The sequence below is a fragment of the Furipterus horrens genome, unplaced genomic scaffold, assembly GCF_987537825.1.
Source record: "Furipterus horrens unplaced genomic scaffold, mFurHor1.1.pri manual_scaffold_4, whole genome shotgun sequence".
Taxonomy (NCBI): Eukaryota; Metazoa; Chordata; class Mammalia; order Chiroptera; family Furipteridae; genus Furipterus; species Furipterus horrens.
The window spans coordinates 28788424-28921762 of NW_028327174.1; the positions used below are offsets into that span (position 1 = coordinate 28788424).

At 36.7% G+C, this 133339-nt stretch overlaps 1 protein-coding gene across 1 annotated transcript; it reads right to left on the bottom strand.

The window, feature by feature from the left end:
- Nucleotides 1-988: 988 nt before the first annotated feature.
- SLC15A5 (solute carrier family 15 member 5) lies at nucleotides 989-87637 on the bottom strand. Its single transcript, XM_090275112.1, is given in 12 exon segments — nucleotides 989-1136; nucleotides 5747-5855; nucleotides 34349-34480; nucleotides 43515-43703; nucleotides 44282-44342; nucleotides 57927-58002; nucleotides 59247-59392; nucleotides 63324-63538; nucleotides 72524-72693; nucleotides 82945-83166; nucleotides 87271-87557; nucleotides 87560-87637. Coding segments are annotated over 12 exon segments (1833 nt in total).
- Between the last annotated feature and the right edge of the window lie 45702 nt (nucleotides 87638-133339).

Here is a 133339-nt window from a genome sequence, read left to right on the forward strand (position 1 = left end):
TTGTAGTCAGGATTCAGCCACGCAGCTTGGGCTAGTAAGAAAGCAGGCACGCTGCTGCTTTGATTGTGTCTGCTCTAGCTGACTCTAAGCCACCAAGTACTCTGCCTTGTGGACCCAGACTCTATCTGGACTCTTGGAACTTGGGACATTCGGAGAAGACACTCTCTTAGGACTTGTGTCTTTCCTGGACTACACTGTGATCCAGTGTAAGATGGCACATACTTTCCTGGACTATTATACGGAGGCTGAGGACAACATACCCAGATCCTGAAGGAGAGAGCTGACAGATAAGGGATGGGGAACTACTGGGCTTGCTTTTGGCTTATAGCCTTTTGGAGAGCAAGGGAAGTGCTGGGTCTCATGGGAGAACAGGGCTCCCAGCACCACCCCCACCCTCCATGTTGGAACATTGTAAATAAAGACCTGTTTTTCTCAACACAATTGTTGGGTCTTACACCAAGGTGCCACGTGAACAAGCCCGACTTTGCTCGGTAACACTATTGCTCCTCAATTCTGAGAATATCAATATCAAATCATATATAAATTTATTATTTGCTCATACATAGACAGTATGTGATCACAGCTGCATATAATAAGTGCTCAAAAATATATTAAGAGGAAGACCATAACATACTCTTATGATACTTTGATTCTAATGGCACATTAAAACTCCAGAAAATACCATATATGTTGCTTTTAATGGCCAAACTATTGTAAAAAGTTGTAAAATATTGTGATGTAGAGGAAACTGTCATTTTGCTGTTATCACCTAGACTTTGAAAGTACTTTATTAATTCTAATACATAGCATATTAATGCAAAACAAAATTGTTTATTAGAGTCATAATTAGTCTTTGTAAATATAGTGCACAAATTGTGTTCATAAAGCCAGTCCCATACATATCAGCTCAAACTAAAATGCGCAAAGTGTTCAGCTGAAGAAAACAATGAATACTTTGCTCTTAAGACAGGTGGAGTCAAACACAGTTTCATAGTGCTGTCTCCCAAAGATCAATACTTGAAGAAAATTCCTGCGTACTGCCATAAAATTTCAGAGCCTTTTCATGGAGGAGAAGTGTTTCTTCCAGATTACTACCACTGATGTTCTGAGCATTAAAATGATTTAGATTACAATATCTAAAAAAGAAAGAAAGAAAGCTTTTTTTTAGGGCCAGATGTAGATGACTTGATAAATCATTTGCCTTCCTCCTGTGCTTGTCTCCCTTTTATTATGGGCCCATATATACAGGCTCAACAGTGATGATTATTTAAGAGCACTGCTCACCAAAACAGTCCTTATAAAACCACAAAAGGAGTTTTTGAGCATATTAAGGTGTCTCATAAGGACCTTTAGATGGCGCTATTTTACAACACACAGTGAGTCTGTTGGTGAGAAAGTGAAGTCTGAAACTATCAACCTTATAGATTTCTTGGCGGCCAGAGTCACAAAAGATTTATCACATGCAGTGGGGATTTGTAAATTTGGTGCTGAGACTAGATGGAAAACATCATTGTTGAAGAAGAAATCCATGAATATATTTCTACAATAGACTGTGCACCCTTGACCCAAGAAAAACCTGCTTTTCCTGAGTGTCTTGCAAATGCCAAATACCATGCTAGGGTATCATACTATACTCACCCTAACTTACTGAATTATCACTACAGCCCTGGGAGGATGGAATGATCCCATTTCGCAGGGAAGATAACCAGTTCTAAGAGGTGAGATAGCTTGCTTAGGTTTCATGTGAACAGTAGTTGGCAGAGCCTGGGTTTGGAATCAGAACTCACTACTTGGACTCCTGGCCTTTTCCCTCTATGGCATGCTGCCTTTAAAGACAAACTATTTTGTTAAACAGTTCTGAGTAAGCTCCAGGAGGACAGGAATTTCAGACTGCTTTAGTCACTGCTGTATTCCTAGTGCCTTGACCAGTGCCTGGTACATAGCAGATGTCCAATGCGTATTTGTAGAATGAACAAATGAATATGGGTTATAAGTTCAATTCTATCAAATACATGTAAGTCTCTGAATCAGACATCTATTATTGACTTGTGAAGGTTTCCAAAGCTGATTTTACCTTCTTTTCCTTCTCAAACAGGCTAAAAATAGCCATAAAAGAAGAATATGCATAAATAACTGGTCATTTGTATCTGACTTATGCCACTTTTAATTATTGTGACAGGTATGCACAAAAGATTACTAGTGCCATTGACAAAATAAGTGCAATAATAGATATCAGCTTGATAAGATGTGTTTTACAGTATTGGAGGGACAGTGGGGTTGTTATAAAACACCTCCCTGCTGGGAATATCTATAATACCTTTTAATATTAGCATTCAATGAGAGATATGTATTAGTATTAAGTACTATGGAGATATTTAGAAAGCATCTCCATAGCAAGAAAAAGACTTTTATTCTTCTTACTTTCTTTACTCACAACCTGGAGAGCCTCAGGTATGACGTGCCACTATTGCCATGTTCAGTTTTGATTGAGAGGAGACTCTGTAAAAAGTTGAATTTTTTTTTTTTTTTTTTTTTTTTTTTTGTATAAATGAAAGGTAAATGTGACCTGACATTCATGGATAGTTCCTAATTGTACTCAGGTGACAACTTCGTGACCCTGACAAGATTAGGATGGTTTTAGGACTTCCACCAGGATTGCAGCACGCTAATATAAACTTGGTGGTGCGGGTGGCCTCTGGTGCTAACACAGACCCAGTGACACCTGTATATGGATGAGTATGCTTTTTCATAATCCACTGTCCTCAAAATCTTGGGGACAAGAATAGCTTGGGATGGTCCTGTTTTTAGATGTGTCACTGTTATGTGGCTCTGAACACCTTTGGGTTTGGTAAAAATTGGATTGTGATTGGATGTGTATTGCAATCAAACACTATCTGACTCATAAATAATGTTTCAGTAATGCTGTCACTGAGACATCTGTATTTTCTCCTGTTTCTTTGCATACTTACTGTTAGTGTTTGACAATCAGGATCAGTATAAAAACAAATTAGAATCGTACACTCCTCATTGAAATCACTGATTTTTCCACCTTAGATTCCATACTGTTTCCTGCCTAACTCTCCTGGCTCGGCCCATTTCATCCCAATGGGCAACAGACAGTCAAGGCAATTTGTGCCTTTGCTCTAGTAGTTGGTTCTAGCTGTTCAGTCTCTGTAGGCAGTTTTCAGACTCTTCATTCTTCTGATGTGTGACACCTGTGGAGTGGCTGATTCACAGATGGTGGTGGTTATAGTTATTTTCACTGAAGGGACTGGTTTCCTTCCTACCTCTCACAGTTATGAGAGAGAGAGGGATGGAGAGAAGGAGGGAGGGAGGGAAGGAGGAAGGGAGAGAGAGAGAGAGAGAGAGAGAGAGAGAGAGAGAGAGAGAGAGAGAGAGAGAGAGAGAGAGAGAGAGAGAGAGAACTTGGATCTGAATCTTAGTTTGTGAACTTACTCAATTTACTTATCTAGTTTCTCACCTTGGTTTTCTGCAGTACAGTATAACAGGGAGGTGGCAGAGATTGAATGAAGTTATTTGTGTGTATCTAGCATGATGCCTAAGACACAGGAGTGCCTAACACAAGAAAATTAATTTTTTTCCTTCTTGCTTATTTCATCCTCTCACTCTTTTTTCCTTCCCTCAAAAAATATGCAGAAAAAAGAGAAAAGACTAATATAAGTGATGTAGAAGATTTAGTAAGAATCAGATTCACTTCTAAATAAACCCTGTATTATCATTTAGTCCTTTCTCATCCTTGGTTTCTCCAATCTGTGGTGCTTTGTATATTGATAGTCTTGCCTCCTCTGCATCCCGCTCCACCATCGCTTACTTCTTTATAGTAACTCATTTTCCTGACAACCACAGAGAAGGAATCACACATATTTTAATTTGACAACTATATGTTAGCTTCATGTAGACTGGTATTTTGCTTTTTTCAATTGTACTTTTCTAGTTCCTGGAACAATGCAGCGTATGTTGGTTGGATGAATGAATGAATGAATACATGAGTGAGTAAATCCCTTAGCTAACAGCTTCTCGTTCCAGTGCTAGTTCTACCTGAACTCAGCTCATAATTTGGTCACCTTGGCCACACCTTAGCATGAGTCTAGAAGAATAAAAAGGGGGAAGAAGAGAGCATCAGGCAAAGTATGAGGCTATTACTATTAATATTGCTAACTTTCTGAGCACTTATCCTCACAGCTTCATGGCACAATTGCTATTCTTATTGTTTCCATTTTGCAAAGGAAAAATCTGAGGGTTAGCAAGGTTAAACAGCTTGCTGAAGTTGGTACAGCTAAATTGTGGGACTGAATTCAACCGGGCTGACTCTAGAGATTGCCTTTTAAACTATTTGAAGAAAGGCAGGGGTTAAATCTTACAGTGGGAGAAAAAGTAACAACTGAGAAATAGTACAGGTTTGTGAGAATTGGCAGGTGAGGACCAGTTACGGGCTTGGAGGCAATGGAGGGGAAAGAAGCCTCGCTTCAGCCTCAGTATTTGTGGCTGACTCTCTTTTTACTATGAAGCTGGGGGCGTTCTTGCTGGGTCCTTCTGCAAGACTTTGATTTTCAAATTTTATTTTCATTCTAAGGATGAAGTAGAAATTTTAGGGAAATTATACATTGTGGAGGGTCAATTTGATAACATACACTTTGGAAGGTAAGACATTATAAAATTCATGTAGCCATTAAGACTTTTTCTTCATTTGATTTTTGCCTCTTTATTTATTTTATTTTTATTAAATTAATTGGGTGACATTGTTAATAAAATTATATAGGTTTCAAGTGTACAATTCTATGATACATCATCTGTATGATTTTTGTCATTAACCTTGCCTCTCTCTTAAGCTCCGTGAAGGCAGGAGCACAAGGGGCACTATGCATTATTGACTTTGTATCCTTCTAGTTTTCTATACTACCTAGCACATGACTGATGTTCCAAAATAAATTTATTAAATAGAAGAATGATATAGGCAAGGACAAAGTGGTAATAGATGGGATAAATAAGACTAAATAGACAAATAATTGGAGGGAAGTGAGAAAAATGAATATCTGTTTTGTTCCAACTATACGGTAGACATTATGCTTGGTCCTTTATCAAAATTTATCTCCATAAAGTCCATAAGAGGTTGGTATAATTGTCTTTATTTTTAAGCATGTGAAAACAGAGGCTCAGAGATGTTAGACAGTTTGTTCAAAAGCACACAGCCATCCAAGAATATGTCAGAGAGAGAGCGAGGTGCACTGGCAATGGATGAATGGTAGATGAAATATATTAAGTCACTGAATGGTCTCAGGTTGCTAGCTAAATGATTTTTCCCAGTTTGCTATTGACCTTGAAATGGCCACTGCTGATTTAGAGGCTTGAATGGATTTGAAATCTTAAGCATCATTAGATTTCTAGCTATTTATTTAATGATATTTGCTTTTAATGATAATCATTCATTCATTTTTATTATCAATATAGTTATTTCTAATTCTTAAATGGTACTATGTAATGAAGAAAAAAGTTTGCTTTAGGACATGTTTTAGAATCAAGTAAAGCACTATTTTTATTATAAGAATTGATAAAAAAAAAAGTGAAGTCTAAATGGGAATTTCTTACTCTAGATAATCTGTTAAATTTCTCTAATATGCTAATTTGTCAATTCATGGCATACAAGATTCCTGTTGGCTCTGTGATGGTTTCCAGATCAATATTTTGTGAACTTAGACATTATTCATCTCACCATACACATACATACCTTTGTGAAATACTCCAGAATCCCAGGACGTTCAACAATGTTAATGATGCCAAGAAGAAGAAGAAGCTTTCTAAATTGCCTTTGTTTAATGTGTTTGGAAACCAATTGCCTGTTTGGAACAAATGTAATTGTTATTCAACTGCAGAGTTGTAAGTTTCTGAGAATATTTTATCATTCCACGATTCATAGAACTTTATTCGCTTCAATAATATCCACAAAGCAAAAAGGCTCATCTGAAACTCATCGTCAAAATTTATTTAATTCTGTAAATAACAGTAAAATGACAAGCAAAGCACCTCAAGGTCAGAAAAACTTAATTTTCTTAACGTAATTTAGGTATCAGAAGAACTGGACTATAAAAGGAACCCTGATTATCCTATTAATTTGGAGGAACCATGTTTGTCTTATTCATTTCTAGTATGTAGAACAGTGGCTGGCACATATGGGTTGTTTAGTAAATATACATTAAATGAATGAAAAATATTTACCATGGCCAGCTAGTCTGTTGCATATGCTAATTTTAAGGTTAGTGAGATAATATGTGTAGATGCTAGATGTTACATTATTTTGACAATTTATGTAAATTTAGTTACCTTATTATAATATTGGTCAAATTATTTGCAATCTTTGGTGGACAGGAAGATATTTTTTGAACTGATGAGTAATTCCTTCAATTTATTACTTCTAAATGTTCCCTTCTGATGTCAAATTAGTATATATGAAACTATTTAGGATTCAAGCTAATTGTTTTTACTTTGCTCCTAAATTTTGACTTTTGCTTTAGATCTTTGCTATAACTCTCTTTCTCTCTCATTTCATATTCAAATCTTTAACTCTATATTTCTTTCTCTTTGTCTCTATAATCTCTATCTCTATTTCTATATATATCATTTATTTTCAGCTATATCTGTATCAATATCGATATCTATATCTATACAATATCTCTATCTCTATCTCTACATACACTTAATTTTTTTGGTGGGTTTTGAGATATTATTTAATACATTATATGAAATATGTATTATATATGCAACACTTATTTTTATGTTATACTTTTAAAACAGCAATGAGATCTTAGTATTAACAAATATATTACAGATATGTAATACCTCAGAATGTTTAAAGAGTCTTTAAAAGGCAAAATCTCTTTATAGAGAGAACTTAAATTAAATTGGAGTTCTGCATGTGTAGAATATTTCCAGATAATGTTATACATTATGAGAACAGAAATCGATCACCTTTGAAAAGTCAGATGCCAAGGTTTTTGGATTTTTTTTTTTATAGGAACAGCTCCTACAATGGGTTGTGTAAAGGGGTGCAGGAGCAGAGCAATCAGTCTATATGCCAATAGACTTGATTTTCAGTGCCATCTTTGACACATGGGTTGTGGGTTGCTTCCTGAACTAGAAAATGGTTCTTGGCCTCTCCCTTGACAGTGCATACCTTTAAATGGGATTTGAATTAAATGCTCTGTTCAAGGCTGATAGTCAGCAAGTGCTGTAAGTATGACAGTTGTGATTAATTGTGCCACTTCCCATTTAAAGCTGTTTCTCCTCTGTCATTTAACTTCTCAATGACTATTATTATGGATCAACCATGAAAATTAGCTTTTGTCCATTATAGTCTTGGACCTATAAATGAAATGTGGTATTGAGTTTAAAGCTATTTGGTAAGTTCTACTTTCCCATTTTATTAATTTGTGTTTCGTTACAATAGAAATTTATGGTTTTATTGCTATATTGACATGATGCCTTCATCTGATATTTAGGAGCAGTTTCAATGAATGTTTCCCTCTGTCTGTGTCTGGCTATTGAATATTTTGTAATCCTCTTAATGTGTCTGTGTATGTACTTGAGTGTGTGTGTGTGTGTTTATAAACTAAACATTTAATTGTACTTAAATGGGAGAGAGTTGAGGGTGGAAGTCAAAATAAATTGAGATAATATCACACATTTTCTGAAAGAGTTAAACCATCCAGCTAAGCTTATTCAAACAGTCTTATTTTCTTATTACTCTTGAATTAATATCCTAATCATATTCCTGCCCTTTTCATTTCACATCAGCACTTTGCATGTCATACAATTATATCATTTGATCACTGTGTTTCTCTGACTAGAGTAAGAGCAGTTTGCATAGAATATGCGAAGCCTCAGAATTAACATGACATTAATTCTTCTTGGAGCATGAATTTTGGTCCATAATAAGTAATTGAAAAGACCATCTTTATATTATAACAAAGTCAGATGAGAGAAAAGAATATAAATTCTGTAAGCTCTTTAAAGGTAAAACAATATTTCCAAGAAAGTGTGCAATTACAGCAAATATAGCCTATTGGGAGATAGCACCAGACTCCCCTGGGCATGCCAGTGTGCTTGCATTTGTCGCTGGGGATACCGTGGTGGGCACACATGGGAAGCACTGTGATTTGGTATTATGGGCATGTGGGGTGACAGAAGGACATCTTCCTAGAAAAGTTAGAGAAAGGCAGTGGAAATTTATAAGTAACACAAAACATTGTGAGTGGAGTTATTTAAAAATAAAATTAAAGATTGCCATATCACCTAGTCAAACTCCTGGTAACACACTTATATTCCTTCTTAAATATCATTTTTAGAGTTCAGCTTTCTTTCTAATGCTGATCTTCATTCTAGCCCTATATTTTTGCCTTACTTAGCTATAATTTAATGTTCTTTGTGTAGCTAATTTACATGGAAAGTGACATGGTAAAGAGAGCCATCACCTGGATTTATAGTATGGAACAAACACTAGCATCAAGTTGGAAAGAGAGATTCTTTATAAAACCTAAAATTTGCTTTATTTATATAGAGATCATCTATTGATGCAATGAGATAGCATTGGGTATAAAAAGCTATAGAAAGAGCATGGGCTTTGGAGTCAGAGAGACTTTTGATGTCAAACATTATTTCTATTATTTAACAGTTTTGTTTGGCATTAGCCCAACTCGGCCACTTTAGCCTCGAAGTAAAAGATAATAGATATCAACAGTGGGACACAGAGGAGGCACTCCCTAAACATTATATTACCCCCTCCCCATTATGACTTTTAAGTTAGCTCATCCAAAATCATGTAGCCTGAGCTTGATCTTGGGTCCATTTCCTGTCAGATATTTCTTCATGTTCTGTGTGCTACTTTTTTTTTTTTTTAATCATTGTTCGAGCACTGGTTGTAAAATGTTTCATTTAATAGTGTCAGTTGACTCAGCTCTTAGGTACTATAATTTTATTTTAGGAGATTATAAACTTTTATTGTCGTAATTCACATTTGTGTCATTTTTCATCTGACATTTCTAATAGCTGATTGAAATCAGGAGTATCCTCGCAAAAGAAGATAAAGAGAACACTTTAGATCTAGAATGGAACTAACTAAACTCCACATTGTAGGTGGGTTGGATAGGAAGGTTTACAGTAGGAGAAAAAAATGCGCCCCATAAAGTGTCTGAGGATCAGTAAGTGATGTTCATTAGTGGTCACAGTGATCCTTAGTTAGTTAAATACCTTAATGGTATAATCAGCTAGTTAATAATGAGTTTAGATCATTGAGATAATGCAACACACAAAATATTTGGACGTGTTTAGCAGTCTCCCAAATATGTCTTGTTCAGCTGTGGTTATTTGTTCATTTTATAATCATTTAAGGAATTTTCATGTACCAGGAAATGGACATTCCAAGTTCCTCAAGTAAAGGAACTCATAGGTTAATAAAGGAGATAAACAGGTGATTACTCTGGAGTATTAGATCTTATATATGCTAAATAAAATATTTCTACTTATCTTAAATTATCGTGTTCATTTTGGAAACAAAGGACTCTAGATTATATAGACTGGTTCTGATATTTCACAGATTATAGGGTGAAGGCACAGAGAGGTCAAGTGAAGCATCTCTCAGCAGGACCCTCAACTTCTTAATTGTTATAACTGTACCACTTTTTTGACTTTTCTTAACATCTTCTCAACAGTATAAAAATGTTTGGACAGCAGACTTTGAAATAGCTTACTCCAAATACCTTCTAAAATCCGTAAGACCACATTTCCACTTAAATCCTGGGATTGGCATTCAACCTACTATGAAAATCTTAGAGTCATTTACACTAAGTTTAAGGCTTTTGAAGTTGGATTGAGAAACATATGGTCACTTACACATGCTGTGGTACTATGATATAAACAGCACAAAGCAGCTAATATGGAAGAGGAATATACTTTATTCCTGTCCCACATTACACCCTATATTGTAAGGCCCAAAATTTCACATACTACCTTTATGTCTTTGAACCTCACAGAGCCCCAAAGACTTAACCACATATTTCCCTGCCCTCATCAGGTATGCTTCCTATCCAGTGGGAAATCCTGCCCCCTGGCTAGTTTCCCTCTTAGCCAGACCAGCTGCTCTCTAGCTGGTCAGTCCTCAGCCTAACAGCTTCCACTTCCCTACCAGGCTTCAACGTTATTCAAACAACAATCACATCCTCCTGCAGGAAACAGAGGGCATCTCATTGCTTTGTTACCCCAAAGCCTGCCTTCTACAGACCCTGCTTGTTCACTCTATTCCCCAGTGCAACCCCTAGATCAGTTCTAGACAGAATTTTGGTAGCTACTCTTGCTCTAATGCAGTCTGCTTGTTTCAATAGCTTGGGCTTTAATGGGAGCACTTTCACAGAAGACTTGGGCAAAAACGTCAAAAGTAACGAGGGCTAAAGGGACTCACACACATTCTCAGTGAGTAAATACTGCCTCTCAGTAAATCTTTTCCTTGGAGGATGAATAAATAGAAAAAAGGCCAATATGAGAAAGAAAAAGTGACTATAATACATACTATATTGGGTTGGCCCAAAAGCCTATATGGTTTTTTCCATAAAATAAAAGACACATTTTTCATTTTCATCAATAACTTTATTGATTTGGATATTTTGAGCATGGTACAATGTTTATTGTTCTTAATTAATATCTCAATTTGATTGCTATCAACTTCAACTGGTTTACTCCACTGTGGAGCATCGTCCAGAGAGAAATATCCAGCACAAAACTTCACAAACCACTTTTGACACATTTGATCAGTCACAAATCTTTTTTTGCATTTCAGCTGTGTTTTTACTTTTCTTGAAATAATAAAACATAATATGCCAAAAATGTTGCGTATTTTCTTCCATCTTCAATATTAGAATGCACACTGTTACCATACAATCTAACAAAATTGTTTCAAATGAAGTTAAAAATAACGAAGTGCTACTAGAGCCATAATATGGAAAAAACCAAAAGAACTTTGTGGCCAATCCAATAACTACTGCTTACCAAAATCACATCTAAAATAAAATGACCAAAGTAGTAGTAGTAGTAGTCGTCGGCAGCCATCCGTCTCGAGAGACGATGGTGTAGCTTCTTAAGAGTCTATCTGCACCGCCGAGAATGGCTGTGCAGTCCGACTCGGGAGTGACATGGTATCTGTCTCCTCCCGTGTTGAATCGTCATCTTGCGATGACGCTGAAGCTACAGAGCCTGGGCAGGGTAATATGGAGGGTCTGCTGTTGCCCATGCAGCAGACCCCCCCTCTCTTCGCAGCTGAAGGGTCCAAGGGAAAGACGGAGTCGATACAGCTTGGCTTCAGGTGCGCCGCAGGAGTTGCCGGTGTTGACTACAACGTCAAACCGCCTTAGGGACTCCGGCTCCGGATTTTCTGTCGGGGTTTACTCCCTTAGCCTTTCCCCTGAAGAGGTATGCCGCAAGGCAGCGGAGGTTTTTTGGAGTCAGAGTTTTCCTTCTCTGATGTACCCTGACTGGAAGATCGAACCAGCGACACTTAGCTCGCAGGCCGACGCTCAATCCACTGAGCTAAACCAGCCAGGGCTAGTAGTAGTAGTAGTAGTAGTAATAATAATAATAATAATAATAATAATAATAATAATAATAATAATAATAAAATGAGGAACAGATACGGCAAAGACAAAACTAGAATAGAAAATACTAATTTCAGGCAAAAGTGAATTTTTAGGAAAAACCATGTCTTTTTATATTGATAAAAAAGTACAATCTAAAATGAAGAAAAGTTAATGAACATTTTTTAAGTAGTGAAAACATAACAAAATTTGTTGGAAACATAGGGACAAGATATGTAAACAATTCTTGTGAATAATTATATCAAATTTTGAATGGTTTTTGATAAAACAGGCAAAAAAATAAAATATAGGGAATAATATAATAGTTTAATAAATAATACATTGTTTAGTACAAAAAGAGAATATATTCTTTTATCGAGCTTTAAATATTAGGTTGGCCAAACTGTTCATTTGGTTTTTTTTTCTGAAAGATGGCTCTAGTAGCACTTAGTTGTGTTTAACTTAATTTGAAACAATTTTGTTAGATTCTACTTTGACAGCTGTCATATCAGCATTAGTTTAAAAACAAATGATCAAAGCTGGTGAATTTTTGGGTAGCCATTTTAATATTGAAGATGGAAGAAAATAACATAACATTTTTGGCATAATATGCTTTATTATTTCAAGAAAGGCAAAAACACAGCTGAAATGTATACAAAGATTTGTGCAGTATATGGAGAAGGTGTCTTTATTGATCAAATGTGTCAAAAGTGGTTTGCGAAGTTTTGTGCTAGATATTTCTCTCTGGACGATGCTCCACAGTGGAGTAAACCAGTTGAAGTTGATAGCAATCAAATCGAGACATTAAGAACAATCAATGTTGTACCATGCAGGACATAGCAGACATACTCAAAATATACAAATCAATAGTTATTGGTGAAAATGAATAAAATGTATCTTTAGTTTTATGGAAAAAACTGTAAGAACTTATTGGCCAACACAATAATATCAATAACAAACAAAATCTAGATATTGAAGATACTGCTTCTAAATACAGTTTGTCCCTGAACAATGTAGGTGTTAGGGGTACTGACTCCCTTTGCAGCTGAAAATTTACATATAATTTTTGAACCCCCCCAAATTTAACAGCATTTGGCTCTCAGTACCTATGGTGCTTATTTCCATGACCTTCATGGATACCAAAATCCATGGATGCTCAAATCCTTTATATAAAATGGCATAGAATAACGTACACAGTAAGCCTTCTGTGCCCTTGGATTCCCAATTACAGGTGGAAAATACTGTTTTGTATCCACGGTTAGTTGAACCTGCAGATACAAAACCATCAAATAAGAAGAGCCAACTGTGTTTATTAGAAAAGAATCAAGTACAAGTGGACTAGTGAAGTTCATACCTGTGTTGTTCAAGGATCAACTATAATTGGTCAAAGAGGAAATAAAACCCACAATTGCAAAATATTTAGAAAATAGAGGAAATTGCATTTTCAAATTTAGGGGTACAGATATAAATTCTACTTAGAGGCACATTTAGAGCACATTGTTTGTAATTTTAAAGTAAGAGTTGTTAAATACAGACACAAAACCTCAAGAGACCCAAAATGAAGTCACTCGCTCCAGGTCAGCAAATCAAGATTTAATTGTGGTTCTCTTAGGTATTTGACCTTTAACGAGTCAATGAACAATTTTCTGACCAGCATTAGGTAATCTGCATGATGGACTCCTATGCTTCCTCCAAAAGAAGGTGACTTTGTCTAACACAATTATTTTCTTTTGCTAATAACTTTCATGTCCCACCTCTTTCTGCCTAAGAGTCTTCCATTTTGAACAGCTCCTTAGAGCTTCTTTCTCTATGCTAGATGGGATGCTGTCTGATTCATGAATCATCGAATAAAGCAAATTAGACATTTAAATTCACTCATTGAATTTTGTTTTTTAACTGATTGAAAATAAATGGACTCAACATTAAATACAAAAAAATTAGGAAACAAAACAAGTGTATGGGAAGTAAAATGAAAGGAAATAAAAATGAGATTAGAAAGTCAGTACATTAAAGTATATTAGATTTAATAGTTTTAAGGCTGACTCATTACAGAAAAAATAATCAAACAATCAAAACCCTTGATACATCTCTTCAGAATACATAACAATAGTGTTTAGTTGTGAATTTTCTATATAAGTGTAAAAATCTTACAGAAATGGGATAATTACCTAGGAAAACATTAATTGCCAACATTGAATGAAGAAGAAGTAAAAAATCTTAGTGGCAAGAAATAGTGCAGAAAAGTTACAAAGAATTATCTTCAGAACAGCTATTAGGTCCTGAGTGTACCTTTTACTTTCATGAAAAAAAATGAATCTTTCCTTTAGATCTTTTTAGAGTATAGCAAAAAGATCATCAAGTATTGATGCTACCAAGTATTATTTATTCTACTTTTAGGTAAAGATAATTTAACATTGAAAAACCTATTAATTAAATACACCATAATGTCAGAAGCAGTAAGAAAATCAAAATGTGATCTCAGGAGATGTTTAAAGAGCATTCGATAAAATTTAACCTGATTTGTCTAAATCTCAGACAAGAAACAGAAATTTTCTTATGCTAAAGAATATCCTTTCAAATTATCTTTATAAATCTACACATATGCTAAATAGAAAAATAAGAGAGATCTTAATCATAAGCAAGATAAGATGTGATTGTCTTCTGGTATTAAAATTGCCCTAGAAGTTCTGTGTCCTGATAAAGAAACAAAACATAGGAGTTAATATTAGAAATATGGATAATAAATTATATTTAAGATTAAATAATTTTGCTCTAAATCTAAAAGATCAACTAAAACACTCTCATAAATTTACTAAGAAAGTTTAAAAAGTTCAATGCAAGATGAAGACAAATATTAATAATCTTCTTATATAATAGTGATTATCTCAGTGAGTTATAATGAGGGGAAATGATTCAGTTTACAACAGCAAAAAGAAAATGAGTATAAAATTTCTATAATAACTCTGACAAGAAATGTTGAAGATACATACAAAGAGAAGAAAATCTTGCTGAATTGAATTTTAAACATTAAATAAATAAAAAAGTTATGTCATAGATGTAGATGGAACACTAAATAACGTAAAAGCTTTATTATTTTCTAAAATTAACGAACAAGTTTTACTTATTAGAAATAAGATTTGGGGAAAACTAATAAAATCATTCTAAAATTCATCTGGAAATACAAACTACAGAAATATTCCTTTTATTACTGAAGAATAAACCATAAGGAGAAGTATAATTAGTAACACCTGATACATAATTTAAATCACCAAAGTATAATACTTAAAAAGAGGGTGATACTAAGTTAAAATCAAGAGGCAGCTGAAAGGAATAAGATGAAGATAGCTCTGAAACAGTCCTAAGATCATCTGAGAACTAAGGATATATTAAAGTATACATCATTAACTGATTGGTTTCATTCCCTATATTTGTGTAATATTTTTGGTTCAACTAACTTTTCACAACATATCTCAAATTATGTTATATGAAGCAAATAAATGTTTCCCTTGCTTTACTCAAAAATAAAGTACACGTGGATGAGAAAATTATATTCGAAATATTAAACTACTAAAATTCCATAACCATAGATAAATGTAATAAAGTTAATCACAATGAAAATGTTTCATAGATTTAATTGCACGGATTAGCAAAATTGTGTTAGACAAACTCAGCTATAAAATTAAAAGGTGAGTTAAAAGTTGGAAAATATTAGCAACAAATAGGACTAAATGATAATATCCTTTTAATGGATTGAGCGTCGGCCTGTGAGCTAAGTGTCACTGGTTCGATCTTCCAGTCAGGGCACATCAGAGAAGGAAAACTCTGACTCCAAAAAACCTCCGCTGCCTTGCGGCATACCTCTTCAGGGGAAAGGCTAAGGGAGTAAACCCCGACAGAAAATCCGGAGCCAGAGTCCCTAAGGCGGTTTGACGTTGTAGTCAACACCGGCAACTCCTGCGGCGCACCTGAAGCCAAGCTGTATTGACTCCGTCTTTCCCTTGGACCCTTCAGCTGCGAAGAGAGGGGGGGTCTGCTGCATGGGCAACAGCAGACCCTCCATATCACCCTGCCCAGGCTCTGTAGCTTCATCTTCACTGGAGAGGACACTCCAGCGTCATCGCAAGATGTCGATTCAACACGGGAGGAGACAGATACCATGTCACTCCCGAGTCGGACTGCACAGCCATTCTCGGCGGTGCAGATAGACTCTTAAGAAGCTACACCATCGTCTCTCGAGACGGAGGGCTGCCGACGACGACGAATATGCAAATCAATAAGAAAAAACACATGGTGAAGATGTGAAGAAATGGGAACTCTTGTGTACTGCTGGTAGGATTGCAAGTTGGTGCAGCCACTCTGGAAAACAGCATGGTTTTTAAAAAATTAAAAATAGAACTACTACATGACCCAGCAATTTTATGTCTGGGTATTTATCCAAAGAAATCCGAAAGAGTAATTCAGAAGATATATGCACCCCTATGTTCATTGCAGCATTATTTACAATAGCCAAGATAGGGAAGCAACCCAAGTGCCTGCTGGTGACAAATGGATAAAGTAGAAGTGGTACATATATACAATGAGATATTACTTAGCCATAAAAAATAATGAAATCTTGCCATTTGTTGTAATATAGATGGATCTAGAGGGTATTATGCTAAGTGAAATAAGTCTGTCAGAGAAAGACAAATGCCTTATGATTTCATCTATATGGGGAACCTAAAACACAGAATAAATGAACAAACAAAACAGAAATAAAATTTCAGAGAGCAAATTGATGGTTGCCAGATGGGAGTGGGATTAAGGGTATGAGTGAAGAAGGTGAAGAGTAAGTAGTACAAATTAATAGTTATAAAAATAGTCATGGGGAAAAAAAAGAAAAGAAAAATAAACAAAAAAATAGTCATGAAGTTGTAATGTAAAGCATAGGGGATATAGTCAATAATATTATAATAACTAAGTGTGGTGTCATGGGGGTATCAGACTTATCACAGTGATCACTTTGTAAGTTATATAAATGCCTAATCACTATGTTTTAAACTTAAAACTAATATTGTATGTGAACTGTTATTAAAAATAATAAAGTTATTAAAAAGTAAATAACTACCACCAAAAATAAAACAAAGCAAAAACAAAAAAACAAAAACTAAATACAAGTCTACTAAAGGGAAAATGGGCAAAGAATATGATCAAACATTCTGCTAATAGAAAAAAAATGTTTATAACATTACAAATTTCAATTTCCTGTTCTAAAAAATACAAGTTAGCTCTGGCTAGTGTGGCTCAGTGGATGGAATGACGGCCTGTGAACCTGGTCAGGGCACATGCCTGGGTTGCTGACCAGGTCCCCAGTTGGGGGCATGCAAGAGGCAAGCAGTTGATGTTTCTCTCTCAAATCGATATTTCTCTCCCTCTCTTTCTCCCTCTATTTCCCTCTCTCTAAAATAAATAAATAAAATCTTTAAAATAATGCAAGTTGAAGTGACAATAGAATATAATTTTTTTACCAATGAAATCGACAAGTATCAGAATATTATTTTTCTCAAGGCTGAAATTAATACATTGTGACAATTGTTATTCTACCACAATATTAACATAATTGATTCAGCCTTTCTGGAAAACAACTTTGCTTTACTTCTCAACAGTCTTTAAAATATTTATCCTTATTGAAGTGTTACTGGAATGCTTCTGGGCGGGCGCTGGTATGGTAGACGACCTTAAGCATGTGAGTTGACCTTCAGGTTCTTGACTTGTCCATGAAAAATTTCAAGGATGAGTTGAAATGAGAACAAAGCAAGTTTTCTTCAAGTAGAGAAAAAGAAAGAGGCGGGACACAGCACTGCTGTGAAGGAAGCTACAAGTACTCGTCTGAGAGGGTGTGGCCACATCACCATCGAGCTGTGCATGTGGTCATTTAGTTCTTGGGATTTTGTGTGTTTCTGGGGGTGAGGGGTTGTCTCCAAGCTTTGTGGTACCAAATTTGGACACTGCCTTCTGTTTGGGATGGGGTGTTGTTCAGAACATGGTCCTTTCAGAACTGTCATGGCTTTTGTCCCCCTCAGCCCTCCTTCTGCTTGTGGTGTCAATTTTCATTATACCGATGGTATAATGAGCTTTGGTGTCACTCTCTGGTCAATTTTTCTTTCATCTCGAATTAGTCTGGACTAACTGGTTTTTGTCATCTATACCCCTGACTATGGTGATTTAAACCATCTGCTCTTATGCTTCTTCAGTTAGGGAGGATAGGGTCTTGTTGAGATTTATTAGTTGACTATTAATTGCTCAGTCATCTGGCCATTTGTTCAGCCATTTGTCCCAGTATCCTCATTCCACTTGCCAGGAAATTTTCTTAGTTTCTTACTAACCTACCTCAGAAAAAGTAATCCCATTTCCAGGACTTAATCTAAGGAGACAATAAGGGATATACTTAAAGATTATACAAAAAAAAAAAAAAGTAATTAGTAATATTTATAGCATTGAAAAATTGGAAACACCCTAAACATTTCTTAAGAAGGGAAAAGCAGATTAAATTAAAATATATATTCATGCAATGAAATAAACCAAATAATTAAAAGTGAGCTTTTATTTTTTTTGAGAAAAATTTCAAATGGCATGGAAATATACTCACAGTGTTATTTAAAGGAAGAAATAAGATGGGTACTTAATACAAATTTGTTCATTAAACATTCAGAAGGGTTTGTTCAGACCCTAATTTAATGTAAAATCTATACATAAATAAATTGAATACCTAAACACACATGCACACAAATAGAAAAATATTTTTAAAAAATTAAATAATTGCCATCACCTTTTGAGCTCTTCCCCCCCTTATATTTTGAATTTATATAATCATTTACAGCAAAAAAAAGTATTTTATCATCGCTTAATCAAATATAGTTTTGAAAAAATTTGATTTCTAAAAATCATTTCTGATTTCTTATTAAACAACAGAAAGGAGTGGTTTTCCATCACAACCAGTTCGTCTTCAGCAGTTGAAGTCCTGAATTATCACCTCAACAGTGTAATGTGCTATTTATGAAACTGTCCTAAGATTTTCTTCGGGAAATCATAATACCACTAAGTAACAATAACAGTTGATTCTGAAGCCTAAGCTTCCCTCACTTCAGCACGCTGTATGCTCACTTCAAGCATACATGTTATTTTCAGTGCTACAGCATATTGCTTCAGATTCAAGGGAGATTTCTGCCATCTCTTTTTAGAGGAAAAAATAATATTTTTACTAATTACTGTTTTATTCTGAATGTAATGGAAGTTTGAAAATCTTAAAATGTGCCTCTTGGAATCTTTCGAATTATAGTTGGGCACAGTAAGCAATCATTTCCCTCAGACTTTCTTGGTTTTTTTAAAAATTTATATTTTGTGGTGCTTGTATTTATCAATAATCTAAAATTATTGAGACAAAATTAAAATGGATGTTATACCTTGCTTTATTTTATTTTTTATTTTATTGTTGTTTAGTTACAGTTGTTTCAATTTTTCCCTTGTTGCTCTCCCCTGTCCCCTTCCCTGCTTTATTTTAGACACATCTATGCTTGGGAGTGAAAAAGTACACAATTAAAAAGATGTAACAGTCATTCTCCAGGGTGGATGTGCTTGTGTGCCATGGGAAATAAACGCTGGGCAGTGAAAAGAGCTTTGGTATCAGGAATCCACCATCACTATATGATTTAGGCAACTTATATAACTTTCTGAGCTCCCTGTCCCCTTATATACGATGGGGCTACAACCATCTACCACCAAAGAATCGTTGTAAAGATTTAATGAAATAATATCTTTGTGAAGTGCATATAGCAAGGTCTGTGTATAACTGACACTTAATAAATGTTAATATCTTTCCTTCCTCCTTTCAGTAACCTGATTTAAATGCTTCATTTGAGATTCATAGCTCTCCTACCTGAGTTAATTTTTAAAACACATTAATTTTCATGATACCTGAAGGAAATAATACTTAACAACTATATTCTACTTTGACTTTTCAATTACTTTTTCATATTTATTTTGTAAGTACTCAGATTATCACCTTCAATTTACAGATGAGGAAACAGAGGCACAGAAAGGCTGAGCTGTATTCTGAAAGTCCTGTAAAGGGGACAGAATAAATATGTATTGACTAGAATGGGTGAACTGAGGTTGAGTTCCAAAATTTGCAGGAGCTCAACACTTTCCTCTCATAACAATGTCTGTGTGGAGACTTTAATTTGCATTTCTACTTCTTGGGAATTGTGGATTAAAATAAAGTCAAGTTGCTGTTTCCGGGAAGGGACACTGTGCCTTTCAAAACTGTAGAGAAATTGCTATGCATTGTTCACCTGAACTGTACAGAGAAAGGGCGTCGGTGATATTTGAGATAATAAGCTTTCTTATACTGTGAGTTCCTTCCTTGAAGAGCACTGGGAGGTAAAAACCCATCAAGATAGTGTGTTCTCATGATGATTTCAATGAATTATCATGGAAATGAGTTTTAGAGGAGAGGTAATGCTTTGTGATAATAGCCTGATAATGTCATTAGCTATGAACTGTAATTGTAATAGCATTAGTCAAATGAATATATCTGGTATTAATTTGAGTGTCAACTATTTCTATAAGGTTCTTCTTGTTAATTAAACATCAGGCTTGGTATTAAGTCAGTACTTGCACATAGTAGGAACCCAGTATGTACTTGTGGACTGAATTAATAAGTCGATCTCTAAGTGGAGCTACTTAGTATAGTAAAATGTTTAATTTAAGTCACATTATGGATATAGCAGGAACTGATTTGGCCCAATATCTGCTGGTTTGTTCAGAGAAAAGTCTGTTCTCTTATTTGCAACTTCAGTTAGCTAATGATGTAGAATAATTAATTTCAGAATTTGAGAAGAAAGCTTTTCTCATTTTTTTTATATGTGAAAATAAATGACCTATAAGATTTATCCCAAATTACTGTAATTTAGGAGTAGAGTTATCACCTTACTTCCTGTGCCTTATAGTCTTTAGACCATTTCAAAATCTACCAGGCAGCTTCATCATACCTGCCTTGAGCACCTGAATATCACTGGGCAAAATCATGATTCAGGTAGTTTGGTATTACTCTTCATTATCACCAACATTAACTGGACCTTCAACACTGCCAGCAGTCTTAACACTTCTCTTCTAAATCAGCTCTGCTCACTTGCAACAAGTCACTTCATATTCCCCTGTTCCTCCTATTCCTTCTTAACCTAACCCCCTTTTGCTCTCAAAAAAAAAAAAAAAGAAAAAGAAAAATTGGGAGCCTAAAAGGAAGGGTTCAACATCTTTCCAAAACCAGAAGTCCACATCTACTTGCACCAGTGCCATTCTCTCCTTTCTGTTTCCATGTAGAAAAGAAGTATCCGTTCTTTGATAAGTCAATTTTCCTCCTTTCACTTGCATATTTAATTTCTCCAGATATTTTCATCACTTACATATGCTCAAGGTCTCTCAAAATAAGAAACTATCTTGAACCCACATCTAAGCTTCCCTGATAAGATACAGGATTCACAGTTAAGTTTGAATTTCAGGACAACAATAAGTTATCTTTTAAAATAAACATGAGCTGGATATTGCACAAATAATTTTTATTTATTGTATGTTCACAATATTTCATGGAACATACTTACACATTCACTGTGTACCTAAAATTCAATGTATCTGGGTATCCTGTATTTTTATTTGCTAACTCTGGCAAATCCTTTTACATTCCTATACAGCCACTATTTTATCTCTTAAATCTTTGGTGTCAAGTTCTTCAAAAGAGGTGTTTAAATGCAATACCGTATTTCCTCACTAGATATTTTTTGCCATACTCCAATTTGGTTTTCAGTCTCCTCTCAACACTGAAATGACTCTTACTAAAGTTATTAGTGATCATAATGCTGCTAAATCTATGAGTGCTTTTCATCCTTTATTCTATTTGCTTTCATAGTAGTATTTAACATAATTTATCACTTTTGCTTGAAATAACTCTTTCTTCATCTTCAGTGAAATATATGTATCTGCACACACACACACACACACACATACACATATGAATATACACACACATATGTATGATGTAAACCCCCCCCACATCGATGGCTGCTAATTTTCATTCTTTGGCAGACCATTTCTCCTCTGTCTAACCTCTAATATTGAAGCTTCTCAAGTCTAGGTCCTGGGCTCCTTTTTCTCCTCATTCTTAATATTCACTTAGGTCATTTCATTTATTTCTATGGGTTCAAATGCTATTTTTGTGTCAAATATTCATATTTATATATCTGACCCAGATCTTTTTCCTGAGCTCTAGATATTTCTATCTGAATGTCAAACAAGTATGTCAAATCCAATATGTTAAAAAAAGTATGGGGTAAGATGCAAGATAGCAGCAATGTAAGCGGAAGCTACACTAAACTCCTCCCAGGACCAAACTGGAATTACAACTAAATTATAGATAAATCATCCTGAATAACCAACTGAAGAGCAGCTGAAGAGGTGTCTAATAACCAAGGACTTACAGGATGGATAAGAAAACAAGACCCCTATATATGCTGTCTACAAGACAACCACCTCTGAATGAAAGTTACACACAGACTAAAAATAAAGGGAGAAAAAGACATCTCATGCAAATAGAAAGAAAAATATATAGGGGGTCGCAATACTTATATCTGAACAAACAGACTGTAAAACAAAGGCTATATATAGTAAGAGACAAAGAAGGACACTACATAATCATAAAGGGAGCAGTCCAACAGGAAGGTATAACCCTTGTAAACATTTATGCATCCAACATAGCAGTACCTAAATAAATAAAGCAAATTTTGATGGGTACAAAGGGAAAGATTGAGGGTCATACAATCATAGCAGGGATTTTAACACTCAGTTGACGTCAATAAGAAAATGATGGCCTTAAATGACACATTGTACCAGATAGATTTAATAGATATCTTCAGAGCATTTCAACCCAAAGCAACAGAATATGCATTCTTTTTAAGAGTGTATGAAACATTTTTTAGGGAAGATCATATGTTAAGACAAAAAAAAAAATGAAAAAAATCTCAATAAATTTAATAAGATTAAAATCATATCAAGCATCTTCTCTGAACATAATAATGTGAAACTAGGAATCAATCACAAGGAAAAAGAAACTGAAAAATACACAAAGACATGTAGGCTAAATAATATGTTACTAAACAATGAATGGGTTAACAATAAGATCAAACAAAAAAATTTAAAAAATACCAGGAAACAAATGAAAATGAGATCACAACAACTCAAAATCTATGGGAAACAGCGAAAGCAGTCCTAAGAGGGAAATTCATAGCATACAGGCCTATCTAAAGAAACTAAAAAGTTATGAACATGTAAAACAGTGTGGTTATTGCCTGGGAGATGGGGGTGGAGAAGGGTATAGGTATAGGGCAGATAAACAGTGATAGATGGAGACTTTACTTGGGTTGGTGAACACATGATACAGTGTACAGATGATGTGCTGTGGAATTGTGTACCCGGAACCTTTATCATTTTGTTAACCTGTGTTACCCCAATAAAAAAGAAGCAAAAAACTCAAACACTTAAAGTAACTTAAAAAAGTACAACAAACACAGTCCAAAGTAAGTAATGGGAAGGACATAATAAGTATCAGAGCAGAAATAAACAATATAGAGTCTAAATATATATATATATATATATATATATATATATATATATATATATATATACACAAAAGATCAATGAAACCACAAGCTGGTTCTTTGAATAAAAGACAAAATTTTTACCAGATTATTTAAGAAAAAAGACAGAGAACCCAGATGTATAGAATCAGAAATGTAAGAGGAGAAGTAATAATTGACACCAAGGAAATATGGATTGTAAGAACATATTGTAAACAACTATATGCCAGCAAATTGGACAATCTGGGAGAAATGGATAAATTTCTAGAAACATGCAGTCTTCCAAAACTGAACAGGAAAAACTAGAGAATCTGAATAGACAGATTACAACCAGTGAAACTGAAGCAGTTATAAAAGAAAATCTGCCAATAAAAAAAAGTCTTGGATGGTATGATTTCACAGGTGAATTTTACCAAATATTCAAAGAAGAATTAACACCTACCCTCAAATTATTCCAGAAATTCAAGAGGAGGGAAGACTGACTTTCAAGCTCATTTTATGAGGCCAGCATTACCCTGATTGCAAAACCACATAAAGACACTACAAAATAGAAAATTATAAGCCAGTATTCCTGATAAACATAGATGCTAAATCCTCACAAGATATTAGCAAACTGGGTCCAGCAATACATCAAAAAGATCATACACCATGATCAAGTGGGATTTATTTTAGGGACTCAAGCTTGGTATAATATCCACAAATCAATAAACATGATCTACCACATAAACAAAATAAAAGAAAAAAACCACATGATCATATCAATATATGCAGAAAAAGCATTTGATAAAATTTATTTATGATAAAAACCCTCAGCAAAGTGGGAGTAGAGGGAGCATGCCTCAATGTAATGAAGGCCATATCTGACAAATAGACAGATAACATCATACTCAATGGGCAAAAATTAAAAGTGTTTCTCTTAAGATCAAAAACAAAACACTCTTATTCAACAATGTACTGAAAGACTTAGCCACAGCAATCAGAAAAAAAGAAGAAATAAAAGGCATTCAAATTAGAAAGGAAGGAGTAAAACTCATTTGCAAATGACATGATACTGTATATAGAGAACCCTAAGAATTCCACCAAAAAACTAGTAGACTTAATAAATGAATTTAATAAAGTAGCAGGATACAAAATAAATATTCAAAAATCAATTGCATTTTTAATGCCAATATGAACTATCAGAAAGGGAATCTATGAAAACAATCCCATTAACAACTGCTTCAAAGAAAATAAAATATCTAGGAATAAATTTAATGAAGAATGTAAATGAACTATACTAAGAAAATTATAAGGCACTGAAGAAAAACATTGATGCCGCCGATACACGTAAGTGGAAGCATATACCATACTCATGGATACGAAGAATTAACATTATTAAAATGTCCATTTTACCCAAAGCAATCTATCAATTCAACACAATTCCTGTCAAGATACCAATGTCATATTTTACAGAACTACAACAAATATTCCAAAAATTTATATGGAACCACAAAAGCCCCTGAATAATCACAGCAATGTTGAAAAAGGACAAAGTTAGAGGAATCATACTACCTGATCTCAAATGATACTACAAGTCTTTAGTAATCAAAACGGCATAGTACTAGCATAAAAACAGACATATAGATCAATGGAACAAAATAGAGAGCCCAGAAATAAATCCACACCTTTAGAGTCAATTAATATTTGACAAAGGGACCAAAAGCATACAATGTGGTAAGTATAGTCTATTCAACCAATGGTGCTGGAAATATTGGACAGATATGTGCAGAAGAATGAAACTAGTCCACCTTCTTACACCACACACAAGAATAAACTCAAAATGGACTAAAGACTTAAATGTTAGACTCAAAATCATAAAAATCCTAGAAGAAAAATAGGTAGTGAAATCTCAGACATTTCTTGTAGCAATATTTTATCTGAATATCTCCTTGGGCAAAGGAAACAAAAGAAAAAATAAACAAATGAAACTACATGAAACCTTCAACAAAATGAAAAGATAACCCACTGAATGGGAGAACATATTCACCAATGATTTATTTGATAAGGGGTTAATATCCAAAATTTGTAAAACTCAACACCAAAAAACCCCCCATTCAATTAAAAAATGGGCAAAGGACCCAGATAGACACTTCTTCAAGGAGGACATACAGATAGTAATAGACATATGAAAGGACATTCAACGCTACTTATCATCAGAGAAATATAAATTAAAACCACAATAAAATGTCACCTCACACCTATCAAAATGGCTGTCATCAATAACTCAACAAACAATAAGTGTTGGCAAGGATGTGGAGAAAAGGGAACCCTCATGCACTGTTGGTGGGAATGCAGATTGGTGCAGCCACTGCGGATAGCAGTATGGAGTTATCTCAAAAAATTTAAAAAGTAACTGGCTTATGACCCAGCCATTTCACTTCTGGGAATATATCTGAAGAAATCTAAAACACTAATTTAAAGCATATATGCATCCCTATGTTCAATGCACCATTATTTACAATAGCAAGACTTGAAAGCAGCTCAAGTGTCCATCAGTAGATGCATGGATAAAAAAAAAATTGTGGTATATTTACACAATGGGGATGGACCTGAAGGGTATTATGCTAAGTAAAATAAGTCAGACAGAGAAAGACAAGTGCCATATGATTTCACCCATATGTGAAATCTAATAAACAAAATAAACTAACAAATAAAAGTAGAAATAGATTCACAGAGAACAGGCTGACAACTGTAAGAGGGGAGGGGTATTGCAGGGTTGGGTGAAAAGATGAAGGGATTAAGAAAAAAAAATTCCTCATAGACATAGATAACTGGTTGGTGATTTCCAGAGGGAAAGGGGGAGTATAGGGAGGAAAAAGAGGGTATGGGGGGTATAAATGGTGATGGAAGGAGATTTGTCCTAGGGAGGTGAACACACAATACAATATACAGATGATGTATTATGGAATTGTACACTTAAAACCTACATAATGTTCTTAACCAATGTCACCCTGATAAATTCAATACAAATATGAATGGGTGGCAAGTTTTTAAATCGAGTCGTTTTCTAGTGCTCTCCACTTAGAAAATGAAAGCTTTGCTTACCTAGGTGCTCTTAGCAGAATCTGGGATGCCTTCTTGATACCTGTCCTTTTCCATGTACCCTGTTGCTCCCTGACTCTGTCAAAACAATCACTAAGGACTATTGATTCTACCTTTAAAATCAAGCTTATATCCATTCATTTCTCTCCATCTGCTTACTTCCTCTTTAGTTGATCACTATCTAGATTTGCATAGGTGACATCTATTGTACCCTTCTTTCTTCTCCCAAATCATCCTTTTTCCCTTCTAAATGACATTACATCCACAGTGATCTTAAAACCAAATAGATCATGTCACTAGCCTGATGCCTTTATGATTTCTTATTACCTTCAAATTAAATAAATCTCTGTAAGCCAAGCTGACTTCATGCAATTCTCTCCTCATACTCTCGCTTCAGAAAATATTTACTGAATATTTTCAGGTTACTGATTTCTGTGTTTTTCTGGTGTACCTTGTGATTCTCTACTTCCAAGCCTTGATATCTGTGCTCCCGACCAGAAATACTTCACTCCTCTGACTCACCAAGCCAAGTATCACCTATCCTTCAATTGCATTTCCAGGCACTCTTAGTGTGAACATGGATGTGATTCTAACTGCACCTAGACTTCTAAATTTGCCATGCAAAGGAAGCTCCACTAATGACATTGGTGGTCCATGTGCCAGAAAGAATCTCAGAGCACTGCTTTATTCATCTCATCCCAATCTAGACCTGAAATTGAAGTTCAATAAAGATACTGAGCTCTGCATTTACGGAACACACTATTTTCTACAGAATTATTAAAGTGCAATACCAGAACATCATATCCATGATAAACCTTGTTTACTTGGAAATTGTTGAGATTTCACTCAAATTACAATCTCAACAACAAAAAAAATCCTTTTATTGTGCTTTTATTTATCTGGTGCTTTATATTTATTTCTTCTTGTCCTCATAGAATTCTTGGAAGTTTTTAGTGATATTATTCTAGGGAAGGAGAAACTGAGACTCAGAAAACTTAATGTGCTCAAGATCTCACAGTTTTTTGAGTTGAGTTGAATTTAAACTCAGGTTTGTCTGACTCAAAGCTGTTCCCTTTCTACCTCTTGTGGGCCAATAGCAATGAACGGTTGTTCTCCATCATCTAAAGCAGTGGTTCTCAACCTTCTTAATGCTGTGACACTTTAATATAGTTCCTTATTAGTTCCTCATGTTGTGGTGACCCTCAACCATAAAATTATTTTTGTTGCTACTTCATAACTGTAATTTTGCTACTGTTATGAATTGTAATGTAAATATCTGATATGCAGGATGTATTTCCATTGTTACAAATTGAACATAATTAAAGCATAGTGATTAATCACAAAAACAATATGTAATTATATATGTGTTTTCCTATGGTCTTAGGCAACCCCTGTGAAAGGGTCATTCGACCCCCAAAGAGGTCGCGACCCACAGGTTGAGAACCACTGATCTAAAGGGTAATTTGGGCTCTGCCCTGAGACTGTTATGAACACTAAGATCTCTGAGTAGCATCAAGGTTTTTTGTGGAGCCAAAGGTTGAGGGTGTAGAATAAATTGTTTCTGAAATACATAACCCCATTGTATAAGGAGGACTCTGTATCTAATTCTGGCTAAGGACCATAAACAGAGTTTGCCTATGCAAGCTGTTGGGGGCATGCCTAGTTAGCACAGAAACTCTGGCACTGAACTAGTTCATGGACAGTAGAGTATTGGGGTTAGTGGGCTACTTCTTTTTCCCTCTGGGTTTAAAAATCTGTCATCTCAAAATCCATGGGAAGTTGGACCAGAGGCTTTGATCTGAATTTGAAGAGACACCACTTGAAAAATAAGCATGGGTCTGTGAAATCCAGATGTACACCTTTCCAGATGTATAAATATTTTCTTCTTTCAAGTTTACTGCAACTACAAACTCCTAAGTCAAGAGTGACTAGGTGATTCATGCTGAAGTAGCTGTCAGTGGCCTCAGTAACCATAGATATTTAAATGAGAATTTTTTATTGTTCTCTCTTACCCCTCCCACTTCCCTCCCACAGTCAATCCCCACCCTGTTATCCGTGTCCAAGGGTCATTTATACTAGTTCTTTGATAGGATATTTCCCCTTCTTTCCCCCCTTTTTTCCCCTCCTCCCTCCCCCCTGGGCACTGTCAGTCTGTTTCTTGTTTCCATGCCTTTGGTTCTATTTTGCTTGTTTGTTTGTTTTGTTCATTATGTTCCTATATCAGGTGAGATCATACGGTATTTGTCTTAGCCGCCTGGCTTATTTCACTAAGCATAATAGTCTAAAGGTAGGAGTTCCTTCTAAATGAGAATTTTAAAAGGCCACATTTTTTAACCTAAAATGATCTTGTTCTTTTCCTGAATTCTGTGGAGGAAGGACTAGCAGGGACAACAAGATGTACACCTTGACTTCTTCATTCTGTCCAACTACACTTCTTCCCTCAAACATTTTCCTGGATCTTTCAATCACTTGCATCACCCTAACAAAGATGTCATTTTTCACTGAATGCTATTTTGTTATTTTTGTCAAAAAGTAAGCTCGAACTCAGGAGTGTGAAAAAATTGATCTGGTTGCTCATGAGATATATTTGAAATAAGCAGTTTGACTGACTTCTTCACTCCTTTATATTAGCATTGCTACTTTTAGATAAACTATTCCTGAAATGATTAGTGTAGGAGGATGGGTTTAGTCTTGTATATTCTCCTTTAAAGCAGTCGGAGTTAGAGATCCCAGAAGGATCAGTTTTCTTACTTGTACTGAAAATGTCACTCTAACAGTTACCTGTCTGCACAGTCAAGTTTTGAGAAATCTTTTGAATTTACCGCATTCACACCAGTCCCCATCATGGTGCTGAAAATGACTAATGCAGCTTGGAGACTGGGAGGCTGTGATAGCTGATTATCTTTTCCAATCGTGCACTCCCACTCACACACACTCACATACACACATGCTGAGCTGACATGAATCCTTAAGGGTTTAAAATATCCTATGTGCTAAATAGGATGTGGAGGCATGTGGGGTGCCTAAGCACATAGTGATAGTGAAGAGTGCTGGTTTCATTACTGTCGGCTCTGTTAAAATATTGGTCTGGTTGTTTGACTAAATAGATTGATTTTTTTTAAACCAAATGGACCACTGTAATATATGACTTAATTTTGTATTTAAAATAATCTCTGACATTACAATTTTCAAAAGCCTTATTTAATTTTATCTTTTTATCATCTCTGAGAAAAGCGAAGTGCAGCATTTCCTTTTATAAATCAAAGGAAACAGTTTTAGAGAGATGATGAGTTACTCAAAATCAGGCATAAGGTCAAAGGATCCCTCTCTTTTAAGGATCCTAAGTAGTCACTGTAAGTCACTATAGGATCGCTAGAACTGAATCATGTAAATGAACTTCATTTCCTTTCTTGATAAATGCTATACTGATGTCAAAAGGTACTGTCATAAACACAGCCATATCCTGTTCAGAGAAAAACATATGACAATGTGTCCTGTGATGTCATTCAGGGAATGATGGAGACGTATGTGGGCTGAATATAGCAATTAAGTGAAGTGGGAGCTGATTAAATCCAAAAGGGAGTTTAGTTGATTGTCATTAACTTTCAGTGAGGTCTCTAAGAATTTTCCATAAGCTCTATTTTTGGTTCTGTCCAATTCAACAATTTCTCAGTTGCCTGGAAGACGTCTAGGTACTTGCTTACTAAATTTGCAGATGACACAAAGCTAGTAAAGAAGTGAAGATTAGTAATTCAATGGATGACAGAATCAAGTTTTAAAAATGTGTTACTTAGGATGATGGGCTGACATTTATTAAGGATAAATTCCTGCATTTAATTAGGAAAAAAAATTGTGATGAGTGGAACTGAATAGAGGTTGCTAAAAATAGGAAAAAAATTAAAGTTTTAATTGACCATAAGCATGATGCAACTACTGAAAAAGTCAACAGAATCCTTGTTAGCATTGAGAGAGAGAGAGAGAGAGAGAGAGAGAGAGAGAGAGAGAGAGAGAGAGAGAGAGAGAAGGCTAATCAAAGTGACATGTCTATCATGTCTATCCATCTTGAGTATTGTATTTGATTCTGGACACCATATATTAAGAAAGATACTGACAAATTGTGGCTTGTTTAATGGACAGAGGGGCTTTTATAGTGAAAAATCAGGTAATCAAGCAATGTGAGAAAACTGGGCTGGTTCATCTATAAGGTCACAATAGCAATCTATATTGAGCACTTACCATGTATATTAATTACTTAATCCTTAGAGCAACATGATGAATTATTTATTGTCATTACTGGCATAGAAATCAAGGACACATAGCTAAGCTATCTGGATTCAACTCCAGAACCTACTTTCTTAACCCTGTACCACATTATTTTTCCAAATATATATCAAAAGTTTGAAGAGTTACTATGTGGATAGAAAATTAAACTTATTCTGTGGAACATAGTTCTCAAGAGATGGGCAGACTCAGTTTATATTTCAAAGTAGGACTTTTTCTAGGTACTGGCAGATGCTAGTACATGTAGTTTTTGATACAGTGTTAGACTAGATGACCTTAAGGTAACATTCAATTGTAGGATTCTAACTGGGATACGATTTGATATAATAAGATAATTACAAACAGGAAAATTCTTAAAATAAGAAGTAAATTAAGTTAACTAGTGGTAATTTATATGGTGTTCTCTTGAATACAAGTTTAGAGTGCCCTCCTGCACATCTTATTTTGCTGAGAATAAGTCCTTAGTAAACCTCCTTTCAGACTCTGCCAGAATTATATAAACTTTTATTTATTTACCTTTACTTTATCTAGAATAAGCCCTGGCTGGTTTGGCTCAGTGGATTGAGCGTCGGCCTGCGAGCTAAGTGTCGCTGGTTCGATCTTCCAGTCAGGGCACATCAGAGAAGGAAGACTCTGATTCCAAAAAACCTCCGCTGCCTTGCGGCATACCTCTTCAGGGGAAAGGCTAAGGGAGTAAACCCCGACAGAAAATCTGGAGCCGGAGTCCCTAAGGCGGTTTGACGTTGTAGTCAACACCGGCAACTCCTGCGGCGCACCTGAAGCCAAGCTGTATTGACTCCGTCTTTCCCTTGGATCCCTCAGCTGCGAAGAGAGGGGGGGTCTGCTGCATGGGCAACAGCAGACCCTCCATATCACCCTGCCCAGGCTCTGTAGCTTCATCTTCACTGGAGAGGACACTCCAGCGTCATTGCAAGATGTCGATTCAACACGGGAGGAGACAGATACCGTGTCACTCCCGAGTTGGACTGCACAGCCATTCTCGGCGGTGCAGATAGACTCTTAAGCTACACCATCGTCTCTCGAGACGGACCGCTGCCGACTATCTAGAATATACTCAATAACATCTTATATGTAGACCCTCATCCAAGGTGGTTCTGTAAGGGTGACTTCTAATAACTTTTTGGTGTGTTGCAGTCAATGCTGGCATCGGTTTCAGACACTGAAAGGCTCAGATCTGTCAAATACTAGTTGTGATAATTGGAGCATTTCACTTTCTTTTTTCTGCCTCAATTGTTACATTTTAAAACAAGGATCATAATATCACCTTTATAAGATGCTTCTAATAAATGCAATAATGTGTGTAACAGCTCCTCCCATGCTATGCAAATTCTCAATAGATATTTAGGTTTTGAGTGAAATAGTTATGTGTAATGAAGAATTTGCTTGGCCTTGTCTCTGGTCACTAGGATGTAAATTCTAAGCCCTTTGAATTTCCTGAGTGATTTGAGTGTCTTTCTTATTTGCAGTGAGCCTCTCAAACCCCACCTGTTGCTAAAGAGATGGCTCAGAATGGGGGCTGGCCAGCCAGGAAGACCAATCATGTGATGAGAGGATTGGGGCTTGGAGCCACAAGATATTGGCCCAACTTTTGGGGTAGGAAAAGATGCTGGAAATTAAGTTCAACCACCTAGCCAGTGATTTGATCAGTTCTGCTAATGTAGTAAAAAGCTCAATAAAAACTCTGAAGCTCCGATGAGTTACCCTGGTTGGCAATACTTCGCAAATTGTCACACAGTGATGTGTCTGTTAGGCACTGCATCCCTGAGGATGAAGGAAGTTTTACTTTTGAAACCTTTTCAGACCTTGTCCTAGGTGTCTCTCCCTTTGGCTCATTTTGATTTGTATTCTTTTCCTTTCATAAAGATGTATCTAAATATTGTGCTTTCCTGAGTTCTGTGAGTCATTCTGGCAAAATATGAAATTTAGGGGAGTCTCTGGGGACCTCCAAATTTATAGCCAGCTTATCAGAAGTGACAGCCATTCTGGGACCTCTAAACTTGTGGCTGATGTCAAAGTGAGCACAGTCTTGTGGAGAACTTAACCAGTGAGGTTTGGACTAATTCTGGGTAAGTTGCTTAAGCACTGCATATGAAAAATTTAGATTTATATAAAAGATAAATTGGTATTAATATTTGACTTTGAAATTCTCCTAGAATACATCAAATAATGTTTGATAATAGAAATTTACATTTTTAGCAAATCTTCAGAAACATCTTCATTGTGTAGTGTGAAGAAAAGAACCATATGTTCTTTCTACCTAATATGTTTCAGGTAGAAATATAGGTAAGACTTTGCCAGGTTATCTTATAAAATTATAATAACAATGTTTTATTCCTTGTTTACATATAAAAAAATCTGAGCACCAGAGAAATCAATAACTTGCCACAGTTCACACAGTTAGTTATGACAGTTTGAATTTGAGCTCTTTGAGAATTGGAAATATATTTCACATAATTCAGTGTAGTACAGGGCCTGGCACATAGGAAGTATTCAATACATGTTTTTGCTTAACTTCCTCAGTTAACTAAGACAAGGGCAGTGTTTGATCTTGTTAATCAATCATGGATTTTATATTTGTTTCCTAAAACTCTACTTATTGAGCTTATCACTGTTAATTTCATGGTTTATTTACAACCCCAGACATTTTATGAGGGTTTGGAAGTATTAATTTTGCTTGCCATGGTATCATAATGCCCATTATGGTGCATGGAACAAAGAGGGTCCTTGATAAATATTTTTTGAATAGAGACCTAGTGTTAAAAGAAGTTTCTCATTCATAGCAGTTTTTTTTTTTCTATAGTTTGAAAGTAAGTAAATTAGATTTGTTGGTTATAAGACTACACAAACCCACATTTCTTTACATTATTTTAAATACACAACATAAGTATTTTTGAAAGTAGAAAAGAATAAATTTTGTAGTATTTTTCATAAAATAAGCAGAAGTACATTAAAAAAACAAACAAACTATATTAACATCTTGGAACAAATAAAGGAAAAAGTTTGTAAATTTAAAATATAGTCAAAGATATCTCACTGTGACAGCTAATCATTATTGTCATCATGTCTGATTTTTCTACCAGAACATAGAAAAAGAGAACTTTTTATATTTGTACTTCATTTTCTTCTGTTTGGTTTTTTTCTTATGACCAAAGTCTGCATAGGAAAAAAATTCCAAGACAATTTACTATTTAATGCATGATTTCTCTTTGGTTGCATATACAAGATTTCTGGCAAACAATAAAAAAAAAAAAAAAGAGAGAGCGAAAGAGAGGAATATCATCTAGATACCTCTATTTAAACAGAAATTACCTTTTCTGAGGGTTATCTATGCCAGCTATGAGGTATTATTGAATGTGGCCTCATTGAAAGACTTAGTAAGAATATAATGACCGGTTTGCTTTAAAATACACTAAAGAAAGATGGCAGGGAGGGTGTTATGAGAAGTGACATTCTGTAATTATCTCTTCCTAACAAAAGAAAAACAGTTCTCAGAAATTAAGAAATACAGCTAGAGTCTATTTTTTATTATAACTCCATCTTAATTGCAAAAGTGGATCAATTAGAAAAAAAAAAGACTACACTGGCAAAACACTTCTTCTTAAGGCTGTATCCCTTAATTCTCTAGTCATCAAATCAATATATATAAGCAGACCATAAACCTATTTTTACCTTCTGAGATGAGATAGACCAACTCCACCAGCAGTGCTGCCATGAAGCAACCAAATCCATTGGACAGAGTCAAAAAATTCATAAAGTTTCCTCTGATGGTACTTGGAACAAATCTGTATGATATTATAGAAACTGAGAGACAAAGAAAAGGTCAGAATTTAGAACGTTTTCTCTATCGTACTTTCATAGATACTATTCAAATTAACATTGATTGTATCTCAAAGAAAGTTTACTGATACAGTTAACATTTTGATTGGACTTTGTTAAAACGACTACAGTAAGATATATAATCTTAAAATTTATAGATGTCTAAAAAATAAAATATAGCAAAATATATCTTGTACAATTACAAGAAAATTTTGATCAGTTAGTGGTTGGGTGTCCCAATATACTCCTAAACCATAAAAAAGAAAGAAAAATATTGCCATTTGTTACAACCTGCATGGATCTTGAGAGTATGATGTTAAGTAAAATAAGTGAGATGGAGAAAGACAAATATATATGATTTCACTTATACGTAGAATCAGTAAAACAAATAATTCATAGATACAGAGAACAGAATGGGGAAAGCTATCAGAGGGTAGGTGGAATTGGTGCAGGGTATTACGTCGTACAAATTTTCAGTTATAAAATAAATAACTAATGGGGACGTAATGTACACCACAATGACTATAGTCAGCAATTTTGTAGTGCATGTTTGAAAGTTGCCAAGACAGTATGTCTTAAAAGTTCTCATCATACATGCACAAAAAAACCCTCACCAAAATTCATAATTTTGTATGGTGACCTATGGTAACTAGACTTATTGTGATGATTATTTGTAGTGAATACAAATATATAATTATTAGGTCATACATCTGGAACTAATATAATGTTATATGTCAATTATACCTCAATAAAAAAAGAAAAAATTAATTAAAAATACTTTTTTGATATCAGAAGTAGATGAAAATAAGTATGTGTACATATCATATTAATATAACTATTAAAACATGCATGACAAGCTAGGCACATATGCTAAAATATTTACAATATTTATTATAATGTGATATCTGGGATGTGCTTCAACATTACACAGCAATGAGAAATTGGGTATACAAATAAGGGTAGAAATAAAACAAGTTCGGCCATGAGTCAAAAATTGTTGAAGCTGGAACATGGGTATACTGGAGTAGCAAAAAATTAAAAGAAAACACATTGAATAACAAGAAGAGTTTTAACTTAAGAGTAGTTGAACTATTGGATCTTTAATGTTTCTTCTCCTTGCTCTTTTGTACTTAGCACATTTTTCTACAATGAGAGATCACAAATAAACATTAAAGCTCATTTTAAAAAGTGGTGATAGAAAACTGATACACTGTGAACATGAAACCTTCAGTTTCCTTCTTTATAAGAAGAAAGAGATCTTATCTCCTCACTACTTCACCCCAGGAAATATATTTGTCCAGCTCTTTTAAACTAACTTACTAATACATAATGTAAATGTATTCATGTTCCTCCTGCATTTATTCAATATTTTTGTTTTGCTTTCTGCACGTCCTCCACATGTTTTTATTTGTCATCCAATACATTTTGAAAGGTGTCCTATCCATGCCCTAGGAAATGTGCTGAGCACTGGGTTGGGGGGTGGGAAAAGGTACAGGAACATCTCTCCTGGATTTTACACTCTGCGAGGGCAGAATGCAAAAACATGCAAAACATAGAGCAGTGCTAACCAGGCACTTAATACCACAAACACTTATTGGAGGTGAAGATAATGATGGTGATAAATACAACATTGTGGAGACGAGCTTCAGATATTGGCGGCCAGGCGCTGTGGGTACCCCAACTTTCTTGCTCAGTGCAAATCACCAGCAGGAGCCTGGGGCCAAGCTGCAAGTATTTTCAGGAAGATTCAAAGGGAAGCATGAGGGAAACGCTGGAGAGGCACTGGAAGAAAGGATTCAGTTATAAAAAGGATTTGGCTTATGAACTTTCCTCGCTTTAAATATGAGGAGACAAACAATGGGCAGGAAGACTAAGTTGGCTGATTTCTTTCATGGAGAAAAATCAGAACGTATGAGCCCATTATTACTCTGCTAGTTAATTATTAATCCTACGCTTTTCTCTTGCTAGAAGTTCTGGTGTTGTATATAATTCATGAACACACTTTGCCAGCCTCTGCCTGCTGGTTAATCTCTCTTTGGTGTCATTTTAGTCCTTTTGAAAGCCTCCTGTTCCCTTTTATAGGACTTAGCTTTTAAAGTCCTGGGCTCTTCGTATTCAGGCACCTTCTTGCATGTTCTGATCTTTTTCGACTTTAGTGATCATCAACTTGATTTTTTGCACTTCACGATACTCTTTTTGGCACATTATGCTATAGATATATATAATCAACAAGTCTGCCACTACTCTAAAATTCTTATTTCACTATGAAGACACAGTAAAAATTACTCAGTGTGTATGTAAAATCTAGTTTTCTTGCCAATGAGAGCTGAAATTTGCCTCCAGGTGGAGGCTGGTTAGTGTTTGCAAAGATGTCTCATCACAATTTATATAGAATCTACAAATTATGGGGCCATAACCACCTTCCTGAAGTACCTGGTACTGGGGAGTCATTGCTAGAAATTACTTTTACTCCAATTGTACTGAAACAGTGAAAATGCATTTATTGTGTCTAATAAGAAGGATTTTGACCAAGTACCACAGTCCAGAAAATGGAACTCTATCCAATTACCACTTTCAAACATCATTTCTTTTTCATGTCTAAAAAGCTTCAGATCTGAATCTCAGATTATCTGATTATATGACCTAATATGTATCTTCTGTGCTATCATCTTCCAATTTTTAAGCCATTTTCCTCCATTAATCAGTTAACAACTTCTTTCTCATCATCACACCCTCTAGCATTACTCCTGCCTTAATTCTTGGCAGTGTTAACATACAGAGAGATCATTCTTTCAACCTTCGATTCTGCCAAATCTTGGTTTCTTATTCCTTGACCTCCTATCCAATCTCCTGTCCTCCACTCTACTTTAGCCAGTCGTACCAGTGGTCACATTCTGAACCTTGTACCCTAGACCAGGAGTTGGTGCACTATGTATGGTCAGGCAAGATCCATTTTGACACTTTTTTTTAAAAAGTATATTTTATTGATTATGTTGTTACAGTAGTCCCAATTTTTTTCCCTTTGCTCCCCTCTGCCCAGTAACCCCCTTCTCTCCAGCAATCCCACCCCTCTTAGTTCATGTCTATGGGTCATGCATATAAGTTCTTTGGCTTCATCCTTTCCTATATTATTCTTAACTTCCCCTTATCTATTTTGTATCTACCAATTATGCTTCTTAATCCCTGCACCATTTCACCATTTCTCCCCTTCCTCTTCCTAGGTGATAACCCTCCAAATGATCCCTATACCTATGATTCTGTTCCTATTCTGGTTTTCTTAGTTGGATTTTGTTCTTATTTTTTAGATTCAGTTGTTGATAGTTCTGAGTTTGTTGTCATTTTAATGTTTATAGTTTGGACCTTTTTTTCTTAAATATGTCTCTTTAACATTTCATATAATAATGGCTTGGTGACGATGAACTCTTTTAGCTTTACCTTGTCTGGAAAGCACTTTATCTGCCCTTCCATTCTAAATGATAGCTTTTCTGGATAGAGTAATCTTGGATGAAGGTCCTTGTTTTTCATCACATTGAATACTTCTTGCCAGTCCCTTCTTGCCTGCAAAGTTTCTTTTGAGAAATCAACTGATTGTCTTATAGGTACCCCTTTGTAGGCAACTCTCTGCTTTTCTCTTGCTGCTTTTAAGATTCTCTCTTTATCTTTCACCTTTGGCATTTTAATCTTGATGTGTCTTGGTGTGGTTCTCTTTGGGTCTTGATTGTTTTGGACTCTCTATGCTTCTTGGACTTGTACGTCTATTTCCTTCACCAAATTTGGGAATTTTTCCTCCATTATTTTTTCACATAAGCTTTCAATTTCTTGCTCTTCCTCTTTTCCTTCTGGCACTTTTATGATTCAAATGTTGGCACATTTAAAGTTGTCCTAGAGGTTCCTAAGGCTCTCCTCATGTTTTGCAATTCTTGTTCCCTCATTCTGTACTGGTTGACTGTGTTTTCCTTCCTTATGTTCCAAATCATTGATTTGAACCCTGGTTTCCTTCCCTTCACCATTGCTTTTGTGTGGATTTTCCTTCATTTCAGTTAGCATAGCCTTCATATCTTCCCTTATGCATTTCCCATACTTAAGCATATCTGTCAAGCCTGTGATCATCTTTATCACCAGTGTTTTGAACTTTATGTCTGTTAGCTTGGCTATCTCCTCATCGTTTAGTTCTCCCCCTGGAACCTTGATCCGTTCCCTCTTTTGGGCCATACTTGTCTGTCTTCTCATCCTGACAGGCTCCTGTGTTTGTTTGCCTATGTGTCTTAGGTAGAGCTGTCGCACCTGTTATGTTGTAATGGGCGGAGCCTTAGGTATTCGTCAGTATGGGCGACCCATTTCACCACATTGTGGCACTGTGTGTGTTGGAGGGGTCTGAAAGGGAACAATGTCACTTGCTCAGCACTCGCCCCTTTTCCAGGCAATTCTCCTGCTTCTGTATGGGCCTGGCACCTCTCTAGCTGTTGCCCTGGCTGTTGTTCCCAGAGTAAGTGGGTCTGCAGATGTTGTAGGACCAGGGGAGCCCTTTAAACAAGTGGACTCTGCTGAGAGAATGGCAGTTTCTGTCTCCACCTCAACCCCTACTGGTTTGCACAGTCAGAAGCAATGAGACTTTATTTTCCCCGGCTCTGGAACTGTGAGCTTTGTGCTCTGGTCTGGTGCTGGGAGCACTCCCCAGGTGCCCCGCCCTACTTTTTAAAACATGTGATGTGCTTTCCATGGACCTGCCACTGCTGCCTCTGCTGCTTCCACTACTGCGCCTCGTCTCTGCCAGTTTGACACTTATTGATAAATCAAGTTTTATTGGAACTTAACCACATCCATTCATTATGCCTATGACTGCTTGAATAGTTGTAACAGACACGTGTACAAAACACAGCTATTTACTATCTGACACTTTTCAGTAGAAGTTTGCCAACCAATAATTGTAACCGCTACATGATCTCAACTTGGTGCGCTCCCCTTTAACTACCACCTTCTATCTTCCCAGCTTGCTTTTTACTACATCCCTACCAAGGGTTGTAATCCTGCAGGAACTCTACTCCATTGCTCCTTTTATTCTTTTCACCTCTTTCATGCCCTCATGCCCTCACTACTCTTTTTACCCAAGTTAAGTTTCAGGGTCAGTTCTTACAATCATAATCCTTTACAAACTCTCATTCCCTTGTCTATCTCTTGCTTTCTAGAATTTGAAAATGATTCATTGTCTGCTATCTCTGCTCGTATATCCACACAGCCTAATGTGGCCGAAGAAGAATCTATAACCATGTTGTCCAACTCATTTTAAATTCCTGACTGTAAACCTCAAATTGCCTCCTAATGCTCCCTGACAGCATTCTATATCTTCCTGATTTGTTCACTCTCCCATTGTCCTAGACAACAATTTCATACCTTTGCATCCTACTTCACCAAAAAAACTGAATCAGCCAGAAGAGAATTTCCACAGAAGCTTCATACCATAGTAATGCACCTACATACTCTGCCTTCCAAACTGTTACTATTGATGAGGTATCCTTGCTGCTATATAAAACCAAATTCTCAACATGTAAATTAGATTCAGCTTCTCTCCCTCCAGTATTTCCTTCTTCCTGACACCATTAATTTCCTCTCTCAATAGAATTATTCCCACCAACACACTGTATGATGTCATTATTTTTACTTCCTTAAAAACAAACAAAAAATTTAAAAAAAGAAACAACCTTTGCTAACCTCATTCTTTTGTCAGCTACTGTTCCATTTCTTTGTTCCCCTTCGAAGCAAAATCCTCTGAATGAATTGTCTCCAATTCTTCTCTTCCCATAATCTCTTAAATTTATTCTAATTAGGTTTTTGTGCATCCCTGTATTTCACATGAAAAAGCTCTTGTCAAAATCACCAATAACCCACAAATTGCTTAATCCAGTGGTCAATTCTCAGTCTTCATCTTGCTTGATCTAACAGTTGCATTTGACAAGGCTGATCACTCCCTCCTCCTTACTACCTTTGCTACATTTGACCTCTAAGAAAATACTCTTGATTTTCTTCTTTTCTCACTATCACTTCTTTTTTCCCCCTCAACTGATTACATTCTTTATTGTTCTCACAGAAAAACATACTTCAAATATTATTTATGGTGAAGTTGTGATGTACACAAGTGTTTCATAGCTATGGTTTGACTTGGGAAAATTGCTCAGCCTCTCTGAACTGAAGATTCTTCTTTTTAAAAAATTTTAATTAAATTTATTGAGGTGACATTGGTTAATAAGATTATATAGGTTTCAGGTGTACATTTCTATGATACATCATCTGCATATTGCCTTGGGTGTTTTCCACCCAAAGTCAAATATTTTTTCATCACCATATATCTGACCTCCTTTACCCTTTGCTACCTCCCTCCCACGCCCCTTTCCTTCTGGTAAGTACCATATCATTGCCTGTATCTGTGAGTTTTTGTTTATTTGTTTATCTTGTTCATTCATGTGCTGCTTTCAGTTTTATATCCCACATACGCATGAAACCATACAGTTCTTGACTTTTTCCATCTGACTTATTTCACTTAGCATGATATTCTCAAGATTATTCCATGTTGTGGCAAATGGCAGTATTGCATCTTTTCTTATGGCTGAGCAGTATTCCATTGTTTCTTCCATCTATCCCTTGTTTCAATACCAAATTACAGACCTGGATATCCAATCCCTATTTGATGTCTCTGCTTGACCTCTCATTCTCAAAATGTCTAAAACTAAACTTACGATCTTCTTCTCAAAGCTTGCTCCACCTGTAGCCATTATTGCTCTGTAGATGGCAACTCCCTCCTTCAGTTGCTCAGGTCATAAACATTGGTGTCATTATTAACTCCTCTTTTTCTCATACTCTACTGGGTCTGTCTTCAAAATAAAAATAAACTTTGACTCTATCTCTCCAAGTATCCTGCTGTTTCTCTGGTCTGAGACACTTGTTGCTTTCCCTGAATTACTGTCTCAACTCACTTATCCATTTCCTCACTATAGTGTATTCTCCACACACAAAGAAGTGTTCTTTAAAAGTGTAAGTTATATCATGTCACTCCTTTTTATTTCACCCAGAGCCCAACTCAGAGTCTTTATTATGGCCATTCTAACTCTTCCTTTACTATGTTTTCCTTCTTCGCTTTTATCCAACTGCACGTGACCCCTTGCACTTTCTTGCCAAACACTTCTTCTTTGCATATACTGGCTCCTCAGCCAGCAATGATTTTCTTTACGGATGTCCTTGTGGCTGAGTCCCTCAACTCTCTCAAGTCTCAGCTCAAATATTACCATTCATTAAGTTTTATCCTGACCAATCTTTTTTAGCTACAACTTGCTCCCTTTTATACCTGGCATTCTTGATTCCCTTCTCCTGACCTACCTTTTCTTTTTTTATAGTACTCATCACCCTCTAACATGCTCTAAGTTCCACAATGACAGATCTTGTTTTAACTGATGTGTCTTAAGCATCTAGAGCAATGTCAGGCATATTGTAGATACCCACACAATATTTTTGGAGTAAATAAGTAAACACAGGTTATGGAATAGTTGGGCTATATATTGCTATAATTAAGACAAAGTTTGAAAAGTTTTCAGTTTTTTTTTTTTCTCTTGTAGATCATATCCAATATATGGCATGGCTTTATAAAGTAGGAAATGTCCACTGTAATTTGGGGAGTGATCCGTTGTGCTTCTTGCTTCATGCCATCAATCTAGGATATTGTCAGTAACTTGAATATTTTTATTGTACTCAAATAGAGATAGCGATAGACATTATTCATTCATTTGTCTATCCAGCTATCTATAATTATTGATCACATACCCTATATATGCACTTTTTGGGAGGGAAGAACACAGAAGAATAAGAGGATGAACAAGAAAGATAAGAATCTTGACTTCAGGACTGTACATTCTTATGGTCAGAGACAGGCAATACAACATACATATAATTAAAATAATTTCAGATTCTGAGAAGTGCTATAAAAAAATGGAACTGGGTAATGGACTGGAAAGCGACAGGATGACTTTTCTCAATAAATTGTTTTGGTATATAGATGTATGTGTGTGTGTGTATACATATATATATCTTTATTAAATACATATAGTTAGGAAATTTGAAAATAAGTCTGAAGATAATAGAGTAATTGGTTTTAGACACAAGTGAAATGATTTAGAATTGTCATTTAGGAGGATTACTCTAAAGGTTATGTGCTAAGTAGATAGAATATGAGAGATATTGAAAGTAGGAAGATAAGAAGTTATAAAAATAATCTTGGTAAAGTATAATTGGGCTTGAGTTACAATCAGAGTTCCGATTTCAGGGAAATATAAGGAAGGTAGAAATATAAGACAATTTATTACAGGGATAAATATACTCACATATACACACACATTACTGTATTTCAAGAAGTCACTGAAATATTTTGATGAATCTTAAAGTGACTAGTTTAGTTAATAACAGCAATCTAGACAATCCAGACAACCCTTGATATTTAATAGTTATTTTGAACCTGTCTTATGAAACACCAGTGATCATACTTAATTTAGTGTAATTTAATTTAAAGACACTGAGTTATCTGGAAAATTGCTTCACATTTTCACTTCATTTGCATGTTCATAGACTCCCAAAGTACATTATAAATGTCATTTTTGGAGGGAGTATATATGTGAATTTAGCTACGAGTGAGAGGGAAGGAGGGGAGAAGAGGGGAGGTGGAAGAGCAGAGTTTTCATCGGAGTATATTAGAGTTTTCTTCTAGGTTTTAGCGAAGTGTTCTTTCTCCTCTCCATGTATCAGACCAAATGGTTACTGCTTTTAACAAAGTTCATTTACATTCCAGTAGAATTAGTAATTGTTCTGTATGTGATAGAAGAATGAAGGAAGATTAAATGTTAAAAAAAGAGGGTGATAAATATGCTTGTTTTGAAATATGGGAAATTTTCAGGCAGTGAATAGATTGCCAACCCCTTGAGGTGATGTGTTCTGTGCAGACTCAGTATGTTCTAACATGAGGTGATAAAATTGTACTCACAGGCTGTGCTGACCAGTGTTTCAGCCACTCCCAGTAAAATGTACTGAAGAACCAGGTGGAAACAGGGCATGGAGGAAACCATGAGAACTTTGCCTGCAAGAGGCTGCTCCACTGGAGGGAAGTGCTTTCTGTGCATTTCAAAGAAGCCAGCTACCATCGCAGACAATGCAGCCAAAAGATTTCCAGAGACTGGAGGGAAAAAATGCAAAAGAAAAATAAAATAAAGAAACAGCTCTAAATCAGTGTAAATGGCCATAACATTTCTTAGACATTGACTCTAGAAAATGTTTCCTCAACTTTTTTTTTTTTTTGCCCTGAGGATATTCAGGTGCCAGCTCACTGTGTCATATGACCATCCTTTGCTTCGGCCCTGGCGGGCTGTGGCTGTATTGCCTCCTTGTTTCCTGATTTACTGGTTATGTGGCCTCCGGCATGTTATTTAATCTCATTCTCACTTGTCTCAGCTCTAAAATAGGGTTAATGATGCTTACTTTGTAGGGTGGCTATGAGATTTAAACAAGATAATGTGCTGGTACTATAACTGGTGCTAGTAGCAATTAGTAGCAATTATTATTAAAGATAAAGCAATAGTTTTTAACTTTTATCCTGAGATATGTCATTTTTTTATCACATTTTTAGCTATATAGGAATCAAAAATGATTTGGGGAGCATTTAAAATAAAATTACCTCTTCATAAGGTTTTAAGAGTTATTTAAAAAATGGTTTTGAAATAACTTGTAAGCATTATCAGTCTTCAGTTGTCTTACATTTCTCTGATCTTTGCAGAAAAAGTAAAGTAGCTATTAGAGAATTAAAGACTAGGATCGTCTGTTTAGGAAAAAAAATATTAAAGGTGAATTAACTAGGTAAAGCGTATAAATGGAAGCAATTGTTCAAATAGTGGTCTAGCTCTCTTTTACTTTTAAGGAATTGTCTGGGAAACTTTGGTTGAAAATGACAAGGGATTTTGTTAGAGTTCTGTTACAGATTATATCCATTGCAATGATTCCATTTCTCATTCTTATTACTGTACTTAATCCCCATCATTAAAGCATAGGCAAAATTTAGCTTGATAAAATTTAGTTGAAATTTAGAAATAGTCATATTTTGCTAACCTACATGAAAACCAACCTAATTATTAAATAAGTTAGTGCTTGCTTTGGTTAATAGAGAAACTGGTAGGTAAAAATTTTTATTATATCTTAGCATTTAAATGTATCCATAAAGTCTACTCTTTACAGAGTTCCCAAGAAATAGGTGTAAAAATAAAGAAGAAAACTGAATAACAGAAAATTTGAGGGACTTTTTATTTATTATTATTTTACCTTAAGTATCAAAAAGGCCCATTTATAGTGAAGTAGAGATTTAGGTTTTATAAATAGCTCATATAAAAAACATGAATTTTAATATGATTAACCTTTAAGCTAAAATGTATTATATAATTGCATTTATCTAGGTTACTCAGCACATTTCAGACTCATTAGAAAGAGAGCCAATATGTTAATTCAATTTAATATTTATTCTGTTTTTGCTCTATGCAAAGCATTCCACTAGGTGCAGTTGTGGGATATGAGGTGAAAAATATCTGTCTTTCTGTCATTGCCGATTTATAGTCTCCTCGTCGTCGTTGGCAGCCGTCCGTCTCGAGAGACGATGGCGTAGCTTCCTGAGAGTCTATCTGCACCGCCGAGAATGGCTGTGCAGTCCGACTCGGGAGTGACAATCCCTGCCACACTTGTTACAGGTGAAGGCAGATGGCTGTTGTTGCTGCTGTTGACGCTGCTTCCGCCTCAATCTTTTCTGGACCGCCTCCGCGTTGCGCGCAGCCTCTGCCGGTGACGTACCTTGCCTGACTGCGAGCCTCCAGGCTAGGCGGTCGTCTGCTTGAGCTTCCCATGTGTTGAGATTGATGGAGCATTGTGTCATGTCCTTTTTGCAGATGTCTTTGAACCGCAGTTTTGGGCGCCCTGTCATCCTCTTGCCTTCTGCTAGCTCGCCGTAGAGGAGGTCTTTGGGGATACGGCCTGCATCCATTCTTTTGACATGGCCGAGCCACCTGAGGCGTCTCTCGCTAAGAACTGCATGCAAACTGCTCATATTGGCTCGCTTCAGCACCTCGGTGTTGGGGACCTTATCGTGCCAGGCGACATGCAGGACGCGCCGCAGGCACCTCATGTGGAAGCTGTTGAGTTTCCTTTCGTGCCTTGCGTAGGTGGTCCACGTCTCGCTGCCATAGAGGAGAGTGCTGAGTACGCAGGCTTGGTAGATGCGCAGTCTGGTTTTCTCAGTGAGGCTGGAATTGTTCCACGCTCGCCGGTTCAGTCTGGCCATAACTGTGGCTGCCCTGGCGATTCTCCGGTTGACCTCCAAGTTGACTGACAGAGAGCTCGAGATGGTGGACCCGAGGTAAGTGAAGTCGTTGACAACCTCCAGGGTGTATCCGTCGATGGTGATGCATGGGGGAGTCCCCGTGCCTTGAGCCATAACATTCGTCTTCGTCAGGCTGATGGCTAGTCCGAACTCCTTGCATGCGTGGGAAAGGCAAGTGACTAGCTGCTGGAGTCCCTCTTCGGAGTGTGATGTCAAGGCTGCGTCGTCGGCGAAGAGCATCTCACGGATGAGCACCTCTTTGACTTTGGTCTTGGCTCGTAGACGGGCCAGGTTGTAGAGCTTGCCATCGGATCTGGTGTGAATGAAGACACCCTCGCTGCAGTCCTTAAAGGCATATTGGAGGAGCATGGAGAAGAAGATTCCGAACAGCGTAGGCGCGAGGACGCAGCCCTGCTTTACTCCGCTGCTGACTGGGAAGGCCTCAGAGGTTGCGCCGTTGTAGGACACCGTGCTGTGCATGTTGTCGTGAAAGGACATGACCACAGCAAGCAGATGTGGTGGACAGCCAATCTTCCGTAGCAAGCTGAAGAGTCCGCTTCGACTGACCAGATCAAACGCCTTCGTGAGGTCGATAAAGGCGAGGTAGAGTGGTTTATGCTGCTCGTGACACTTCTCCTGCAGCTGGCGTAGGGAGAAGATCATGTCCACTGTTGATCGGCCAGCTCTGAAGCCACACTGGGACTCTGGGTAGACGCGGGAAGCAAGGGTCTGCAGGCGGGCAAGAGCGACCTGGGCGAATACTTTGCCGACGACGCTGAGGAGAGAGATGCCCCGGTAGTTGTTGCAGTCACTGCGGTCTCCTTTGTTCTTGTACATGGTGATAATGTTGGCGTCTCTCATATCCTGGGGGATGTAACCCTCCTTCCAGCAGAGACAGAGTAGATGGTGGAGCGGCTGTAGCAGGACTGGTTTCCCGCTCTTTAGGATTTCTGGAGGGATTCCGTCGCTTCCTGGTGCTTTCCCGCAAGCAAGGCGGTCGATGGCTTTGCCGAGCTCTGCCGCAGTAGGTGGGGTGTCTAGCTCCTCCATGACTGGTAGGTCTGGGATGGCTTTAAGAGCAGTGTCTGTTACGGTGTTTTTCGTTGCGTACAGCTCGAGGTAGTGCTCAGTCCACCGCCGCATTTGCTGTTCCTGGTCAGTGATGACCTCACCTGTCTTGGACTTAAGGGGGGCGATCTTGGAGGGGATTGGGCCTGTTGCCTTCTTGATACCCTCATACATTCCTCGTGCGTTGCCTATATCGGCGGCTTCCTGAATGCTTCTGCACAGGTTTAGCCAATAGGTGTTGGCACAGTGGCGGGCGGTCTTCTGGACTTTGTTCCTGGCAGCCCGTAGAGCTTGAAGTGTACTGGGAGTGGGCGTGACCTTGTAAGCCAGTAGGGCCTTCCTCTTAGCCTCGATCACGGGTTCCATTTCTTCCCAGTGAGCCTCGTACCAGTCAGCGTTCTTCCGCTCTTTCTTCCCGTAAGCAATAATGGCGGAGTTGTATATGGCGTCGCGGAGACGTGGCCAATTGGATTCGATAATGTCATCTGCCGCCACTTCCTCGCCGAGTGCATCTTCCATCTTGTTGATGAATTGTTGGGTCTTAACTGGGTTGCTGGCACAACTGGTGTTGATGCGTGGGCGACCCTTCATCTTGGAGTGGTGCAACCTCTTCGGCATTATGCGCACCTTGCTTACCACGAGGGCATGGTCCGTGTCGCAGTCTGCACTGTGGTAGCTGCGGGTGAGGAGGGTGCTGCCAATATCCGTTCTTCTGGTGATGACGAGGTCAAGCTGGTGCCAATGGCGGGAGCGGGGGTGCCTCCATGACACCTGGTGGATCTCTTTGCACTTGAAGAATGTGTTTGTCACGCACAGGCCGTGGTGACACAAAAGCTCAAGCAGTCGCTGACCATTCTCATTGATCTTTCCTCTCCCAAAGTTTCCAAGGCAGGTGGGCCAGGCCATGTGGTCGGCTCCTACTCTTGCGTTGAAGTCTCCAAGGAGATAGAGAGCGTTACTTCTGGGAATCTTGGATAACGCTTCGTCCAGTGCATGGTAGAACTGTTCTTTCTCTTCGGTGGTGGCGCAGAGGGTTGGAGCATACGCGCTAAGAATGCTGACTGGGCCGAAAGTTGTTGACAATCGGAGGGTAAGTAATCTCTCTGTGCCTCCTGTGGGTGGCTCTATGGAGTTAACAAGTGTGTTCTTCACAGCGAACCCAACACCGTGCTGTCTTGGTTGGTCCGGAGACTTCCCTTGCCAGTAGAAGGTGTAGTTGGTTTCTCTGATGGTTCCGTTGTCAGCCAACCGGGTCTCCTGTAGAGCCGCAATGTCGATGTTTAGTCGTGCCAGTTCCCTATCGATGACAGCGGTTTTCCTGGCACCCTTGATCCACGGAAGGTCTGCAGTAAGTCCGGGGCACATGGTCCTGATGTTCCAGCTAGCGAGGCGAAGAGCCGGAGGCTTCTTCCTTGTTGTTTGCTTGGAATTAACTGGTGCAGGTGTTTTGTGGCCCACTTTTCGAGAGGCGCCTCTCTGATCCCCACGCACCCAGTGGGGCAGGCGAGCCATGGCGAGACGGTAGCTGTCCAGTGAGGTGCGATGACCTCTCCCACCATCAGAGGAGACCCCTGGCGCTCGTTTCCTTCGCCAATCGGATGAGCTTATAACCGGTATCTGTCTCCTCCCGTGCTGAGTCGACATCTTGCGATGATGCTGGAGTGTCCTCTCAAGTGAAACTGAAGCTACAGAGCCTGGGCAGGGTGATATGGAGGGTCTGCTGTTGCCCATGCAGCAGACCCCCCCTCTCTTCGCAGCTGAAGGGTCCAAGGGAAAGACAAAGTCAATACAGCTTGGCTTCAGGTGCGCCGCAGGAGTTGCCGGTGTTGACTACAATGTCAAACCGCCTTAGGGACTCCGGCTCCGGATTTTCTGTCGGGGTTTACTCCCTTAGCCTTTCCCCTGAAGAGGTATGCCGCAAGGCAGCGGAGGTTTTTTGGAGTCAGAGTTTTCCTTCTCTGATTTTAGAGATGTCCTTCCTCTTTCCTCCTTTACAGTCTTGAGGGCAGCATTTACAGGCTAAAATAGAAAACTGGCAGTGTAACCTTCTAAGCAGATACTACCAATACCCTGCTTGGGTATACTCACCCAACAATAAACATCTCTTAAATGTCCTCCAAGTGCCATGCCTCGAATTAGTAAATGGCAGTGCAATGGCAGCCAAACATTTGGATCAGTTTCACTAAGTAAACCACCAACACAAGTAGGTTTTTAAAACAATAGAATAGTGTCTCATTTTATTAAAAGTAATAACTATTTTTAAGCAACTTACCAGCAACACTGAATAAAAACCTGGCTGTGTTTCCCACTGTTTCAACTGCTCCTCAGCTGGCTTTAACACAGCAGTATCCTGACTGGTGGCCTGAGTTAAGACTTGAAGAACAACAGTGCTGGCACTATTGAGATCCATGGAAACCAATTGGCTCAGTCCGAATAGCCCGGCTCTCCAGCTTCCACTGTCCAACACGAAGTGGCGTCGGTTGGTCCCGCGCCCCACGCTTGCAAGTCCACGCGCCGCCGCCCACTGATGCCGAAAGCGGCTTCTAGGAACGCGCCATGTTCTGAGTCGCAGCTCTAAACGATGCGGACGCTAGAATATTGTGTCACAGACATCCACAGCAATAAAAAAGATCAAAATACTGATACACAAAACAACACGATTTATAGTCTATTGGGGAATATAATGAGAAGAACTTATTTCTGGTTGGAGAGGTGAGAGGAATCATTCTATGCTTTAAAGGAGAAGGTTTAAAGAGGAAGAGGTAAAAACAGCACAAATTGCATGAATAAAAGCACAGTGTGAACATCAGACACATTATCAAGATGGTGAGGAACTCTATTGGGAATCTTGGAAGAAGACAGATTGGGATCAGATTATGAGGCATTTTGTGTATTTGTAAGGAATGTTGCAATTACTCTGAAGATAATGAAATCATTGGAAATATTAGACACAGGTAAAATGATTAGAATTGCCATCTAAAATTATTACTCTAAGGGCCATGTGCTAGTTGATAGAATGGGAGATATTGGAGGATGGAAGATAGGAAGGTCAGAAATAATCTGGTACAGTATACTGGGGCCTTGAATTACAATTAGGGCAGCCACTGCCCGGAAATGTAGAGAGTATAAACACAAGATATAATAGTGTCCAAAGCAAGGAACAAGGAGGCCACAGATGTCAATGTTGATTATGAGTTCAGATGATTGGGAAGATGGTAGTGGCAACTATGTAAAGAAGACCCACAGTAGACATGGAGAAAATGAATTTGATTTCAAGTTGAGTCAGAGGTACAAAAGGGGAATCTAAAGAGCAGTGCTCAGAAAGCAACTGAAAATGTGAACTATAGGTCAGAAGATTGGTTGAGTCAAGAGAGAAAGATTAAATGAATCATCTATGTAAAGTTGAAAGTAAGGGTTAGGTAAAATCAAAAAATTATTGGGGAAGGAAAGAAGAGAACATCTGAGTGACACCTTCAAACATATTTGCATTTGGGGATGAGAAAAAAAAGAAGTAAAATCACTGAAAGAAAGGTCAGAAAGAGAGATGATGTCTAAGGGACGGTGTCAAAGAGGAGGATACACAAAACAGAACTTCTGATCTTTCCCCCTGCTCCTTCTTTTTCACTCTTCTGTTTAACTTCCTCCAGTACCTTTATGTACTCCAGGCAGAATTCTGGTCTCTCTTCTTTCCCCCCTTATCTTCAAATTTATTATTACATTCTCTAGGTTTTATTTCCAAAATAAATTTAAATTAACTTGCTTCCTTCCATAGCCACTGCCATCATTCTAATCCAAATCATAAATTTTGACCCACATTATCTGCAACAGCATATTAAATTCTGGTTTTCTTGTTCCCACTCTTGCCTACCTATTACACACCTACCAGTCAGTGTGATCTTATGTAGATGCAAATTCAATGTTACTCTTCTGCTTAAATATCTTGTCTGGGTTTCTATTCAGTTAGGATGAAATCCAAAATCCTTAACATGGCCTATATGATCTTTCATGATTTCTTTTTCCTTTTACTTCACTCTAATTGGTCGCTACCTTCTCTTCTCTGCTACAGTTCCTGGCAGAAATTAGTAGCCATTATTATTATGGTTGAAAGGTCCTTCATCATGGCACAATAACATGACAGTTTAGAGTATAGAGACAGAGAGAAGAGAGCTCCAGTTAGGAAAAGAGGTCACAAACACAAGAATGAGCATCAGAAGGGCACAGAGCTTCTCAATAGTCATTCAAGTCCCTGGAGGACATTAGAGCAATAGCTTAAAAATTCTGAAGAAAAATAACTTTCAACCTACAATTCTATGTACACCAATTTATCAAGTGCAAGGATCAAAAGAAGACCTTTCAATCATATAAGTTCTAGGAAAAAATACTTCCTATGTACTCTTTCTTAGGAAGTTGCTAAAAGATAAATGATGGTAGAGGACCTAAGCCAAGAAAGAGGAAGTGAGGTAAGCTAGAGATCTAACAGGAGAGCACCATGCAGCAGATCTAGAGGGCCACAGTCAAGACAGGGAACAAAGATAAGAAAGTCTTATGAGGACATGGGAGTCTGCAAGGAGATTCCCAGAGGAAAGGGGGCCTTTGGTACATTACCCTATTTGTGTTAGCACTGGGAAAAAGCTAGTGATAGTATAGTAAAACTGGTAGAGCAGTTTGAAAATTTAAGAGAGACAATTTTTAATTAAGTTATTGAGAAAAATCAGATACTCCTCAAGTACAGAAAATAAAATTTTGTATGAGAAAATTGAATAAAATTATTTGGTTTTGCCATGAGTTATATGTATATAATGGATTGCCAACTTAAATAAAAATATCCTTGTAATCATATTATTTATTAAGTTAGATAACCAGCATCTAAAGATTTCAAACTGATTTTGCCTCCAGAAATTAAGCCTGGGAGGTGGAGAAAGCTGGGGCGGGAGTCTGTTACTTCTTGTTAAAGAGCTTTCAGCACTATTTATTTTCTGAGCTATCATGTTTCCCTCAGTATAAGATATATTCAACTATCAGAAGAAACACGTTTTTATGTATCACTGAGAAAGGAAAAAATGCTGCCAATCCATTATAATATGTAACCCAATTTTACAAATAACTTTATACTTTTCTGTGTGTTTCTTTGGACAGAATCATATTCCCTTAAAATTCATATGTGGAAGTCCTCTCAATGTGACTTTGGAGATGGAGCTTTTAAAGAGGTTTTAAGGTTAACTGAGGTCATAGGAATGGGGCCCAAGACTGGTGTCCTCAGAAGATGATGACAAAAAGACACAGCATATGTACATGCACAGAGGAGAGGCCACATGAAGAACACAGCAAGAAAGTGGCCATCTGCAACTCAAACAAGAGAGGCCTCAGGAAAAATCAAACGTGTCTACACCTTCGTCTGGGGCTTTAAGTGTCCAGAATTGTGAGAAATAAGTAGCCACCTAGTCTATGGTATCTTGTTATGGCAGCCCTAGAAGACTAATACAGGTATGTTTAGGTATTACATAAAAATTAAGTTGCTCAAATTGCACAAATCATATTGTCCCTGATAATTATGTGAACTTTAAAGAGAGCATTAAGCTGGTTAGGAATAAGTTTTCCAACTTTGCTTTCTTATTTTAGAACTTGAATTCTATGACAATCTTCTGTAGTACTCCTCATTCTAACTAATTTAGGGTGATCTAGATAAAAAACATCATGGTCACTCCTTCTGCCCACTTTTTTGTTTATCACATGTACTATGTAAAAAAGCTCATATTTTATTCAGAAAATAGCATTAGAGGCAATAGTTTAGACAAGAGATCAGCAAAAATAAAAATAAAAAATTTTTCCTGTGAAAGGTCAGTAATAAACATTTTAGTTTCTGTGGAACAAAGACAAATTTTGAAGATATTTAGGTACTTATGTAACAAGAGATAGAATAAATTTCTACAATTTTTTGATGGAATTCAATCATTTAATGGGTATTCAGAGTTACTATTTCTTATCATCAAATCAATTGCCAACATCATCTGTTAAAAAATTTTTAGCTTGTATAATGGAACAAAATAAAAGGTAAAACTTATTTGTAAAAAATAAAAATAAAAATTCTTAGCTTGCAGACAGTACAAAAGCCAATGGCAGGCAAAATTTGGGCCAGGAAAGCATCAGTTAAGTCATCAGCTTTTATTGCCTACTCCTTAATTTTAGCTCTGACCTGATGAGAAGATGTGGTATTTTTATCTGGGTCATGAGTGCCTGCATATAGGTATGAACTGTGAGAGAACAATCTTTTGGCATCTTCCTCTGTCCTTGATGCAAAGTGTAGTTCCTGACAGTAGTGGAAGTATCACCTGGGAGATTGTTGGCCATGCAGATTCTCAACCTCCACAGTAGGAGGACTGAGTCAGAGTTTCATTTAAACAAGATCCCTAGGGGATTCCTGTGCTCTAGCACAGAGCACTCAGAACTGATCTAGCAAAATCCAAAGAAAGACAGTTCTCCAGACAATTTCAAGCAAAGCACAAATATTTAACTTATTTATCCAGACATTTTAAGGCAAAGCATATTTTACCTGAAGGATATAGATAACCACATTTGTTTTTTATTTGCTACTGTGCTCTGTGCCAGTGAAAAATGACTTTTTTGAAATTCAAAACAAAGTTTGATTCTAACCTAAATTTAATCCACTCCATTTTTATTCTTAACTTCTATGAGATCATAACTCATCCAAAGCAGAGTGCATTTTATCAGAATGTACACATTTTAAACCTCTAGTGGACCTGTATTTACAAGATAAAGCACATGGTTCCAAAGGAAATAGTATGCTCAGATAAATAATGTATGTTTTAATATTGACTGTGTGGTTGTAGACAAGTCCATAAGAGTATTGAAGCTCTTATAGTTTATTCTATTATTCTACCATGTAATAATTTTCCAAATTAGGCCACAATGAAAGAAAAGAAAGTCAGAATTTATTCAAACATTAAGGTTTCACTTGCTATTTCACACTGAAGCAAAATCTCATTCTAAGAAATGTTAAGATTCTTCAGTTATTGGTTAAATTTATTCACTGAGGAAAGTATGGGTTTTTATAGGTAGTCTGATGTATGAGTCTCTGATATGTAACACAACCATAATATGAAAATTCTATTGAGTTCTTGAGAAATTGTCCTTGGATCCATAATTTTGGCAAATTTCCAGAAGAGGAAATTTGCTCATATGAGAACATATTGGTATCCATAAAACCACTCTCATAGAGACAGCTATAATGTTATTGTTTTATGTATCTGCTGCCTTTGCGGAAGGTATTTCTCACCGACTATTAGAATGGCATATGTTTTTTACTTTTATTGTTTCTTCGAATAGTGATGTATTTCTCTGTTTGAACTGAGCTATCCATATTTTGTCTTTTGTTTCCCTTTAGACCACTGGAACTCATCTCAGGAGATCCAACTTGTGTTTTAATTTCTGAGACTGGAACAGATAACTTATTTACATGAGATCAGATACGTGAATGCATCTATAAGACATCGATTATTGCTTCAGATGTTGTACTAAAAATAGGCTACTTCACCTCAAATATAAGTACAATATTGATGTCACCTTTAAAAATAAGAACCTGCCTTGGTGGGTGTGGCTCAGTTGGTTGGGGCATCATCCCGTGAACTGAAAGGTTTCGGATTTGATTCCCGATCAAGACACATTCCTAGGTCGTGGGTTCGGTCCCCAGTTAGGGTGCATATGATGCAACCAATCAATGTTTCTCTCTCACATTGATGTTTCTGTCCCTCCCTTCTCCCCTCCCTCTCTCTCTCCCTAAAATCAATAAGCATGTCCTTGGGTGAGGATTAAAAAAAAAAAAGAACCTGAGAATATTAATGTGTTTTTATTAAACAAATGAACAATTGAACAAACAAATTATTCAGAGTAGATATTTACACGTTCTTTCTTTTAGTGATCACACAGTTCCTCTCACTAGGTATTTGCACTGGGTATACACTGTGATATTTCCTGAAAAAATCTATCAGTTCTGAAACTATAATACAGAAAAAGTAGTTTTGCCAAAGTAATCCTATTTTCAGTGAATATGATCAGATCCCTGACTCAGTTTTTAGTTTATCAAGCACCTTGGTTCCTACCAAATAAAAAAGTTCATTTTACTGTCAATTATTAGAACTAGTAGAAGTATTGGTTATGTAAAAACCAATCAATATCTTGGCTATACCAACATCATAAAGGACTTAGAGTTAGAATTTGAATTTTCAAGTTTTTATTTTAAAGAGGAAGGCCTGGCAGATATTTGAATGTACTTCATCCACATTTCAATTCAAATGTCATTTAAAAGCCAAGATAATTGCTACCTACTGTGTTGTACACTTCTGCTTTGTGTAAGGCTTAATAACAATCTTAATTAGGCTAATTTTAGTCAGATTAATACTTGTGTGTGTCAGCACTAACCACTAAATGCCACATACTGCAGGATTTTAATGAAGCCTAACAAAAGGAAATACTCATGATGTAAACATTTTTTTAACTAAAAAGGGCAAAAATAAAGTATATCCAGTTATGGCATTGGATTAATCAAAATGATATCGCTGATTCTAAATATTTGGTGAACTAAGGTTGACTTTTAAATAAATAAATCCCCTCATATGTAATGTTAGAAAAAAAATAGAGTCTTGACAAAACACTCTGAGCACATCAAGACTTTGTCTTTCACAGTTCTGGAAGTCTTGGATATTATTAGAAATAGTTGGTATTGTAATATGCTTTTTGATTTCTTTAGGTGATTAAACTTATGAATGGTTTACCTTGAATCAGAAACCCTTCTTTTATTGCATTATTTCCAGGATAAGTTAAAAGAAGTAAGTTTATTTTTTCCTTTATTAAATTTTTAGTTTGACCAACTGAGTAAGATTTCCCCATTCCTCACTCTTGGCCTGGGCTGTGATTGCGACGTCAAACGTGAGGCATCGGCACTGTCTGCACCATCTGCCTCCAGAAACGTCACAGTCCCTGGAAAGAGAATGACTGAACATGGAAGGGAGTGGTGGTCTAAGGAGTAACTGCCCATTGTGGTGATAAAATAATTTTTTCATTCACTTCAGGGCCTTATTTAGAAATAACAGTAAGGATACCAAATTAACACTGATAATTTAACTCCTATAGCCTAACATCTATGTATAGCTGGTAATTGGAATAATAATAATAATAATAATGCAATGAACCATGGCCAGATGGTTCAGTTGGTTGTAATATTATCCAGTACACCAAAAATGGTTGCAGGTTTGATCCTTGGTTAGGGCACATATGTGAGTTTAATCCCATGTTGGGGCACTTAGGGAGGCAACTAATCGCTGTTTCTCTCTCACATTGATGCCTCAGTTTTTCTTTCTCTCTCTCCTTTCCTCTCTCTCTAAAATAAATAAACATATCCTCACTTGAAGACTGAAAAATAATAATAATGCAATGACCTTAGAATTAGAATAGCTGAATTCAAATGACGCATTATCTTTGCGACCCTTGACCTATCAAATGCTGGTTTATCATGAGTTTAAATGGGATATGTATATGAAGGTGCTTAGGTTCAAATTAAGAACTCATAAATGTTTGTTTGTTCATAATTTATACACTTAACGTATTACTCACATTTTTCCTTCTAATTGAATTTACTGGGGTGACACTGGTTAACAAAATCTTCAGGTTTCAGGCTCACAATTCGACAACACATCATAATCTGTACATTATTGTGTGTTCACCACCCCAAGTGAAATGTCCATCCACTTATCTTCCTTATCCCCTCCTCCCCCTTCACTCCCCCACCCCCACCCCAGCAATCACCATGCTGTTGTCCTTGTCCATGAGTTTTTTTCCCCTCAATCTCTTCACCTTTCCCTCACATTTTCAAGGCCCTTGAGTTCAAAGTGACAGGAAATTTTAATATTAGACAAATTCAGTTACATAAATTACAATAAAAAGTACCCTCATTTTGTGCTTATATATCCTGATGAAACTTAAGCTTTTATAATCATAAGCAGAATATGAAAAAACTTAAGCAAATACCTACTTAAAAAAGATGCATAGCATCATACTTTTTAATATTTCTATAGCAAAATATCATGCAGAGAAATGAACAAGTATGTAAGTGAACAAATGAATGAAGTCTGGTTCAGAAACAACTGAATTCAGTATTCTGCACTCAGAGGAACATAGTTCAGTTATTTAAAAATGAGTCTAGTTTTTTTTCCCTTTTTTGCTGCCCAACTATTCTGTTAGCAATCTTGAAGGAAAATATTTAATTCATTAATATCAAACAATATATTAGAAAACTCTAACTTTTCTCTATCCAAATATATATATATATATATATATCTTTATATATATCTTTATATATATATATATCTTTCTTTAAGAAAAAACATAATTTCAAATATGCAAGGTTGGAAAATTGTTCAAGAGAAAGTTGCTTATATTTAAAGTGAACTTAAGATTTCTTGTTCTCAGGAAGAGTTTCTAAGGTAATTCGTTCAGCCATGTTGTATAGTATATTTTCATTAAGTAGCCAATTTAAGAATTTTTTTTGGTAATTAAGCAAAATTGGAAGCTCACACTGGATTTTTGTGGTACTATACACGACTTCAAAAGTTTTAGTATTTTGCAATATACATTTGCCTCCATTTACTTCTGCATTCATTCTGTTTTAATAGTTTACTTGCTGAGGGTATGTACATCTTCAAATAATGCTGGACATTCACTAAATACTGGTTTTGGGATTTCTATGTGGGCACACACAAACACTTTTTAAGATTTAAAGATTGTCAAAACCTATTCATATTTATAGTTTGCCTAAACCTATTACAATAAATGTCAGGGTTTGGCTTAGGAAATAAATCAGAAAAGTTTATGTATTAAAAGGTCTCCATAATCGAAGACAACAAGATGGGATAACCTAAGGTGAGTTTTGTCACTTTGCATTTTTTCCAAAAAGAAGCCTACCCTCTGAGGTGAGCTGGAGTAATCCCGAAGAGGGCCTTCTTTAGTAACAGGAAGCACACACACTACAGTGTAACTTCTATAAACAGAGAGACAGCAAAACATATAATAACGGATTACTAGAAGATGGCACGGTCCCCACAGATCTCTAAAAAGGAGGAATGAAGAACCAGAACAGGTTAACAAAGAGAAGAGAACCTTTGAAATGCCTGCTTTTATTTCAATTGAATGTTTCACAAGTAGATAATAAGACATCAGGTTACCATCACAGGATATTTTTTAAGAGTTTCCAACTCTTTTGGCTTTCAGATTGTGCTTACCCAACAACCACAAATGATGGCTCCATACCAACTGATGTTCACAGAGCTGTCACCATGTGTTAGGACCATGCTCCAGGCACTGGTGGCAGCCTACATGATTTCAAAAATCTTACAGAACAGAGGGACCCAAAGCCCATCTAGGGTATGCTGCTTGCTGAAAAGAATGAGAGAACTAGAAGACAAGAAAGGTTAGGTGGCTTTTCAAAGTCACCCAGTAGCACCTAGTGGCAGAGCATGGGCAGAGATCCAGATTCCTGATTCTTTTGGAGCAGTCCCTGTCCTCTTGTTCCATGTCAGTGCCCAAGGGTCCACAGCAACGTAGAAGAGAGTATGATCAGAATTTACTTCAGCTCCTCCCGTCCCATCTTAATCAGAGAAAATTCATTTTATGGTCCATTAATTGTGTTCTAAGTAACATGCCCTAATATTTTTTACTAAAAAATGAGAATAGAGCTTTAATGTTCCCAGTCACAACAACAACAGCAGCAGCAGCAGCAACGAAATGGACATTATGTGAGGTAAAGGATGTGTTAATTAACCTTTGTTAATTTCACAAAACGTGTACCAAATCATCATGTTGTGCACCTTAAACTTACACAATGTTATATGTCCATTATGTCGCAATAAAGCTAGAAAAATGTTTGAAAATTATTGCTATATATCTTACTATTTGAAAAAGTACTATACTGAAGCTGTTGATCAAAGTACTAATTTTTAATAACTTTTGCTACTGGTTCAGAAGTTAATGCCTCCCAAGTGTAGCCTCGCATTGTCTTTTTAGGTTCATTACCTGTGTTATTTTTTAAGAGCACGCTCAGCATTGACTTAGGAGTGAGGACTACCTTCCTTGAAAAAGGATAGGCCATTTGGTGGTACCACAAGTTTCACCAGGTTTTCCTAACAGGTGTGTCTACTGAGGAAGCATAGAAGAATGGGAAGAAAATCGGACGCTGATGTCTGCACGGAGTTCTGAGAAGCTGGTTGTTGTTGCTCTCAAATTCACCTTCTTCCCAATTTGTCGAAATCAGACTTTGCTGTAGAGCACATCAGGGGTAGGATGCTGATGACATTCATTATTGCAACTGGCAGAAGAAATCCATCCAAGTTGAGGCTGGAGTTCATGGCCCGCAGGTAATATCCTGAAGGAACCTATATTTGAGGGGCAGAGGAGTCACGCATCAAGAGAGGGGTTTAACCTGGGAGAAAGAGTCCTGTAGCAGGTATCTTGTTTCTGGCTCATACTCTGTGACAGGTGGCCTGGATGTTTCCCAGGTCTTTAAGGCCCTGATTTTGAGCTGTCAAAGGGCAGTTTTACCCACTAATTCTTACAGAGGACTCTTTTGTTACTGACTCCATCTTCTTAATTTTCCTATAAAAAGAGACAGTGGCCCTAATTTTGTGCTTCGGATGACACATAAGAAATCAAATAACTTAAGTTTTGCACATAGCTTTATTTTTAACAATAAAGCAAAAGCCAGTATAGAAAGTATTGAGGATGTTTGCACCTTGATAAAAAAAAATTTTCTTTAAATAGCATCTAGTTCAGTGGCATGATTTTCTTGTTAAGAAGAGAGGCCCAGGGTGGAAGCACGTTACTTGTTGGAGGCTTGTTTGTGGGCTCCCTGGATTGGCCTTGTGTTTAACATGAGCCTAGCAATGTTAGAAAAAAGAAGACATATCTGTCTCTATACTCTTTTTAAAATAAATTGTGTGGCACTACATGACCAAAAAAGGAACTACGTGAAAAAGGTTTGTATAATAAAGTAGCAGATAAGAAATGAAAAAAAAAAAAAAATCCTCAATCCCACCCCAAGCCGTTAAAGTTCTGTTAGAATTTCATTTTTAAAACAGCCTGAATGCTGACTAAAACTCCAACCCTAACTCGGAGCCTCTTCATATAGTCCAACCCTGCTGTTAGGTTACAGCCTCAGAACGAAAGCACATTGTCACAGGAAAGGGGGCCTCTCTTCACTTTTCTAGTTTGGGAGCTTTGTTGGAATAATCACATCTTTATTATTTTCATTAGCAGCACAGAGCATTTCTTTAATTCCCAGTGGCACACAAAGTTACTAACTGTCAAGGAGAAAAAGTCAAACTGAGTCTTGCCTTTGAGGAATGTATTCTCCAATTTTTCTCAACAGCATGTGAACTACCTTAAGATTCCTGCCTTTCCACTACCCTGGGAGGGCAGTCTCGCTTAAACATCCAGATGATAACTTTTTGTTTGAAACCTTCACTAAGCCCTTCTCTATTATCAATTATGCAATTTGAGAGGGGATAGGAGGATCAGAGTCATAAGTCAGTACAGCTGTTAATGAGCCCACCAATTGTAAAATGAGCGTATTTCTGTGTTAACTGCTTAAACCCAGGAATGGACCACATTTTCCATGAGATTTTTTTCTATTGATATAAAGTATGTCCTGATGATAATTTATCTCCCAACCTTTAATTTGACCCATGGCATTGTAAACAAGGATTATTTTGGTTGGGTATGTAGTAAAAATGGAGGGAATGTTAGCTAGTTCTTCCCTAGTTCAATAAAATTATTAGGCACATATCACCCAGTACGAGGAAAATGAATGGTGTTTTTTTTTTTAAAAGTGCACGCAGCAGAACCACTGTAAAACTGAAAGTCTCCCAGCACAACCTGGAAGTTCCTGTTACTCATTTCAAATGAGAATTATTGTTAATAGAAATAAAGTTATTATCAGCATGAATCACAGACATAGAAACCTGTTAACTTAATAATGTGGCAAATGTACTATTAATCTTTAGTGAAGTGATATTAATATATTGCCTAATCTAAAAAAGGCTCCAGTGTCTTGAAAGCTTGAAATCATTTCTGCTTCTGCCTCAAGTTCTGAAATCGTCCCCTTTTAAAATTTTAAATACTTTTATTTCAGACAAGTCTCTAAGAATTCAGAAATAATTGCTGTCAATAGAGATTCATTTTCACCTTTGAATGGCCAATAATGTCAAACGGCAACATCATCGGCCTTAATGTCAACATATTTTAAATGTATGTCTTGGAAGTTAAGGTCAATAATGGCTACTAAATTTAAAATATGGAATTCTATGATGCTTTATTCTTGGTTCTTTGATTACTTTTATACTGGTAATTATTCCTTCTGGAGGCAAGATCTAATTACAGTCTATCATAGTGGAAGTTCCCTTTGCCTCTCTTGAGAAATACATTCTATTTTCTTTGAAGTTTCTGGCAAACATGACTGTATATACTTTGGAACCTGTAGAGACTGTATCAGGGATTTTTTTAACCCAGCTGCAAGAGAGGCATTGTGAGTAACAGCAAAGTGTTGGTGTTGACACTAGTCCTGAGTTGGGATGACCTCTCTGCCACATACTAGTAGGGTGACTTCTAGCTAAGCAGACTTGCTGTGGGGATTTAATAAGATACTGTGAAGTCATCTTTCAGAAGCTATGACACATAGGTTATCAATAAGTATTAGTTTTTGTTCTTTGCAATAAAATGGGGCATATAGATTTGGTGAGATGCTTACAAATTAGATTATCAGAATTTATTGTAATTTGTATCAAATTTAAAAAATGTGCATTTATCAGAGAAAGCTCAGTCAAAAGAAATATCAGGTGTCTCTATATATGAAGATAAAGAATCAGTAATTTGTCTTATCTGCACAGAAAATTCAAGGCTAGCTATGAATCACTTAGTAATTTTGTACTCATTATTAATTTCTTCATTCTAAAACATTTTAATGATATTAATTATCACATATATGGGTAATATTTTGGGGGTTTTCTGCCAGCTGCTATTGTGGAATCAGGAGGGAGTCTGAATGTGCTTCATCAGCCTAGCTTTCATACATTGTTCAGAGCAAAGGCAACCAAACTTTCTGTAAAGGATCAGATAGAAAATATTTCCACACACGGATTCTACCACAACTACTCAGTTCTGTTTTTATGCATAAGTAGAAATAGTATGAAAAACAAACAAGAATGGCTGTGTTCTAATAAAAGTTTATTTGTGGACACTGACTTGAATTTCATGTAATTTTCACATGCCACAAAATATCCTTCTTCTTTTGATTTTTTTTCATCTATATAAAAATGTAAAAACCTTCTTACTTTACAGGACATACAAAAAACAATAGTGGACTTGATATGGCCTGCAAGCTGTAATTTGCTGACCCAGGGTTTAGAGAAACAAGCATTATACTAAGAGACAGAAGGTATAATCTTCTGTTCCTTCTGCTACTATTAACTGTGTGAACTACTCATGTCCTCCAAAATCACTTAATTTTTCTGAGCCTTAGTTTCCTCTTCAGCAAATGAAGTAGCTGAGTAAGTTAATCTCTTAGTTTCTTTTCAGCTCTGTTGGTATATGATATATAAATACAACTCACTCATTAGTCATCTAATTTTCAAGTTGGGGGTTGCAGCAAAGTTTCAAGCTTCTTCAGTGACTTCTGGGATCATTTGATATATGATCATAATATTCCTTCATAAGTAATTTAGTCTTTGAGCATTATTACATAAAAAATTGTTTAAATCATATTTACTTATAAAGGACGCTTTGGATGTACTGTTTTTCCTCTGGGTTCTCACAGCATAGGGACTGATTCATCAAGGAACTCAGAGTGGGTAGGGAGAGATTCGCTTGCTCATTAGTACTTAAGAGTACAGTGGGGGTGGTACTCAATTCAGTCATTTTAACTAGTTGTTATTACTAGTTTTTAAAGGCTTAATGAGGGAGAAAGGCAAAACCTTTGGCTGAAGGGAGGTTGGGTAATTGCTCTTAGATCTCATATTTTCCTTTACTGCCCTTATGCTTTTTAACTATGCACTCTAAAGTATCGTCTGCATCAACCCAAAGACATTTATAATTCTACAAAAGAAACAACATACCAAGATATGCCTCAGGTATGCCTCCACCTGACCCCACTTAGCTTTTGAAATTAGAGCCTGTAATGATTAGAAGCATTTACAGTCTAACTGCCTGACGAAATGTATGGAAAATGCTTGCAGAGATGAAAATAAAGTGTTTATTTGTTAAGCTGCAGTTATTTTATTGGTCCTCGGGGTAGTATTAATTACCCTTCCTTACCTGCATAATGCATATTTTGTAAAGAAGCTGAAAAACGAAGAGAGAGAGAAGGGTGAAGAAAAACTGTGTGTCTTCCACGTGGGGCACATTGTAGCAGCCACCATTTTTTTCCTTGGCATGGTCTAACCAGCTTGTCAGGTCCCCATAAAGATGTCGCAGACAGCATGTTTTCAGTGCATTAACGAACACTCCAAAGGTTGTCAGGAGAGAGGAACCTGCAAATAATTGGAGATATGCATTTGTAAAGGAATTGTTCTTCCGTTTTCCAGGATGCCATTCAGAAAGGTGATGATTGTGTGGATGAAGGACAGTGAAGTGATTGAGAAGGCTTTAGCACCCAAGGGGTTCAATTCAAAGGAACAAGCTCAGACAAGGGCTCTGGCATCCTGGTGACCAGCCCAAGGTGGTGCCTGACAGCTGATGTAAAACATGAAAAAGGTAAGATCAGTGGGAACATATTAAAAAGGGAAGAAAGGAGACAAAACACCAAAGTAAAAATTCTAGAATCTTTCAGAAGTCTCTTAACTTTAACTTGTTAATGAGTAAGACAACCTGAACTTTCTTTTATAGCTTTAACACAAAGAACTGGTACAATTTTTTAAAATATAAAGTGTTATATAAATAATCCTCACTTTACTTGTCATGTAGAAGGTGGTTTCTTATTTTGACATGGAGATGAAAGGAAATGTGTTCTCTGCTTTGACTTTATCCTTGAATCGCAGACATAAGGTTAAACTCTGAACTCTTCAAATGCCTTTATACATGTTGATAGTGTCACTAAAAGTTCAGATTGGATTAGTTGGTTTTTGACTTTTCCAGTAGTTTCCTCTGGGTTTAGATGGCTGTCTGTTGCTTTAGTATCAGAAACATTTTACTGCTTTAGATGTTTGCAGCCCCGCACTGCTAATGATTTGCAACAGCATTGTTGCTTCTTTTATGATTCAGATTCCACCTTTTCTTTGACTCTGTTAAAACTTCCTGATACAATGACAGATAAGAGACTGCTGTTTAGTTAATAGCTCAGTTGTGCCATCATGATTGCTAAACTTTTTTATAGAACACCTTTGACCAGATAAATCCTTCCACAAATTACAAAGACACCAAATCATAGTTTCAGGATAAATGGCAAAGTATGTAAATGTTTGAATTTCTCCAAAGCAGGGTGCTACAGAAACTCACAGTATAGTTTGGTTGTCATTTTGATTATGTTCAAGTTTCCGATAATAAAATTCTAGATAAAATGCGTTCTAACCAAGTTCATTTAGATGCTATAGAGTTTTTGAATTTTATATTTAAATAAATTATATTAACATTTCTTTTTAAGGTTAAAGAGTGATTATATTGATTTGATCTGGTCTTTTCTTTAAGAGTTGTAATAGACCTATTATGTCAGTCTTTGATTAATTGAGAAAGCTGGGGGCTTGGTAATTGAATATGGAGCCTTTTACCTCTAAGTCACTGAATCAAATCCAGTCAATTGTTAGTGACCAGGAATGATTACAGCAGTGGCTCTTTGGTGACCTCTCTGAAGTGTGTTGAGGTCAAGTGGAAGTATGTTGGGTAATTGCTGACAGGAGATGGGGCTTTTAGTCTTCATGCCTCTTTTTCTGTCACTATTTCCAGACACAAATAATAGGCCCAGGGACTGAGAAGGCCAATGGGACAGAAGCACCTGTGAGTGGCCAAGGTTTGTATCTCTTAGGAAAAAAGTAATAGGGATATCTCTTTATTATTGCAGGAAGAAATGCTCTATTATGAGACTTTCCTAGCTACTTCAATTAGTTTACTTAAGGTTTTAGTAAAATGAAAACTGGGAATGTCTTGATGAACAATCTAGAGACTGAATTTGAACATGTCTGGGCTAGGCGGCTTAACTTCCTGACATTTCCTTATGATCTTATCTCTGTTTCTTATCAACCTGTTCTATGCTCAACTCTTGAAAAACAGTGCTGTGTAGATAGTAGGGTTATTACTGGCATTGATCCAACTTACTCTATGCTTTCAAATAGGCTTTATTATTAAATGATAACTATTTGCAAGATGAAAGACTATTTCCAAAGATATCATCCTCAATTTTCTTCCTATATTTCAAATTCAAGTACTTTTCTGAATATATATTTTAAACTTACTATTTTTTTCTGCACAAATCACTATTTCTTACATAATAAGTTGACACCTGCAATTTTATTAAACAGTTAAATACTGCTAATTACACAATTTCTAAAGAGAGATAGCTTAGATCAGTGCATCTTAAGCTAGCTATGTGAACATATCATTAAAAAAAATTCTTAACTATCATGCTCAATACATTTGAGAAATACAATAAAAATGAAATACCAACAGAATAAAATAAGAAACAAAGACATACAAAATAAAAGTCCTTATGTTTTTATTATTAGATTCTACAGACAAAAAATGCAACTTTTCATAAATACTTCATGTCTTCTCTCAGTCTCTGTATTTATTTTGTTGCATACCAGTAACAAACAGTTTATTGATCAGCACTGCTCCATGGATCAGGCTTTGAGTAGCACTGGCTTCAATTGAATACACGCTTTGAAAAATGATTTATTTAAACAAGTAAAATTGCATCTGATATGGTGATATGAAGCAACAAAAACAAAATGGTTAAGAACAAGAAACGATTAAGCACAAATGAGGCCTAAAATTTTAGCCAACACCGTGAGTGCTCATAATTGATGCCAAACAAATGTGACTGGAATTATTTATTCACTTAACATATTTATTAAGTAACTACTGTGTGCCAGAGACTTTACTAGACCTTGAGAATATAGCAGTAGGTAAGACCTACAAATCCCTGAAGTTTGTTTCTGGTGGAGATGATAGTAAACAAGCAGAAAATATTAGACAAATTCAATAATAAAAACAAAATAGATAAGATAGAGACTCATTGTGGGGTTTGATGTAGAGACTTTAAAAGTTGAAAATTGAACTGAGGGTTGAATAGACTGAAAGTGAGCAAAAAGCTTTGGAGGAAACATATACCACACATATCATGAGCTGGGAGAAGTAAAGAAACAGCGAAGGGCAATGAGGCAGTAGTAGCTCATTTAGTGAGAAGACAGGGAGGAGATGAGGTCCAAGAGTTGCTCAGGGGTCAGATTTTAGGTCAAAGAAACTCTTAGATTTTATCCTCAGTGTTATGGGAGACCACTGAGATGTTTTATGCAAAGTAAAGATATCTTATAATATATATATATTTAAAACATTTACTCTGAAACTCAGTAGCTGTATGGATAATGGATTTTCAGTGAACAGAAAGGAAGCTGGGAGATAGACAAGAGGTGGTGTTGATTTGGACATATAGTAGTCGCAATGAAGAGAAAGGAAGAGGATGGGATATGTTTTTGAACAATCAAAAGGATTTTCTGATGTGGAGAAAGGTTAAAGAAATGAGAAAACGGAGGGAGGCTACTTATTCTCCCTTTAAACAACTGAGTGTTGGTGACTTACGTGGAAATGGAAAAGACAAGAAATAAATCCATTTGAAGTTGAAGAATCAAGAGTTGAGTTTTGGTCAGGTTATGTTTGAGACTATTAGATAACTAATTCAAAATGTTGAGTAGAAAGTTGGATATATGAATTTCAAAGTCATAAGAGAGACTGCAATGAAATTGAGTGCTTGGTGTACAGTTAGCATCAACAACTATGGGACTAGAGGTTACCAAAAGGAACAGGGTGGGAAGAGAAGAGCCAGGGTCCATAGAATGAATCCTAGGGCTCTGCATCCTTTGGGAGGAGAAAACTTAGCCAAGGAGATGGAGGAATCATGAGCAATGTGCTTTGTAAGGTAGAGCCAAGGAGAAATAATAACCTAAATTGATCAGCTGGACTGGGAGGGAGCCAATAAGCTAGTTAGAGAGGGCAAGCAAAGGAACTATACAGTAATATGCTTGTCCCATCAAATTATAGAGTTATCACCAAATGTTAAAAGTTGAAAACATCTACATCTACACATCACACTGCCTCCTTGGATTAATCCATTAGACTTAATAGAAAACTCATGCCTCTGTACAAATAATTTTGGGTGTCATGTAGACTCAGCCTTTAAAAAAATCCATTGTCATTATAATTCTCAAATTGCTTTTCTGCACCAGGAGCAGAAATGGGAAGTTGAAAAAGAACTGGAATGAAAATGCAACTGAGACTTTACGTTCCTATTTAATGTGCAAGCACACCAGGCGTGCACATTTTAAAATAAAACAGATGAGCTATTTAAAATGTTTTATTGCAAAACTTAAAGATTGTCACCATTACTATTAAAAAAACTTTAGAAAGCAATTTTTCTATTCTTTGTACCTTTAAGTCCTTGGCTCTGATGTTCTGCTCCTCCGACCTTGATCTAATCATGAATATCTATGCTACTTAATTATAATAAAAAAGCCTACATTGCACTCTAGATGGTAGATGCACATTTTTTTCTTCTTTGGTCACCTGCCAGTTCTCAAAATTATAGCAGTGGGAAGAAATGCAAATGAAGGCCGCGCTTGACAGCTAAACATAATGGAATGCATGGTCCACATTTGAAAAGTTACCTTAAAATAAAAGGTAGCATATAAAAAAATCATTTCTTTAAGGTCACATATGGCTTTGAATTACAGCTTTGAGGAATTTCCAATTTAGTCATCAGAGAGGAAGAAGCAAAAATAAAGATTATATATTTTGCTAGCAGGAAGACCAAGTTTTACTTCATCTGAGTTGGGTAATCTTATAACTTGGAAACACAACACAAAACAAAACAAAACAAAACAAAAGAACTCCAGAATATTCATTTTATAGAGTATTGTGTAAAGTAAACCACTGGTGAACCTTTTCTATTATAATCTCACTTTCAGCTAATAAATATTTTTGTAAATGTCCGAAGAAAGCTTACCTTATCACATGCGAAAAAAATGTAACATATGGGCTAGAATAGGCTGGCAGTTAATTACACAGATCTGTACAACTTGAAGAATTATTTCTTTATTCAGATTAATATATTTTCAAATAGGAGATTAAAAAACAAAGGTATTGATACTAAATAGTTATTTAGAAAATTTGAACCTAAAAATTGTATATATGTAGGTATGTATCTGTATATACATATTCACACACACAAAAAAACTCAACACAATTATTTGACAATTACACACTCCAGAAAACGTCAGGGTGATCTTCCAATAGAAGTTTATACTGCTTAGCTGTGATTCGCAGGCTGTGGATCGCTGGGAGACAGGGCCAGAGGCTTCTGTGGGTGCTGTTTCCTAGGTCCCACTGCGTCAGTACGTCATGCAATACAGTGAGGCTGAGAAAAAAAAGGCCTGGGTTTTGGTTCCATTTTAGCCATTTTTGTGAGGTCTTGGGTAAGTGATTTAACTGAATTATGTCTCAGTTCTGCACTCAGTTTAACAATCAAAAACACCGATTGAGCATTTATCATATTCTAAATATATATATATAAGACACAGGAATTTCTAATTGTATTTATAAATAGCTCATTTCAATATCACATGGTAGATGAAATCATGAAGAGGTGCTCAGGGTACTACAAGCACAGAGGCAAAGCGTACGGAGTCTCGCCTGTAAAAAGATACACGGTGCCCTTCCCACACCTCACAGATATGTAGTGAAAATGAAGTAGCACTGGTGAATGCATTTAATTTTTAAAATATAACTCATTGCATTGTGATTAGTGGTATTTGTATAGAAAAGTAGTAGAGAAAGCGGTAGTAGTGAAAGTACGACTAAAAGTAAACTATGTTAGAAATTAAGGTCATAGTTAAAGAAGATAGGAAAATAGATTGAACAAAGGAGCAAAATATAAACTGCAGAAACATAAATGGTGGTATACATGAAGGTGACACCTCAGATTAGTGGGGAAAATATGGACTTTTTAGTAAATAATGTTGATAACTTGATAGTCATATCAAAAAGTAAAAAGATAAATTGACTCTTAAAACCTATTCTAATAAAATTTACAAATGGGTCAGAGATATAAAGGTTAAAAAAATAATGTGAGCATCAGAGAAAATATGAATGAATTCCTCTGTCATCTGAGATTGAGGAAAACTTTTCACCATGCTTCAAAATTCAGAAGCAATAAAAGAGATTGATTAATTTGATCATAAACATATTGCCCCTTAAAACACAAAGCAAACAGACTTTATAAGTCTTGTATATGGATAACAACACATGAATCCAAGTTTAAAAATATATGATAAATGGGGAATAATATTTGCAACTGTTATCATAGACAGGTGTTTAGTATCTTCAATATATAAAAATCTTCTAAGAATTGAAGGAAAAAGTTCATAACCCTATAGGAAAAATGTACTAGGTATATATATATGCATAGGTAGTTCACTGAAAAAAATCAAATTACTCTACAGCAATGAGAAGGCATTTAACTTTCCCCTTAATAAGAGAAATGTCAATTAATACTTCAGTGAAATACCATATCCCACCCTCAAATTGGCAAAGATGAAGTGACGGTGTACTGTGCTAGAGAGTGAAAACATACAGCATGGTACAGCCACAGTAGAAGGGGATTTGGCAATATAGAGCAAAGTTACCTATGGATTTACTTTTTGATTTAGCAATCCTACTTGCAGAAGTCTATCCTAAAGGCATGCTGAGGAAAGCGCAAATGAAGTTATTCATTAGAATCTACTTAACAGAAAAAGTAGAGAAGTAACCAAATGTGCATCCTTATAAGACTGGTAAAATAAACACACACTTCACCACACAATGAAGTACTATGCACCTATAAAAAGGATGGGGAATATTTTTATGTATAGTTACGAAGCAACCCCTAGGTTGTATTAAATGAAAAAAGCAGGCAAGAAAAGGTGTGACTAATATGCTATTGCTTATATAAGAAGGGGGAATACATATACACAGAGATACATACACACACATATAAAATTTTAGTATTTTCTTTAATTAAAATCAGAATGATAATTCTTTAAAAATATGTAAATTGATACCTAAAGGAATATATAGACCTCGTTTTGGACATAATGTTGCATGTTTTGAAACAAAATTAAAATTCAAAAATACCTCAAAGTATAAAGAAAAATGGAACAAATGCACTTAATTTTATATAAAGTTAGTGGCTTAATCAGAAAGGAACTATACCAACGTAATAATTTTAATGAACATTCTCAGGGGTTGTAACATAAAGAAAAAAACTGCAAGAAAAATCTTAAAACTCTTTTCAACAATCACCTTGCTGTTGATAGTGTTACTCTAAGACTACTGAGTGTGTCTTTTGAGATAAAGCAAATGTGCGAATATATTGCTGTCACTGAGAACTAAGATCTGGGACATGGGAAGAAGTAGGAAAAGATCTGAGTTTGATAAGATTAGGTAAAAATCCTGCAGCACTAATTTTGACTAAGGTATTAGTCTAAACCAAAATGGTTGCTCTCTTAGAAAAAAAAAAAAAAAAGAACATTTTCTAGCTTTGTGCACTGAAAGACCTAGAAACTGTGCTAGACTAAGTAGTGATGAACATTCGCATTGCCAAGATTGTAGTATCTAAATGTTATATACAGAAAGGAAACACAGTTTTTTGGAGAAAGAGTTGATTCAAAGTTCAGAGAAGGAAATGATGACAATAGACTACCTACCAGAAAGCAAGGGAGCAGGGACAAGAGGGTCTTGTCTGAAGGACTTGGGCGCTGACATGAAGCAGACCTCAGGGCCCAAGTATGGAAAAAATTTAGCGTCAATAATTGTAGTGGAGTGAAACACATTAAAAATTTTATGTCCATGTATTAAAAATAATATATTTAAAAAAAAAGGCAACTAATAGGTCACCTTTGGTAGATATTGAAGCTCAATTGATTAACATGAAAATCTAAAAACAGAGGGAAAAAAATAGACATCTCTTTTTCTTACATAAACTGTACCTCTGTGTAATTAAGTAGTTGTTGAGAAATTATTTCAGCTAATAAGAGTGGAAGAATTATAAATATCACTACCTTGAAACCCCCAATGGAGTAGTTGATTTGGGCAAAAACCATCAATAGGTACCGACATTGAAAAGCAGAAATAATCAGACATTCTACCTCTTGATTGGAATTCATAATGCCATCTATGAATGAATTTTGCCAAACAAAAAATCTGAACCTGATTAAGTATCTAGGTCTATCAAACAATTTATGGGAAATAAGGAGGAGAAAAACCTGTGGATGTAATCAGCAAAATCCAGACTATGCAAAATACTGTATTAAATATCCAGGTTTAAAATATTTTTCTTTGAAAAGAAAAAACAGAGACAAAAGGGGAATATATGTGGTTGAAGACATATCACCATTTAAACTATATGAGCCTTATTTAAATTTGATTTGAATAAAGTATAAAACAAAACAAACCAATTTGAAAAATGGAAACAATTAGAGACATTTTACAGTGACCAGGTATTTGATGATATTGAGAAATTCTCTGTGAGTGTGTGTGCATACATGTGAGATAATGACATTTTTGATTATTTGGAACAGACTGACAGCTTTCGGGGCGGTGGGGGGACTGGATGAAAGAAGGTGAAGGGATTAGCCAAACAGCATATATGCATATCCCATGGACACAGACAAAATGTGGTGATGGCCAGAGGGAAGGCGGGTGTGGGGGCTGAGTGGAAGCGGGCAAAGGCAGGGGAAAATGGGGACATCTGTAATAGTGTCAACAATTAAAAAAAAAAACTCAACCCCGACAACAACTTGGTTTTGGACTTCTAGCCTCCAAGACTGTGACAAAATAAATTTCTGTTGTTTAAGATCAACCCCCCCCCAAAAAAAACCAAGCTGTAACATATAATATATATGTTACGTACACACATACACTAATAAATGTTATAATATTTAATTTTTGCCTCAGAATTGCCAGGAGGGATGGAAAAAATTCAGTAAGATAAATTGGTAATTGCTGAAGCTGAGTAAGATAGATGGGGTTCATAGATATTTTTCTACTTTTTTTATGTACAAAAATTCCATTATTAAAACTATTTTAACAAGGAAAAACTAAAAGAAAATAGAGATTATTGATATCCTTGCAGACGCTTGCTCCCATGTGTAATAACTGGCAGAATCTACAAAATCTGTGAGTTGAAAGAGAAGTTACAGGGAATCAAGGAGGAAGGAGATATGTCAAGAAAACCATAAAACCCAAAAAGTTAATATAAAGTGTGATTTATTTACATTTTTCTGGCTGATACATCAGGTTATAATGCATCCTGTGAAGAGTTATCAGAGCCATAAGTGTAGACATAAAAGGAATAAGTAAAACCAGGGCCTCAGCTCCTGAGTGCTGAATGTAAGATATTCCCAGAAAGACAACAGTTGCGTTTAGGTTCATGATCCAATAAAACCTGAGGTCCACAGACAGACAAAAATAAAAATACCGTTGAGTTACTTCAGATAACAGTTTTGAATTTTAATTCTTTTACATAAATGTGAGCTATAAAACAATGGCATGTTAGCTGAACTACATTTTGCAAATATAGTTTATTAGATTTCTAAATAAGTTTATACTTGCCAGCTGTCTTAACAGTTTCATGATCTTTGTTTCATTCCTATTTAGAAGAGATGTAGAAAGAGTGTCCTGTTTTATCTAAAGCAGAAGCTGACAAATATTTTCTGTAAAGGGCCTGCCCGTAAATAGTTTCGGCTTAGTTGGTCATATGGCCTCTGCAGCAACTACTCTACTCTGTTGTGGAGCAAAAGGAGCTGTAGACCTCTGAGTACACTTAATGAACCTGGAAAGCTTGCATGGTGAAAGAGCTGAATCTCCTTATTTATTCTTGGGAAAACTCAGGCATACTCAGATTATATGCAGCCTATGCATTAAATGAAGGGAATGAGTGTCATTTGAATAGAACTTTCATTGTCTCCTCCTTGTGAGTAGTATTACAAAAAAAAAACTATCAAAGTTGTCTGATTTGCAACTTGTAGGGAAATCGTCTCTATTTCTCATCCTTTCATTGGGTCTAAATCCCGCTGTTAGAATCCCATTGCAGAGGAGGGAATCTAAAAAATTATTGAGGCTAAATTAACTATAATAAAATTTACCTATTTAAATATATAGTTTTGTGAATTTTGATAGGTGTTTTAGTTGTGCAAACACCAATAGAACAAAGCTTTAGAACATTGATATTATCACTAAAATTTAAAGGACTTTACATGATTAGATCAGGCCCACCTAGGACACTAGGATTACTATATTCCCTCTGAGTAAATCAAAAGTAACTGATTAGACCTTAATTACATTGCAAAATCCCTTCACCTTTGCCATATAACATAACATAATCATTGGGTGGTATCTGGTCATCTTTGCCGTATTTTATTGGCTGGAGTCATATAACAGGTTATTCACACATTTTCAGGGGTGTGGATCTGTCAAAAGTGTGACCCGTTCATAGCCATCCTGTGGCATTTCCTGTACATCTTCTAACTGAAGGCCAGAGAAAATGAGGATGCAGAATTAGGTTGTTAATTAATTAAAGAGCAACCTCCCTACCCTACCTCATTCCACTAGCTGGCTGTGGATGGCGGCTTGGCTCCCTGCTGTGCTCAGTGAGTACTACCTAGCAGGGTGAAGTGAAGCACTACCTGCTTCCTCTGGGCAGTGGATGGGGGGATGGAAGGCCAGCTCCTTTGTAGGCACCACTCAGGCTGGGGAATCAGTGCCCCTGACTGCTTCTGCTCAAGCGTGTGCGTTTAAAATATTAGATTACTGTTCTCGGCTGAAACTATGGGGCCGGAGGAGGTGGGGAGGGTGCAACTTTTCCGTGGTATTCAGTTGAAGTAGGTAGGGCAGATATTATCAACAAAATTTTCTTTCCTCTTTTTATTTAGAAGATTTATGGTTTGAGATCTTATGTAAGGTCAGTGATATACTTTTAATTAATGTAGGGTTTGATGAGTAATGTTTTGTATAGGCTATATAGTTATTCTAGCACAATTTATTAAAAAGATTATCTTTTCCCATTGAATTTTTTGGCAGCTTTGTTGAAAATCAATTGACCACATAAATGTGATTCTTTGTTTTGATTCTCAGTTCTGTTTTATCAATCTATCCTTATGCCAATACCATACTGTCTTTCTTACTATTGTTTTTTTCTTATTTTTTTAAAAAAAACTTTATTGATAAAACTGACATACAGTAAACTGCATGTGTTTAAAGTGTACAGTTTGAGCCCTGGCTGCTGTGGCTCACTGGATTGAGCGTCGGCCTGTGAGCCAAGTGTAGCTGGTTCGATTCCCAGTCAGGTCACATGACTAGGTTGCACGTCAGGTCCCTAGTTGGGGGCGCAAGTGAGAGGCAACCACACGGATGTTTCTCTCCCTCTCTTTCTCCTTTCCCCTCTCTCTAGAAATAAATAAACAAACAAACAAATTATGTTTTTCAAGTGTACAATTTGATAAGTTTTGAAAATGCTTGCACCCATGACATGATCATCACATTCAAGATAATGAACATATCCATCACTCCCCACAGTCGCCTGTGTTCCTTTGTCATCCCTCCTTACTGCGCTTGTCCCTTTCTCCAGGAACTGCTGACCTTTTTCCTGTCACTACAGATTAGTTTTCAGTAGATAGAATTTTTTTTTTTTTGTAAGTGGAATTATCAAATATGTATTCTTTATCTGGCTTCTTTCACTTAGCATTGTTATTTTCAGATTTTTCTATGTCATTGTGTTCATTAGTAGTCAATTCCTTTTATTCCCAAGGAGTATTCCTTTATATAAATATACCACATTTTATTTATTTATCTGTTGATGGACACTTTCTCCAGCTTATAGCTAATTACAAATAATGCTGTTTTGAATATTCATATACAAGTCTCTGTAAAGAAATAGACTTTCATTTCTCTTGCATAAAATCATAGGAGTGGAACAGCAGGGTGATATGTTATATGTATATTCTATATTTTTTAAAAATGTGGTTTTTAAGTAATTACAACATCTTTATAATACTCCCACCTATATATAAGAGTTATAATATCACTGTATCTTGGGCAATACTTGGTATGGTTGATCTACAATTTTAGCCATTTTAAAAAATATGCAGTTTTATTTTATATTTCCTTAGTGACTAGTGATATTAAGCACCTTTTCATGTGCTTTTGGTGATTTGTATTTCTCTTTTGATAAAGTTTCTGTTCAAATCTCTTGTCCATTTTAAAAAATTAGGTTATTTTCTTAATATTTAGTTTTAAGAGTTTTTTAATATATCCTGGATATGTGCTTTATCAAATATGTGATTTAGAAAATTTTTTTCCAGCTTGTATTTTGGCTTTTTATTCTCTTAACAGTGTCTTTGAAGAGGACAAATTCTTAATTTTAATGAAGTCCAGTTATCATTTTTTTCTCTCTTATGGATCATGCTTTTAGTGTTGTATCTAGGAAATCTCTGCCTACCTCAAGGACACAAAAATGTTCTTTCTCTTCTTCTGAGAAGAAATATGAGAATTAGAAACTGATTTACGTAAATTCCCACAGCTGCATTGTTGCAGCGCCATGAGTAGAAGCCACCCATTCTAGTGCAGCCTTGGAACGACGCTACCTGGGCCAGGTGTCTTTTCTGTGTTTCCTACCAGGTCTTTCCTGTTATAGATTTCATGACATTGCCATTTCCTCATTGATTCATTTGAAAGATAATTCAAATGTTAAACCTTTTAACATGTTTTATATACCATTAATTATAAATACTGTCCTTTCTCTTTGTATGGTTGTCAGAAGACTTGAGTTTGAATTACAACTCTGATAATCAGATGAGCTGTGATGTTAGGCTTTCTGGAGTTCTGGGTCTTTATCTTTAAAATAAGGATCATACCCTCTGCACAGAAATTTTGTAAAGAGTGAATGAAGAACACATGTAGCTGCTGTTCATTTTTTCCAATCTTGATTTCAGGAACAAAAACAGCAGTGCAGTTAGAGCATCATGAGCAAATAATAGACATTAGAGGAGAAGAGTTAACTGTAGTCTAGATCTTTTAGGCCCTTGAAGTTCATGGTAAGAAGTTTGGATTTTTTTTTCCCTAGGTCACTGGGGAGACATTTGAAGGGAATTAATCAGGGGACTGAAATTATCTGACCTTAAATGGGAAAAACCCCAGATTATTGTGTCAGCTCTAAGACTTGCACATAGGGCTTGGTAAGGAGACCAATCAAGGAGCTATTATAATAGTCTGAGTGAGAACTAAGTGTGGACTGGACCAGAGTGGTAGCAAAGGAAAGAGAGAGAAGCAGATAGATATGTGGTATCTATTTGGAAAGATGTGTTCAGTTAGGTTTGTCTCCTCCCTAGCCTATAAACATGCCTGCTCATTTTCATCCTTGTGACATTTCATGTTCTTTTGCTTGCCTGTCGCACTTGCAAAGTCCCATATCAAATGTCTTTTTCTTATTTTTCTCTTGAATATTCCACTTCTTTTCTCTGAACTTCTAAAGCAAACATTCGCTGTTCAATTTTCACTTTTGTCAGTTTTGTCTTCTCACTTATAGATCATCAAGCTCCCTGACAGTAACACCTTATTCTTTATATCCATGTCTCCATGGGACCTAGCAAAGTTCTAGTTCCACAATATATGAACAATAACTAACTGATGAATAACATGGCACTTCTTATAGAAATTCAAACAATTAAACAAATAGCAACATTAAAAATCCAAATTTTTAATAATTGACCAAGGGAAGTAATCACATATCAGACACAGCCATGCTGAGGAAACTGATTTACTGTAATCCACTAATAGAAACTTAGCAATGTAGGTGAGGTACAAAGTGAGAATTTTCTAAGGCAACTGGACAGAGTCCCTACCCTCAGCCTCGGGTCATCCTTTCATGCTGTTGCAAGCTGCACATTTGAGTTGTGGCTGTAGTGACTGAGGGAAGCTGGAGCAGAAAGCAATGCTGTATTTCTTTCAATTTTTAGGAAATTATTTTTTTTTAATGTTAAGTATTGCTCAGAAAATCCAAGGGGACAGTATGTGACTTCAGTACACCCCATGGTGATGTAAACTGAATTCTCTAAATAGGGTCAAGGAAAATTACAAACATTCCGAGACTTAAATCTTGTGAAAGGTAGTTAGAAACCAAGGAATTATAGGCTGAATATCTATGTATAGAAAGAGGTTTCACATAAAGTACTAAATGTATTTGAACAAATGCCACCCAACCTATTTAATTGTGTAATTTTCTGAAAGAATTACCTAGTACAGGCATGTTTTATGTGTGTCTTTGTTGATCCATGAAGAGGACAAGCTATAGATAATTAAGGGTGAAACTGTATATATATCAATTGTAAAAAAAATTAAAAGAAATAAAAATCTACAGTCTTCAAACTTACCATTAAGACTCCTTTCATCTCATAGCTCACTAGAAAATTGAATATATAAAGCACCTTTCACACAGAAAGTCAGAGAGCAAAGCACTAGAGCAAAACAAATACCAGTGATTAAGGAAAATTGAAAGCAGCAGTAAAAATATGTTTCTTTAGTCTACTTTTAAATACAGACTTGGAACTGCAAATAACTGGGAGTGTATATAAGAGGTAATTTTTTTTTTGTCTTCATGATGTTATGGCATTGAATACAAATAAGTAAAAAATCTTGTTGCTGCAAAAGTCAATGATATTTTTGAGATTATTTTAAATATTTACCTTAATTTATTTAGCAATAATTTTAAAACCTACTCAAATATTTTTCCATTTCTTAGACTGAACAATTTTGACATGCTTTAGATTGATTTTAACTGATTTTAACAGAAATGGTTTAAAGTGGTCTTTCCCAACCTGAGAAGTAACAAATTTTCAGGTCTTTATAGTGTTAGCAGGCAATTTAAAGATTTCAGAGTGAATATTTTATTCTACATTGAACAATATTTAGATAATTTATCAGGGAATTTGCAGCTCTTCAGTGGGATTAAATTGAGCTCTTTGGAAGAGTCAAACACTTGGGTGCTGATTTCATGGCGAATGGCTGTTGTCAATCTCTGTTTCTCTTAGCATAACCACAGGCCCATTGAAATGCTTCAAAGAATACTCTGGCTGCCACGAATTTGGAGAACAAAAGAGCAATGAAAATTTTATGGTTCTTATTTTTTATCTATAATTTTTTTCAAGAGTGCTGTTAAAGAAATGGCAGTTTATTAATAAAGAAGGATCATTGATTTTGGTGAATAGACAGCAAGATTAAAGTAAAAGGTATATTTTTATTAAGAAATTTGGGGAAATGCTTTACTCTCTTTCCCTTGCTCTCACTGCCTCTCGTTCCTTTAACAGCTTTCATTCTCTTTCTCTCTTTGTGCTCCCTTTCTTTCTTTTTTATTCTTGTATTATTATTTATTAATCATTGTATTATTTTCTATTTTAATTGACTATATTGGGAGTGACCAGGTTCACAAAACCATACAGAATTTAAGTGTACCACTCAACAAACCATCATCTGCACACTGCACTGGGTGCCCATCACCCCAAGCAAAGTCTCTTTCCATCATCCCCATTTTTCCCCTTTGCCCACCTCTACCGACCCCACCACCCTCTCCTTGTGGGTAACACCACACTGTTGTCCATGTACATATCCACTCATCCACTGGCAGGCACGTGGGCTGCTTCCATTACTTGGTTATTGTAAATAACACTGCAATGAAAATATTGGTATATATATTCTTTCAAATAGTGTTTGCCAATATACAAATTTTAACAGTTGTTTACATATTTCATTTTCTCATTTTCTGAGTTTAAGATCTTTGAACCACCTCATGTTTACTGATGAACATAAATCCCTACTCATGCACCTACCAAACTTAAAAGCTACCAAACAGAACTTAAGGAAAAGCAGGAGGCATCAGGAGCAGCAAAAAATATAAGGAATCAGTCTTCCTCCCCACCTCCATGTTCTTTGGTTTCCAGACTTATATACTGGAGAAAAATTCTGAGTGTATTTCCTGAGAGCTTAGAATTTTGGCAGAAGTAAAGAAGGAGGTGCCTGTTGTTATTAGGGTGAGTGAGAAGCATTTGTTAAACTTGGCTAGAGCCCATGCAAATAGAATTTTGGAAGACCTAGTGATTTTTTTTAAAGCTATTTATAGACTAACCCTCATTATACAACTCAGAGGATATTTTGAGTATTAATGAGTATAATAAGATTATTCCACAAATTACTTAGATTTTTTTGGCTGAAGTGTACCTTATTAATTATGATTTCACTACTGCAGAATGTATGCAGATTCATATTTCATTTCTTTTCTCTAGGATTATGTGGAATTTCTCAATCAGGTAAATTTCAACATGTGAAAATTGCTATGAATTATCAAAATTTCCAAAGCAGTCTGGCACACATTAGGCATGTTAAGTCGGTGTTTAGTGCCATTTCTTTTCAAAGATATCACTAGGCTACATTTGGAATTGCCATTCCTTATGTCTCAGGATGTTTTCAAAATCCTGAAGCTCTTGCATCTTCTTCAATAAATGTCTCTATTTTTCATATTACATGGCTGGATACCTTCTAGACAGACTTTGTACTATAGAATTGTACTCCGAAACCTATATATATATTTTTAAACAATGTCACCCAATAAATTCAAGGAAAGAAGTTTCTGCAAAGCTGTACAATATTTACCTAGATCATCTCCAGTGTGGTGACTCTTAATTGTACACCTCAGATTTCGGAAAATGCTGGAAGAGTCAGATTGTGATCTGGATAATGGTTCAAAGATGTTGGCAGATTATTATGCCTCTTGATTTTATGGAGATTAGTTTCATTCTTTCAATGAGGTATAGTTGAGGAAGATTTAGATGGTGATGTACCAGATGGTGATGTTGGCTGGGAGTAGTTTTACTCACCTATATTTGGCAGCTCTACTCAGAAGTGATGCTTTCAATGCCTGAAACTCCCAGTCTATGCCATTTAACATGATCATTGGGGAGCGGTAGGTGGTACAGATACAGTGACATATCCCATTAAAGATCCCGTAGCTATGCACATCTGACATCTGTTCTGAAAACAGAACTGGATGCAGCCTTCAAGTGGTTAAATTCAAGTGGTATGTTGTTTTTTAAAACACTACTGAAATTCATTATATTAACCAGGCTCGTAATTTCTAGAGGCATTTTTCACTCAGAGAAATAGATTATGAGTGAATGGGCTGCCTATTTGAAGGATAGCCTCCTCTTAAATGGGTTACTTCTTTTTCAGAATTTAGACAATGATTTTAGCTGATGTCTTATTTGTCATTTAATAATGATAGTAATAGCTGTCTTGATTTGAATACCTATAACATGCTAGGATACTTTATAGATAAGCTGTACAGCAGTCCTCCAACCTATCCCCGTGTTGTGGATCAGAGGCCAGGGTCTCTGAGACGGTTAGGAACTTGCTGAAGACCATGAAATTCCTGTGTGGTGGAGCCAGGGTGCTGCCAGCTGTCTGGCTGCCCAATGGGGTCTCTGTCAGTCTTGCCACCAAGACTGCGGTATGTACAGGAATAGTTAACATTCATTTCTATAAACTGCAACAAGCAGCTGTTCATAAAAGCTATCCTGCAGTTTAGTGTTTAAACTGAAAAAAAAAAAAAAAACCTTAAAAATGGAAACAACCAGATTCAGCCTTTAAGGAGCTTATTATTTGAATAATCCTTCTCCACATTAATGAATAACACCCCCAATCTTTATACACATTTCTAGGTGCTTTAACTTTAGGTTTAAAAAATGCTGCATAGTTCTTCTTGTTAGAGATTTTGACAAAATTAAAAAGTAATAGGTAACCAAATGGAAGTGTGTTCATCCTAAATTTCATCTGGCTCCTCACAGCTGCAGAAATTCATTTTCACCCCATTCCCCACCCTCCTTTACAAAGTCCTAAAGCACAAAACCATTGAGAGTTTCTCTATTTCCCAAAGGAAATATTTCATTCATATAATGTCTCCTTTGTAATCAACACTGAGAAGTGTCACTTTGATTAAACACAACTCAATGACTAAGACCATAGTACAATAAATTCTCCAGAGCCATCTTTCAGAGCAACTGATTGCTCTCCAGTCTTAATGCTCCAGAGTCTTATTTAATCAAAATGATGTTGCTAATTAAGGATTAAAACTTCCGAATAGAATAAAAAAGAAGGATTTTTCTTTCTCCTTTGGGCAGGTCAAGGAGGCAGAATTTGCTATAAAGGAGTGAAGAGTCCCTTCCACCTTCGGCGAAACTGCATTATTCTCTGACATTTGGATTTAATCCAAAATAGGCCTGAGTGCTTTGTAATATTAAGGTAATTGGAGAGAGAGGTGGAGCGGGGAGGGAGAGAAATTGCTACATGTACTTAGCTAATATTTTTCATTTAATGATTTTAATATAAATTTTCTTAAAATATTTTGTCAGTTGTTCTCTGTCCATTGCTTTATCTGTTGCTGACATTATCCACGGCTAACGTTGGAAAGGCAGACTATTTTAGAAAAATGTTGGCAACCCATTTCACAGAAAAGTGTGAACAAAAGACTTAATGGCCCTGGCCTGATAGCTCAGTTGGTTATAGAGTTTGTCCTGATACTGCAAGGTTACAAGTTTGATCCCTCGTCAGGGCACATACAAGAATCAACCATAAATAAGTAGAACAACAAAATCGATGTTTTCTCTCTCTCTTCCTTTTTATCTAAAGTCAATTTAAAAAAGACAGTGTATCTCAGATCTGTTTGATATCTACTGATGAGTAACAATAAAACCAACAAAATTTTCTATTAAATGCTAAAACGCTCTATATTAAGATCAAAAATTCAATTTTTAAACATTTATATTTGATAATAAAAATTGTTTTTAAAACAACATAAAATTTAGTAAGAACTCATTGGAAGAGGAAAAGATCCACAGAAAGGTGGTTTGGTTTTCAGGAAACACAAACTTTTAGATATGGGGGAGAAGTAGATGTGAAACAGAGATACTGGTTGATGTTTTTAAAAATTGTACAATACTTCTGTCCTTTCCATCTTCTTTCTGCTTTGCCCTCTGAATGTATAATTCCTGCCAAGATAGTGTAATCCATTGTAATAACTAATAATAATAGCTACCACTTATCGATCACCTACTATGTGCTAGGTTCTTTGACAGCAATATATACATTATTACTTCTAAGAAAACCCAAGAAGAAGTATAATTATTACCCTTCATAAATGATTATAAAGAACAAATGACTTGACCATGTCAGCCAGTTTGTGTTGAACAGAGCTGAGACTTCCACCTAGGCCTGCTTGGCTCCAAAGGCACATTCTATTCAATATGTCAAGTCATTTCACACGTGTTTACTTGGAGGGTAAATGTATCCGTGTGTTTCCAGAAGGTGCTGGTAAGTTGCATCGATGTGTATCCAACTCACATTTTCTTTTCTTTTTTAAATTTTTGATTTATTTATTGTTTTTCTATTATAGTTGTCCCACTTCCAACTCACATTTTCTTAAGGTTAGTGACTGAATCATTGTCACAAACATGGCCATATTATGAATTATGTAGCTCAATCAATGATGAAGACTGAACTACTACCATCAGAATGGCACCAGAGAGCAAATGAAGAGAATCATGGAAGGGAGAGGAATGTCATAATCCTTGGTTTTCTTCCAACCAGTGCAACCTACCAGTTATAGAAAGACATTCGTTTCTGTGAACCATGCTCCCGAAGGCCATAAGTACCCAGTGTACAAACGACGGCTCTTATCCCTCCTGTGCCAAGGCAGCTGGCCAGCAGTGCTGCACAGGACAGCCTGTTCTTCTCCTTCTTTGCTATGTTGTTGATCACATGGTGACTACCTATGTAGAAATCTCCCAAGGGGAAAGCAACCACAGATAACAAAACAGTGCTTGTAGACAGAGGAAAAAAAGAAGAATAAATATGGCATAAACCAATGAAATCACCAAATCACATCATAAATGAGGTTTTTCTTCTGAAAGCATCATCATTATGTGATTGTCTTATTAAAAATATCTGTTAACTATTGCCATTCTGGAGACAGCATGATTTTTCTAAATGTGAAAATTTCCTTCAATATGTATTTTAATTGATCCAGAGTCCTCATTTTCCTCTGCCAAGCTTGAACTTTTCTCTCAGAATGTATATACTACTCATGTCCATTTTAACAAAAGTGTAATAAATCAGAAATATATCATGTAAGAAACTAAAGACGCCTCTAATCCCATCCTCAGAAAAACCACTGTTGACAGGGGTTATTTGTTCATAATCAAGAGTGATAAAAAAATGTGATGATCCCAGACATGCCTGTTAAGTAAATGTTTGAAGAATAGCGCTATTGTAGTGGGAGGAGAACATAGCCTCTCTTTTCCTTGTCTACTTCTCTTTCTCCCCCTCCTGCCCTTCTTTCTCTCATTTCTCACACAGTGGTGGTGCTTCTTTGCAGCACACAGGTGAGAAGCCTGGGGACAGGAGTGTGAGGTGGGTGATGCAGTTCAAGCCGGAAGGAGGGGAGGACAGATAGTGAAAACGGAGGGCTGAGCATTCCTTGCAGGGGCCACACTTGAAGACTTTCCTTGTCTAATAGAAATTACGATTTACTCCCACACTTTTGATCATCTCTTTATAGTCTGAGAAAACATTTTTATTTACTATATTATTTCCTCTTGGAAAAACTTTGTGATGTCATAGAATAGATTTTCTTATTTCAGTTTTTCAAAAAGAAAGAAAGAAAGAAAGAAAAGAAGGAAGGAAGGAAGAAAACAAAAGAAAGTAAGAAGGGTTTAGAGGTTAAATAACTTAATGCTAGCTACCAAGTAATTCAGATGTAGTCTCCCTTTTCTTGGAATTTCTGTCATCATGTGGTCAAATCATCAATTTTTAAAATTAATTTCATTAGCAAAAATGACTTCTGCATGTTATTTTTTGTCCTACGTTTTATTAATTTAAAATACATATTTTTGGTATAAATTTTTATGGTTAGTTTTCTCAATTAGACCAAAAGTTCCTTACAGGCAAAAAATGGTTCTAACAATTCCTCACAATATGAGGAATATATGCACACAGTAGTTATTTGGTAACAGATTTATTATGAGGATAAGCCCTTTAAACTATTGACTTTGATATATTTCCTATCAAGATTAGCCAGACAGATATGAAAACAGCTGCTCTCTCTCTGCCACTCAATGCTAATCTCTGGAAGGGTGATGTGAGTGAGGCCTGGCAAGGCTAAGGTTATCCATAGAGGATGGACAGAGGAATGACTTTTTGCAGCAACCACTTATTTAAAGACAAAGCACTTTTAGGTGTACCCTCGTATGAGAAGGCCCTTAACTTCCATCTTTGAGAGCATGTCATGATATACTGATTTCATTAGATCAAAACTTTGTTTCTATCTGCTACCAAATTGATATCATAAAAATACAAATCTATGACATCTATGATAAAAAGATGTGTGCTACTGTGCACTGCATAATCAACACACCTGAACTTGGTAGCTTTGTGTAAAGCCCCAAGATGTGTCCTAAACCCCTGCTAGGTGGTGGGATGGGAGGGGGCACTGGCTCTTCTCTTGAGCTAATGAGTCCAAGACAGAGAGACAGGCAGGTGGAGCATGATATTGTGAGGTGGTAAGTGCAATAATATAGGTAAATTCAGAGTGTGGTTAAGCACAGAGAAATGAACAATAAACACTCCATGGGACTTGAGGCATTCAAGTTTTGGATATGGGGTGGAAAGATGAAGAAAGGTTGACCATTAGGGGCATAGGAAAGAGCTTGTTAGGAAAATAGGGAACCAGGCAGGGAGAAGTTTAGCATAGTTGTGGTTGTCTATCAAGACATAAGTCTGGAGAGGTAAATTCAGGACAGACTGTAAAGGTTATGTATAACATTGGGTTTTATTTTTTAGATAATGGAGCCAATATGTAGATTTATCCTTTCTGGAAGTCAGTGTTGTTGGAGGAAAGGTATATGGGCTAGAGTCTCACTGACAGCCGAATCCAATAAATGCGCCATTGTGATGGTCAGGTGAAAAAGCTGCATTTCTGAGCAATTCAAACAGAAGACACATTTTTGACAGAACCTCTGATATTTAGTGACTGGTTGGAAAATTGGTGGCAGCCAGGGGTGGGGAATACAAGAAATAATTTTTAGTTAAAAAAAAAAAAGAATGGACGTGGAGTTTGATTTAGGTGTTTTGTTTGCAAAATTACAACGTTTGAAGTTCAGTCCTGGTCTGATGATTTACACAGGAATTTAGACTAAAATAAATTACCGTGTTAAATTGTTACCAAGTTAAGAGTACATCATTCAGGTTCTTGCTTAAATGTCTCCTTATCAGAAGACATTCCCTGATACAGATTAGCAACCTTGTCACTGTCTAGTCCCTCCTATCCCCTTACCCAGTGTATTTTTCATCATGGCACTCATTAACAGCTGACATATAGTATCTATTTACTTATTTTATCTGTCCCTGCACCAGAAAATCAACTTGAGCAGAGAAGAGACTGCTTTCATCTCTGTACATTTCCAGATTCTAGAGAACAATGCCTGGGACAGAGTTGTCAATGAGAAATATTTGTTGAATGTTGAATGAATACTTGCTCTTCAGTGACTTGGTTCTATTTCACAGAATTGAAGCAGTCAAGAAGTTTGCATGTGTGTATCACACTCTAATCTACTCAGTGAGTGTTGATTTACCACCTGTTCAAAACTGTGTGATATGTTGAATTCCTTGTACCCATCCCTTCCTCCTTCATCTCTCTCACTGTTGCCCCAAACCTACATCTCTGCTGCACTTCTTCATGTTGGTGAACAGCATACACATTACCTTCTAAAGTTCCTCAACTAGGAAGCTTAGACTTTATCTTTGTCCCTCCATCATATTTATGTCCCTATTTAGTTGCGTAGGTTTTACGTTTTTTTTTTTTTCCTCCCTTCTCTCCTGGATTGACACTTTTCCATTGTTTAGACCATCAGCCTGAGATTTTTTTGGTCTCTATTTAACTTCTTACTGTGGTTGCCCTCCTGTTTATTGAGGAAAAGCATTTCCCAAATGTTTTCATCATATTATCAGTGACTCCTTGTTGTAGAAGAACAATTTGCACTTTTCAGCCTAAAATTTCAGGCTGTTTATCAACTTGCTCTCTGTACGTCAAGTAATCTTGATATTCCCCTAACATTTCTTGTAATCATGTTACTCCCAGACTTTAAATATATTTATATTTCTCTTTGTAAAGAGGCACAATGTAGGGTTTGAATTCATTCATTTTTAGCATACAACCATATTTCATGATATAGAAAACACATCTGTGGCTCAGTGGATTGAGTGTCGGCCTGCTAGCCAAGTGTCGCTGGTTCTATTTCCAGTCAGGGCACATAACTAGGTTGCATGTCAGGTCCCCAGCTGGGGGCACAAGTGAGAGGCAACCACACACTGATGTTTCTGTCCCTTTCCTTCTACTTTCCCCTCTCTCTAAAAATAAATAAACAAACATAAATAAATAAATTATTTTTTTTAAAAGAAAACACATCTTCTCATGCAATCTTAATTACTATATGACTAATTAAAAGACCACCATTTGATTAAAATATTCCTCATTTAAACTATATGAACCTCAAAACCCTTTTAAGTATATTTTGTCTTAGTTGTGAAGTAAATGCACTACATGTTTCACATAGCATTTGTCATGAATTTGAACTCGAGGTAGGAAGGGGGCTGGAAGGAGGTGTTCTAAGGAGTACAAAAGACAGAAATGTAAAGAAGTAATTGTTATAAAACAACCAGTGCAACAATATAATATCAAAACATAACACACACACACATACTTACTAGCATTCCTCAAATAATACAGAAGATGAAATAAATTTAAACAATATTTTTAGTTCACTGACCACATTTTACCCTAAGAGCAAAGTAAAAGTAATATAAACTAAACAGTCTAACAACAATCTATCCAATGAAGTTGCAAAACAATGCAATCAGAAGAGGACACTCACCTAGAAAATGGAGAAGTAAGCAAATGTATACCAGTCCGTTTCCTCCTACACAGATGTCAGCAAACCATCCCACAAACAAAGGGGTGAGTATTGAAGTCCCAATAAAACACACGTTCAAAATGGCTGCTTGGTAATTGTGATAGCCAAGCCCAACAGTGCAAAAGGGGATCATATTGCAGACGATTTCGAAGAACGTGAACCTCTCACACAGCTCCGCCAGAAGCAAGCATATTCCAACCCGACTTTTTCTCACTAAGTATGATGAAGAGTAGTGACCTATATACATCTTATGTTTTTCTCCTTCTCAATGCTGTGACTTAAGGGGATTTTCTCCTCAGTTACTTTAAAGCCTACCACAGACATGACTGCCCTCCTTGAATACAACTTGTGTTGGTGGTTGGAACTTGGTGATTTTTTTTTTTTTTACCCCTACCCCTCTAATGAAAAAATAAATGAGATCTTTGCTTTGAATTTCACAAGTCCATGCTAAAGTTTCATAAGGTTTTTCACACATTAATGTTGTTCATTTTAATAATCCAGAAGCACATGTGAGAAGACAGAAGTATTTAGATGTTCATGGTAACCCAGTGTAGCCAAATCTGATTTGTTTGCCTAATTACTCAAGCTAAATTAGGCTCTTCCTCCAAAATTATACTGAATTATCTGAATCCAGTTGCATATGTGTGAAAACTCATCTGCCTCACGCTGATAAAGGTTTAAATACTGAGGCAGAAGAAACAGTTTTTCAGGAGAATTTGAGCACTAGATCAAGAAATAATTTGAGTCTAATAATTTCTGATACTTTAATTAAACAAGCCAGAACAGTGCCAAGAGATAAAGTGTGAAAGGAAATCTGTTTTGAGGGGGCAGGATCCCTTATCATTATTACATTTCTTGTTATTTTTGGTTAGAATTCTGATAAGAAAGCTAATTAGGTAACAAAAGTACTAGTACATTTAGGTAACAAGCAGAGTTTGCAAGAAAGTAATTTAAGTGCACTAATGAAGGGAGAAAATATTAAACAAAAGCCTTCTTCCTTTAAGTTGACCCCACGCTCACAGAGCCACCTCTCGGAGGAAATCAGAATCAAAAGGCGCTATTTGACTCATTACTAGTCAGCAGCAGGGGGACAGCAACCGTCCTCCACATGCTTTGGGGAATATTGGATCTGGTATCACCCTGACCCTCCAGTTGGGTGAATGGATGTTAGCATTCTATTTTGGAAAGCAGGAGGGCACCAATTAAGCTAAAAAAGCAGCAGTAAAAGAGAACACTTTAACATTCAGGGGTTTAGCTGCAAGGACATACAAAGACAAGGCAATGGAACTATTGGGTCAAAGTCATAATGATTCAACACAGAGCGAGTGAGGATAGGAATGTAATTTTCATGTTGGAGTCAGAAGCAAAAGACTGATAAGGGCTTTTGACTCTGATTCTTATCTTTTGACCTGAACCATTGGGAGCAAAACACTTTGTTTTGACCCCTGCTAATAGTCTCATTGTAATGGTAGCTATTTTCATCTGCTCAGCATCCCTTCCCCCTCTTTGGTAACAATGCCCTATTTTTCCTTTGTGTAGAGTGATAATGCAATTTATTATCCAAACTTGGACGCTTTTGTGAGTGAAAGTGATGCTATATATAGCTATTCTTGAAAAACTGTTATAAATTGGAACTGTCTAGGGCAAACCCCAACATGTGGTCATCATACTTTTGGGGAATGAATTCCATTTATTACATGAGATTCTGGTGGGTCAATTAATCAGGCGTATCTCTTTCCTTCTGGCCAAGGATGTTGGCACATGGTCAAAGAGAGTCCTCTCACTTTTTCCCCCCAAAAGAATTTAAATCATGGGTGGAGGACCCAAGACTGGTCATGGTGGAGAATTCGGTATCTCCTTGGTTCCTTTCCTCCAGGAAGCAGATTAGCTTTTCCTTCTGTAAAGGACTCAATCTCCAGTCAACTTTGATTTGATCAAGTTAGCCACATTTGGTTTCTGTGGCTTACAAAGAACCCCAAGTGATACTTCATGTTTGCCGCAGATGCAGGCGACAGTTTTCCTGCAGCCACAAGCTGGTATGTTTAGCCAGGATCTGACAAGGAACTCCTGGAATGTTATTTCACATTCAAAATTATTCTACCCCTCCCAGGACCCCGATGGTGGTTATGTTTGAATTCTTTGGCTCCTCTGTGTATCCTTACCCAAGAATAGGCCACAAGTGGTGGGAACCTGTGCTTTTGGGGTGGTTGAATTAGGGAGAGTAACAGCATTTGCTGAGTGGAGGTGAAGCAATAAGGAAAACACCTCTTTTTTATTAGCATTTCATTTCTCAATACCAAGATCAGAGTGAGCTTAAAGAACAAATACCAAGTCCACTTGAGAACACTTGGGATGGAAAATTAAATGTTATCATCTTGATCAGCAAGCTTGAGACCTTGAGTGGGGACTGACACATACTTTAATTTTATGCAACTCTTCCCACCTCCAGGTTTACTTTCTGTCCCTCTCCCTCCCTCTCCCGACCTCTCTGAATACAGTGATAGTTTTCCTCCATTATAGAAGCAATAGATACAATTTGGAAACTTTTCAAAGATATAAAAGAGGAAAACAAACAGTGAATGTTTTTGGAGCATTTGTTATTATGTTTTTTCCTCCATGACTATTTTTTTTTTAGTAGGTTTGAAATATTTAAATTATATAATTGTATACAATTACCGTATAATACATTTTTTACTCCTTTTGTAGGTAATGTTATAAGCACTTTAACATGCTATTAATGAATTCTTTGTAAATAAAAACTTCTATGGTTGCACTAATAGACACATCATTTACTTAACTATTCCTCCACTTTTGGTAACCTTTGTCTCAGATAAGTTATAAGCAGTCTTTCTTTAACTTTTGATCATGAACCCACATTTAAAAGAAAAAAACACCCTTATCAACAATGCTAGAATAAATACATGTGCATAAGCTTCTTCTGTGCCCATGTTGTATTTTTAGGCTAGTATTTCAGAAATAATTTTACTGGGTTAAAGAGCAAGAAAGATTTAGGTGTCTTAATACATAATGTCGAACTACCCTACAAACGTCATACTTTTTTTTAAATTGAAAAGTCTATATTGTATTTGGAATGCAGAGATTATACTTAACAGAGAGCATATGCTCTAAATACAGAACATGTTATTCTTAAAGGCCCTAAAGAAGTTGTTTTTACTGGTTTAAGGCAGGAGCAGATTCAGAAGGTCTAGACCAGGGAGCTGCAGGATGTGAGAAGAAATGAGTGATGAAGCTGAAGAGAAAAGAAAAAACCAGATCACAAATGGCTTCGTAAGACAGAATTTTGATTGGCTCCTGAAGTCATTTCTCTTTCATGCACTGGACCTGTCCAAATAAATTGAATTTCTACAATAAAGCGTGGTGTAAAGGTCTAACATCTTTCATAACAAATCATTCTTTTTTCTATTCAAGATCAGAAGTATGAGCACCAGTTAAGAGGCATTGACAAGACGTAACAACCCTTGGCCACTTATTTCACTATCACCATTACCTAGAATACTAGGGTAGTAATCTACACAAGAATGAATGAGGAAAAAAAAGAAGTAACAGGATCTGGAAAAAAATTGGAGGCAGACTTTTTAGGATTAATTGGATGTGTGTGTGGCATGAGGAGGGCACCAAGGATGACATGCATATTTCCAGTGTAGACATCCCAGCGGACAGTGATAATATTCAGGACAAAGGAACAGATCTGGGGTAAAGTGAGATGACTTTACTATTTGACATGTTGAGTTAGAGACACCTATGGCACATCCAATAGGTGATGAAACAGGCAAATCAGATTTCCTTTCTTGAGTGTGTGGGAAGAGTTCTTGCTCTGGGCAGAGGTGAAGCATAACTTCCAAAGACTCTTTGTGTAACACTGTTAAACATTTTCAAGGCAAAAGCAGCTTAGAATATTATTATTTAATTACCTCTACTGAATACCATTCAAATTTCATGAGAATTTATGGAGACACTATGCTGCTCCCATGCTCCGGTCAAGGCTGTAGGAAACCATAACCAATGCTAAACATAAACTGAGACAACAATGGGCTTTTTTGAAAAAAAGTTAGGTTTTTTTAAGACAGGAAAATGGATGTTTTCATTGCTTTGAAATTAATTACAAAATACTAATCTGATTCCATTTTAATTTGAACTCTTTGAGTCAATTTTTAACAAATTTCTTATAGTAAAGTAAAACATTTGGCTGTGACATTAACACTAGATTATATTTTCAAAAAAAGAAAAACATAAGCATCTGGATCATGCTGTATTAAGCGAAGGTAACATTGTTTGCTTGTCATTCATTTAGGATTTGGGTTTTGCCTGTATTGATTTTAGGAAAGGTATGTAGAATGAAAAATCAACCTCTATAGTACTGGTCTTACAAACTTCAAACGTTGATGACTATTGAAGCCCCCACTTTTAAATCAATAATTTGCTTAGCATATGGTCTTGACCAGTTTAGAGGCATGTTTTGAAGGCACTGTGGCTTCCTTAAGGAAGGCATTTTACTACAGGGGGAAGGAGGATTGGAGATGGTGGTTACAAAGGTAATAGATGGCACCTGATTTTAAAAATTTACAATTTTAGACCAACTGCCCCTTAATTTCAAAATGACACAATCTTAGATCTAGAAGAAGGCATTTTGGACAAACTGTTTGTTTTATAGTGTTTTACAACTAAAGGTCTGAGAGTTAAAGTGACTGGTCTAAGCTAACTTAGCTCCTTAATAGCTTGTCTTGCAATAAGATCTGTGCCCTTTTGCTGCCAACCCAATTTTATTTCTGACACTGCAGGTGGGTAAAAATCTGTCTTTGAGCTTTTAGGTTTGAGTATGTTGAAAATTAGAAGTTGACCTGGATCAATAGAACCTATGCTTAATCAAATACATAATATTGTGGAAATGCTTTTAGATTCAGTTCTTCTACTATCTCTACAAATTTGTATAATGAACTTAACACATTAGGACCTCAACTTTCTTATATAATTGACTAAGGACTTTAGGTTAGGTTGTACGTAAGGCCCTTTCTAGGTCTTTGATTCTAAGTTCCCTTTCTAAAGACCCTGAAAATTTATAAGAAATATATTCTTTTCAGAGCAGTAATAAAATTGACTTCCTATAAATTTTGCTTTTCATATATGCCAACTATGAAGAGGGCATAAGTAAGCCCTAACTATTTTAAAAGTTGCAATTACTGTGGTTATGGCTAGATTTCTTTCTGTGTAGTACTGTCTCCCTGGATCTAGTGTGAGAGGGAGGGAAGGTAGAAAGCAGAGAAAAAGCTGTATTATTCTCCCTCTCTGGAGCCCAGGGTTAAAAAAATTGTCCCTGCCCTTTCAAAATTTATACAGGAGGAAAAACAGAAAATTTAAAAAATATGGTTATAAATAGCACTTTGGTTCTGATTTCATTGTTTCTTCAAACTCTGCAAATTTTATTCTGGGGACTTTATTTAAATGCATGTAATTACCCAAGCTAAGCAGTATTTCATACTTTCAAAGCTGTTGCATTATTGCACCTGTATGATGGCTTTATAATTCAGTAGTAATTGGACAGCAATTATTTTTCATGATGTATGTACATTTTTACATCAGATTGTTGGCAGATATTTTTTATGATGATGTCGTTTTCACTAATGAGGAAATTAGAGTGAGTTATCTCAGGGTGAGATGTCTTTGTCTGACTCATTTACTAGCTCTTGACATGGATTTCAGAACAGTTTTTGTATTGTAAAACAGCATAATCAAATGGAAACAATATTACCTCTGAACCCGTGGTGGGCAGGGGAAGTGGTGGGCTATTTTATCGACCTAGTAAGACTCTGTCGGTCTCACCCATATGATGGATTCTGATATTAAACTTGTATATGCATCTATGTATATATTTAGATTGTAAAATTCCAGGAAAACAAAGACCAGACCTTTTAAGTTTTTCATCGTGCTCTGACCAATATAAGTCTTCAAATGACAGACTAACTTACTTGAAGGTTTGGCATAGGACAAGAGAATAGAAGTCTGGCATGATTTTCCAATGACCCAGGCACCAGATCAACTCAATGTAGACCATTTAAGACTAACAAAATACCATATTTGTTGATCACCTTTTGTATGTCAGGCACTCTGCTTGATGCTAGGGCTTCAGTGGTGAATAAGATCTGATCTTTAACTTTCAATTTCCTCCAATAAGTATATTATGTATTTTAGATATGCCATACACACACACACACAAATATACACATATATATACACACACACACATATAACTATGATAAGATTACTTAGTTCAATAAATATTTGTTGTGTACTAGAAAACTGTAATAAGTAGGAAGGACCCAGAGAAAAAGACACAGGCTTGAATTTCAAGAAATTAATTGTCTGACAATAGAGATTGAAATAAAAATATAACTAGAGTGTAGTGACAATTGTTCTTACAGAAGTACACATGGGGCACTATGGAATAACAGATGAAGTGTACCGTAATGAAACTGTACAGAAAAGACTTTCTGGAGGAGGTAATGCCTCAGTGAAATCTTGATGAGGGAAAAAGGGTTTTCCAGGTCAAGAAGGAAGAGAGGAGCATTCTGGGAAGAGGGAGAAGTGGGCCACAGGCAATGATGTGTGAAACCCCAAAAATGAGCTTGAGAACTGCAGGTACTTTGTTGTGCTAGGGCACAACAGAAAGAGCAGCGATGAGAGAAGAGTGAGATGGGACAAAACTATGGAGAGTCTTGCGTTATGATAAGAAGTTTAGATTTTATTCTGAACTCAGTAGAAAGTCATTAGAAGTATTCCACTGTGAATGATGGAGTAAGAACTGTGTTCTGAGAGCAATGAGAAACATTTTTTCCAGAAGCAATGGGAAGAATGGACAGGAGATCATAGAAACTGGCTAGTATAGAAGTAATCTGAGTGATAAGTGATGAGAGTCTATTTATATGTGTTTAATAAAGACAGAAGATAGGATCCAGATTAAAGAGAGAGTCATTAAAGAGTGAAAATTTACAAAAGTTTTTGACTGATCTAAATATCTGCAATAGAGTAGGGGAAACCCGTCTTGGCTTGAGAAATTTCACAGTGCTGTTCCTTGAGACACAGGTTAGTGGAGGGGGTTTGTAGTGGGACACTAGATGGTGGTGAGGGCGATGATGAAGTAAGTTTTGATATACAGTATTCCCTCACTTATTGTGGGTATTACATTCTAGACCCTCCTGCAACAGGTGAAAATCCATGAAATAGGAACCTTACATTTATTTTAGTATTTATGTATATTTTAAGGCTTTATAAACCCTTTCCACACACTTATAAACCATTCCCAGTCCCTTATTAATCTTTCGCACTTCCTTATTAACCTTTTCACACTTTTATAAACACTACTTATGTTCTTAAACATATTCTACACTCTTAAGCTTACGTAACTTTAACAACATACATATACAGTACCGCAAAATCCCTTGATATAGCAAAAAATCCGCGATAAATAATTAAATGTAATATTTTAAAAAATCCTGCGATACAGTGAGGCCGCGATAAGTGAACCGCGATATAGAGAAGGACTACTGTATTCCTTTTGAGAAGCTGTGGGGCATACAGAGAACGGTGTCCAGAATATTCGTGTCTGAAGTTGAGGAGACAAACCTGCACCAGAGCTGCAGATTGAGCCGTCTGCTTACTGATGCTAGATGAAACCGTAAGAGTGGTTGAAGCCATGCAAGGAGTGTGGGGAGAGTAAAACAAAGGCAAAACAAGGCATCTGGGAGGATTTCAATATTAAAGACAGAAAAAGGATTGCTTATGTGGGAACATGGGAAGAAAATGGGAGTGGCAACAGGGGTGGATTTCCCGGGAGATTTAGGAAGAACTGAATCATCGCTTGTCAAGTTAGATAAGAAATTAAATGTACTTTTCTGATTTAATAATAAACAAGATATTGATATCTTTGATGAAGGCCTGATTTCATTGGTACATTGAGTACCATACTGAAGACGTTTTTGAAGTGCTCAGAACATGTTACTTGATCTCTGTGAGAAGATGGAATTAATTCCCCTGAGCTGGGGAGACATTCAGATGATACCTGAACTGGGCCTGAATAAAGTGAGAATTTACTTTGTGCAAAAAATGAGAAAGTGAATTCCATTCAGATAAACAGTATGAGCGAAACCTTGCAGCTTGATAAACAAAGTGTTTGGGTCCCTGTGTGACAGAATAACCTGACCCTCCCCTTTCTCCAGGCTTCCAATTTTCCACATCTTCCCCTCCCTCATTGATCAAACTGAAGTAAAACTAATTGGTGAGGGAGTTTCTGAAACAGAATTCCCAGAGGTCAGCCTTCAGTGATATGGACCCATGCAGGTGGAAGGCCAGGCATGGCCTAAGTGAAAATGATACTGGAAATGAACAGAAAAGGATAAATATTAGTGATTAAATATGCTGATTGGTTGGAATGGGGCAGGGATAATGGCCATTGGAGGGTGTATCAAAGATGACTTTGTGCCCCCTCCCCAGACACATTTGGTTGAATGATGTTTAACCAGGATTGAAAATACAGAAGAAAAAGCAGGTTGGGGTTAGATATTTAGCTTGAATTTAGGCATATGGTTGAACTTAACAGGAAACCTGATATTGATAGAAATACGGGCCTGGGGCACAAGAATGCAAGCGATAATGACATTGATTTGGGAATTATCAATGTATAATCGCTAGAGCCAATAGAATAGATGAGGGCATCCAAGAAAAGTGTATATGGTAAGAAAAGAAGATCACCAAGAACACAAATCTGTAGGGGACTCAACAATTCTAGATTGAATATTTATAATCCTGTTTTCAACAATCACCTTTCCAGATTCTGAAGTTGTCACTAAGGGGTATCCTTGGTAATTAGGTAAGTGAAGTGGAAAATTGAGGTTATTCTAATATTGCTAAGTATTCTATTCTTTCTTTTTAAAAAGAACTACTACTGAGAAAAAGTAAAGTTGAGACTGTTTAATTCTTTATTTGCTTGTATTTTTATTCTTTTTAACAAAATAATCATGCTGATGATTTGGGTTGACTTACTTCATTTCATCATCTAATTTCTAAACACCTTTTAAAAAAATAATCAAAACCAGTTAATCTACTTTAAAAAAATATCTACTTTGGGCCTTACTTTGGCCGCCTCTACTGAGAGAAGTCAATGATGATTTCTTGAATCTTTTTGTGCTGTACTGACAGTCTCCATTTAACACCCAGAGAGCACAGATCATTTAGTTGTTGCATTTCCTTACATTTGCAATTCATTTTCTGTGTCAATTCATGTGGTTGATATTATAAAAATCATTTTAAACCTAGTTTAACTTTTCTTTTTAACGTTTGGCTTATTCATAATTTTATGAGCTATAAATTTTATTGCATTGTGAATTGCCTTTCCCATCTGCAGATAACTCTGAGGAAGTCCTTGGAGGGATTGCTTAGGAATGTGGGGAAAATGAAAAGAAAGGGAGTTCTGTTGTGATTTGGTACATGTTAGGCCAAAAGATATCCTTGAATAGAAAATGACCAAGGAGGAAAGATTTGGAGCTCTGTAAACTCGGTTTTATTTGAAGTATACACTCTAGCTGTATGGGTAAAAACTACTCACAACATGCAAAATGAATATGAAATTTAATGCAATTGCATGGTTTGTTGAAACAATAGTTCTAACTAATTTATATAAAGTCCTTCTCAGCTAGATTCTTTTTACTGAATCACCCAGAGAAGCTGTCAACAAGGACCAAAATAATGAGAAAATAGAAATTTCTGGGTTTTGTGTGTGTGTGTGAAAGGTTTACCTAGTATTGGTATAAATTAAGGTTGAGATTATTAAAGTCATACCAAATATTTATTGAATGTTTTAGTATTCCAACTCCTATATTTTGTTGTTAAGGCAAAAGGCAGAAATATAGAGAAGAAATATTATATTGGGTTTATTTATATTGGCAAAGTCTAAATGACTCAAAGAATAGTAAAGAACAGCTACAATTTGGGTCTGAATTCTGATTTGCTGATTCACTATTTAAACCTACTGTTTTTATATTTTTAATAATATATAATTATTACTCTAGAGAGTTTGGAGCAGTCCAATATCAGAGTATTAAGAAGCAGAAGATCCTGTAGTTATTCATTCACTATTTAAAGATACTGTTTTTTATATTTCTAATAATATATAATTATTCCCCTGGAGAGTTTGGAGAGGTCCAATATCATAGTATTAAGAAATAGAAGATCTTGGATTTAAATACTGCTCTTCTGACTGAAACCTTACTCTTTTAATTTTGCTGCCTTGTAGGCATAGTCTGTCTGATATATATTTTCACTATGTCCATACACACCACACATGTCCCCAGTGTGGAGCCTTTTCCTAATCTCTTTCCTGTCTAGAATGCTTTCCTAAAATATAATCATGTCCAACTTCTTCACCTCCATCAGAATTTACTCAGGTACCATCTTCTCAATAGGCCTCTTTAAAATTGTTTACTGCAACCCTGCTTCGCACTTGTCCTGGTTTTCATGAAACTTTCCTGGTTTTAACACTACAAGTCCCACATCCCAGGGAACCTCTCAGTCCAATATCCCCAACTCTGACCAAGTTCATTATCTCTTCTATTATTTATCTATCTATCCATCCATCTACACATATACTCCCCCCATTCCACACACACATTTAATTAAATGTTTCCCTGTAGTTGAATTAAATTCCATAAAAGCAGGGATTTTTGATTCTTTTCTCTTCTTACAGAAACATTTAAGGGCCTCAAAATGGTGTCCAATGAATGCTTGTTAAGTGAATAAAAATTTTACATGTCATGGCAGAATAGTAAAAATCAAAATAGAAAGGCCATGTTGATGTTCCATCTGTCCAAATAGCCACCAAAATTATGTTTTGATTTTTATCATTTCCTAACTCATACATACAGGTCACTTTGAACGAGTCAGCAATTCTAAATGGCAGGAAATATAATGCCTTTTAACTGGTAGCTTGAGCTGAAAATTGAGGTTTTATGTAATGAAAATGCTGATTCATATCAGAATTGTGCTGCAGGTTGATTAGATTGGATAGAAACCTTCAGTTGTGTCTCAATCCATTGGTGACATTGACAGAAAAATAAAGAAAAGAGAAGGAAATGATGGGCCTAATTAGGCAAGAGCATTCTAAAACCAGCTTGGCATCTGACTTCAGGAAGTCATGGCACAGTGCATATGAGCTGGTTTAGATTCAAATTCAATCAGCCGAAATGTGCTTAGACATTTTTATATGTAGCATACAGATATATACTATATAGTAAAAAAAAAGAAAAAACAAAAAACCAGAAAACAAATATAATCACTTGGATGTTATTAGGTAGCCTCAAACCAAGTGCTCCCAGTAAAAATGAGGGCATTTGTGGAAATGGTGTGATTTAACAGGCTTGCTCCGATAGGCACCATCTTCCCACATGTTTTTATTATGGTTTCTTTTAGCTTGTCTCCAGTTATCTTTCATTATTATCTTTCTTTCTTTCCATTGAAACTTATGAGGCTTCAGATATTTCTTCTCCTTCACTATCCTCCGCATCTTATCATTCATCAGGCTGTACCCATTTTTATGTTCAGATATTTTTCATACGGTCCTTGCTTTTCTATCCTCAGTGTACTTTATCCAGGCCCTCATTATCCCTTGCCATAATTATTGTAAGAGATTTCCTACTGATTACCCTGTCCCCACTTTGGTGCATTCCAATCCCTTCTCTCTCCCTCTGCCATAGTCCTATATTTACCATGTCACTCTCCAGAATGAAGCCCCTGCTCCTTGAGAAGAATCCCATTGTTCCCATAATCTGGCCTCTACTTTCAACACTCTCTTTGCTTCAACACTGAGCTACTTGTTGTTCCCACCACAACTCTGGCCTTAATTTCTATCCTTCCAGCCTGCGCAGTCTCCTATTTCATCAACCCTCTCCTCTCCAGTTGGCTAAGTTTGATTCATGTTTCAAGATTTATTTCAGGTTTCCTGTCCTCTAGGAAGATGTCCCTGTGCTTTAGTCCACAGCAGGTGATGTTCTTTGTGCTTGCTTCTATAACACTGTGTTCCAAGGTATTACATTATAATTGTCTATATCTCTTTCCCCCAGCTTGTCCTTCTAGCCTGCAGACATGGGTGAAGCCTTACTCCTCTTCACATTGACAGCACCTGGCAAAATACTTAGTTATGAAGCAACTGTTTGTTGAATGATCGAATACATGAATAAGTGTTTATACGACTTCACTGTTAACAGTATTACATTGGTCAGCAAAGAACTTCCTTTGGCTCTCTTTTTAAAAGTTTCTCTTCTGTTTCTCTTACAGAGAATCCTCTTTTACTCCATACCTGACAAATAAGACACACCTCAGTTGTAATGAAATTTTTCTACTACTGCTAATTCTCTGTTCCTGATGAAAGGGTCCATGTTAAAACTTTTTATTTTATTCCCTTCAGACTGTTGTAATGGCCTTTTGGCTGGTGTCCCAGTACACATAATTAACAGACTTCAGTTGGTATGAAATGTTGCTGCTAAAATCCAGTCCAACATTAGGTCAAATAAGCACTCTGGCTTTAGTGTCATCAAAATTAGAGATGGAAAATTATTATTAGTTCCATATATACCCTGTTCCTCTGGGGAGTTAAGACAAAGTTGTTCCCATCTGGTGTTTTGTCCACTGAGTTTAGGTGGATCAAGCAACAGGTCCTCTACTATTTCCCTTCAGGGAGTCTGTCGCTGTCAAACAGAAGTGATTTTTTTTTTTTTTCCGAAAAAAAGGAGAGAAAGGAAATGAAGAAGGAAAAAAAACAAACCCTTAAACGTATATCAGGTTTTCTTTACTTTTTTCATTTTTTTCCTGTCAATAAGTTCATTATCTGTGTATATCAGGATTTTTTTTTTTTTTTTAAGTTGGTTCCTTTCTAGCCTCTGCTCAGTTGAATTCTGAAGCATCTACACATGACAGAGTGACTCCTTTGGCCTTTTGGTTTATTTTCCTTTGTGATGTTTTTTGAAGGCATTGCCTTTATAATGACCTATTTAATCCCAGTCACTTGGAAATAAGTTAAACACTACCTCCTTCACACAATCTAAATTGGTTTAACATCTTTCAATGCAAGTTGTTTGTGTTAATTCTCTGCACACGCTAATGCATACACCTCAATCCGGACTACACAGACATCAGGTCCAAACAAATGATGTCAAGGGCCCAGGAGCGAATTACTGTATTGATCTATTAAATAGACTTAAAACGCTTGTTTAGATTGGAAGTCACTTGCAATCAGCAGCACTTTACTGAAAGGCCTGGGCTGTGCCTGACCTACTAGTAGGTGGCAGAGCCATGTTGCTTAACTACCTAAAGGGACTGGTATTCCCAGACGTTTCCCAAACAACTCTCACTACTAGCAGGCTTTGCTATGAGGCTTGATGGCCATTTTTTCCGCTGAGATAATCCTGGGAGTTAGATTATGACACATAGGAAATTTTTTCCCATTCTAACTCTTCACAGTTACATAGAATACATTTATCAGGGAGGGTTTTAACATAGGGGAAGGAAAGCTTGCTGGGATTTGGAGTCAGATGGATTTCTATTCCAATATTGATTCTCCCACCTTCTAGCTGTAAAACATTGAAAAAGTTATCTGCTTTACTGAGTCTCCAATTTCCCATTTATAAGTTGAGATGATTAATATACTGATCATGATTATTGTGGGAATTAAGTGAAATAATGTTTGAAACATGCCTTGGAACATGGTGAACACTCAATAAAATTTTAATTTCTTTTTTCTGTTCCTTTTGCTAGAAAGACTATTATACTACACATATCAGTGAGGATGTATTAGAAAATGTAGATGAACACCTGGAATGAATTTAGTATGCATTTTATAGAAATAGAAAATCAAGGCACACTTTATATTTAATTATTAAATTACCACAACTGACATTAGATATGAAGTTTCATATAAATTCAAGATACTGCTGCTACTGCTAATTATTATTATTCATTTAGTGATTAGTCACTCTTCTTAATAGCTCCCACTTGACCTATAAAGTCCTTTAAACTTTTTCCAATATATATTTGTATCCTTGAATATTATTTGGGGAACCTCAATCTTGCTTGTTTGCATTAATAACATGTAAATGTTTCATAAAAAAGAAGTTATTTCATACATTCTGGAAGACTCTTTTTTCTCTTGTTTACAATTAATTGGTCAATAATATTAACTAAATGTTGAGAGCAAGTAAAGTGTGTGTGTGTGCGTGTATTGGGGGGCGGGGGGGCAGAAGAGTTGAGAGAAAGAAGCCTTATACCATTTGACTTGATCTTGTCTCCCAAACTTTCATGATCCTCTGGACTGATTTTTTAGGCCCTTGAAGCTTTCGAAGCTTTCGTATTCGTTTTTTATTACTGTCTATCCTTCTTTGTTGCCTAAGTAATGAAAACAATGGAATCTTTTGATTTAGGATGTGGGTGTGGTATGGGGGTCAGGCAGGAGGGTTTCAGCCTCACACCACAGGATGGGTTTCTTGCTAGTCCTAGCTAAGCCTGCAGAAAATCATCTTGATCCAGGTCCTATAGAATCCCCAGGAGAGGATAAACTGCTTCATGGATTGTAGTCTGGAGTAGATTAGCTATAAAAAGGCTAGTGGTAACAAAACTTCTAAATTGTTTCAAGCTAAGTTATGATTTAGTGAAAACAATCCAACCTTTTTTTTTTTTTTTTTTTTTTTTTTTGCTCTTATTTGTTTTAGCAGAAGTTTTTTGGTTACCTTAGCATTTAAGTTGCATATTTTATTTTAAAAGGCTTTCTAATTTTTTAAAAATACAATTCTCTGTGAAACAGATAAAGATCAATCCTGGTTGAAGGAAAATAGTTTTTAAAGGTGGATGTTTACTGTAACTTGTTTCTATCTAGAACTAGTGCCAGAGCAGCATTAATTTGGTTACTTGTACATAAATCTGTATTAATATCCAAGAGACCCCACTCCAGGTACACAAATAAAGTAGCATTAATTAATTTGTGCTACCTCCGTCAACTATATTCAAGCACAAAATTCAAAGTGTGAAAGCAGGCCGAAATACACAAAAGTATTTGAGTCAATCAGTGCTAATTCACCAAGGAGACACACAAAGGAAGTTTTCAGATGTATACGCGCAAAGGAGGATTTCACATACACTCACCGTCATATTTGTAACTGGAAACAACTCCCCACTCCCCCTAGAAACCTGCCACAAATAACAACAGACACACACAGACTGGAGGGACAGAAGTCCTCTGTCAAGAACCTAATCAAATCTCCATACATAGTTTTTCAAATTTTATTATTATTTTAGTTTTTAGACATGCCTGTTCTAAAAAAAAAAAAAAAAGTGTACAAAATTAGATGTAGAATAGGGGGTAGAGAAAGCCAAACTGTTCTCCAATACTAAATTGGGGGATGGGAGGTTGAGGAGGAGTTACAGAGAAGGGAAAAAGCAGGTAGGAAGGAGGGGCAAAGAGAAAAGTCTGAGCAATGAAGTCAGAATTGCTGCAGTGGCTGACTCTATACTTTGATTAATCAGAGCAGATAATATTACACAAGGAGAAACTGTAGAATAAGAAAAAAACAAAACTTTGGGGAAAACTGAAATTTATGAAGAAGAGGAAGTGTCAATGGAAAAGATTTAAAACAAATTTTTTCTCCTCCCAAAGCTGCTCCATCATCTTAATTTTTATCTGCAGACACAGTATGTAGCTCAGGGCATGGTTATCTCCATTCTGGGCTACCACTAACACCTTTTCTCTGAGCTCTGGACTTTGGAGAAAAATTGGAAGCAACCTATATTCACCAAAATGGGAATTAATAAGTAGCTTGTATTCTATTCATATATGAATACTATACAGCGGGTACATTGAGCGAACTAGGGCTACGTGTATTAACAAGGAAAAACTCAAAAACATAAGGATAAATAGAAAAAAATGTACAAAATGATACAAGGCGTATGATGTCATGTCTATAAAGCTTACAAATCTAAAAAATCATGGATACACACACATATGAGTGGTAATAACAAACAGCAAATGCAGGTTAAAGGTTATCTTCAGAAAGAAGGTGGAGAGAATGAAATTGAGTGGATGTTGTTACGAGGGGTCCCACCTCTGTCATCAGTATCATATTATTGCCATTCTTTTCAATAGAAATAGAACTTTTCACCCAAGTTGCAAAGGGGCATGGCTGCCTACCTAAAGCTTATATTTTTCAGTCTTCCTTGCAGCTGTTGTATGCTCATGTGACTAAATTCTTGCCGAGGTGGTATGATTAGAAGTGATATGTGTGACTTCCCCATCACTTCCTCAGAGGAAATTGATTGTCTTTGCATCTTCCCCTTCTCCACACGCTGGACTATGGATGTACTACCAGTAATCCAGTTTCCATCTTGAGGACATGGACAACACTCCAGGGCAGGGATATGGTCCTTGGGCCAATGACCTTGGCTGATGCACGTAACAGCAATGCATTAGCCTTCACTCTTAGCTCTTATTTATCGTGTGACTACACCATGGTTTACCCAATGTCCAGCTAATGGACATTTAGATCACTTCCTGTTTGGGGCTATTAAGAATATCCTTATACAAGTCTCCTGCCCTCATAGATTAGAGTTATCCATGGTATTCTCTGTCTTAGTCTGTTTGGACTACTATATCAAAAATAACACAGACTGTGTGGCTTATAAACAAACACTTATTTCTCGTAGTTCTAGAGGCTGGCAAGTCTAAGAACAAGGCACCAGCAGATTCAATGTCTGATGAGGACCCACCTCATAAATGGCCATCTTGTCTCTGCTTCCTCACATGGAAGAAGGGGCAAGGGAGCTTTTGTAGGCTGTTTTTGAAAAAAAAAAAGAAAAAACAATAAAAAAACATTTTTTAGTATAGTTTACATATAATATTATAAAAGTTTCCAGAGTACAAATAGTGATTCAACATTTATATATTATATTTTGATGTGATCATCATAATGTCTAGTAACTATCTGTCACCATGCATAGTTATTACAATATTATTGCATTTATTTCCAGTGTTGTACATTATATCCCCGTGGCTTATTTATTTTATAACTGGGAGTTTGTACCTTTTATTCTCCTGTACTATGTTCACCTATCACCCCATTCCTTCCCCTCTGGCCACCATTTGTTTTCTGTATCTTTGAGTCTATGTTTTGTTTAGTTTGTTCATTTGTTTAGTTTCTTTTCTTTTTTTTAGATTCCACTTTTACACAAAAATTATAAAAAGGGATTCTGCTTTTGATAAAGGGATCACTGAGGGCTCTATTCTCATGATCTAATCATTTCCTCTAAAGGCCCCACTTCCTGGTATCATGGGCGTCAGGTTTCAACATACAAATTTTGAGAGATACAAACCTTTAGACTGTAGGATATATATTTAGGAATTGAACTGCTGAATCATAGGATTTGTTTATGTTTAATTTTCTTAGGATAAACTTTTTTTCCAAGTGGCTATAACAATTTAAATTATTACCAGCAGTGTGTTAGAGACTCTCACCTTGCTTTTGATTAAATTTTGATTTTCTTTTATTATCTCAATTTTCAAAAATCAGTGATTTATTTCTCACTGTGGTTTTAATTTACATTTTTCTCATTACCAAACAGGCATCTTTTTGCCTGCTTAAGGCTATTTATTTTGTTTTTGCTGTGAAATGCCCATTCACATTTTTGCTCATTTTTCTATTGTGCTTCTTTTTCTTATTAATTCTACGTATAAACATATGTAGAGCAAAAACTTTCTACTCTGTGATTTGTCTTTTTAACTCCTCATGTCTTTTGATGAATGTAAGATTTTAGTGTTAATGTAGTAGTTAACTTACCTTTTACTTTATGGCGTTATTATTGTTTGAGAAATTCTCTGCTTTCTGAGGTTGCAAAGATATTTTATATTTTATTCTATAATTTCTATAGTTTTACCTTTCATATTTGTCTTAAATATATAGCTAATAAGTGATTTTTGGATATAAGAATCAAATTTAATTAACCACCTTATAGATAAACAATTCTCCCAGAGCACTGATTGAATAACTATTATTCCCCACCCCTTCCTCACCCTACTGACCTCTAATTCATATTATTGTGTGAGATTATTTTAGACTCTATCTTTTCCATTATTCTGTTATTAACCCTATGCGAATGTCATGTTGTCCTATTATAGCTTTAATAAAAATGTTAGTGTCAGATATGGTTAATATCCCATTCTTTCTTGTTCTTTTTAGGGAAGATTATCTTGGATGATCTTGTTTCTTTGCTATCCTGTCTCACTTTCAAAATGACATTGTCATATTGTTAGACTGTTATTTGTAGATTCCATTGTTTTTATGGATTAATCTAGGGGAAAATTTTGGGGCCTACTTCATTTGTTTTTTTATGTTTACTTAAACATTTCTTTTATATACATTTATTATAAACCTGATTTTTATACTTTTGTTTTTTTTTTTATATGGGTTGTCATTTCAGTTCAACATTAAAGAGAAAGTAAAGAGATAATTGGTAAGGAATTATTTTTAAAAAGAAGAATTTTGTTGTTGCTTAAAGAATAAATTTATGCATTCAGAAAAAAGCCTTAGATGGAAACAATGAAGGTACATGTCATAAAACATGAACAAGAGGAGCAGAGCACGCGCCGGTGCAATGAGGATGTGAAGGCCATGCTGACTACCAGCTGGCCCAGGTGGGCTTTGGGCAGCTAACCGAGTTCTGGAGCCCTCCCTGAGGGAGAGAGGGGACCAGTCTGAGGTAAATACTGAGGGTGGAAAAGAAGGAGTTCATTATGTAAATAATAGTCGGGAGCCAGATGTTCATAGCTTGGGTGTACCTCACTTGCCTAAGGCAGTTGTACAATGCATTTTGAGTGAGTTTTCATATCCTCAGGGGCCTTGCTATCAAATTCCAAAATTACTCCCTCTCCTCAGACAGCTTTCCTCACAACTGCTGAAAAAAGAAACTGTTAGGAAGGTCTCACACCGAGGAAATTTCGGTACAGTGCCTTACGTGCAAGCAGGAACGTAGCGGGAATTAAGCAATTCAGATAATTACTGTCATGAATACTGGACCATGTGAAAAAGAGAAAAGATTTTGCTTTTTAATGTTTACACTGAAGTACACAAAATGAAAAAAAGGATGCCATAGAGTAATTAAAAAAAAAAAAAACTAAGCAGGCTTTTAGCTGTTCAGATCTCATAAAAATCAAAAGGACAAATATGACTTAAACTTGCTTTACTGAAGCAAAATTTCACAACCTGGCATTTAAATTGGGCTTTGGGGCACTCAAGTAATCCCACAGGTATGTGAAATCTGATGCTATATCTGCATCTAAGCAACCTGCTCTGGGATTTGGAATCCCAATTGGCAACCTGGGAAAACCATATTACTTACACTTGCTCAAATAGTCTCTAATTAGTTCTTCTGACCCTCTTGTATACCAATAAATGGCCCATTATAAAACATTAAAACTGAATTCTTTCCATTAAAAATGATTTTCTTGCTAATGAACATGATCTAGGTTTAATGTACAATGTTGATTAACATTAGATTGTTCTAATGTACAGTGAATGCTTTCCAGTAGGAAGTGATTGGAGCACTAATTAGACTTTCTGGTTCAGTCAGTTAGCTGAGAGGGAGATGAGTCTTCCAGCAGTGGTCTAAATATTGCTTATATTCTTAGTTTGTTTTTGGTCTATTACTTTTTGATGTAAAGAGCTGAAAACTCTAATGTGAAATTGTATAATGAGCCTTGGAAAATTATGAGCCTAAAGAGACTTTTAGATCACCTCATCAGGTCAATTTTCAAGTTTTATTTGGCCAGTGGTATGAATAGGCTGATGCAATTGGAACTTCTGAAATTCTGGCACATTCCGCCCCATCCAAGGCTCCCTTGGTACGTAACACAGTGTCACAATAGTATGTGTCCAATGACTAAATGCTAGCTTGATATTGTAAAAGGCTTCTGAGTGACTGGTAATTAATGTTTCTGATAGGGTTATCCAATAAATCAATAAACACGTATTTATTGAGCATCTATATGTGAACAGCATTGGATATGGCAAGCCCCAAGGAAAATTTAAAAGACGCATTAAATATGGCTCTAGGAAACAGTATCATAGGGACGGGATTTTTAAATTTATTTTAGATCAGTATAAGCTATCTTAGATTGAGGGCTTCCCAGAAAACCTGGGCCATAGACTCACTCACTGCATGTTATTCCAAATGTGGAATAGGAGGTCAGGAAAAGTTTTAACACAACAAGAAAATTTCTTTGGTTTTTTTTTTTTCCTTTTCTTTTCTTCTCCCCCTGGGTCCATATGATCAGAATTTTACTCACTAAACTAATACTTATTGAGCACCTGGGGAGTGCCAGGTGTCCTGCTAGGCTTTAGGCACATGGACAGAGCATTATGACTGCCTTTCAGAAGAACATGGTCAGATGGGAAAGAGGGAAACATATAAGCAAATATTACAGTAAAATGGAGGAAGCACCACAAAAGTGGTTATTACAAATTTAGACAGACTGACCCTATCTCCCTGCTGTGCTGGGCTTTGCCTCTCCAGGTGGAGAGGCAAGAATCTTATGACTAGACAAGGACACCAGGTGAGGTCAAAGGTATTGGTCAAGGATGTTGAATAAATAGAAATTTACAGTGGGTAGGAAGCATGGCAGAGGTATTTACTGAATGGCATGAAGTCTGGTAGAGCTTTAGGGACTTGGTTGTTGCCTGGTTTTGTAAGAGCTTCCTAACAGTTCTTTCTATTTCCTACCTGAACTCATTATCAAGTAAATTTTCTTCAAAATATAGCACACTTGTGCCCTCCTCCCAAAGGTCTCCCAATTTTAAAGAACATTAGCTCAGACTCCTTATTTTATTTTTGCATTATATATTTTTAAAATTTTGTTTTTCAATTGCAATTGACATTCAATATTATTTTGTATTAGTTTCAGGTGTACAGCATAGTGGTTAGACAGTCATATACTTAACAAAGTGCTCCCCTGATATTTTCAGTACCCACCTGGCAGCATACACAGCTATTATAATATTATTGACTATATTTCCTATGCTGTATTTTACATCCCTGTGACTATTCTGTAACTACCCATTTGTACTCTTCAATCCCTTCACTTTTTTCACCCAGTCCCCCAACACCATCCCCTTTGGCAACCATACGTCTGTTCTTTGCATCTCTACAGATTCCTTATGTTGCCACTTGGAGAGGAACGCTCTGCCTGAGAAAGACGGCTTCTGCAATACGGCGGATGACTCAGCACAGGGATCCTGGCAGCTGGATCCTTTACTTCTGTCCCCAAAGCCATCAACTCCAGACTCTCCTCAAGCTTCTCTAGTCCACTCCACGCTCCCTTTGCTGGAGCCCAGGGTGAGTGGCTGCTAATGAAATTTTGTGTTGGCCTCTGAAGTTCTCTGCATCCCTAGCTGACTCTCCACGGCACACAAAAACCCTGCTGAATGTTTTCTGGGCTCCTTTCCAGGTCGGGTGCTGTAGGCTGAGGTGGCCACCTTGAGCTTTAGACCCCTCACTTCTCAGGGGGAATCCCCCCTCCCCCTACTGAATTATCCCTTTAGGACTTCAGCTGCTGCCCGTGGGAGCCCAGCCAGTGCTCTCACATCTCCTCCGCACTCCCTATTAATCTCATTGTGGTGAAGTGGTTTCTCTGTCTGTCCTCGGTTATAAGACTTCTCTCCAGCTAGTGCTCAGTTGGTTATTCAGGATAATTTCTCTACAATTCAGTTGTAATTTCAGATTGGTCCTGGGAGGATGTTAGTGTAGCCTCCACTTACTTCTCCACCATCTTGGATCTTCTCAGCTCAATTTCTGAGGGTTCTGAATGATGGTTGTTATATCATTTAGTTGTGATTTTGATGTGGTTGTGTGAGGAGGGGAGCCATGTTTATCTATGCTGCCATCGTCTATCCTTCTTGTTTATAGTGTAATGAGATTGACAGACTCATTTCAATGTTGTGAATAATGCAAAATGCTTTTGTTGGGGATTCCAATGTACAACTTTTTCAACAGTCTGGGTGAATAAATACAAAATATTTTCAATGCCAGCTATTTCCGAGAACAACTTGACCCTACTTGCATAACATTTTTTATGAAGAAATACTATATTAAAAAAATTATTTAGGAGTAGTACAGAATATCTGTGGATGTAGGTAGATAATTTGAATTCAGTAATGTAATTGTTACAGAACCCCTGGGCTGTTCCACTTGAAAACAAACCCACGGGCTCTTTAGTTAGGGGTCCAATTGCCTGCCACCAGAATTACAACTTTGAATATTATAGTTGAGTGAAAAGAAAATTGTTTATTAAACAGTTACACATATCCTTGCCTCCCCTCTACCAAACCTGGCCAGTTTTAGGGAGGTCAGAAACACCGTTTCCCTACTTCCTAGGCACAGTTCAGCTTTACCAGCAGCTGCCAATCACTTAATCTGATTGGGGAGGTCCTTTCTGTGCTGTGGTGCCCTCCAGCTCTCAATGCAGGACCACCTGGATTCTCAGCCTCCTTGCAAACTGTCTTCTTCCTGCAAACTGCGTGGATCTCCTCTCCTTCTCCAGAGCACCTCTGCGAACAACCACCAGCGAGGGAGACAGCCTCAGAACATGCCCCCGCCCTAAAGTGTTCGCAGCTGCCTATATATCCCTGACTGCGTCCTCTGATGCAGTGGGTGTTGCCAACAGTTCTGACCATTCACAGAACCCCACGTAGGCTCTGTGTGCTTTCCATACCATCACCTGGTTCAAGACTCCTCCCATCCACCTGAGGCCTTGGAAGCATCCAAGCAATTTTACATAATGAAAGACACCAGCCATCAGCCTCAGTCATGTGGAGGCATTCTGAAAGCTGCTTCCTTCTCCCCATCCCCCAGACTCAAACTCCAGGGATTTTTCGACTCCTCTGTTTCTGTAACATTATAACAAAGATAAGTACGAAAAAAGTAAAAGGAAACGTGTTTGGAATAGAAGAGCCCATACATTCCAATAAGTGGTGCTAATCTACCTTTGCAAATTTGTTTACAGATATAGCTAGTTTACCACTCAGGGTGCTTTTCTCATACCTACCTATAAAAGATTAAGCATTTTTTCTGATGTGGAAATGGAGGCTTAGAAGGATCATGTAATATGCTCGAATTTTCTTTCCTTCTTGCTCTAGCTTTTGCTCGCTCTCCCTTTACCATTGAAAGAGAAACATCTATGAATGAGGAGCTCCTTACTCTATACTCTGTAAATTTCACATTCTTGCTCTATTCTATGTGCTGGCCAACCATTTAACTCCAGATTCTACTCCAAAACACTGAGTTTGTTCAGATGCAGACTCTCTTCCCTAACAGACAAAATTCCTTTTGTTCTGATCTTTTTTTCTCTCTGCTATTTCATTTAGCAGCTTTAAAACATTACTATTGATCTTCAGTTAAACCTGGCCTTACTATTCCTTTTTTTCTGATAAAAACAATAAGGCCTAGAAAATTTATGAGACTTCCCCAAATTCATTGAGATTCTGGGATTAACGGTTGAAATATGCCCCCTCCCCCACACCCAAATTTATGAGCTGCCGTTCTAAGTCTCAGCACTTCAGAATGTGACCTTATCTGGAAATATAAGGTCATTGTAGTTAAAATTAGTTGAGGTGAGATAAGTTGATATTGGAGTAGGATGGGTTCCTAATCCAACACGACTAATGTTCTTATTAAAATAGGGATTTGGAGACAAACACATAGGGAAAATACCGTGTGAAGATAAAGGCAGAGTTCAGACGAATTCTTGTACAAACCACAGAATTCCAAAGATTATCAGCAAACCCCCAGAAATGAAGGCACTAACTCTGCCAACATCTTGATTTTGGACTTGCAGCTTCCAGAATTGTGAGACAATACATTTCTGTCTTTCAAGGACCCAGCTGATGGCACTATATTATGGCAGCCCTGGCAAGCAAATACGAACTCCAGCTGAAGCACTCAGGTCCTGTGCGCTTTCTACTGTATCACAGCTACATTCCTTGATAGATGTTACTTTGACTTGGGTCTTTTATGGTCTAAGTTTCTGATGCAAGGGTTGGAATCTATCAGACATAGGCAGATTCCAAACCTTTCAAACAACATGTCTTTAATTTAAAGAAAGAAAGCGGGAGCATAGTAGATTAGAAAAAAGATTAGAAAAAGTGAATAGATTAGGAAAAAATCCCAGAACTTTCTTGGCATTTTGAATTTATTTATTTATTTGTTTGTTTGTTTTACCCTCCCCGAGGACATGCTTATTGATTTTAGAGTGAGGGGAAGGGAGAGAGTGAGAGAGGGAAACATCAATGTGAGAGAAACATTGATGGGTTTCCTCTCATACATGTCCTGGCTGGAGACTAAATCCGCAATCTAGGTATGTGCCCTGACTGGGTATCAAACCATGACCTTTTGGTTTATGGAAAGACACTCCAACCAAGTCAGCCACACTAGCCAGGGCCTTCTTTGGCATTTTAAGGAAAGTGAGAGTAGGCTCAGGGAGGTGGGACTATTAGGGTGGGTTTGCTAGGTACGATTCACCATTTGACTACGGTCTCTGGGAGGGCCTTGGCAGCGAAGTAAAAGAGAGGATATTTTCTTCATTAAGGCAAGAAGGAAGACATCAAAATCTTAGAGAAACTTACTGGTTGCTGTTCTCTGAAGGCTCAGCTTGACAGTGAGATATGCCATGAAATTAAACTCCTTATTATCTGCCAGCACGTTGAGATTCCAGAATGTCAGGGACCAGGTGGCAGCACTTAACCATCAGAGACAAGATGGATTTAACTACAGAACAAGAAGTAAATGCAGCAGATCAACTATGACAATCAGGGTTTGTTTACCTCCAGGAATCTGTGGTGAAGGCCAGAAGGTCATAGTATTCCTGAGAGTGAGACATAGAAACAGCTAACTAAGGTATTGCTCAACTGGTGTAATAAAAAATAAAATTAAAAACAGAGCTCGCAAGTAGAAGTTAGTTGCAATAATGGAGAATAGAAGCCCCTCATTTAATTTCCAAAGCCAAGTCAGTATACTGACGTAGATCACGTTGATTGAAAGGGAAGCTGAATCCCTTTGAGGAGAGACCTCACAACACCACCACAAGTGTATCCAGTGAACACTTCTCTGAATCTTCAGAAAAGGCCCTGTGCCTATTTACCAAAGAACAGTGAAAGGGGAATACAAAACTTTTTTCAAGGATGTTAGATTTGTGATGTGATGTGATATTTCACTCTAGTCCCTTAGTTAGAATGAGGGCTTATGGAGGTAGTAATTGGGTTGCTGACTTCACAGGGGTCCTGTGGATCCATGGCTTCAATCTGTGGTCATTTTCCCATTTTCTTAAAGTATAATTGGGACAGGCATGCTTAACTGCTGCAGAACTCTCTCATTGGCTCTCTGGTCCGTGGAAGGTCCATTATGATAGAAGGGGTCAAGTGGAAGTCCCTGTGACTGCCTCCATGCTTCAGACAGCATAGTGAATCAGAAGCAATGTTACATTCCAGGAGAGATGTAATGAGTACTTTCATTAAAGAGTTGAAGGATACAGGAACGGTGGTTCCTATTATATTCCTGCTCAATTCCTCTGCCTGGCCTCTGCAAAAACCCAAGAGATGATGACAGGTTCACCATAAACTTGTGGCCCCAGTTGCAGTGTCTTGTGTAGACTTTTTTACTGAAGCGATCAACATAACCTCTGGAACAAGGTGTGCAGCTATTAATTTGATACTCAGAGGCTCCAACTTCTCCAGTGGCTAGCCCGAGAGACCCAGTAAGCAGGATGGAAGTGTGGGGAAGTTAACCCCAAGGGTTGTACTTTGAGAGATGGAAGTCAGGACCATCAGATATTCTGCTTACCCTTCCTTTCCCCTAGATTCTTCCCAGCAGTGATTTCATTCTGCAATGTGGAGGTGATGCATTGGCTGGATTTTCTTGAAAGGCTGTGTTAATTTAGTACCAGACCGTCTTGTATTTGCTTTACCTTCTTCTCTGCTGCACTTGCCCCCACCTCTTCACCCCACTCTTGCCCTCACTCAAATGCTAGCACTTAGACTTTGCCTTAGACTCTGAGTTTTAGAACTCCTGGGATAAGATATTGCACTTGAGATATATTGAAAACTTGGACTATGTGAGTCACATTGCAGATGGTAAAGAGGGGTAGATGTATGAGATCATTAGAAGAAGTTTCTGTATTTGCTATTGCATTGGATTAGAATTGGAGAGCTGAGTGAGGCTAAGGAGGCAATTATGAAGACTTGGAAGTTCATAGCCTTGGCAACTGCTGAAATGATGCATTTAACTGAGATTTCAAAGACGAAAAGTTTAGAGAAAAGGTAATGAGCTGAATTTTGAATACATTATGCTTGAGGTAGCTGTGGGACAGCCAGATTTTGAAGTCTTTGAGGAAGTTGGAATGTATTCTTGGAGCTAAGATGGTGGCTTAGTAAATAAAAGGTTGAGGTCAGCCTACTACAGTGTAAATTTTTTATATACATAGATTCTTTTATGGCCACATTTCTGTCAGACATGTAGGTGTGTTTCAGCAGTGAATATAACACCTTTTGGAAAATAAATCATCCCATAGCATTTATTTGAATGTCTCTTGCCCTAAAACATTTTTACACTCCTGCCATTTATTTCTTCCATATCATCTATCATTTATCCTTTCCTGGCTAAGGCCACATTTATTTATCCACAGGGCTGGATCTGATGTGCTATCAGAGAGGTATCAGTAAGGCAGCTCTGTCTTAGGAAGTATCTCTTCTACTGCCTTGCTCAAGCTTGATTTTCACAATTAGTGGTTCTACTGTTGAAATGAAGGATGTAATTCATCAAAACTAGGTAGATCATTAGAGGGATTAGAGAGACTGAGAGTAGTAGATTTCCCCAAGGAAAGATTTTTATTGTAAAGAGAGGTGCTTGTGTGTGTGTGTGTGTGTGTGTGTGTGAGAGAGAGAGAGAGAGAGAGAGAGAGAGAGAGAGAGAGATGGGAGGTGCCATCAATGATGTGAAATGGTGGTTCTCTTTAGTAGTTAAGATCCCCGACTCTCATGTCAGGCACATGTGCTCAATCCTAGCCATGTGTTCCCTGGTTCTGTCACTGTGGAAAAGTTACTTCACAGAGGTTAATTTCACTGCATCTGTAAAAATGAGCATAATCATAGTAAATGCTGAGAGGGCTGTTGTTTGAATTAAATGAGATAAATAAATGAAGGGCACTTAGTTTATGTAACTGCTCAAAAATTATTAATAATATGTTTTAAAGTATGGATTGTGACTCCAAAGCCAGACATTACCCACCTTATAATTATGTCTGGAGAAGTCATTTTTGATCATGTATAACCATTTGCAAGTAAACTTAGATTTAGGATTAAAATTTTAATTAATTTATTTACTTTATAATTTAAATAAAGAGATTGGTTCCAAATGCCCTCTTCCTTCATTCCTGTGGAAATCTCATCAACCTGCCTCACTTCTTGGCTCACTGAGAAAGCAGCTTCTGCGCATTACAGTCTCACCCATTTTCTTGGACGATGTACTGTCTGCCTTATGTTTAAATATATACCATAAATTTCCATCTCTCAACATCAACATGGCCTTGACAATGGCAATGACTTCCAAATGGGACTCCAAATTCCATTCTTTTCTCCCTAAAATGTTCTCCTTTCAACACAGAGATCATATTTCAAAACTTTTATTTGATTCCTGTTTTGACTAGAGTAAAATTCAAACTTCTAAGCATGGCCTCTGAGGCCCCCCATTAGTAGTACTCCCATTGAGTACTTAACATAGAGTAGGTACTCAATAAATATTTGTTTAGTGAATGCACCTAAGGAGGTATTATTGCCCATTCACATCTCCAGGGTGTCAGAAAATGAGATAACCAAGGAGAGCACCACATGACAATAATTTACAAGATGTATCTATGCCTATAAGTAGTTAAAGTAAATATGAAGAATTTAACAGTTGAGAAAGCAGTGTGTGATATAACAAACACATTGCTTTTGTTTATTTGCCAGGGATTGTCTTAAGAAATTTAACCATATTAACTCATTCAACTGTCACCATAACCCCACAAAGTAGAAGCTGTTATTAATTTTTTATTTCATAGCTAAGGAAATGTGATGCTCAAGATCACATGGTTAGAAAATGCCAGGGCAGGGTATGAATCCAACCAGTCTAGTGCCAGAGCTTACAAACATGACCACTCCACTCTGTGGCTCTAAAGCAACCTGGCTTATCAATGTAACATTGGTCCTTGATGATGAAATTAAGACCCATATCTTATCCATGTTTACATACACTCAGCACTTAATCCATTGCCTTACCTGTCATGGTCATGGATCAAGTTGAATCAGATATTGAAGTTCCTAGAAATGCCAGCAGGGTAGTTGAGGAAAGAAAGGTACTAAAGTAGATGTTAAAAATCAACAAGTTAGTTGGGAGAATGCCCCAGAGATTGACAGGAAAAAATAATGATTAAGTTAAAATGGGGAGCATGGTGATAAGTACAAACAATAGGGTTCTTATGGAACCCAGGAAAAAAATAGGGCCAGAATGAATGTGTTTCCAGGGGAAAAAATGCCATTCTAAAGGAAGAGGGGAACTTGACTAGGGAACACAAATATATGATTAAATTGGCAAACACAACCTTTGGGGGGAGGAGAATGGCTCATTGGCTTCAGAACTTGATGGAAATATCATCTCTTGAGGCCATGCAATTTCCACTTCTCTGATTCCATATTTATCAAGTAATCTTCAAATTTAAATTCAACTTCTCAGTGTTTCAGGATATGGATAGGAAAGCACTAAGAAACAAAAAAGCCAAAACCACAATCAAGCTGTCTGCTTTAAAGCAGAATTTTCATGGGAAACTATTACATTTTTCTCTGTTACCGATTGAAGCAAAGCTGCTTGCGCACTTGATCTACACAATGAACTCTTCCAGGCTGTGTGATGGCACAAAGCTGATGGGAACATCATCCCTGTTCTTAGCTTACTTACAAAGTTGGGGCCAGATTGTATTGCTTTTTGGTATAAGTGTGAGCCTTATTATCATCCAGAGGAGCTGACCATTAAATTCCTTGACCTGTAGCTGTGGAGGTTCAAATTTGGACCCATATTGCCTTGTATTAATATGTCTCCACCTTAAATGCTCCTATATCCAGGACATAAACATTCCCTTTCAGAGAATTTGCTCACTTACCTGTGTTCAAATTTAATTTCTGCTCCTCCTTTATCCTGTGAACTCATTCTGATCAGTTGACAAACAGTAGACATTTTCCCAACTAAAAACTAAGGTAATACGTGGCCTCCCATGAGAGTAGCACCATAATGTTGATGCCATTATCCCTTTTTTAGTCGTGGATGTGGGGAAACTTGAGACAAAGGTTGTGTGATCCTTGCAGTAACTGAATTTTTAAAAAATATTTACTTGTATCAGAAAACCACAGAAGAATAAACCAGTTAAGCCTGCTTTAAGAATGTTCATTTTCAATCAAGAATTATGTAGCTTGGTAACTCTCTCATACACATGTGTGTGTCCACGCACACACATACACATAGACACACATGCAGACACCCATGCACACACAGCCTTCTCTCCAAGCATACCATTATATAATATTCCAATTTAATTGTACCCCTAACCCTGACTAGAACCACACAAATCACATAGAGTGATGATTCGGTCAAAGAGCATGGAGATAAAATTATTTCGAAAGACATGAATGAATTTGTTTACCACTGTGACCTTCACCCTTTGTCCTAATTGTGGCTCCTAACAATGTGCAATTTTCAGCATCAGTCCATGAGCTTGATGCATGGGTCCCTCCCCTAATAAGTTGACACAAAATACTTACGATTACGTAGATCTTAAGTATCAACTAGGATAAAGATGAAACATATTCAAAGACAAAGGGGGTGGAGTTTATCACACAATGGCTCAGTTTCAGAGATAAGGAATACATGCTTGATGGGTACTGCACTGCTTTGTACTCTTGCAACCGTGACTTTGCCCCCCAGGCTCACGTGGCAAGGCCTTAAATCGTCCTTTAGTCTTGATTGAAATCAGTGTAAATATGAGGTTGTTTTTTCTTGCCACCCCCTCTTCTGCTCCATTCCATGCCTTTTTCATAGTTAATATCTATGTGGAACGAATTCACCGCACTGTTTTTCAATTCGTACTCCCTAAAGCCTCCTCTGGAGTCATAAAACCATGAATAAGAGGAATTAGCAAACAGAAAGTCTATGATTTTAGAGTATCTGGGGGTAAATGGGAATATAATTAGGCTAGTGCTGGTTTACAATCAGGAGAGGGATTATATCTGCCTTTACTCTCTATGTACCAAGGTGGCCTGGAGAACTATGACTAATTTGGGGGAGAATTATCCCATCAGCCCATTGCTCTAGGTGAGCCTGTCTCTCTTCCCCAGCTGTGGTCACCCTACAGACCCTTCTTACAGAGAAAGCACCAGCTACCACCCCTGCTGCTTTGTAAATGCTCTCTTCAACCTGAAGGGATTGTGCTTAGAGCAAAGTGCAATTTTCATTTAGAAATGGGCTTCCAATTGTGTTGACACACCTCATTAGCTAAGCCCCACCTCTTTAGTCAGAGGCTTTCATACAAGTGTTAAGTACTGGAGGGAAAAAATCTAAGTAAAGGAAGAAAAGCTTCATTCTTCGCCTAAACAAATAAGAGGGGACAGAATTCCTTATTGAAATAAGTCCCTTGTAATTCTAAGGTTTATTTTTATTGTGCTTGCTATTGTTTTTATTTTATTTTTCTTCACTAGGGTAGGAAGTCATTATCTGTAGATGACGAGAGTGAGGTTAGATATGGTTTTGGCTTTTTAAAATTACAGAAAAATTGCTCAATATTGTTTTTCTCTATATGGCTTTCACTACTGTGCATTCTTTCATTGTCAGGTGTGCCATTTGGAAGCACTCAGTTAAATTTATTTTATCAGCTTCTGCTGAGGGCATATTTGGCACTTGATTTTACTTATTGGTTTATCTGAGGACTTGTTTTTCATCTGTCTGAGGGAATATATGTACTGATAACCGAAGCAGGTGTTTAAGTGTTTGGCAGAGTTTGGCACTTGGAAGAGAACCAACCCAGCTTGGGCCATGTCCTGTGGTAGTAAATTTCAACTCCACTCTAGGTTTCTCTTGCTCATTGATGATTTACGTGTGAGGAAGAGCATCTAGGATGTTCTATTGACTTAGATGACTCTGCCATCCTCAGAAATATTTAATGAATCAATTCCCATCATAAGACCAGGCTGGAGACAATTGCTTGTCTGTTTTGTTCTTTTTCTTCTTGCTTCTTTTTAAGCACTTTCCTGAGAAAGAGAATTGCATCATAAACCTGCTGCATGCAATTAATATGTGCTACTTGCCTTTTTCTGGGCACTTTTTTATGTTTCATGATCAGCTTTTGCTAACAACAGAAAAGGAGAGAAAATGTTGAGAGAGAAACCCTTTATGTGACAAACCATATTGTCAAACATTTCCAGAAAAAACACAGCAGCAGAATGGTGGCAACATGCAGTGGAAGAAGCACTAATGACCACCGCAGATAACATCATACATTTAATTTCCTTAAGTTATTTATTTACAGGTTATAATTCTGAAAAGCATATTCTAGAATGCTATTTGAGTAAATTGATAGGTTTCAGAACACTAACATTTTTCTTAGCAAACTCAGTGCCCCCTGTCTAGGTTTCATGGGATTTTTTTTTTTTTAAAGCTCTCATTTTACATCCTTTTCGGTTGACCTATTTGTAAACTATAATTTTGCTTTATTCCAATATTGGCTGTCTCTAGTGATGTTCCTAGATATATCAAAGAATGATTTTACTTTTGAATTGCACCACCTCATCTAAGACAACCAACAAGTAGCCCACCACCTGAAACACATATCCTATTCTGCCCATAAAACATTCCCTGTGATTCAGGAGTTCTGTTAATGTCTTTATGTACTCATTTAAGACATGAAGATACCACAATAATTCTAATCACAATGATCATGGGGGTAAAATCCCCCAGTGCAGTGTTTCCAAAGTATAAGAATCACCTTCTTGAAAATGTAGATTCTAGCCTGAAACTAGACAGGTTTGAATTAGAATCTCCAAAGGGGAGGGTGCCCAGAAATCTGTAGTTTTGACAAGAGTTCACTGTTACTATCAGACAAGTTTAGGAAACACATCTCTGTGTCTAAGAGCTACTGATATAGGGGAAAGAGAATGGTCTATGAAGAGAGACAACCAAGGGCTTGAGTTTCTGCTTTATCATTTAGTAAATATAAAGCATTTGACAAGTAAGCTTCCACAAGTCTCACTTGTCTAATCTGCAGATTAAAGATAATACTAATATTCAGGGGCTGATATTAAAATAGTGGATCATCAGAATGGCATGGCAGGAACCAATCAGAATCACCACCGGCCAGAGCACTGTGCTAGAGGTCAGTTGTCGTTCAACTGCTGGATTGTGGCGGGCGGGGTCGGGGGCGGGAGAGCCTGGGTAGCTGGAGGACTGAAGCAGTGGCTAGTTACTAACCCATGAGCAAGTGTTACAGTATTTTCAAGTGTTACAGCCGACTATCAGCCCTGTAAAAATTAAAAGGTGGTTGTGACTATTAAAAATAACACTTGAAAACACAGGGTCTAGTACTTTGGAAGGATTCAACAAAAAGAAATTACTATTTTCATGAATGCTTTTTTTATTATTTATGTGACATTTGTTATACTCAGGGTATGGAGCTGAATCAGATCAAAGAATTCAGAACCAAGAGTCCAAAGACACCTCAGGGTTTCTAAAATCGGATTGTAACTAGATTATTGATCTAGCCTTGGGAGGAAAGGATGTGACTCTAGAAAGGGAATATAAAATTGGGACATGTTGCCAAAAGAAAAGAACAGCCCACGTATGAAACCAAGGATAGAGTGAATCTCATGTGTCACATTAAGCAGAGGTGCAGCAGGTAGTTATTATAGTGTCAACAGAGACCCCCATCTCAGTAAAGAGAGCTGGCAGAGATCCCAAAAGGGATGTATTCAGATAATCAGGAGTTGTCAAAAACCTAGATTCACGGATGGGTCACAAAGTAGGTGAAGGACCAGGTGATAACCAAAGGAACCCAGCCTTGCAGAAGCTTGTCTGTGCTAGTCACAGTGTCGCAACAGGGAACAAATTGATCTCACCTGGAGGAAAATCATTTTAAGTACGAACTATTAAATTCCTCTGCCTAAACACTGGGATGCTTGCACCGTATGGGCAAGTCGTAGCCTATATGTGGACCTTTTTCCTAACAATAATCTGATCTACACGGCCAGAGCCATGCACAGTGTTGCAGACTCCAGGGAGTTACTGAGAAAGGAGTAGGTGAGAGACGGCAGCCCTGATTTGCACAGGGGCACTTCCGGGAAACAGAAGTCAGCGGCTTGGGAGATGTCCTTTGGTGACATGTCAGCCTTTTTCTCCCCATACTCACCAGCTCTTTCTGCCTCTAGCCCATTGTCCTCTCATTTATTGACATTTGGACCGGAAAAACTGTAATTGTGTGGAAGCGTATCTCCATTACCCTGGGAGAGGATTATATCCACTTATTAAATGGCAACAGAGTGATTTGTAGAAAGCTTAACTGTTTTTTATGAATTGCATTTTTTAATTACTAGACTTTTTTAGAGCAGTTTTAGGTTTACAGAATTATTAACCTGAATGTACAGAGTTCCCATACACCCCTTCTCTTGCACATTTCTCTATTATTAACATCTTGCATCGGCGTGGTAAGTTTATTACAATTGGTGGACAATACTGATACTAACTAAAGTCCATTGTTTACATTAGGGCTCACTCTGTGTTTTATTTATTTATATATTTTTAAATCATTTAAAAATGTTTTCCATTAAAGTTGACATACAATATTATGTTAGTTTCAGGTGTACATCCCAATGATTAGACAGTATATAATTTACTAAGTAATCATTCCAATATATCTTGTATCTATCTGACACCATACATAGTTATTAGACTATTACTGATTATATTCCCTATGCTGAACTTTACATCCTCATGAGTATTCTGAAACGACCTATTTGTGCTTCTTAATCCCTTGAACTTTTTCACCCATCCCCCCAATTCCCCTCTCATCTGGCAACTGTCAAAATGTTCTTTGTATCTGTAAGTCTGTTTTTGTTCTGCTTGTTCGTTTATTTTGTTTAATTGAATACACTAGACTTAAGGTAGTGACAGCAGTGTGGCCTGTAACCCTGTCATTGAACTAGGACTAGAAGGCAGAGCCCAGCTGCTGGCACCTCCATGGAGCTGGGAGAGCCACCAGAGCCAACACTGAGAAAATTGTGTTTTGTAACCCACAGCAGTATTGATTACCTCTCCTGCCTTTTGTGGGAACCAGAAAGCAGAAGTAGCAGAAGGCTGGCCAGGGGCAAGTAGAAAAAGGAGATTTCATGTAGTTCAGGAAGCACCAGGGAGGGGAGCATCTATTGAATGGGACCTCTGGGTCCCAGGCTACCTTTCGTAACCTGCCTCTACCTCCATTTTCCTCTGGCAGTGTTGATGTGGAGCAATCAGGGACCTTTCTTCACTCCATTATTAGCAAACTCCAAAGAGAAGTTTTACCAAACTGCTTCCTGGTTGCCTCCATTTCTAAAGTTTGAGCTGGTGATTAGAGTTACTTACAAGGTGGGTACCTTGTACTCGATGACTTAAATAATGTGTATTTATTTATATCTTTAAATAAGTTTCTTTAGGCACCTACTGTTCTAAGAAGTGTCACAGTTAAGCTGAAGGGGGTGAGTTCAGGCTGGAGAGACAGTTTCTGTTTCTTGAGTTTAAATTACGTCCTTGACACTGTAAAACATTACAGATACATCACTATTGTCAATTGTGTACCATTCATATATTTTTGCTACTTCATTATTCAGAATTAAGTTAAAAATTCTTTTTATTGTGTCTTAATGTTTGTAAGATGTGGACAGATCAATATTTCTAGCCCATGCACACACTACCTAAGGGCTATGAGTCATATTTGCTTTGAAAGAAATAGCACTTAAGGCCTGTCAGTCAAGTCAGTTGTAAGAAACATAGAACTCTTTAAGAATTACTCTGCCTCCTCCTCACATCTAAATATAGCTAACCAGTTGGAGTGTCTAAGAAAGATAGCACCACAGTATTTCAAAAATGGTGCAATTGCAATTAATCAATGCAAATAAAAAGCTCAAGGTCTTTTTACCTACACATATCAAATATATAATCTTTATTAAGTTAAAAATTATACCACAACATGAATAAGGAATATATGTAAGGAAATGACCCAGTTTCCTAAAGTCATTTGTATAACAATATTGTACTGTTTTGTTTTAATAGGTCTGTATGCCCAGGTGGGGGAGCACTGGGCAGGGTGTGGGAAAATGGGATTCCTAGTCTCCCCTTGGCCATTGCTAACTGCATGACCTTTAAAAACTACCGCGTTCATCTCTTCCTTCCTGAGGTCTCAGTCTCTTTTCAGACTACAAGTTAAGGACTACATATTAAGAATTAACTGTATGTTTTCAGATTTACTCACTGTGTCTCTGTGAGAGGTTGGGTTAATCTCAATACAGTCTGTTATAGAAGAAATCCTCTATTAACACTAAAACTGGCTTGCCTAATTAATACCTGCTTACTGTTTCTGAAAGTAAATAAAAGTAAAATTGTTCCTCTGGTATTTAATATGCTAACAACATAACACCTATTTATCCACTGACTACTTACCTTATTTTCATCACTGTGCTAGGTGTATAGATAGTTAATCTTCTCCCTGTATAAGGTTTCATTTACCTGTCCCATAATTTATATTTGCAAAGTGATATTTGGATTCTTCTGGCATATTACTGTCAAGGGTGCCAATAAAAGAACCATACTGTCCCCTAATATCCTGATTATATTTGTATCAGTGTCTGTAGAGGTTGTATCAGCAGACAGAAGAATGGATTGTACCATTAAATTAGCACAATTTTGCAGCACCGTCTGGCAGAAGCTCACACTTAATCCAAGAGGTTATTCAACCCTATCCAATATGATTACTCTATAAATATTTGCCCAAGCTCAGCACTAGCCATTATATCACTAATCACACACAGGTTTGTTATAGCAAAGACCCCCCAGTGTCAGCAATTTGAAAAACAAAGCTAATTAGTTTTGATGTAGAGATGGGCAGACTTATTAAGTTGAAGTGAACAGTTCACATAGTATAGCAGATATTTAGAGCACATGTGAATATGAAGAAGATTCACAATTGTTTGTGTAGGATTTTGATAAGGAATGGGAAACTTTGCTGGCTAAGAATACGGACATATGTGACAATCAGTGGTAATGACCAGTGAGGGCTGGATTAGGGGTGGGGCAATGGAACAACCCCCTTAAAAATACTGCTCTAAATAAATATATATTAAGTAAACACTGTTCTTTCTATACAACCAGCTTTAGGATAAATCCATTGCTTTCCCTTCCAAACAGACCCCTGCTCCTAAACTAGAAAATTCTGGTACCAACAGTGGTGTTGACCATATAAATTGATTTGGGGGAGGGTAACAAAGGAGCCCTTTAGCCCTACATTCCTTTAGTCTACTGTGTTATTTGAAGTATTATTATTATGAAATCTATTTCTCCTTTACAGATGAGGAGACTGAGACCCAGTGGGGTTAAATAACTTAGCTATGGTCATCTCTCACTCTCTCCCATTGACAACCAGAATCTTCTGCTCACAGATGAGATCCCAGGTAAGTTGTTCTCTTTTTGGAAGGGTCATTTGCCTCCTCTGCGAAGTAAGAGGAACAGGCAAGATCACTGATCTCTTAACATTTTTAAAAAAATTATAACATCCTATTAATAAAAAAAATTCTTGAAGCTTTTATTCTTTAGCATATATTTATTATAAGTCATACAAGGTCTGTCTGGAAAAAGTCCAGCCATTATTTATATAACAAGAACAGTTTGTACAATGTCAATCTAACCCGCCAGCCAAGGAGAGTGGGCTGGAATGTGCATGCATGAACAATGATGACTTCATTGTACCAGTCAGTGGGGCTATGGGTGCCATTGAGTGAGCATATGTACTGTGTGGTCATTGCATTCAAAATGAGTGATGGGGTAGATCAACAAATCTACATCAAATTTTGCTTTAAGCTTGAACATTCCTGTCTGTGGGGAACTATTCAGATGACTCAGAAGGCCACAGCTATGTGCAACTGGTAATTGGCAGCTTCATCACAACAATGCATCTGTCATGCATCATGTTTCCTGCAGAGTTTTTTGACAAAATATCAAATCACCCAGGTGACTCAGCCCTGCTACAGCTCAGATTTGGTGCCCTGTGACTTCTGTTTTTTCCCAAAACTAAAATCATCTTTGAAATAGAAGAGATTTCAGAGTATTAATGAGATTCAGGGGCAGCTGATGGCAATTGGGAGAACTGTGTGAGGTCTCAGGTGCCTACTTTGAAGGGGATTAAGGGGTCACTATCCTATGTACAATGTTTATTGTATCTTGTATCTTCTTCAATAAATATCTCTATTTTTCATATTACATGGCTGGATACCTTCTGGACAGACTATCTATCTATCTATCTAGCCCTTTGTGAATTTATTTGTTAAATGATAAGCTTATTTCTTTCTTAAATTTTATGCTGAAAATATATGAAATATAAATCTTAAGGTATTTTCTCCTCAACTGCATGAATCAAGATTCCTTTGTAGCCCACCTTGAAAACTACTGGACTAGGTGATCTCTACAAGTTCTAAAACTATGATTCTAGGTTGCCTGTTCAGCTTTGTATATTATATTCATAGAAAAAATGCATTGATGAAAATCTTATTGGCATGGGTAAATTACAATAGGGGAGACAGAGAAACCTGAAAAACTAGGCCAGGAAAGTTTAGTTGAGAGCCCTGAGCCATGCAATGTGGGGAAAGTGGGAGCTCAATAAATTGGGAAGAAGTAGAGATGAAAGGAGATGATAATGATAGCAATAATAATAACAATAACAATAATACAGTAAAATACTTTCTATGTTCCAGGGCCTGTTATAATAATTTTACATCTATTTCTTTTAATTATCACAGCAACCTAATGAGGTACAAACTATTATTATTTCTAAATAATAGTGACAGAGAAGGCAGAAAATGAGAAACAGAAAGGTCAAGTAACTTATTGAAGGTCATAGATCTGTTAAGTGGCCAAACTGAGATTCAAGCCCAGTCACTTGGTCTCAGAAATGAATTATAAAAGGAAGCATAGTGCACAGAAGGTCGTAGAAAATGTCTAAGTTTTAGTGGATATTTATCCACTGTCTTGTTAGGGGCCAAACATCCCTACCTCATTCTTAAAACTATTCCCAATTCTCCCAACCAATATTTTGATGGGGTTGGCTCTCATCCCTGATTTTGGAGGTTTACTCAGTAGTTGTATTAGTCAGGGTTGTATAGAGTGACAGACCCAGTAGGATGGATAGAGATAGATGACAGATAGATAGAAAAAATGATAACTGTGTGATGATAGGGACTGGGAAGTGCAATATCTTCAGTGTGGACTGGCAGCTTGGAGACTCAGGAGAGCCAATGGATCTCATGAAGATGTGTGGTGTAGGTAAAGACTGAAGACAGTCTGCTGGAGGATTCCTTCTTTCTCTGGGAGGCCAGTCTTTCTGTTCTCTTTTGTTCTCCAAATAATTGAATAAGGCCCACCCACAGTACGGAAGATAATCTGCTTATTCAAGGTTCACTAATTTAAATATTAATCTCATCCAAAAACACCCTCCTAGTTGACACATAAAATCACTCACCACAGCAGTGTAAGCCATTCAGTGTATTTTATCTACCTAACTTTAGAGATGGATACCTGACCCAGTTAACACCAATGAGGGCCATGAAAGATTACCTTTGTGACTTAATGTGTTTCCAGACATAGAACTCTCTTGCAAATATGAGGTGAGAGGTTTCCTGAAATGTAGACAATGCCAAGAAAGCAAAGCAGAGTAATAGAGAAAGATCCCAATTTTATTTTTATAAAACTTAACATAAGCCCTTATAAAAACCAGATTTATCTGTGGAATACCCAATTATGTGAGTTAATAAATTCTTTTAATTGAATTTGGGTTGGGTATTCTTATATTTGTAACTTAAAAAGTTCTAACAAATACATAGAGAGAAGTTAGGCAGGGAAGGAGCTCAAACTTTTTGAGGTCAACCTCAGATTGTAGGCAGATACCATGAACTTTCATAGAAGGACCATTACAGCTGACCCTTAGACAGAGCCAGGATAGCACTACAGACATTTTCAGGGTTTTCCAGGTGTAGGGAAAAGCTTGGCTGACCTTTTCTGCCAATGAGCTATTCCCTATGTCATGATTTTACCTAAGGGTCACTTAATGACTAACAAATAAAGAGAAAAATGTGGCCACATAGCAGTTCAATCAAAACCAGAAATCTTGGAGGATTTGCAACTGAAATTATCATAATATATTCTATAAAATAATTCATCTTAACTCCAGTGGAAAAATATTGCAAGAATCAAGGGATCCAGAAAAAAAGAAAAAAAAAAGAAAAAAGAAAAAAAAAGAATCAGAAGATAAAAATGTTTCACTTTTTTCCCAGTCCAGGTCAGTTTCCCTGTATTTCTGACCATTCTTTTGCTCACATTATCCCACTCCTGTCTATCCAATGGCACCAAAAAGGACTGTCTTCTTCGAAAACACTTTTCTGTTTATTTTCACCCATATTGATCTTTCTTTTCTAAACCATCGAAGCTGGTATTGCCTATTCTACTCATTTGAGCACTTAGTCATTTGTTGTCTTACATTATTACCTTGTAGACTTGTGTACATGAAAGAAAAAGCAAGAGAAAGATGTATCATTCCATTTCATTCTTAGAAGACCAAGACAGAATGTACTCAAGGATTTTCCCTATGGGTTGAGCAAAGAAGAGAAAACAGAATGGGGGGAAATCTAGATGTGTTGCTTAGGCTGGGGGTCATAAATGGAGGCTGGAGTGCTTTCAACTGCAAAATCAGGCCAAATGTGGAAGAGACAGAAAGATGTAAGTACCTTCAGGTCCAAACAAATCTTTGCTGTCTGTCAAAGAAGGAGCAATGTTGCAAATAACAGCCCAGGAATTGAAGATGAGCCCTAGGAAGTAAGGAAATAGCCACTGGGTGACAGAAATATCTGGCAGAGAAACATTTCTTGAAGTCTGGAATGAAAGATGGACTCCACACATTGAAGACTAGGGTGTAAACAGAGGGTAGGGTTCAAATTGGATGAACATCAAAATTGGGATTTAGGTTAGAGAAATGTAATGCTCTAAAATAATAGCAAGCAAGAATTAGGACAGTATGATATAATAACCAGAAACTTAGACTTAGAAAATGTAGGTTCTAATTATTAGCAGAATGATATTGGGCAGGTATTATAATCTTTCTGTACCTTAGTTCTTTTTTTGGTAAAATGAGAATGTTGGACTAGATGAACCTCCAGGTTCATGAGGGTTAGTCAAGGATTTTCTAATAAGGAAGCACATATTTGCACTCACTAATCAGTAAAGATTTTAGACCATCTGAGAAACACTTTGTTGTCAATTATTTTAAATATTAAAGTGCTGTGTTAGATTTCATTTGAAAATAACTCTATCACTTGACCTTATGCTACTAGAGTTCCTTTTTATTATATCAACATGAAAGCAAAGATTATTTATCTTTCCAGCAAATAACCCTAGATGATAAGTGATTTGTGCTTTATTGATATCACTTCACACTGTCTTGTGAAAAAAAAAGGCCTAAAGTAACTTGGTGAAAGACGTAATCAAATATTTGAATTTCTGATGAAATATATTTATTATTTCATTTTTACATTCAAAGAAGTACATATTATGATGGACATTTAAAAAATCAGAGATAAGTGTAAGGAAGAAAATGGAAATCATATGGATATCTTTAAACCAGAGAAAACATTTAAAACCATCTTTATTTTTGCTTCCAGTCCTTGTATGTGTGTGTGCATGCATGAACGTGTGCACATTGCTTTTCATCAAACTTAGGGCCATGTATTTATATACTATATGCTATATATTTAAGGTAAGTACAGATAGTCTAGTAGGAGCATTAAATATTTAATAAGAAGGTAAATATAATCTGCTACAGGAGTTCAGAGAGAATGAAATCACTTTTCACTGGGTTTCAGAATTAAGGGACAATAGGAGCTAGGAGAGGCTATATGCATTTTAGATAGATTGATGTGAGAAAGAAGATAATCTTAGATGAGAGAACAGAGTTGAGGTGTAGCAATGGAAACAAGTGCAAAGTGTATCAATTAACCAACTCCAGAGTAAGCAATGCATTTGGACTCTTCCCCCTCATCTTCTACTTTCTCAGCCTGGCCTGGAATTGCCTATACAGTTAAAATATCAATAATTTGTATACTTATTTGTCATCAAAATATCTTGGCATTTATAAGCAATTGCTGAAAGAGATGATAAAGGATGGAAGTTTCACAGTCTTGACAGACAGTGTCCTGTCACTGTCAGACCTCATGTGAAGCAGGAAGCAACTCTTTTAACCACAGTAAGGGATTTGAACTCCACCCCTATCTTCCCTATCCCCTGTAAGAGAATAGAAAGTCATTGATCTTACAAAGAGTTGGCAGTCTTGGAGAGCATCATCATTCCACAGCTAGTCAGCCTTAAAGATGGAATGGGGAAAAAAACCAACCCTCCCACGAAGGTCATGTATAGACCCCCATATATATAGACTACATGATGAGCAAGTGTCTGAGTAAAGACTGAGACTTCACAATAAGGATTCTAAAACAAGATGCAGCATAGGTTTAGCTGAACAAAATTAGAGTAGCATGTAAAGGAGAAAAACCCATTCTGAGTCATCTCCAGTTATTGAGTTATTGAATACAAATATTGTCAGTTTTTTTGCAAGGAGGAATTAACACTGTGATCAGAGTCTGTTGGTTGTTCACTGTTTATGAGTTGTTCAACCAAGACACGGCTGTGTTCAAGGGGCTCGACCTTCTCAACCTGTTGGTAGGAGCCCAGCTCAGCACCTCTCCTAACTTTCTGGAGGAAAAACAACTCCCTAAGACTTCAGAGAGAATTGGATACTCTCTTGAAGACTGTATGGGAAAAGAGGAAGTTGGTTACAATACACACGAGGCCTAACATCCTGATCAAAGTCCTCACTAACCACATCTGTCCTTCCTCTGAAGTTCCTCTTCTTCACCAGCCACCTCAGCTCTTTCTCAGCCCTTTCCCCAACTGCTCCTGCTGACCTATTGGTCTGGTTTCAGCTCTAAGAACCCTCTCCTCTTTTAATTTATCTTTTGTTTACCGTAGAGCTACTGAAAGTCTCTTTTTTAGTTGCCTACTTCTCTTGAGGGTATCAGGAAATTATAAATTATACACTTTCCTTAATACAAATTTTACAAGTTTACATATGTGTACTAAGATTTATTTTTATTTTCAAAATATTTACCTAATGATTTTCAACTAATCCTTCATACACTTCAGTGAAAGAAGCTTAGTTATACATAAGCACTCCTTTAATTACTCTAATAACTAGGTGCAGGTCCAGCTTACCTCACTATTACAGTCAAAATTTTGACATCCCAGAAGTTGATCAAACCAGGTAAGAAGACTCATTCCATTTCTCACATACTTTGCTTTTACTGCAACATTATGTATTCTATAGTTGTAATTGGAAAGCTAGACCTATCAAAATCATTAAGTTTCTTAAATTCTACTACAAGTTTCCAGTATAAGAGTGGCTAGATCAGAGCTATGCTTCAGGAAGTCTAAACAGCCAGTGCTATACTGATGGGGAGAGAGGCTAAAATTGGAGAATCCAGTTAAAACTTGTGGTAATATTTCTGTGGTCCCTTGAAATGTGTCCATTGAAGGGAACCTAGGATAATTCTCCAAGTTCTAATGCAGCTGGATGAGGCATTTTCTTTTTTTCTGTATATTTTGTTATTTCCCATTTGGTTTTATACCTAGAAAGGGATTATTTTATAAAGTTGATATGAGTAGTTCGATCAATGGAAAAGCAGAACTCTTTTTTAAACTTAATAAGTTGATATTTTTTATTTATTAATCAGTAATAATAAATATATTAGTATGAATTCATTTTGGAGAGTCTGAACACTTTCCTGAGCCAATAAATCTGAAATATTGAAACTATTTCAACATTAGATGAAATATTTGAATACAAAATATCTAAAGACAGAGGTATCTGTGAAGCATCCTGGTCAGCCATGCTTCCTCCTACCCTACTTTATATATTTTTAATTCCCATATGGCCTTTCAAGGATACTTAATCTTTGTTCCTCAGTTTCCTGTCTATGCAGAGAAGATAATACTTGTCTTAAAGTATTGCTTTAAGAATCAAATTATCAGTAGAAGAAAAGAAACGTGTAAAAAAATTAAAGTACTACACAAATTTAAAAGGATGAAAAGTCAACTAAAGTTTGTAAACAAATTGTTTGGCCCTATGTTCCTGATGAGTCATACTGACTGTGCTGAAGGGTAAAATACATTTAATTTATATAAAATGTATGTTTCTATCTATTAATGTTTGCTCTAGTGAGCTCCATTCTTGGGCTTTTAATAAATCTGGGAATTTATCTAAAGAAGCCTGAAATACTAAATCGAAGGAATATATGCACCTCTATGTTTATTGCAGTGGTATTTACAATAGCCATGATTTGGAAGCAGCCCAAGTATCTATCAGTAGATAAGTGGATAAAACAGCTATGGTAAATTTACACAATGAAATACTACTTGGCTGTAAAAAAGAAGAAAAATTTACCCTTTGTGATAGTATGGATGGACCTGGAGAACATTTGCTTAGTGAAATAAGCCAGTCAGAGAAAGACAATTACCATCCGATTTTACTCATATGTGGAATCTAATGAACAAATTGAACCGACAAGCAAAATAGAGACAGACTCATAGATAGACAGCAGGGTGACAGCTCTTGGGTGGGGGAATTTTGATGGGGGCATGGAGAGATCAAGCAAAAAAGAAAAAGAGAGAAAGAACTCATGGACACCGGCAACAGTGTGGTGATTGCAGCGGGGAGGGTGGTGGGTGGAGGTAGAAGAAGGTATAGGGGGGATAAATGGTGATGGAAAAATACAATAGAATAATGTAAAAAATTAATAAATAAAATAACCTTTAAAATGTTGAGAAACATTTGTATTACACTTAAATTATTTCTAGGATAACATTTTTAGTTGATATAAATTGTTAACTCTATCAAAGTTTTATTGAATGGCCGGAAAGATGTCCAAGCGAGAGAATAAAATCAGATGTTCTCAGTTTGGGGTAAGTTGTTCTCTGAACACCAGAAATACAATCCTTCTTCATACGATTTAATAATCTCAATGGCCAAGTCTCCCTTTTCCAGCACTAACGCTGTACTTCAGCCTTGCGTGAAAATCCGTGCTGTTGTTCCCACTGATATATCTCTTCTAGGAAGAAACAGGTTTTCATTTCCAGGACTGTCAAATGCGGAGCTTTCACAGGGATTCAAAGATTCCCTCTATTATTGCACATCATAGACCTCATGCCTGTAGCTTGAAAATAGAAGTCTTTGGTGTAGATATTTGCTTGTTTGACAGTTCTGTTCTAAATCTTGAAACTGGTGGTACTGTAAAGTGCCTGTCTGACTATGGTATACCAGAGCTTAGTCATGCAAAATAGTTATTGTGCACGGTTGCTTAGGTTCCTTAGCTGAAGTCAATAGCTCCATGCGAAACACAACATAATACCAAGATCTAAAGTTACTAAATCAAAAACTGAGAAAAAAGAATTGTAAAGAGGTTTGGCAGGATAAAAAAAATAGCTTCTACATGATTTGCCAAGTGATTTCTCTCAGCACATAGAAGGTTCTAATATTTCTAAAAGGGGCTCCATGATAGAAATGGGGGTAACTTTTATTAGTACATTCTGGTAATTGTCAGTGAGTTTATATGATGTCAAAGAAACCAAAGCAATTATGGAGATATTTAACAAATGGGGCATGGTGCTTGTTTTCTCAACTTGAAATAATATGTTTAGGTTTGCTTCTGTGAATTCATTGTTTTAAAGCCTCCAATGTACCACCTACACTAAGGGGATTGATTAAATTAACCTGAGTTTGTAACTAAATTTTTGTGACTGGAGTGTCAGGATGCCTCCCATGAATCAGTGTAGTGGTGTATGCTGGAAAAGTCAGCATTAATCCTGCAAATGAAAAATTATGTCTCCATGTCGCCTGAAATATTTGCCAGAGAATCTTGGCAAGATTAGGTATTGCTGCTTAACTGCTTAAAATGAAAGGGATGATGTCCTTCTTACCCCTTGGCAGACAATTGCATGTGCGGATAGCCCTCTTCTGGGAAAAACAAGCGGTTTTTCATTTCCTCAGAAGAGGGAGAAACACAGAAATAAATTAGGGTTGTGCAGACTTCTTTCTATATTTACTTACATTTTTCCTTCCACATTTTCCATCTGATATTAAGATGTAACTGATAGAGGTGAATATATCATTATTTTAGGCTTAGCTCATTGCCACCTTTCACAGTTAATGAATTTTTAAAAATTCATTTCTTATTGAGGTAGAATTTGTACACAGTGGAGTGCACAGATTTTAAGTGTGCAGTTCAATAAGTTCTGACAATTACATATAGACAGTACTCTCATGTAACTAATATCCTAAACATTTTCATCAAGCCAAAAAGTTTTTAATGCTCCTTTTCAGCCACTCACCACTTCCATCTCACTAGAAATAATAATCATTCTCATTTTTATTATCATAGTGTTATTTGTTTTTGAACTTTATATAAATGAAATTGTACAGTATGTAGTCTTTTGTGTCTTGTTTCTTTTGCTTAACATAGTATTGAGATTTGTTCACGT